Source organism: Patagioenas fasciata, assembly GCF_037038585.1.
Source record: "Patagioenas fasciata isolate bPatFas1 chromosome 19 unlocalized genomic scaffold, bPatFas1.hap1 SUPER_19_unloc_2, whole genome shotgun sequence".
Classification (NCBI taxonomy): Eukaryota; Metazoa; Chordata; class Aves; order Columbiformes; family Columbidae; genus Patagioenas; species Patagioenas fasciata.
In genome coordinates, this window is record NW_027288508.1 from 167,582 (window position 1) to 304,976 (window position 137,395).

General features: G+C 50.9%; 9 protein-coding genes and 1 pseudogene across 54 annotated transcripts in view; 5 read left to right on the forward strand and 5 right to left on the reverse strand.

Annotated features, from left to right (window-relative positions):
* Positions 1-605: 605 nt before the first annotated feature.
* LOC139826680 (S-adenosyl-L-methionine-dependent tRNA 4-demethylwyosine synthase TYW1-like) lies at positions 606-17,382 on the reverse strand. 11 transcript variants are annotated; one of them, XR_011736841.1, is made up of 8 exons: positions 17,313-17,378; positions 15,615-15,754; positions 11,068-11,222; positions 9,800-9,921; positions 9,165-9,249; positions 8,183-8,377; positions 6,891-7,027; positions 2,024-3,345 (listed from the first exon to the last, which is right to left on the reverse strand). XR_011736841.1 is itself a non-coding variant. In XM_071803093.1 (7 exons), the coding sequence occupies exons 4-7, from the start codon at positions 9,823-9,825 to the stop codon at positions 3,283-3,285; spliced, it is 369 nt and encodes a 122-aa protein (XP_071659194.1). In that variant the 5' UTR covers positions 9,826-9,921; positions 11,068-11,222; positions 15,615-15,754; positions 17,313-17,378; the 3' UTR covers positions 2,024-3,282. The 11 variants fall into 11 exon arrangements, 1 of the variants encoding a protein (XP_071659194.1); XR_011736848.1 differs by lacking the exons at positions 2,024-3,345; positions 6,891-7,027 and adding an exon at positions 606-620; XR_011736847.1 differs by lacking the exons at positions 2,024-3,345; positions 6,891-7,027 and adding an exon at positions 1,409-1,549.
* Positions 17,383-17,400: 18 nt separating this feature from the next.
* On the forward strand, positions 17,401-28,204 carry LOC139826676 (uncharacterized). Its single transcript, XM_071803070.1, has 4 exons — positions 17,401-17,647; positions 23,857-24,016; positions 24,356-24,452; positions 27,624-28,204. The coding sequence occupies exons 1-4, from the start codon at positions 17,628-17,630 to the stop codon at positions 28,085-28,087; spliced, it is 741 nt and encodes a 246-aa protein (XP_071659171.1). The 5' UTR covers positions 17,401-17,627; the 3' UTR covers positions 28,088-28,204.
* Positions 28,205-28,377: 173 nt separating this feature from the next.
* Positions 28,378-39,867, forward strand: LOC136109842 (coiled-coil domain-containing protein 183-like; annotated as a pseudogene).
* On the forward strand, positions 39,851-45,536 carry LOC139826677 (uncharacterized). Its single transcript, XM_071803071.1, has 7 exons — positions 39,851-39,987; positions 40,392-40,477; positions 41,798-41,915; positions 42,651-42,771; positions 43,315-43,476; positions 43,799-43,956; positions 44,200-45,536. The coding sequence occupies exons 2-7, from the start codon at positions 40,426-40,428 to the stop codon at positions 44,324-44,326; spliced, it is 738 nt and encodes a 245-aa protein (XP_071659172.1). The 5' UTR covers positions 39,851-39,987; positions 40,392-40,425; the 3' UTR covers positions 44,327-45,536.
* Positions 45,537-48,903: 3,367 nt separating this feature from the next.
* On the reverse strand, positions 48,904-66,009 carry LOC139826671 (S-adenosyl-L-methionine-dependent tRNA 4-demethylwyosine synthase TYW1-like). Of its 13 annotated transcripts, XR_011736821.1 has the most exons (8): positions 65,906-65,971; positions 64,000-64,139; positions 59,453-59,607; positions 58,185-58,306; positions 57,547-57,631; positions 56,565-56,759; positions 55,274-55,410; positions 49,556-49,932 (listed from the first exon to the last, which is right to left on the reverse strand). XR_011736821.1 is itself a non-coding variant. In XM_071803044.1 (7 exons), the coding sequence occupies exons 4-7, from the start codon at positions 58,208-58,210 to the stop codon at positions 48,947-48,949; spliced, it is 363 nt and encodes a 120-aa protein (XP_071659145.1). In that variant the 5' UTR covers positions 58,211-58,306; positions 59,453-59,607; positions 64,000-64,139; positions 65,906-65,971; the 3' UTR covers positions 48,904-48,946. The 13 variants fall into 13 exon arrangements, 8 of the variants coding, with proteins under 8 accessions (XP_071659145.1, XP_071659141.1, XP_071659139.1 ...); XM_071803044.1 differs by lacking the exons at positions 49,556-49,932; positions 55,274-55,410 and adding an exon at positions 48,904-49,003; XM_071803040.1 differs by lacking the exon at positions 55,274-55,410 and having other exon boundaries at positions 49,557-49,932; positions 59,509-59,607.
* Positions 66,010-75,965: 9,956 nt separating this feature from the next.
* Positions 75,966-82,478, forward strand: LOC139826668 (uncharacterized). The gene is made up of 10 exons (XM_071803034.1): positions 75,966-76,125; positions 76,796-76,857; positions 77,357-77,513; positions 78,375-78,631; positions 79,036-79,121; positions 79,595-79,662; positions 80,104-80,221; positions 80,958-81,078; positions 81,657-81,818; positions 82,141-82,478. Exons 1-10 carry the CDS (start codon positions 76,062-76,064, stop codon positions 82,450-82,452), a joined length of 1,407 nt encoding a protein of 468 aa, XP_071659135.1. The 5' UTR covers positions 75,966-76,061; the 3' UTR covers positions 82,453-82,478.
* Positions 82,479-85,825: 3,347 nt separating this feature from the next.
* On the reverse strand, positions 85,826-102,842 carry LOC139826673 (S-adenosyl-L-methionine-dependent tRNA 4-demethylwyosine synthase TYW1-like). 11 transcript variants are annotated; one of them, XR_011736831.1, is made up of 8 exons: positions 102,615-102,680; positions 100,917-101,056; positions 96,370-96,524; positions 95,102-95,223; positions 94,466-94,550; positions 93,485-93,679; positions 92,194-92,330; positions 87,327-88,648 (listed from the first exon to the last, which is right to left on the reverse strand). XR_011736831.1 is itself a non-coding variant. In XM_071803062.1 (7 exons), exons 4-7 carry the CDS (start codon positions 95,125-95,127, stop codon positions 85,867-85,869), a joined length of 363 nt encoding a protein of 120 aa, XP_071659163.1. In that variant the 5' UTR covers positions 95,128-95,223; positions 96,370-96,524; positions 100,917-101,056; positions 102,615-102,680; the 3' UTR covers positions 85,826-85,866. The 11 variants fall into 11 exon arrangements, 10 of the variants coding, with proteins under 10 accessions (XP_071659163.1, XP_071659156.1, XP_071659157.1 ...); XM_071803062.1 differs by lacking the exons at positions 87,327-88,648; positions 92,194-92,330 and adding an exon at positions 85,826-85,923; XM_071803055.1 differs by lacking the exons at positions 92,194-92,330; positions 102,615-102,680 and adding an exon at positions 102,746-102,842.
* Positions 102,843-112,598: 9,756 nt separating this feature from the next.
* Positions 112,599-120,913, forward strand: LOC139826670 (uncharacterized). 2 transcript variants are annotated; one of them, XR_011736819.1, is made up of 12 exons: positions 112,599-112,789; positions 113,460-113,521; positions 114,021-114,177; positions 115,040-115,296; positions 115,701-115,786; positions 116,258-116,325; positions 117,107-117,224; positions 117,960-118,080; positions 118,692-118,853; positions 119,176-119,333; positions 119,577-120,436; positions 120,737-120,913. XR_011736819.1 is itself a non-coding variant. In XM_071803036.1 (11 exons), the coding sequence occupies exons 1-11, from the start codon at positions 112,726-112,728 to the stop codon at positions 119,701-119,703; spliced, it is 1,380 nt and encodes a 459-aa protein (XP_071659137.1). In that variant the 5' UTR covers positions 112,599-112,725; the 3' UTR covers positions 119,704-120,913. The 2 variants fall into 2 exon arrangements, 1 of the variants encoding a protein (XP_071659137.1); XM_071803036.1 differs by having other exon boundaries at positions 119,577-120,913.
* A 3,362-nt stretch (positions 120,914-124,275) lies between these two features.
* LOC139826672 (S-adenosyl-L-methionine-dependent tRNA 4-demethylwyosine synthase TYW1-like) overlaps positions 124,276-137,395 on the reverse strand; it is a 17,099-nt gene continuing 3,979 nt past the window's right edge. The window contains exons 3-9 of one of the 13 annotated variants that reach the window (XR_011736825.1): positions 134,868-134,966; positions 133,544-133,665; positions 132,906-132,990; positions 131,924-132,118; positions 130,633-130,769; positions 126,956-127,101; positions 125,312-125,760 (exon numbers count right to left, since the gene is read on the reverse strand). Coding sequence is in view for 7 of the 13 variants with exons in the window: in XM_071803050.1 (XP_071659151.1) it covers positions 125,195-125,305; positions 131,924-132,118; positions 132,906-132,990; positions 133,544-133,569 (417 nt within the window). In the remaining 6 variants the exon portion in view is untranslated. The other 12 variants (XR_011736828.1, XR_011736830.1, XR_011736829.1 and 9 more) reach the window with 12 other exon arrangements.
* LOC139826674 (S-adenosyl-L-methionine-dependent tRNA 4-demethylwyosine synthase TYW1-like) overlaps positions 127,132-137,395 on the reverse strand; it is a 45,125-nt gene continuing 34,861 nt past the window's right edge. The window contains exons 6-7 of the transcript XR_011736834.1: positions 127,865-128,233; positions 127,132-127,816 (exon numbers count right to left, since the gene is read on the reverse strand). The gene's annotated coding sequence lies outside the window, so the exon portion shown is untranslated. The remainder of the gene's footprint in view (positions 127,817-127,864; positions 128,234-137,395) is intronic.

Consider the following 137,395-nt stretch of genomic DNA (forward strand, 5'->3'; position numbering starts at 1 on the left):
GCTCATCCAGGCTGTCATATTTATAAAATAAAGTTGTTGGCTCATAGTCAAATTGCAGACAGTGGGAAAGGTCTGCACAAGACCCCCTGCACCCACAACCCATTGGTGTTCAGCTGCTGTTCTGCTTCCCTGTGGGTCTCCTGGAAGGAGCTCTTGGCCTGGCTGCAGCCCAGGCCTTTCCCTCCTCTGGAGTCTGAACCAAACTGCCGCTGGGCTGGCTGGAGGGGGTCAAGTGCATCCACCACACCTGGGAACCTGTATCGTTCCTCCTCGTGCACCACAGCTGCCCCGGTCCCTTCCCTGGAGCCAGCCCCAGGATGGACTCCATCCACCCCAGCAGCCTGATCACCACGTGGTCCTCTTGGGAGTCACAGAATCAGAGTGGTTGGGCTGCAGGAGCTCTGCAGATCCCCAGCCCAGCCCTGCTCACACAGGGTCACAGAGCAGATCACACAGGTGGGTCCAGGCGGCTTTGGATGTCTCAGAGAAGGAGACTCCACACCCGCTCTGGGCAGCCTGGGCCAGGCTCTGGCACCTCCCAGCAAACAAGTTTCTGCTCATGTTCACATGGAGCCTCCTGTGTCACGGTTGAGACGGACAAATGGCATAGACCAAGTTCTCTGAGGATAAAAGCAGCAGATGCCATTTATTGCCACAAGTGCATTTTTATACAGTTTTACCAATTCAAGTGTCTCTTCACTATTGGTTACAAGTTACAGCAGTAACATCTCTTTGGCTATTTTTGCTGTCATCAATGTTACTCTTTTACTCCCTTCTCCCTCCCGGGTACATCCTTAACATCTCCGGATACTCCATCACTCCCATCTTTCTCATGGGTAGGCCTTCATATCTTCAAGGCTAATTTTTGTTCCCATGCCCTCCGTCAGGGAATCCACAGACCCATCATAGTCCCACATAACTGTGCACAATATTCCTGCCCTTCCAAAAATAAGCAAAAAATCTCACTCAAAACCCCCCACACCACAAAGATTTTTATTAGAGAAGTCTCACGATCGTAAGCCCGTATTTTATTAGAGACTTGTCCCAGCTGCCCGCAGAATATTTCATTTTTAGTAGAGATGCAGCGCATCCCCCTCCCCACTCCCCTGGGTATTATTTTTATCAGCTTTTGCTTTATCCCCTCCTATAATGGTTGCTCTGTTCCTTGAGCAATGCTTAGTGCTGTGGAGTCTTGGAAGAAACTTTGAGGGAAAATGCAGCACAGGTATAAAGTATCATTGACTCCAGTGATGTAGTGATTGACGTGGATACCTGCTGGGGACCAAGAAGGTGGGGAGATGCTGGTGGTGGTGACCACGAAAGGAGAAGAAGAACAATGAACATGAAAACTCAAGAAATGAGACCTCCCTGAACCACAGGTGAGATCCCAGAGGAGGAGAGTTGAAGGGCAAAGGAGTTCAGGACAACTGGCAGTTTCTCAAACCCTATTCAGTGCAAACGGTGCCAATAATAAAGCGAAGATCGCAAGCGTAACAAGAAACCAATCTGGCAGAATCACAGGCTCTTCTGCACCCTTGTGATCCTCCAGCTGAAAATAAAAGGAAAAGCACAAGAAGACAGGGTCATAATCAGAAAGGTCAAGGCAGAAAATCAGATAAAACTAACAAAGGACATCCAAAAGGGCTAACAAGGAAGAGCCCAGACAGGAGTAGGGAGAGGACAGGTCAGAGATATTTAATCTAAATGCAATGTTTTCACTTGGATGGTTAAACCCACACACATACACACCCGGCTGAGCCGCTCACCAGGGTCCGCACCCATCTCACCCCACCGACCACCTTCACATTTCCTCCTAGAAAAGCCTCAGGTTGTTACAGTGCTGGCAGAGCAGCACAGAAAGGCACCAAGACTTCACTTTTACCATTCACAGGGGCATGAATTAGGTGTATTCTCTCATGTCCTGTCCCTCACCCCATCTAGAGGGTTATTTCAAGAGCTCCTGGAAGACAGGCAGGCCCAAAGGTCAAGAAACCAGCAAATAATCTAATCGGAAGGAAACAAGGAAGCTTGGGTCACAATGTATTAATTCTGGAAACAAAAAATAAGCAGATTGAAACACTGGGAGAAGAGATTATTAACTCAGCAGAACAAGGACTGGTGGCTGGAGATGGACAGAGACTCTGAACTTTCAGGCTCAGGTCCTGAGTTTCACAAACCTGCAGTGTCCACTCCTTTAATATCATAAAATTTATATTTCCCTGAAGAATTTAGGCCCTTGAGTCAAGTTACTTAATGAGAAGAAACTTTTGTTTTAATCTATGTTTTCAGTTTCTTCTTCATTTTTTTTTAAAAGACCTCTTTAATTAGCCCTCCTGTTACTCATCTCTTCATTTTGCAGGGCTTACTGTGATTGCTGGCTTTTGGCCACACACTTATTCAGCTCATCCGAACAGAACTTCAGCTGTTGCCTGTAAGTTAGAGCTGAACATCCAAGTACAGGTATAAACACCAGAAAGTTACAGAAGAAGAAATATGAACCAATTTCTTTACAGGATATCTCACTCTGTCTGGTTTGCCGCCTCCTCAGGCGCAAAAATAATAAACCCTATTAATTTAAGTCTTATTTAGCTGTTCCATCTCTCTGCAATAATTGATTGGGCTTTAGACACTCAGCCAGAAAACACAATCAAATCAGGTTTGCCTGGTGACTGCGCCATAGCAGTGCCAGAAACCCCCAGTCCCCACACTTGCTCTAATTGACTAAAACATTTGGTCACTCGCACATTTCTATACAGACAATTAAGCTAAAGAGACACTACAAACGCAGTAAGACCAGCTGAGAGCAATAATGGATCTTTTCAGTCTATTTTTCTAGGGAGAATTATGACTTAGCGATGTTGCAGTAACTAAAGCGGGTTTTGTCTCCCCTTTGCTCCCGATGCAGCAGCCTCAGGAGCTCAACGCTGCACAATCGCTGCCTTGCAGGGAACCACACCAACGAATTATCTGCTTTTCCTGCCCTCCAAAAAAGCTGCCACGTGCTAAATCTGCATCTGTTTGGCATCTATCAGGGCTGTAGCACTTCCAGGAATGAGGGGGAAGGGCTCCAGTGCAGAGTCAAGCCACATTTTTTACAAATACCCCCAATTTTCTGAGTCTGTTTGGATGCTGGCTCCGCACGTGCCGGCTGGCACGGGGCCAAAATGTGTCAGTCACAACCAGGCAAACACAACGATACCCAGTTCCCAGGAAAGTGGCTGAACTGCAGCATTTCTTGCCAAAGTGATGCACAGAGAACAAACAGGCTCCTCGGACTCTTCCTCAGAGATCTTGGGGGAGCTGCAGCGGTCGGAAACATTGGCAGAATCTACAAGTGTCAAAAGCCTAAAAGAAGAGATCCAGAAAAAGAAAAAGAATTGCAGCCGCCTTATCTGCAACTTTGTGCACACGAGACAAGAACGGTGAGGCATGACATTTGTATTAAAAACATTTTGCCAACAGTAGATCCAGACTATCACTTCATACGTCTCCAATGGCACAGGTGGTACCTGCTAATAGAAGGTAACGTTTATCCTACCCAGTCACTGGTCCCTGCAGTTCTACATTCAGTCTTGCATGACTAAGAATCTGCAAACGTGGTTTAAAGCAGAAAGCGTACAGCTAGTCCTGGCTGGAGGATTAGTAAGCTGTGCTGACATGCAACCAGTAGAGAGGAGCGTGGGTATGGAATTCCTGTCTCCCTGCACCAAATCAAATGACCAGCACAGCTCACAGCCACACAGAGGCTGTAACACCCCAACCACAGGGTCTAAAAAAGAAACAACAAGCAGAGAAAGCTTCAGTTCTGCTTTACATCAAGCTTAAGGTGTGCATGATGTGAGACTTGAGATGAGTGTCAAAATTAACCTTTAAGTCTTCCTCCTCAGTAGAGATCTGAGAAGACAGGCAGCTGCAGTGCATATGGAAAATCCAGCAGCTGAAAACCCATTTCACCTGCAGCAGGTCAATAGTCATAGAATCATTTTGGTTGGAAAAGCCCCTCAAGATCAGGGAGTCCAACCATAACCCACGCCTGGCACTGCCCCATGTCCCTGAGAACCTCATTTAAACACCTTTTAAACCCCTCCAGGGATGGTGACTCCAGCACTGCCCTGGGCAGCCTGCTCCAATGCCCCACAGCCCTTTGGGGAAGAAATTGTTCCCCACATCCAACCTCAGCCTCCCCGGTGCCACTTGAGGCCGTTTCCTCTGCTCCTGGCGCTTGTTCCTGGGGAGCAGAGCCCGACCCCCCTGGCTCCAAGCTCCTTTCAGGCAGTTCAGAGATCAGAAGGTCTCCCCTCAGCTCCTGTTCTCCAGCTGAACCCCCCCAGGTCCCTCGTGAAGTGGTTTGGGATGGAAGGGACCTTAAAAATCATCTAGTGTCCACCCCCCAGCCATGGGCAGGGACACCTTCCACTGGACCAGGTTGCTGAGCATCCCAACATGGCAAAAAGTCCAGAAGAAAACCCAAAGACACCTTCCGGCACAGATCTCTACACCACCAAAAACTCATTGCAAGAAAAGGCTTGGAAAGCATACACAAAAAGGCATAATTACAAAGGAATGAAGTAGAGCAGTGGTTGAAAAATGCCCAGAAGTCACAAGAAAGACTCAGCCATCCTCCTCCAAAAATGCAGCCACCATGAGCTCGGTTATAGCCCATCTGATGTCACATTGTGCTTCACAAACTCCTCAACGACCTCCAGAGGGCTTTTCTTCTGAGGAGGGAAATACACAGCTGGCAAATCAGTGTGGGTCTACCAAGCAACCTCCACAAAAGCCCTGGGGTTGGAAGCAATGATTGTCTGTTAAAGCTGAAACATTTCGGTGCAGAAAAGGGAGCTTCACAGCAGGAGATCTTTACAGGGGGAAAAAACGTCCCAGTTTCCCGCTGTTTTACAGGAGTGTGCCGGAGCTGAAGGTCAGACACAGCGGCAAATCCATCACCACCGACTTCAGGAGCATTGGCTGGAACACAATTGCTGCACTTGAGCCACCACCCAAAAGAATGTTCTGACTAAAGCGAGAAAATGTCACTGTTGGTGAAAGGAACCTGTTCAAATTATTTCAGCGTTTTATACCAGAATAGAAGTGGAATCCGGGCAGCGGAATTTTTCAGTTTGCCCAAGTGCGACAGGAGAAAACTCCAGTTTCATTCCTAGGGCCGCTCAGTCTTTGAGAAACCCTTGAAAGGCCACCAAGAGCTATTCTTTAGGCTTCCTCTTTCCCTTAAAAGGAAAGAAAGCGCTGTTGAAAAGTATAAAAGGCTTGAGATTTGTGGAAGGGTTTGCTTCTGTGAACTGAAAGCAGGAGTGAGAACATGAGAGGGGATATTACAGGGCTCTACTTGACACGCAAAAATACTGCAGTCGCAAAATGGATGGAAAGCTTGGTCTTTCCGTGATGCTGCTTCAGATCCTTCTTGTCATACAGGAAACTAAGAACACCTTGGACATTTTTAACACGTAGTAAAAGCCTGCTAAGGTCAGTGAAAAATGCAGCTGCTTCAGCAGGCAAGCCAAGCCGAACCTGGTGTCAAGAAAACGGGACTGGCAGAGTTCAGGGCTGGGAATGCCAGGAGCTGTAAGAAATACCAACCTCACCAGCTGAGCAGAAAAGAGCTAACAAATTGTTAGGATCTGGCTTTTTGCCTAAACCCAGATGCCCATTTTAATCCAAGAGCCCCTTCTGCTTTGCAGCAGGGGACAACAGGAATAACAAAAATTTCCAATACATAAGCGCATAATTTCTTGTCAAACTAAGCCTATGATGGGGTGTTGAACATTTTCACCGGAGGCCACAGCAGCCCCGCAGTTGCATTCAAAGGGCCGAATGTAATTTGAGGATTTGGCCCACAGGGCTTGTGTTTGTTATGTGCATCGTGCTCCTTTATCGCCGACTCTGTCTCGTAACACAAAAGACATACTGGCTTTTCCTCCCTGAAACACAAACACGTATTTGCTTTCCCATCTATCAATAAATCGCCTTCCTTCCACATCAATCTTCCTCTTACTGGACATTCTGGGATTCAAATTGCTCCACCAAAGACGGTAAGATGTGTCACCTAAGTAAAAGATCTAGATGATACTTTCACCTCCATCAACTAGTACTGAAGAAAAACCAAAATCCTGGACCTTTCACAATAAGCCCCGTGGTAAGTCAGAACGCTTGCTGAGCCTGTCGCAAAACATCTGCCATGAAGATCTCACATTGGTGACCTCCACTAGTGGCAACCACGGCAAACCGTGTCTTACGGAAGTGAGGCCATGGGTATCGACCACACGGCAGCTCATCCCATTTCAATCCCTCCCCCAAATCTACCTGCAAGTTCTTGAGAGCTCCTCTCACCCAGGTGAGATGGAGAAGAGACATCCATCCCTCAGCCCAAGTAGATTCACTAATTCCTACATTGGCTTCGCCATCCCAGGCTGCTCCCTTGAATTCTTGAATTAGATTCTGGAGGAACTGTTACTCTTTTAGCAACTAATTTGAATGAAAAAAACCTATTGCTATAATAAAAGCATTCTGAAACTAATAGACACTGGCAGATCATCTTCTCAGGCCATTTTGTCCATTAACAGCAGCTGTGTCACGCACCTGTGCTGTTAGATTGCCCACAGAAGAATTCAGAAGACCTATGAAGATGTCACATATTTCCTTATTTGGAGAACAGAATCTACAATGATTATTGAAGTGTATCACCACTATCCATATAAAATAAATGAGAGATACTCCATAGATAGTGTGAGGACATCACTATCATCTGTATCACACTTGACTGATGAGTTCTCTGCCCTTACCTGAAGTTTGAGGCCAAACTTTTGCCAAGAGATTTTAAATTTAAAACCCATCACCATCCGCCAGAACAATCCTAAGAAAACAGAACTAACCAGCCACCTCCAAAAACCATCTTCCAACTGCTCTTGGACACTGCACCCAAGAAAAAAACCAGCAAGACAAAATCCCCTCAAAGGGTCCCCACGGGGAGGTTGGGAAGACACAAGAGCGCACGCAGTTCACGTTTGGGCTGCAAAGCAAGCAGAAAAGAAAAATCCAAATAAAACCACAGGATGGGACTCGAGAACAGGTTGTGTCACAGAAGAACCAGTTTCCCGGTCCCAGCTCCCCTGCCAGGGCCAGAGCAACGGGACCCTGGGCTTTCCCCTCACACCCATCTACTCTCCCCACAAAAGGACATCTGGGTTCCTCCAGCGCCCACCACAGCCCAGCCTCATATCCAGCTATCGCTCCCAATAAATCATTTGGCAAATCAAGGAGCGGTTAAAACTAACGATGGTGAACAACCCACCAGAGCACAGGTCTGTGCTGACTTTACAGCAGCAGGGAAGTCTAAAAGACAATCAATATTTTTGTACCCATAAAATAAGAGGACACTGAAGGAATATCTGTGGAGTCACACTGGGGGTTTGTTTGGGGTTTTTGCTGCTCTTGTTTTTAGTTTGGGGTTTTTTTTTTGGTTGTTTTGTTTGTTTGGGCCCATTTTGGTTTTGGTTGAGTGCCTTTTTTTCCCCCAGTCATCTTTCCTATGAGAACAGCAGCTTGAGCCTCCCTCTAAGGCTGAAGAAAGATTTAAATGTACTTCCTGGGAAAAAGAAAACCACACAAAAAACCCACCACCCAAACTTTGAGCCCAGCAGGAACTGTTTCAAGCAGCTACAAGCAACTGCAGAAACAAATAAGAACGTGTTAGGCTGTACCTACTGATCACCACAGGAGACACTAATATGAAAAGTGCTTCTATCTGCATTTTAGTTCCTGACACCTACCTGAACAGATTAAATTACTAAAGCGTTCACACAGCAAAATGGAAGCACTGCAAATAGAACCCAGCCAAATACCTGAACCATCAGCCTCTCTCCAGCTCTGTGTTGCTTGCAGGCACTTAGTTTGTGCTGTATTTGTATTTTTATGCAAGACTGAACACTGATGGAAAGGGAATCAGCATTTTCTCAGGCTGCAAGATTGGCTAACAACCTCCTTTCCCATTTCAAGGGGCAGCACACTTGCTTCAAAACTGCACTGCCTGTGCCCTAAACCCAGTCCACACAAAGGCTGCAAATCTCACACAAGCTACCAGTTATCATTCAGTTTTGGAGCATTTTGGGAAGCTCAGCCTTTCAGCGGAGCAGCAACTTCAGAAAGGTGCAGAGCAGATACTTACAGTGTTGTAATGATCGACATAAACCGCATTTCCCAAGCCAAACACAGCGCATCTCAGGCCTTTCAGATACGTTTTCCCAAAGCGAAAGTCACGCGCTGCCTCTTCTAACCCCTTGCAGAACCACGCTGCACTCTCGGTTGGCTGCCCGTCAGTGTACGTAGCTACCAAGAACACACAAACGTTCCTGCCGGTTGTCTAATAATATCAAGAGAATAGAAGAGATCGGTGCATTTCTCAGAACGCTTCCCATTAGTAAGACAACTGGAACACATGGGGAGTTGGAAGAAGTTAAAAGATGAGGTTTTTTCTAAGTGGGATTTTGGTGTGGGATGCTGCAGGTGATAACCCCAACAGTGGCGAACGGCCATCCCCCCTGCAGAGACGCCTTAAATTAGCCAGGAGAGATCAAACTGTCTGTCTGCTGCTTCACAGAGGTGGTACAAGAGAACAGAACATCTCCCTTCCCCACCCCAATCAACAGCTTCTTGAGCAGACTCTTGCAGCAATCAAGTTTCTCACTGATTCAAAAAAACAACTATCAATATTCACAGAAGAAAAATGCCTCAAGGATTACTCCATCTAAATATGACCAGCAAGGAGTTTTTAGCTTATGAGCCTGTGAAGGCTGCAAATTGTCACCATCTGCTTGTTCTGGCTTTGAACCCTTCCCTGGGGATACAGAGACAGAACAGAGGGACCTGGTGCAACCGCTCTCACTGAACTCACACCTGAGTTACAGAACCAGCTCATACCAAGTCACTGTCACCATCAAAATACTCTAGGCAATCCTCTCCTAGGAATATTCAAAATTTAGGTGTTTTCTGCTGAGGGTTGATGGGCTACACTTATACAGAAGGGAAGCGATTTTTAACACACAGCATTGGGAATTTCCAGAATAATAGGAGAGAAATACAAGGGGAAAAGAGCCTTCGCAACACAAGGAAAAGCTTTTCTTTATTAGTCATATTTATAAGGTACTTACCTCCTCTGGATCATAATCTCCCATGCTGATGACTTCCACAGGCAAACAAAGTGAAATAACGGCTTCAGCCAGACCTCTGGCAAACCTCCAAAAAAAAAAAAAAATAGGAATTTATCAATTGCTTCAACCCAAGCATGGTAGCGACCAAACAACCCCCACACGCCCAGTCACAAGACACCTCCCACAACAGAAAGAACAAAGACATCCGAGAACTGGACACTGGACCTAGAATTCCTCATGTTAAGAAAAAAAAAATCAAGTATATTGGCTGCAAGAAGAGAGTGACATGAATTTTAATGACTAATGATTTCACATTTACACACACCATTTTTTTCAAAAGCACCTAAACCAGTACTTGTCTCTGAGAAGACCCGCTCGCAACTACGGGTACGGCAAGAGTAAACTTTAAACTTCACCATCAATGTCTCTACTGCATGCGCCATTTAAAGCAAGTAGAAAAAAATGTTATTTTTACATAATTTTAAGTTATCTTTCATGTTGGGCAATGACTTCTCATGAGCTAATGAACTTTCTGATGTTTACACTGTGCAATACTTCTAAGGCAAGCAACAGACTTGAGTCTCAATATTTCAAATTACTTCACGTAGGTGGGGAAAAAAAAAAGTAACTGATACCTTTGCTGTGCCAGTCTGAGACCCATAGAAAATCTTTACTTTGCCTCCAGGGTGGCTGATCCATTTACGAGTTTGTCTTCTATTCCTTCAGAAGAAGCTGGATTCCCATTGGATTTTTCACCCTAAGAAACAAGCACCACTTCTCATTCAATCCCTTTTCAAAGTGATGTTAACCCCATTCTCCCAAAACCACTTAAAACACCTATCCTGTGAACAGACTCTCAGCACTAATTAAATGAGGCTATCAAAGCATTTTAGCTTCTCACACCCAGAGAAAGACACAACCACGTCTCTGAACTAGGCCACGCTCCAATAAACTCAGGTCACACGCAGCCGGATCCAGCTGAACGCAGGAACCTCCCAACTCGCGCAGCAGAACTTTGCTCACCTGCGCAAGGAGCTTTTACCATCCTGAACAGCCTAATCCCACTCCCGTCCTAAAACCAGCCCAACCTCATCAGTAACATCAATGGAAAGAGGAACCCGAGAACTCCAGCACAAGTAGAGTGATTGATTTGCAGTGACAGAGCAACCCAGGCTGACACGATCTCTCAGTAACGACGGGAGAAGCGTTCAGCAGAGAGCTGCTCCAACATCAGAGCAACGAGGGCACCGAGTCACCCACAAACATGAGACCGTCCAGGCTGCGGATTATAACCCTCAGGTGCACTGAACTGTAAGGAACGTTCAAGGAAGAAACGTTGTTTTCACAAAACTGGGGAGCTGGCACCTGACCCCAGCGAGGGAAGGGACCGAGACACATCAGACTGTGAATCCTGAATGTAAAACAAAATCTCTTCAAACTAATCCCAGAATGCAAACTGACACCTGTATTTACAAGTTAATCTAGAGGGAAGGACGGCCAAAGAGCCAGGAACCCATTTTTAAATAGATCAATAAGGGAAAGGGTGTTGTTCGGATTAGATGAATGAAATACGTAAACTGAGGCAGGTGTCGGGTGCTCTGTAAACCCTGAAGAACCGACCAGTGGGCAACAGGGGAGGGAAATTGCACCCAGGGTTTGGGGGGATATAAACGGGGGCTTTTTGCCCTATTATGCGTGCCTGCCTTTAGGGAGAACACCCGGTCTTGCAAAATCATTAACAAAATGTGCTTTGCTGAGAGATCCTGCCTGGGCCTGTTCTATTGGCAAGGTGATCGTTTCCTACACGACCACACCTGGGCTCCGCAGTGACCCACGGGGGGGCCCACAGTGGGGCAGCACGTGTCACTGCACCAGTGGGGACCGTCACCCGGCAGCCACTCGCCTCCACACGCAGATTTCGGGGCCTTCTTGGACAAAAGCACTTCCATCTTCCCTTGCCTTCTTTCTGGTTTTGGTGGTGAGGAACTGAACGATGATCCAAATGCTGATCCCAATGATACAGGGAATTGACCTTCTCCCCTGGAGAAGTTGTAGAAACTGAGGGCAACAGAAAGTAGAAATTTGGAAAGGTTGTTAGATGAAGCTTGGAGAGTATTCAGTAACAGGGACAAGGAAGATTCTTGAAAGGATAAGTAAGTATGGAACTGAAGAGGTTGGAAGGCTTTGAAAGCCTTTAGAGAGAGGTCAGTATATATGTTGGGAAAATGAACGTTGGGGAAGGTACAGAGGAAGTAGGCAGAGAGAGAAACAGACAGTAGCAAGTTTTGAAAAAGACTGATGGGAACCTGGAATGAACAGAAACAAGTGGAATTTTTGGTGGATTGACAACAAGTAACAATTACATAGTAGGTAAAGGGAGTCACTGGCCAAAGTGAACGGGCATATTTTTGTGAACCTTTGAAATACAAATTGGGTAAACAAGTAGGTATTGATAAATTTCTATATATGTCCAATTCCTTCCAACCTTTTTGAGAGAAGGAATTTGGCCAGTAATAGAGAAATTAATACAAATCAGGTTATAAACAGAATAATAAAGGACCTCTACCCAGTGGTAGTAAACACCTTTCTGACTGTATTAACTCTAATTTGATTTGGCTTACTGTTTTAGATTTGAAAGATGCCTTTTTGCCTCTCTCTCCGTGAAGCCAGCCAGACAATATTTATGTAAAACCCAGCTCACCTGGATGGTGTTGCCACAAGGATTTAAAAACAGCCCAACAGTACTAGGAAATCAGCTCGCTAAAGATCTTGAATCTTGGGAAGCCCCATCTGATGAAGGACAGATGCAACAATATGTGGATGATCGCTACCAGGACACAGAAGACATGCATAACCTGAACTGTAAGCTTATTGAACTTTGGGGGCTCCAAGGATACCAGGTATCACAGAAGACAGCCCAGATGATACAGCAACTCATGAGTAACTCATTTGGGCTATGAAATCAGCGTAGGGCAGAGGACCCTGGGCCAGGCTCGAAAGGAGGCCGTATGCCAAACATCAAAGCCTCAAACTGTAAAAGAATTACGGACCCTTCTTGGGCATGACAGAGTGGTGCCGGTTGTGGATTTATAATTATGGATTGTTTGTCAAGCCACTGTATGTGCCAGCAGCCACAGATCAGGAACACCTGCAATGGAATAAAGGAGCTACACGAGCCTTTGAAGAACTTGGTAAGGCTTTGACAGCGCCTGCTCTAGGACTCCCAGGTGTGAGTAAACCATTTTTTCTATTCTCTCACGAGAAGCAGGGAATAGCCTTGGGTACACTGGCACAGGATCTTGGCCCGTACCGACGAGCAGCGGCCTATTTCTCCAGACAATTAGATGCAACTGCAAAAGGGTGGCCGGGATGCCCGCGGGCAGTTGCTGCAGCAGTACTGAACATACAGGAGGCCCGGAAATTTACCACGGGTCAGAAAATGGTTGTGCTGGTATCCCACACGGTGCCTACAGTTCTAAAAGAAAAAGGGGGACGTTGGCTTTCCCCACAAAGATTTCTCAAATATCAAGCTAAATCATCCTCACTAACACTGTCAAGCCAGCTTCTTTCCTCAGTGACAACATTGGAAAACCAGTTCATCATAATTGCCTGGAAACCATTGAAACAACATAATCCAGCCAAGCAGATCTAAAGGACATAGGATTATGGAGAACACTGAGAACTGCCTTACGGACGAAAGCAGCAATATCCTGAACGGTGAAAGGCACGCTGGTTATGCTATAGCTACTAGCCATGAAGTGATGGAATCTGGGCCTCTGTCTGAAAGTACTTCAGCACAAAAGGCAGAAATAATCGCCCTTACCTGTGCTCTGGAACTAGCCGAAGGTAAAACTGTGAACGTTTATATGGACTCTAAGTATGCTTTCAGGGTCGTGCACGGAACAATTTGGAAAGAAGAAGGACTCTTGAACTCTCAAGGCACACATATCAAACGTGCAGGAGAAATATCGGCAGCTCAACTTCCTAAGAAGGTGGCAATCATGCATATCCAGGCGCACCAGAAAGCGAGCTCGGAATTGGAAAAAAGGAAATGAGCTGGTGGACAGGGAGGCAAAACTGGTGCCTAAGCAAAAGGTAAAAGTGGAAAGTGCCCTAGTCCCCGACGGGCAGGTTATTTCAGAAGGTAAGCCAGAATATACTAAGGAAGACCAGAAACTTAGTATAGATTTAGAGGAATCATATCATGAGGAAGGGTGGGCTCACGCCCCACAAGAGAAAACTTATTGTTACCTCCTATTTAGTTTGCCCTTTAGTAGCAGAAACATTATACGAACATTTGATCAAAAATAGTAACTACAAATTGGTACACTACTGTAAGACAGGTGACACAGCAACGCGCTCTTTGCCTCCAGACTAATCCTAAGAATATACCTAAGCTAGAAATGGGTCAAATTGGGAAAGGAAACGGACCTGGGCAATAATGGTAAATTGATTTTTCGGAACTCCCAAGAAAAGGGGGGTGCTGATATTGGTTGGTACTAACTGATACCTTTTCAGGTTGGCCAGAAGCACTCCCTACCAGAACAGCAAAAGCTCGGGAGGTAACTAAAACATGAGCACAAGAAACAATACCAAGGCTTGGTGTTCCAGCTGATATATCCTCTGATAAAGGGCCACATTTTAAATCAAAAATTGTACAGCAAATCAGTCAGCACTTGAGAATAGACTGGCAACTACATACACCTTATCATTCTTCCTCCAGTGGCCAGGTAGAAAGAAAAAAAAAAAGATGAAGTGAGTCATCTAATTGAACAACAAATTGTAAATCTGGGGCAGGAGGCAAATTTGGCTTGGTCTCAATCTTCACCTTTGTCCCTCTTGCATATGAACAAGGCCAAGGGCAAAGAAGGGTTAAATCCTTTTGAAATCCTGGATGGGAGACCCTATAGTGTACAGAAGGGGATGTCTGCACAAGAAGGGGATGAAATTATGACTTTTTATATGGTTATATTGCGTAAACAACTTAACAAAATTGGGAAGAGTGTTTGGAACTTGGAGTAGGGGTCTGGATGGGCCAGTACATAACATCCAATTGGGCGATTATGTGTCTGTGAAGTCTCTTGCAGAAAAGGACTTTGGAATCACAACAGGAAGCCCATTTCAAGTCCTCCTGGCATCCTTCACTGCTACCAAGATTAAAGAACGGAATGCCCGAATCCATCATTCTAGAGTGAAGAAAGTCTGCAAAGCACCACGAAGGGTAACCCAGGCGCAACCTGGAAAATGCCGTTTCTTACGGTCACAACCCTAGCACACGGATGGGACGAAAATTGCCATGAGCAAGATCTGAATAAAACCATGGGGGAACGCTTTAAATTGGTGCTTTGGAATCAAAACCATCAGAGTGTATATATTACATTGCCCACTTCCGCAGAAGAAAGCTTTACATTTGTAGTAATTAACCAAAACCTTTCTGAAATTCTATCAAAGAAATTAGGTTATGTCCACCCTGACATGTTTTGGTCCTTCTGGACCTTCTGGGTAACCTTTTGGTCCCTTTGGTCCTTCTGGGTGACCAACCCAAACGGCACTTCCTACCTCAGCAAGAAGAAACCCAAAAGAGAAGACAAATGCTACAGCTGCAGTGAGCGGGGTCACCACGCCAAAGAACGCAAGCTCCCGTCGCAGCCCAGAAGATGCCATTCCTGCCGGAGCACCAGCCACATGGCTGTCAGCTGCCCCCAAAGAGCTCAGCAGCGCAGAAGACAAACACCAGGAGCCTGACTTTTGCATTAACATTAAAAATCTGTTGAAGGATAGAGATGGGTTTTCTCAGGTAGAAGTAGCCTTCTTACCTGCGGCCAGAGAAAACATAGACAATCATCACATTAGTAAAAGAATTTACTAACCTCTTAGCAAAGGGGGGAATGATACAGGGAACTGACAATTAACTAATTAACACTTGACACTTAAGGAACTAACCCTACCCCACATCACTAAAGACACTTAGAGAGCTAACCCTTTAACCCACATCACTATTGCCTAGCCTTGCTTAACTCTGTGTAACTTATTGTACGAAAAACAGGACTTCACTGACGCCTTGCAAAGATCACAATCCTCGGGTGCATCCTTGGGTGAACTAGATTACAGAAACTTGGACACAGTTTTAACCAACTCAGCAGTCTGAGACCCAACCAACTCATCACACTGGACCAAAGGTGATCGGGTACAGAGAAGAGGACCCGGGGTCACGATCACTGCGCAGCTGCAACCAGGAGGAGCCGGAGACTCTGGAAATGGTCTCCTGAACTCATTGCAATAAGAACCGCCTTCTCGGGGACAGGTTATGAATATGTACAGGTGTTCCTAAAACTTCCGTGAATATGTAACGCTTTACTGCATTTAACCAAGCTCACAGCTACTGTAATTTTACACACGTATTAGGTGAAATGATTCCCCGTGTGTCCGGCATCGTACCTAAATACATACCTTCCTTATAACCTCAAGGGTTGTAAGGTCATTCCACGCCTCACCAACAGCAACAACAGAATCAACGTAAAGTCTGTGCAGCCATAAGGACACCAGGGAAGTATAGAAGAAGTTCCACGTATCCATTGAGACATCTAGATCTGGAATAAATAACAGATTTAGCGAAAGCAGATTCCTACAGGATGAATTCAGTGTAAGCACACAAGAAAAATAATCATACAGGTTCTGTTCTAAGGAAAGGCAGAAAATACTTTTGTGCTGTGCAAGTGCCTGAAAGTAAAGAGTCCTTGCAAAACGTTCGCTGGCCTTAGTTTTGCGCGGACCTGACACAGGCAGATCTCTGGAGCTAAAAAGCTCCATGTCAGGGGAGAAATCACTGCCACAGAGGCTGCTGCCGAACACAGCCCTTGCTTGTGTACATGAGACACCACACTGGTTACAACAACAGCTTCGACCCAGACTTTCAAGGCCAGACTAAAACCTGGAAACCTTCAAAGTACTTTTTCAGAATTCTATCATGTGGGTGACGGTTGGTTCAGAACAACCCACACTGTTCTGAACCAACTTAAAAATTCAGGGTACATAACGCTGCAGCCAGGAGTGCACCTGTGCAGTCACCGACACTACCTAGCTCAGAAAAAAAAAAAGCATTTAAGAGTTTAAATAAGGTTTGTTTGCAACACTGATGGACTGAGGAACGCAGATGACAGCCTCCTGCTGTTATCCACAGTCCTCTTGGATCTTGTTTCTGCAGACGTGAGACGAGCTCAGAAACCGAGCATTTCCAAGAGGCTGGAAGCTTTGCTAACTTATTTTTCCCCTGGGCTGTTACTAATGCTAAAAAAGCTTCTTTCCCCCTCACCCCTCCACAATTAATACTGAACCCCAAAAAAGAAAAGAGCCGAGGGGCTCCCAGGCCCGTTCAGCAGCTCATCCTGTGCCTCCAGCACGACTGGTTTATGTGGGCAGCCCACAGGGGTGGGTTTTACCCCTCCAGGGGGCTCCAGAAACCTGCAGCAGCCCAAGTACCCCACACCCTGTGCCCACCCCAGCACGCGCCATCCTGCACCCCCAGCCCATCCCTCCCGTGTTCACCCACCCCTCTAACCCCCCATACAAACCCCTCACACTGACCCCCACATCCCACACCCCAGTAACTGCCTCAGAACCACCCCCCCCAGTTATTACCCCTTCACATACCCCCAGATATCACCCCCCCACACACACACACACACATTTTCCCGCCCCGTGGTTATTACCCTTCCCCCCTCACACACACACACTCCCAGTTATTACCCCCCCACACACACACTCTCCCCACCTCAACATCATTACACCCCCAGTTATCACCCCCCACCCTACAGCTATCACCCACCCCCCCATGGCTATTATTCACACACACAGTTATTGCCCCCTCCATAGTTATTACCCACACCCACCCCTCACAGCCCCCCCAGTTATTACCCCCACACACTTCTCCCCTCCCCACAATTATTGCCCCCAAGGGTTATTACTCTTCCCTCCCTCACACCCCCCGCCCCCCCAGCCCAGTTATTACCTTCACACACAGTTATTACCCCACACACACCCCTCCGGGGTTATCACTCACCCCGCCGCTATCAACCCCCCACACCCACCCTCCTCTCATGGTCATTACTCCGCCCCTCACACACACCCCTTCCCCCGCCCCGTTATTACCACTGGCCCTCAGAGTTATTTAGCCCAAACCCTACGGTCACCCCCCACAGTCCTCACAGGTTCACGTCCCTCACGGTTATTCCTCCCCCCATACACCGCAAGCTCCCCAGACCCCCGCCCCTTCCGGCCACCGTTTCCCGCCGGACGGTTCTTGCTGGCGCTCCTGGGGGCGGCGGCCACCAATGGGAAGGCAGCGTGAGGCGGCCCCTCGGCCGTGGCGCAGCGGCGGCCGCCGCCGTGTCCGTCTTCACCCCCACCAACCAGGGGGAAAGCGCCGGGAAGCGCTTCGGGATCGCCTGTTACCGCAACAAGGCCATGGGATGGCGCAGCGGAGCGTGAGTGCCGGCCCGGGGCCTGCCCGAGGGCGGGAGGGAGGCCGGCCGGCCCGTGTGGGGCGCAGGCCCGTGTGGGGCGCAGGCCCGTGTGGGGCGCAGGCCCGTGTGGGGCGCAGGCCCGTGTGGGGCGCAGGCCCGTGTGGGGCGCAGGCCCGTGTGGGGCGCAGGCCCGTGTGGGGCCCGGCTGGGGGGGGCTTGTGTGGACCTCCCTTGGACACTCTGAAGAGCAGAGGGGCCCTGCAGAGGGACCGGGACAAATTGCAGAGCTGGGCAATCACCAAGCACATGAAGTTCAACAAGAGCAAGTGCCGGATCCTGCACCTGAGCCAACCCCGGCTGTACAGACAGACTGGGGGACAAGGTGCTGGAGAGCAGCTCCATGGAGAGGGATCGGGGGTTCTGGTGGACGGCAAGTTGAACGTGAGCCACCGGTGTCCCTGGAGCCAAGAGGGCCCCGTGTCCTGGTGCACCCAGCACAGCACGGCCAGGCGGGCAGGGGGTGATTGTCCCGCTCTACTCTGCGCTGGGGCGGCCTCACCTGGAGCATCCACTGTGTGCAAGGCTGGGGACAAAGGAGACAAAGCTACTGCAGCGTGTCCAGAGGAGGCTGCGAAGCTGGTGAAGGTTTGGAGGGGAAGCCGGATGAGCAGCGGCTGAAGTCCCTGGGTTTGTTCAGCTGGAGCAGAGCAGACTGAGGGCAGAGCTCATGGGCTGCAGGTTCCTCAGCAGGAGCAGGAGGGGCAGGGCTGAGCTCTTCTCTGTGACAGTGACAGAGCCCGGGGAATGGCAGAAGATGTGCCAGGGAGGGTCAGTGGGACATGAGGAAAAGGTTCTTCACCCAGACGTGCTGGACACTGAACAGGCTCCCAGGGAGGTGTCACGGCCCCAAGCCTGGCAGTGTTCAAGGAGAGACTGGACAATGTCCTCAGGCACACGAGGTGACATGTGGGGTTTCCTGTGCAGGGACGGGAGTTGGACTCCGTGATCCTGGTGGCATTGGGGGAGCTGGGAAGGCCCCTTTCAAGCCAAACTATTCTGTGATCCGTGTAGGTGCCTTCCAAGTCAGCACATTCTGTGATTCTATGACCCAGTTTTGTGGGGCAGCCCCGTGTGGGCACCCAGCTGTGGCAGGGGAGAGGCCCAGGTGGGGCCTGGCTGTGGAGCCGGGGAGCTTTTGTGGTACGCGGCTCTCCAGCCCAGGAAGGTGGTGGGATCTGTGTGAATCCGGGTACGCGGAGCGCCCTTGGGCACAGGGCAGTGCCCTGCGCTTTCCTGGGGAGTTACATCTCAGGAGTAGAAGTTTCCAGGCTCGTTGGCAGCACAGGTTGTTCCTCCTTGCTAAAAACTCATGTTCTTTTTTATATTGTTGACTTCACAAATTTTCTAACCGTGCCCTAATCTCTAGGGAGAAAGATTTTGATGAGGTCCTGCAGACACACAGAGTGTTTGTCAACATTTTCAAAGGCCAGGTGGCAAAGAAAGATGATCTTGTTAAAGCATTTGTGACGGATGACCAAACAGAAATCTGTAAGATGGTAGGTTTCAACCACTTCGCGGTTAGCAGCTTTATAAAAGCTTGGAGAAGACTTTCCCCTCCAGGGCTGGTGACTCCAGCACTGCCCTGGGCAGCCTGTTCCAATGCCCCACAGCCCTTTGGGGAAGAAATTGTTCCAAGATCCAACCTCAGCCTCCCCTGGGGCAACTTGAGGCCGTTTCCTCTGCTCCTGGCACTTGTTCCTGGGGAGCAGAGCCCGACCCCCCCTGGCTCCAAGCTCCTTTCAGGCAGTTCAGAGATCAGAAGGTCTCCCCTCAGCTCCTGTTCTCCAGCTGAACCCCCCCAGGTCCCTCAGCTGCTCCCATCACACTTGTGCTCCAAGTCTTGAATATTTTATATGTATTTAGCTGAAAAGAGTTCTGAATACTCTGTAGAATATACAGCTTTTATACACTGATGTCTGTGGACACAGAAAAAAAAAGAATTACCAGTGCTGAAGAGTTTCTCACCTAAGGTATATTTTTAAGGATGCAGGGGATGCAAAGGGGACAGTTGCTCACTTGGGGAAGTCCAATGAAATGTTAAGAACAGATCTAATTTCTTAGTCCTTCTTGGTAGGATATGAACTGTGGGCTTGTTGTGAATTCAAGGAAATCTGTGCATCTTTTTTTGTAGTTTTTCTGTGGTGAGTTTTTTCTTTGAAATCTCTCCGTGCTGTCTGTCATAATGACGTACATTATTAATACTGTTATTTTTTTATCCACTTCACATCTGACCAAACCATTCAAGCAATTGTTAAATTTAACAGAGTTACTAGATTTTTCACTCTGTAGTCAAACCCATGACATTTATTAACTGGGTTTTTTTAGTTATTTACTGTCCAGATTTTAACAGAAGGAGAGCTGCAGGTATCGGACAAAGAACGGCACACGCAGCTGGAGTAGATGTTTAGAGACATCGCGACCATTGTCGCTGACAAATGCGTGAATCCCAAAACAAAGAGGCCGTACACAGTGATCGTCATAGAAAGAGCCGTGAAGGACATTCACTACTCTGTCAAACCAAACTAGAGCACGAAGCAGCAGGTCTGTTTTCTTGCAAAATCGGTTTCAGGTCAGAGGTGGTGGCTTCAAGTGTAATTTCTCTGTTTGCAGCCACAGAGGGATCAGCAAAGCCCTGGGGGCTGAATTCTGCAGAGTGATTCTTCATCCAGCCGGTGGTTGAATGCTGGATGCAAACAGCTGCTGAAACTCGTGCAGTTTGTTTTCTAACAATTCAGGGAAGGGAGAAAGAAAGAAAGAAACTAATTAAAGCAGCAACAGTGATACGCCTGGAACAGAAAGAAAAGTTTTGTCCTTTAGTTTGATTGAGGTAATAAATCGGGCCTTGCATCTGAGCCACATGTTGGTTTGTAGTATAAGTGCTATTTAAGATTTCAGAGGGGTTTTTTAAGCGTTGGAGGGATCACGAATAACAAGAACTCTGCCTTTCCTTGTTAATCTACCAAAGCAGCGTTCGAGCAAACTCCCTGCAGCGCTGACAAAAGTGTCAGAAGCTGATGCGAAGGATTTGAGGTTTTGGTCTGTGTGATGGTTTTCAAGCAGGTGTGTAAATGCTCTTTGTTTTTAACACCTTTGTAGGCACTGGAAGTGATCAGACCGTTAAAGGAGACCATGCAAATCAAACGTGCTCACATGAGGCTGCGATTTATTCTTCCAGCAAGGGAGGGGAAGAAACTGAAAGAGAAGCTCAAGGTGCTGATTAAAGTGATTGAGAATGAAGATTTCCACCAACAGTTAGAAATTGTAAGCGATAAAGCCTGGCAACTGTGTGGGGGTGTTATTTTTCTCTGCTAAAGTGGCTGAAGCATTTCAAAGGGTTTCCCCAGCTGTGCTTGGCAGAGAGCTAAAGCCAGATGCCTTTCTCTGATGTCTGCATCACCCAAGACACTTCACTTTTGGTTTTCCACCAAGCTGAGTGGTGCAGTCGATGCACTGGAGGGAAGGGGTGACATCCAGAGGGACCTGGACAGGCTGGGGGGTCCATGTGAATCTTGTGAAATTCATCCAGGCCAAGTGCGAGGTCCTGCACCTGGGTCAGGGCAATACCCAGTACCAGCACAGACTGGGGGAGGGAGGGAGGGTCAGACGGATGGGCAGCAACCCTGTGGAGAAGGGCTGGTGGGTAACAAAAGGGCCATAAGCTGGCAGTGTGCTCTTGCAGCCCAGAAAGCCAAGTGTGTCCTGGGCCACATCACCAGCAGGTGGAGGGAGGGGATGCTTCCCCCTCTGCTCTGCTCTCCTGGGGCCCCCCAGAGAACTGAGTCCAGCTCTGGGGTCCCCAGCGCAAGACAGACATGGACCCCAGGGGGTCTGTCCCTCTGTCACCAGTGCTGCCTCAGGCCCTCCAGCATTTTAGAACGATGCTAAAACCCAACCTGTGGCTGGCAATGCCAACCCAGGCGATGTGATGGTGAGTTTTGACCCACACATATATTAACCCTCCTAAAACCAACCTGGAAATGGCAGATGTTTGTGCCTCCTTGTGTGGAAGCAGCTCTGGCTGCCTCGTCCCACATCCCACCCTTGCAGCTCCAGGACAGACCCCACACTGGTGGCCCTGCCTGCATCTCCCGTCCCAGAACAGCCAAAGGAGCTGCTTGTTTTGGCCTCCAGCTGGCTGATTTAGCCTGGTTCCCTTTCTCCATGAGCGATAAAACCCGGTGCTGAGGCTCCGGTGTCAGTCCCAGCCTGTGCCTATCCTTCGTTGTGTGTCATTTCATGTGATTTTGATCACATCCTTGAAAACAAAAACAAACCTCCAACGCACTCAATGTCAGCCCTCCCAGGGCAGAGATATTTCCGCGTGGTGAACGCTCCCGTGCAAATTCTCCCATGTCCTATTTTAGGTTTCTCACCGGCAGCGGCTGCAGACAACTGCGCTGGAGCTCCTGTCAAGCCTTTGGCAGTGGTTGTTGTGGAAGGAATAAGGGTCTCTCAGGGCAGAAGAGGAAATCTCTCCTTTCCTTCCCTGGGCTGTGTCACCCCCCCCCACCTGCCACCTAATGAAACCCCAATGGCATCAGCCCTTTCCCTCCCCTGCATTTCTTAATTTATTCCTTACATTATTAATTTTCCTATATTGGAGGGCACCGTGCAACCTTTCTTTTTCCAGTGTTTGGGAATGTGTGTGCTCCCCTGCGCACTGGTGGCATCACCATCATTGGAGGGGTTGGACAGATGCAGAGATGAGGTTCTCAGGGACATGGGTTAGTGCTAGGGGTGGGTTATGGTTGGATTCCATGATCTTGAGGGTCTCTTCCAGCCAAAATAATTCAATGATTTTATGACCTCCATCTTGGGGACGCCCCGACATGGGCTCTACTGCCCCATGGCCCCCATGGGGTGGGGACAGTGCCCTACTGTGCCCCATGCAGCTCCCCTGCCCAGTGCAGGCAGGCTGTCCCAGGCAGGGCTGTCCTGTGTGGCCCAGGGGTCACTTTGGCAGAGGGATGCTCCTGACCCTGCCACTGCCTTCCTGGTTGGTTGTATTTTGGTGTTTTCTTACTCTAGAAACCCAGGCATTGCCTCTGGTGTCTTCCCACTCGCTCCTGTACCTTTTTGCCACTTGTCACATCCATTTCCACGGCCGCCTCTCCCGGGCCAGGCTAAGACAGCGGCAGTCAGTCCGATTGCACCCAGTGTTGTCTCCCGGGCAGGAGCTCGCTGGTGGGGTGACGTCTTCTCCTCGCCTCACAGACATGGTGAGGAGTTGGGATGCGGTGTCTGAACACATTCAGGGAATGCTCATGATAAAGCAGTTGGCCTTTATCTTCTGCTCACAACTTAACAGTTTCAGGAGACCTGAAATTCCTGTGTTGCTGCATGTCGTTGCTCTTCCCCTCCTTTCAAGGCAGCTAAAGCATCTCAGTGTTCCCTTGCATCTGGCAAACAGGCCACAGACCGGATTCTCCAAAAACTGAGATGGAAAAATGGAGTCCAGCTTTGTCAGAGAGAAGTCTTCAACACGTTTTGTGGCTTCTCTGTTGGCCAGAGTGCAAAGACCAGACCAAGAGCCTGAAACAACTGGCACCAGGGGAGGTTTTAGATGGGATATAGGGGACAATTTCTTCCTGAAAAGGGCTGTCGGGCATTGGAACAGGCTGCCCATGGCAGTGGTGGAGTCACCATCCCTGTGTGTCCCTTGGGACAGCCATGTCATAGAATCACAGACTCATTTTGGTTGGGAAAGACCCTCAAGATCATTGAGTCCAACCGTTAACCCAGCCCTGGCACTAACCCACGTCCCTGAGAACCTCATCTCCGTCTGTCCAACCCTCCAGGGATGGTGACCCCACCACTGCCCTGGGCAGCCTGTTCCAATGCCTGACAGCCCTTTGGGGAAGAAATTGTTCCCCAGATCCAACCTCAACTTCCCCCGGCGCAACTTGAGGCCATTTCTGTTTGTCTTATCGCTTGTTACGCTTAGGGTGGTGAGAGCCTGGCCCAGGTTGGCCAGAGAGGTGGTGGATGCCCCGTCCCTGGAGACATCCCAGGCCAGGCTGGACGGGGCTCTGAGCAACCTCAGCTGGTGACGATGTCCCTACTCATGGCAGGGGGTGTGGTGGGTTGCAACTTGGGCAGCTTTTGCAACGGATTTGTGGTGTCTCTGCACCCCTGTGCAGTTGTATGGATGTGACTGTGCTTGGCTGCAGGATGCTGGAGGAGGAGCTGAGGGCAAAACGGCAGTCCGAAGAGGCCCGGCGAGACCGGTCGCGAGCCCAGCTGCTGAAGAACGAGGAGCTTCTCCTTGAATTTGAAAACAGAATCGACCGCCTCCTCTTCCATCTGCATGGCATCACCGTGCCTGGCCAGGTATTCACCCCAAGTGGCTCATTTTGCCCACCAAGGTGGTTCTCTCCGTCTCCAGGATGACTCTCTCCTGTCCCGGGGGGTGGAGGAGAAGCTCCAGTACCTGGGCCAGAAGCTGCAGTACCTGGCACAGCGGGCGGCCCACCTGCCCCCTGAGTGCAAGATCCTGGATAAGAGCAACGAGATACGTGGGATGTCCATCCCTGCTGGGGTCTTCGGGGACCCGCAGCAGGCTCCTCCTGATGGCCCATCCCAAGTGTCCCCCAGGGGGACATCAAGGGCATCCCTTGGGTTGTAACACCCACCTCCCCTTCAGCAATTAACCCAGAGTGTCTTTCACAGATTTTTGTGAAGGCCAGGGATTTTCTGGAGAAAAAAATGTCGAGTGATCCTCAGAACGTGGTGGTTTCCTTTGAGGAGAGAGACAGCAGCGATGACGGTAGGAGAGCTTAGCGGGGACGTGTCCCACGGCGACTGTCCCTGCCCCTGCCTGTTGGGATTTGTGACCATCCTCGCCTGTCTCTCCCTGTCCCAGCAGAGCCCAGCCCATGAGTTCTCTCCAGACCTTGGGGCTGTCTCCAAGGCTTTGAGCATGGGTGGTGCTTTTAGGTGGGGATGTGGGAGCATGAAGGCAGCTGGCGGGGTGGTGAGCATCGAACCACAGAAGGAACAAGAAAAGATGCTGTGGGGCAAGGAGGGAGCGGCAGGGGGCACAGAGAAAGCCAAAGCTTGGGGGACAGAGCTGTCCCCAGCCCGCCGGGGGTGGCTGGGGCAGCATCTGGCCGAGACAAGGGACCCCCGGGCTGGCTGGCCTGTCCCCTCGCTGTCCCCGCGGGCTGGGCGCTGGCCGGTTGGCTAAGGCGATACCGCAGCAGCGTAGGGTGGCGGGTGCGGTGTTGGTACCGGGGCAGGATGGAGCGCGATGTAAACATTTCTGATCTGGGGCGGTGGCAAGGAGCAGGAGGAGGAGGAGGGGGCTAGTGCGAGTCCTTCATCTGCTTCTGGATCTTCTGCAGCATCTCCTGCATCCGCCGCAGCTGGAGGGGAGCAGAGCAGGGAGCGTGGCGGGGGCTGGCACCCCCCAGCCCCCTTGCAAACAATAGTGGGGTTGAGCATCCCAAGCAAATTGGGATCCTCGAGTGCTGTGGGTTGGGGAGGGAACCTCTGACACCCCTCCAGCACCCCCCACCATGGCTGGCAGCTGCTGGGGTCTGCGGGAAGGGTGATCCCTTGCTGTGGTTGCCGTTTGCTCTGCCCGCTCCGTGATCTTACTCACGATCTTTTGTATTATCACAAAACGCACATTTTGAGTCAACGGATTCTCATGATTTAACAGTCTGTGAACTTACTGTGCCATATAACAGACAAAGACCTATTAAACGGTACTATGCTTAAACAGATACCTACAAAGGAAACAGGTTAATAAGGAAAGCATCTTGCGGAGTTCAGCAAGTTTACTGTGACCTGTGTGTTATCAGTTAACTCTCTCAGCTTGTTGAAGTTCAGACCGTTCCGCCTGTAAAACTGTCTGAAATGATTTAATGATCTCTTGTAGAGATGATTTTTGTCCTGCTCTTCTCGCCTTAAAAACAACATTAATTGCAACAAAGTGTTATACTTCAAGATTCTATTCTCCGGCCACTTTTCCCAATCATTTAACTTACACAGCAGCCACCATTAATTACAATATTTCACAAGATCTTCCTTCCTCCTATTTCCAAGTGCTTTCCTATGTTTAAAAACACCTCCGAATACCGATTTCTTAGGAACACGAACGAAAACAGTCGTTCCCGACCCCATCTCGTAAGTAAAGACCATGAGAAGAGGGAGGGGGGGGAAGCACAGGGCTGCTGGCAGCGCGAGTGGGAAAAGTGGGGAGAAAGTCTTACGGTGCACTTATAGCACAAAGGAACAATTCTAACAACAACCAGTAAAACAATGAACTCGCATTCCTGACAAGCTGCTTGATTTTCAGCAGGGCAATACACAGAAGCATGTAATACGTACTGTAAAACCCGCAGATAACACGTTGATAGCAAACATTAGCATTCTCTGCTGCTAATTTCAACACCAGCGCTTAGTTAACTTCTAAGTTTTCAACTTGCTTATTGAAGATGGCCGATAAATTGCATGTAATTCTCATTGGGACCCTGATAATAGTTATAAACGATTTGGCTCCTTTGTTGGTTTCAGACACCTCTACTACAGCTTGATATGCAAAGTCTGTTGACTGCCTCAGGATTTCAGAACTAATCGCTCCTGTAATTGTGGTGTGCCAATCAGTGTCTGTCCCAGGAGTTGTGGGATACCCACCCCTTTCAACGAGTCCCCATCGTTCCGTCCTAAATGATCCATAGCTGTTATACTGCATAGGTCTAATTTTGCTTGAGTCTTTCATGGTTTTTATCTGATCTCGGGGCAACACATACAAGAACTCTTCTTCCTGTTAACTTTTGAAGAAAATGCTGCAAACCCCCGTCCTCATCCGAGTCATCAGATAACGCGGACTCGGACGGTGCTGCAGAATCGTTAGGAACAGGGGCGTTCGGAACAGTGCACGTTCTCGCCAATACTTTCTAGCATCATAACTATTCGTATAACCTGAGTCCCCAGGCGCACCCCCTTTCCCGTCACGATCAGCGTGGCCGCATTGCCGACTGCTGGATTCACTCGCTCTTAACTGATCTGATCTGTCACACAGTTCTGTTGCTCAGTTCTTATGCAGCGACTCCTTCTGCTCTCTTGTGGAAGTTGGAGGGTTAAAAGGCGGTAAAAGCAGATACAAATTGGCAAAATTGTTTGCGACTTTAGCATTCTCAGCTTTCTCATGTTCTTTGGGCAAGTTGTCTGACTCCAGTCCTCTGGACTTGCTGTTCTCACCAGGGTTGGGCAATGGTACAGGAGCCCACCCGCTCGGCATTTTTCCTCCCCCCGCCCCGGACTGCTGAGCTGTCGGGGGTGCCGAAAGCACAGCAGGGGATGGAGTAGGGAGAGTATCAAAGACACGAACCGGGCGAACTTCACAGCGACTTTCAGGATACTTATCAGGCTGCAACGCTGCAAAAATTCCCGCAGCAGCAGACCGTTTAGCCTTAAGATCTTTTAAGGTGCTAATTATAAGCTTCCATGTAGTTGCTAATGATTTAGCTTGTTTACCTCCATTGCTGACTTTATCCCATAACTTCTGCCCTGTGTCGTCCCAAAGCTCAAGTTTGAGTCACTAATGCTCATAACAGTCTTTTCAGGTTTTAGTTGCTTCACTGTAGTAATTATCAGTTTCCAGGCGGTTACAACGCCGAGAATATGTTTTTCACTGCGACTAATTGCCTTCCACAACACCGTTCCCACTTTTTCTCAAGTCTCTATTTGAAAAGCTCCTAAGAGATCAGCAGGAAACCCATTGCCTCTGCACCAAATTAGCAGTCTTTTGAGGTTACTCTCCTCATACTTCACCCCTCTCTTAGAGAGAATATGCGAGAGGAGCCGCAGTATTTCTTCTTCTTCTTTAAAAATATTCTGCCCCGTCTCCTCCCGCCCCCAGCTGCCCACCTCTTTGGGTGTCCGTTGCAAGGATATCGGATCCTTTATCCCTCCTCTGTCGCTTCTGTAGCGATCAATCAGGAGTCACGCAGCCCGCAGACCGCGCCCCGGCCACGGTCCAGCCGAGCCGTTCCAGCTGGGGCTCGCTCCCCGCAGCGACCGTCCCCCTGCCGTAAATTCTCCTTATGGATCACGTCGGGGTCACCACTTGCGAGGGCGAAAACTCATGGACTCCACACAATTCAATACGAATTCAAGCGAAGCCATTTATTAGAGAAACAAGCCTCTTTATATATGCAGTTATTTCCTGATCACGCGTCCACGCTCCAGGCGTTCACGGGCCGATTGGATATTGTCCGTGTTCACGAGCTGTCCACGGGCCCGAGTCTCACTGCTGATAGGCCTGTTGATTTACATCCCCCACCACGGCTGGCAGCTGCTGGGATGCTGCGGGAAGGGTGCTCCCTTGCTGTGGTCGCCGTTTGCTCTGCCCGCTCCGTGACGATTAAACAGAGCTCTGGTTTGTGCTCCTGACACGACCTTTGCCTTTGTGCCATTAACGCGGTGTGAATTGTGTAGAATCGAAGCAGGGAGAGCTGATGTCAACGGGAGGAGCTTTGACGTGTCGGGTGCGGAGAGTCCGCGGGACTGGATGCTCTTGGAAGCTGATTTCTGCAGCGGCCGATTTACGGGAGCTCGTGCAAGGCTGGGTTAAGTTTCTTTAGGAATATTTTCAAAGTATTTGCCACTATAGACTCTGAGTTTTGCTGAGGGCCACTGCAACGGAGATTCTTGAACACTTTCTCGTGCCCCCAGGCTAATCTTCCGCGGTGTTTAAATGCTGCCTAGGAAAGTTCAGTGGCATAATGATTCTATTTGCTGTGTGGCCACAGCCTCAGTGTGGAAATCTCTCCGCGGACAGATCGGTAAGATTCCTCGCGTGTACAATCCATGCTTTTCAGACGCCCATTTCTTCATGCGTGCTTTGTGAAGCGCTGAGGATGGTAACGTTGATATTTAGCTTGTCCCTGGCAATTAGCGCTAACATTCGATTCATGAATGTGCGAGTGAGACGCTGAGGAAGAGCCTCCGATGATGGTGTGTCAGTAATACTCGATTTCCTAATCCCGCCGTTTGTTTTCTACATCCCAACACGCAGAGCACAAGAGGACGGCTGCAGGTCAAAGAGCTTCTGTTACAAAAACTTCATCTAACTCAATTCATGCGCTTGGTGCTAGGAAGGCAATTTCCTTATCAAGTCTGTTTTTTCTGCAAATGAAATGTTAAGTGTTTTCTCTGGTAGGGGGAGCTTCATTTGATCTATCAACACATTAATGTACATGCTTGCAGTTGTTGTCATAGTTGTCCTTCAGCAGGAATGTGTGGTAAGCATCCAAATAAAGATCAGTATTGGCGGCTGGTTTGCGTGTGCGGGTTTGAAGAACTCCCTGCGCAAGCGTGTCCTGACTAATGAAGTGGAATTTGGGAAGGAGGATGTCCAGGGAGTGACAGACTCCTCCTGGCACTTGGAGCAAGCTGGCAGCTCCCGGGCAAGCGCTGCTGTGTTGTGTGTCCGTGTGCGCGTGTTTTGGCTGCAGTGGTCCCGTTTCTGGTGGGGTTCGGAGGGCTCTCCCGCCTGGGCTGGTTGCGGCTGCCGCAGCCGCGGTGCCGGGCAGCAGAGCTGGGCTGTGCTCGCTGTCCTGCCTGTGGCTGCCGCAGGGCGCTCAGGAATTGCTCCTGAATGAGTCCGCCGCGTGCAGCTGTGGAGAGGAAGGGGCTGTGAGCGGCCGTGTGGCCGTTGGAGCTGCCGCGGCAACGGTTCCGCAGGCAACGGGCACCCGGTTCCACAGGCGGTGCCGGCGGCGGCTCCGGCAGGCGGTGGAGCGGCCATGGCTGCGGCGGGGCCGGGGGACCGGGGCGCGACTGCCTCCGTGCGGGGCCAGAAGACGCGGCTGAGCCGGCGCGCCCGGGAGCTGCGCGCCGCCACCGCCGTGCAAGGTGCTGCCCCTTGGGCTTGGCGGGGACGGGCTGGGGCTCTCGCTCCCCCCGTTGTCCCGCACCAACGGCGCCTTCGTGTCCCCCAGAGCAAGGGAGGCAGTTTTTCACGCAGTCCTGCGAGAAAAAGCTCCGTGGGAACAGGGAGCGGCTCCCCCGCCTGTGTGAGGCCGTGCAGGAGGATGCCCAGGCTCTGGCCATGGCCCGGAAGGTAGCGGGAGCTCCCATCTGCCACGTCCCCCTGCCCGGTGCTGGCCCTGCAGAGCCACCTGCTCCGCCAGCCCTCTCCGGGAGCAGACAGCAGTAGGACGTGACTGTCCCCATGCTGACGGGGACGTTCTCTCTGCCCGCAGCACAAGCCCGTCCTGGCCCCCGAGGTCCTCAGGGCGCACAACTTGCCCCCCGATCTGGCCGGGCTGACGGTGGAGGTAACGGGCTCTGGTGGGCACGGGCTGGTGCGGGGGCTGGGGCTCAAAGGACACTGGGAACAGGGTGCACCGTGGAGGGAGCCGGTGCCGGCACAAGGACAAGCCCACAGGGCTGGTGTGGTGAGACACGGGGTGTTCACCTGTGTCCCACGGGTCCCTTTCCACCGCAGGACGCATCCGTGCAGGTCCTCCTTTAGCTCCCGGAGCAGATCCCTTGCCCCAGCAGAGCTCCTGGCCCTTCCAGCTTGCCTCTCCTGGGCTGTCTGACGCAGAGTCCCCCAGCCCTGAGGTGTTGATGTCACCTCTGCCTTAGCCCACCCACCCCCCAGAGCAAAGCTCTCCCAGTCCCCATCCTTCCAAGGGAGTGACAGTGTCCTGGAGCAACGTCCCAGCGTCCCCGGCTCTACGGTGGGGGGAGTTTCCCAGGCAGGACCCCCTTCTCCCGCGGGTGCCCAGCAAGCGCTGCCTCCGGCTTGGTGACCTCCGGCTTGCCCATCCAGGAGGCCCGGGAGAAGCTCCGGGCCACAATCTACAAACAGGCGAACACGCTCAACATGCTGGACTACCAGCTGAGGCAGCGCTGCCAGACCCGGGACAAGCTGCAGCAGCAGCTGCTGCGGCTGCAGGAGGAGGAGTCGGATGAGACTAAGAAGCAAAAGCGGGTACCCAGGACCCCTCTTCCTGGGGTGGCTGCACCCATGGGAGGCTTGAACCCAAGCCCTGCAGCCCCTGCGTAGGTGCTGGGTTCAGCAGGTGGTGTCAGCCCATGTGTCCCCGCCATCTCTGCCCCAGATGATTCGCCAGCTGGAGAACGACCTTGACAAGAGGCGCGCCAAACTCCGCGCTGCAGAGAAAGTGGGCACCGTGTACGAGCGGGTGTATGATGCCCTGCAGAAGGTGAGCTCCTCCTCAGCGGGCCATCGTCCCACCCGCTCCCCCTGCAAAGGCAGCGAGGTGCCCCAGGGACTGTGCTGGAGGGACGTCCTCCTGGCTCAGCGAGGTTCTTCTGCTCCCCTCCATGAAGCGGTGAGAGCCTGGCCCGGGTTGCCCAGAGAGGTGGTGGAGGAACCATCCCTGGAGACATCCCAGGCCAGGCTGGACGGGGCTCTGAGCAACCTGAGCTGGTGAAGACGTCCCTGCTCATGGCAGGGGTGGCACTGGGGGAGCTGGGAAGGTCCCTTCAACCCCAGCTATTCTAGGATTCTGTGATTCCATCCACTGTCACAGTGTGGGGACCCCCAGGGCTCAGTCGGGTGACACGCTGTGGTTCCCTGTGTCCCAGGAGGTGAGCCAGCTGACTAGGGAGGCGGTGCGCATGTGGAGGCAGTCCGAGCTGGACGACATGGAGCTGAAGGACATGGAGGCCAGGGCCGAGGAGGCCCGCAAAGCTGCTGAGATAGCCCAGGTGAGATCAGCCAGGGCACTCTGGGGCCCACTGCCACCCTCCAGAGCCCACAGACAGCACCGTGCACCCAGGCTGGTGGATCTTCCTGCAATGAAGAACAAAAGAGACTAAGCTGGGCTGGCCCACGGCACCTAGATCCTCTGGAGCTACTCTCACGTCTCATTCTTGGGCCAGGATGCCCTGGGGCTGGGGACAACGTGCCCAAAGCAACAGCCATGGTGAAAGCAGCACTCTCCACCCTCCAGCCCTCCCTGCCCTCCATCCTGCCCACTTTCCTACCCAGCCCATTTACACGGGGGGGTCATTTATGACACTGGCCATCTCAGAAGCTCAGCTGGCTCACAGAGGTCCATCCTCAGAACAAGAAAGCCCTTGAGGTGCTGGAGCAAGTTGAGAGAAGGGAACAGAGCTGGGGAAAAGGCTGTAGCACAAGTGTGATGGAGCGGCTGAGGGACCTGGGGGTTCAGCTGGAGAACAGGAGCTGAGGGGAGACCTTCTGATCTCTGAACTGCCTGAAAGGAGCTTGGAGCCAGGGGGGTCGGACTCTGCTCCCCAGGAACAAGCGCCAGGAGCAGAGGAAACGGCCTCAAATTGCACCAGGGGAGGCTGAGGTTGGATGTGGGGAACAATTTCTTCCCCAAAGGGCTGTGGGGCATTGGAACAGGCTCCCCGGGGCAGTGCTGGAGTCACCATCCCTGGAGGGCTGGACAGAGGGAGATGAGGTTCTCAGGGACATGAGGCAGTGCCAGGGATGGGTTGACGGTCGGACTCGATGATCTTGAGGGGCTCTTCCAACCCAAATGATTCCATGATTCTGTGGTCCCAGCTTCTGCAGCCACTTCTCTCTTCTCTGATACCCTCCAGGAGGAGCTGGCCAAGAGGGAAGCCGAGTTCCTTGCGGAGCGCTCCCTGGACACCCAGAAGGTTCCCATGGAGAGGCTGTGGCTGAGGGAACTGAGCGAAAAGAAAGTGCCAGCGGTGAGCTGAGGGGAAAGCAGCAGCACCGAGCCCCATGGGTGGGGGTGGCAGGGCCAGCTCCCCAGGGTGCCAGCAGCTCGGGGGGTGACCATGAACGTCCTTACAGGCAGTCAAGTCCGAGTCCAGTGTGGACGTCTCGACCCAGCAGGACCCACTGGTGGGTGAGTACTTGGCGGGGTGCAGTGGGGTGGGACACGGGGGCAGCTCCGGGCATCCCTCTCTGCCACTTTTCTCCCGCCTCAGCCCCCGAACTGGAGGCTGACGAGTCCCAAAGAGACCACGAGGCCGGGATAAGCGAGACGATGGAGGCGGCCAAGGCTGCAGTACAGTGCTCCCGCCTCTGGGTAACGGAAGAAGCCATCTCCCCAAACACCTGAGGCTGCTCGTAGCCACAGGGAGCCGAGACCTCTCTGCTCGCTTTGTTTTCTTGAGGGGTTCTCAGCTCTCCTGTGGGCCTGGAGCCCCCCAGAGCCCCTCTTGTGTGGGCAAGGATGGAGCTGTGTTTCTCCACGCCTTGAGCCTGCGGTGGTCCCTGGTGCAGAAACCCCCCTGAGGCCACGGGCCAGCTCCTGCACCCTGCATGAGCACTGTGGGCTGAGTTCTCGTGCTGTCCCCTGGTTAGGACATCCCCAGCAAGATCCTGGCACAGGAGTCATCCTTGGAGGCCCTGGAGAAGTACATCAAGGAGCAGGAAGAGCTGCAGGAGGAGCTGGAGAAAAAACTGAGGGATCTGGAGCTGAAGAAGGCTTTGCTCATGTTTCACCAGGCCCCCAACAAAACCAGGTGCTGCTGGCCTCGGGACAGCCGTGTCATAGAATCACAGACTTGCTTTGGTTGGAAAAGACTCTCAGGATCATTGAGTCCAACCATCAACCCACCCCTGACACTGCCCCATGTCCCTGACAACCTCATGTCCGTCTGTCCAACCCTCCAGGGATGGTGACTCCAGCACTGCCCTGGGCAGCCTGTTCCAATGCCCCACAGCCCTTTGGGAAAGAAACTGTGCCCCAGATCCAACCTCAACGTCCCTTGGCGCAACTTGAGGCCATTTCTGTTTGTCCTATCACTTGTTACGATTCGGGTGGTGAGAGCCTGTCCCATGTTGGCCAGAAAGGTGGTGGATGAACCATCCCTGGAGACATCCCAGGCCAGGCTGGACGGGGCTCTGAGCAACCTGAGCTGGTGAAGATGTCCCTGCTCATGGCAGGGGGGGGTGGGTTGCAACCTGAGCAGCTTTTGCAACGGATTTGTGGTGTCTCTGCACCCCTGTGCAGTTGTATGCATGTGGCTGTGGTTGGCTGCAGGATGCTGGAGAAGGAGCTGAGGGCGAAACTGCAGGAGCAAGAGGCCGGGCGGGACCGGTTGCGAGCCCAGATGCTGAAGAACGAGGAGCTCCTCTTTGAGATTGAGAACAGAATCGACCACCTCCTCTTCCATCTGCACGGCATCACCGTGGCCGGCCAGGTAGCCCCCCAGTGCTGGGTGGCGCAGTGACACAGCGCGGTGACACTTGGTGCAGCCACCGTCACCCCAGGTGGCTCATTTTGCCCACCAAGGTTGTTCTCTCTGTCTCCAGGATGATTCTCTCCTGTCCCGGGGGCTGGAGGGGAAGCTCCAGTACCTGGCCCAGAAGTGGCAGTACCTGGAGCAGCGGGCAGCCCACCTGCCCCCTGAGTGCAAGATCCTGGACGAGAGCAGCGAGGTACGTGGGGTGTCCATCCCTGCTGGGGTCTTCGGGGACCCGCGCCAGGAGGCTCCTCCTGATGGCCCATCCCAAGTGAGGAGAATGGCGGTGGCCCCATGGAGCAGCTCAGCTCCAGGTGGCAGTGGGCACTGCAGGGTGCTGTTCCCAGGGGATCATCAAGGGCATCCCTTGGGTTGTAACACCCACCTCCCCTTCAACAATTAACCCAGGGTGTCTTTCACAGATTTTTGTGAAGGCCAGGGATTTTCTGGAGAAGAAAATGTCGAGTGATCCTCGGAACGTGGTGGTTTCCTTTGAGGAGAGAGACAGCAGCGATGACGGTAGGAGAGCTTAGCGGGGACGTGTCCCACGGCGACTGTCCCTGCCCCTGCCTGTTGGGATTTCTGACCATCCTCGCCTGTCTCTCCCTGTCCCAGCAGAGCCCAGCCCATGAGTTCTCTCCAGACCTTGGGGCTGTCTCCAAGGCTTTGAGCATGGGTGGTGCTTTTAGGTGGGGATGTGGGAGCATGAAGGCAGCTGGCGGGGTGGTGAGCATCGAACCACAGAAGGAACAAGAAAAGATGCTGTGGGGCAAGGAGGGAGAGCCTTGTCTTCGAAATCACCTGGTTGTGAAGAACAACCAGTGCTGGGGTCTGTCTGTGGCCTCTTCCCATTGGATACTCTTGGAGGAGCCACTGAGTTTCTGAGCTTGCGACCTGTTTTGAATGAAGCTGGAGCTGCATCCAGCACCGCGTGGCTCCAGACCTTTCTGGGAAGCCCCAGCAGCTGGGGATGGGCCACAGCAGCGGCACTGCCAGGCCCTGCAGGTCAGCCTGGGATGCTGGGCAGGAAGAGCCAGGGCTTGGCAGGAAAGCTCCCTGTGATGTCACCAGCCCTCCAAAACGTGCTGGCTCTCCCTGGTGACATGGGCACAGCAGAAGTGGCCCTGCAGACCCTCCCCAGCCCGTTTCTCTCTGTTCCCTCCTCCAGAATCCTCTAAATCTGATGACGAAGATGACGAGCACGTCCCCACCCGGGAAGACATCAAGAGGGAGGGGCAGCTGCTGATCCAAAGCAAGAAGAAAGCCAGCGTGTCACGGAATGCACCCCGAGATTAGTTTAAGGGACAAGAGGGTCCAAAACAACTTTTATTAAACCGGTGAGAAACAGGGTTTTAGAACTCCAAAAGTGACTTAAATATAGGTTCGGGTATCAGTTGAGGAAAATTATGAAGGGGCAGCAACTAGTACAACAGGAGGTCCACAGTGTGCATGCACGTGGCTTCACCCAAAACAATGCCGGAACCGCCCCTGAGGCCCAGAGGAGTACACGCTTGCCTGAACACGGTGCGGGATTATTCTTAAAGGGATATAGGTACTCGTAGTGAGTACGGAAAGTGTACGCTCGCGATTCCGCGAGGGTAAATTTATAATACACTCGCAATCCTGCGAGGGTTAATTTACTTACACGTGCAAATGTGCACGGAATACTACACGTGCTTATATGGAAGCACGGGAGGAAAATACACTCGCGATTATGCGAGGAAATAATTTTATACGTGTGCCAATGTGCACAGAAGGTTACTCGTGCATATGTGCACGGAAAGTATAAATACACTCGCGCTTATGCGAGCAAATAATTTTATACATGCTTATATTAAGCACGGGAAGTTACAGGTGCAAATGTGCACGGAAAGTATAAATATACTCGCAATCCTGCGAGCCGTTTTACTCACACCCGTGGCGGCAAGGCAAGCGGAGTCTCCATCCCGGGGAGGAGGGCTCTCGGCGGCAGCATCTCGCTCGTGCTCCGAGAGACCCGCGACAATGGGCGGAGTCTCGACGAGAGTCCCGTTTTTTATAGGCTGATCAGACCTGACTCTAGGCATTCTAGAAGCTTCTCTGCACCCCCACACCGGTTGTGGGGTGCCCCTGAAGCCTCCAAACATCCCCCACACTGGCCGCGGGCACCCAGCGGCTCACTGGCGCCTCGGCACTCCCGTCTCCTAATGACCCTGAGCCCTTCTCTCTGTCAGCCTCTTCCCGAATGTTCTGCAGGGTACGCTAAATTAGGCTTTTACACATATCTGTGGAACAGTTTTTTTCTACAAAGACTACATACAGGTTGCATTGTTTAATGGCAGCATGTACTAATATTATATGCTCAGGTTTCACAGCCACTGATAACATATCCATTTAGACCAGTTTGATTAACAAATATATCGTTAAGTCTATTACAGTCTCTAACCCCAGGAAAAATACACCCACGTGTTTAGTGAGAAATTATATTACGGATATACGCTTGCCTGAATCTGGCAAGGAATTATTCAAGAAAATCCACGGGTTTATAATGAGGAAAACACCTGCCCAAGCGGCGAGGAATTATTTAATACACTCGCTGATCTGGTGAGGAAATAGCTCAGTTCTACCTAGTAAGTTATCGCTCACCCCAGCGAGGCGACGAGGCTGACCCAATCCCGGGAGGCTACTTTAGGTGGCGATCCTGCCTAAGGGGAGGCTTCAGGCAGACAGACCCGCAGCTCCGAGAAGACCACAAACAGCCATTCAACGGGACCCCGTTTATATCCGTGTCAGATCTGACTGTGGGCGGTCTAGAAGCTTCACGTCTTCTCTGCACGCCCCTACTGTGGCAGGGCAGCCGCGCTCCCCGCTGCAGACACGTTGGGTGAGAGAGGCAGGAAGAAGCGGGGAAGGGTAGAAGGAAGCCCATCGGCGCTTGCAGCCCTGTGTCCCCATGTGGGGACATGGCAGGGGCGGCCTGGGGAAACCCCTCCCGCTCAGGAGACAGTGGGGTGGGGGCAGCTCCCAGAAACCCCTGCCCACTGCAGAGCCCCTGGCAGGGCCTGGGGGGCAGGTGTGTGCAGCCCCTCTGTGACACGGTCCGAGGTCACAGTGGGACAGCCAGACGTCACAGTGGTGACAGTCCCCCTTTCCCTGTCGTGACCAGCATCTGCCCCACTCACCCCGGTGAGGCCGAGTCGACTCCAAGTGCTGAGAGCTGCTCTCGCCACCGCTCTGCTCTGGAGTAGCTGCTCTGCAGTGAGGAGGAGAAGGTGGAGAGAGGGAGCACGACAGCACCAAGGAGTGTGAAAGGTGGAGAAGGAGGAGGAGGAGGAGAAGGAGAAGGAGGAGGAGGAGGAGAAGGAGAAGGAGGAGGAGGAGGAGGAGGAGAAGAGAAAAAGAAGGAGGAGGAGAAGAGAAAAAGAAGGAGGAGGAGAAGAGAAAAAGAAGGAGGAGAAGGAGGAGAAGAAGGAGAAGAAGGAGGAGGAGAAGGAGGAGGACAAGGAGAAGCAGTAAAGCCATTGTCCAGCCACTTGCTGCTGTTGTTGACTTGAAGCAGCAGTGGAACTAAGATGGCAAGACAGCTCTTCTTGCAGCCTCACCTGAGCCCAACTATTGAGAAGCTCGAGCGTTATGGTAAGGCCTTCAGGCCCAATTTCACATGTGTGTCTGGGTCAAGGACATCTCTGAAATCAGGATGGAAACCCGAGGACTGTGGGGGGTGGTTGCTCAGGAGTGGTGACTGCAAGGAGGGACCTGCTTGACCATCCCAAAGGGCTGAGGGGCTGATGTGGCAGCCAGGGCTCCTGGTTCCCTTCCTGACGTGGCCCCTGCCTTCCTGGGGCAGCCCAGGCAGAAACCCCTGACCCCAAAGGGCTGCCCTTGCCTGGCGCTGGGCATTACCCACGCTGAGCTCATGTCTGAATGGAAGAGCTGAAGGTGCTCGTGGGCCACGTGGGCTCTGTGTGTTCAGAGATGTGACCCGGCAAAACTGGCCCCTGCTGGGGAGACACCAGGGCCTGCCCTGAGCCTCCGAGAGCCGCGTGGAGCACAGCCCCGTGCCCCCGCGGGCATGGCAAAGCACTGCCGGCTTCCCGTGGGAGTGGGTCACACCCTGGAGAGCTGCACCTGCAAGGAAAGGAGCCCCTTGGAGGCAGCATGAGGTGTCCTTTGGTTCTTGCCGGGCTGGAGAGAGACCACCTGAAATGCCTGAGTGAAAGATGCATCGCTCCTTGGACAGGAGTGGGCCGAATGGTCTTGAGCTTGCTGCCTCAGAGCATGACAGGTCTTTCCCTTGTTTTTCCAGAGCTCGCTAAGATTTGGGCCAGCACATCGTATCACCTCAGCCTGCAGCTGGCTCTCCACCAGGTGGGCCTTACCTCCTTCTCCCCTCACACCCTGATGAACGCTGATCAAGTCCTGACAGCCCTTTGCCATGGGGTGCAGCTGTTCTTCCCCTGCGTTGAAAGCAGGAGCAACGCCCCAGCACGACACTGCAATGCACACAGTGACATGGACACCTTCTCTGTCCATTCAGATGTACAAGAAGGTCCCCCCGTCAGAGTTGCATGTGAAAACCTGGAAGCCTGGGACACATCTGGATTTATTCCAAGTGTGGGAACCCCCTGCCTTCTATCTGATTGAGCCAGAGGGTGTTTGTCAGCTTTCCCTCACCTATTTGGTTCTTCGTAGCTGAAGGGGGGTGAGAGGGAAAAGCGCAGCCCCTGTTTGTGTTCTCCCAAGGAGCCCATCTTGCTCCTTTGTGCCTCAGGCCAGGGCAGGGCACTAAACACCATCAGCCTCCTCTGACAAGTCACCCGTCTGCCCCTCCAAGACTTCTTCCCATCCGCCATCTCCTCTGTTCCAGGCTGTCCGCATTCCCGGAATCGGGACTTTTGCGGTTGTCAGAAAGCGAGTAGCCCTCAGCGAGCAGGATCTGGTGATCGTGGAGAGACCCGTGTTTCGACCTGACAAGGCTGTTGTGCAGGACTATGAGCTCCGCTATGGTTGCAAAGACTTCCCTGGTAAGCAGCGTGAAAGCGGCGCTGGCCCTTGAGCAGGGTGGGGAGGGGTGCTCTGCTCCCCAGAGGTGACTGAGGGGAGTACCAGCCACCCACCGCGGTCCTGCCAAGAGCTTCACTCGACAAAACCAGCCAGCTGTGAAAGGACCCTGCCTAGCTGTTTGTTTTAAAGAATCACCAGAGGACAATACAGCTAAGAGCGCACTCTCTTTGTCCTGCTTCAACAACAGGTTCCCTCACAGCTTCCTTGGTGTGGTGTCTTCTGGTTCTGTGATGCTTCAACTCTTGCTCCCCCTTTCCGCTGCACTAGACCTCCTCCAGGCAAATGCCAGGGCTCTTCCCAGCTCCCTCAGCCTCCTTGCACAGGGGAAAAGCAGGGGAAACCCAGGGGGGTAAGACGGTTCCTTCCAAAAGCCAGTGACGGCGACACCTGCGCCTTCTAGTCACTACTGCCTTTGGGGCAGCTGTTGTGGGACCCTGGGGAGCACCCAGAGCTTGGGGCTGTGTTTGGGGTGCGTTTCTCTCTAAAGACAAAGACAGCACCGAGTGTGGGCTGGTACCCTCCAGCTTGCCCTGGGACCTGGTGCCTATCTCCCCACTTTGTCCCGCAGTCACTCTTCTTCCCACCAAGTGCCTAAGACTCTTTGTTTCCCTTTCTGTATCAGAGAAGCCACAGCTGTCTGCTCCGCACCTCACTGTCCACTTTAAGAGGAAGGGACAAGCCGAGCGTCTCCTCAGAGGCGCTGGCCCAGCCAGACAGCCCAGTACCAAAGTGTTGCCTGAGGGCCTGGAGGCTGCAGACCTTTGATTGTAGCCTGCCCAGCAGGTCTGCAAGCTCATGTGTTCCTCTTCTCTTGTCTTTCAGGCCATCAAGATTTCGAACAACTGCCGTATGCTGAGATAGCCTCAGAGAACGCTGTCTCTGAGGGCACCGTGCAGCTCTACATGGAAAGGACCACGCACCTTTTCCATGCCTACCTAGAGAACAGGAAGAACGTTGCCATCATCTGGAGGGACGTGGGCATGCTGATTGCCGAGGGAAAAGAGATAAAAAAGAGATTTTACTTACACTTTTTGGAAAGGCTGAATGGCACTGGCAAGATGCTGCAAGCTCTTCTCGAGGTAGGATTTTCACTTTCCCAGCCCCACTCCTGCTGCTTCTGAAATGCTTTCTGGGGGCTGCTTTCCCCTGGCCGACCATGCCTTGTTCAGTCACCTGGGCTCCTGGAGCTCTAGAGCACAGCAGGCTCTCTGCAGAGCACCTCCCTGGCGTGCAATGGCCTGGCTTTGCAAGAGCCACCCCCAGAGGAGCTGCACTTTGCGAGAAAAGGCCGGCGTTGATGGCGGGGAGCGCTGCGTGCCCCACTCTGGGGGCCGGGAGCAGAGGCACAGGCAGAGCAAGGCTTGCTGAGCCCAGAGCCCTTGGGCGGCTCTGGCTCTTTGCTGGCGCTGGGCTGAGGCGGAGCGAGCAGCCGGCCCTTCCCAGTGTCCGCTCCTCCCGTCATCCGTCTCTGTCCTCGTTGCAGATGCCGGAGATGAGGGACTCAGTCATCTCACGCCATGACACCGCTGCTTCCCAGACCTCCTCTGGACGTGTTATCGTCCTGCCATGGTATGTTTGACTTCACTTGGAGGAACGTGGGACAGTGGCACGGCTTATGCATCTGTCCTACTGTGGAGCTAGAGACGCATTTAGGCAACATTTCCCACTACGTTTCTCCTGCTCCTTTTCTTTCCTCTGTGGGAGAGACTGCTCTTAGGTCCGGAAACGTTAATCTGCAAGGCTCTACAGGAACTTGGAGGGCAAGATCAGAATTCAAAAGGGTGTTAGAAAATCAGAGCACTAGATAATATTCTGCTCTCCATGTGCACTGTGAGCAGGATCATTTCCCCAGAAGCAGCAAGGGGGTTTTGTGGGAGGACGACCATTCTCACGGGAAGGATGGAAAAAAGCGGGCACAGGCTGACGGGGTCTCACCTAGCCCTCCCGGCACTGGAGTTTCTACTGCAGCCCTCCGGGTTGGGCTGCCTTGGGAAACAATGTGGTGTCCTTTCTTCAGCCTGGTACCTTCTTGCTCTTCAGGTGCCAACTTGAGACCGTGCCTAAGATGCCAACGCTGATAGACCTGACGGGACGTGTGCAGGGAAAAGGTGATGGCAGTGGAAAGAAAGGTCGGGGACCAGTGGGTTGCTGGCAGGGGGCTGCAGGGTTTCCTTCCACGGCACATGGAGGGGATCAGAACTGAGGTTACCCCAGGAGGCCTGGAAGAGGGAGAGGCTCCTCCTGTGACTCTCTGGACCCATCATGGTAATGCTCCGGTGCCCCATCATGGGACAAGGTCTCAGGACAGTCCTGCACCACAAAGGGCCTCTTGGACTGCTGAAGGACACCTTTCCAGTGGCCTCCACTCCCTGCTTGGGCTGCAAACAGTGCAAAGCTCTAAGCCTGCTTCTTTCCATCATGTGCTCAGATGTCTCAGAGGCAATGCCTGTGGTGTGAACCTGCTCCAGCAGCAAATGTGTGTACACAGGACCAATGCAGAAATCCCAGAGCTGGGTTCCCTTGAGCAAAATGATTCCCCTTCCCAGAATGACTCCCGGAGACCACCGGCTCTGCCAGGGAACCCCCTGTTTCAGCACAAGGATGAGAGAAAGCCATCCAGATAGTTTTCCCCAGGGAACCCCAGGGAATAATAGTGCACTGTAGGCACGAGGAGCTGGACCAGAAAAACAGTGTCAGAAAAGGCCTAAGACCTCCCAGGAAACATGGCTTTCCCCCAAAGGGATGAAAAGGACCACCTTCCCCAGTGTTACCACAGCCCTGAGCAGACCCGCACGTCACTCTCCTTGGAACTGGCACACAAGTGGCACCCGGTTCCCAGAACAACACCGAGATGCTGTTCTGAAGAACCGTCTCCTTTCCCCTTTCTAGAGGATGCTGCCGAGAAGCGCCTCCTCCGTCGAACCAGGCTTCCTCCAAATCGGTTACCTGCACCGACTGTGAAGCCGGAGCAGGGTCAGAAAGCTGAGGGGAGTGAGCCTCGCGCCAGGTGAGACACTCGCATAAATGGGTGAGCGTGACCCCCTGCTCCGGGCTCTGTGGGAGCGAGACGTTTCTCCTGGAAACACCCCAAGTGCGCTTTTCCCACGTCCCACTAACTCATGGTTTCTTGCTCATGGCAGTGTCTTGTAGCTTCTTGGCAGACTCTGCTGGCACCACTATTTCTTTCTTCCCTTCCGATGTGCAGAACTCTTGAGTAGCCAAGTGCAAAGGCTCGTTCCAGGAGCAGAAGGTCATTTTGGCTTTCCCTTCAGGTTGAAATGAGCCTGGCCTTTCTGTTTGCTGAGAACAGAGTTCTGCAGTTAGTTACTGCAGAGGATTGCCCTGAGCAACCAGGAGCCTCTTCTACGCTGACGCCTGTCTTACGGAGAGCCCAGTGGCAGGATGGCTCTTCTCGTGGGGTCGTGTCCTCCTCCCTTTGACACTGTGTCCCCAGCGCCCAACCTGCCCGTACAGGGCGTAGCGCTATCTCCGGGCACAGGACCCTGTTCCTCTGGTTGCTCCAGCAAGAGAGGGCCGAGACCTGGGCATCCTGAGTTGCAGGGGGGCTGTTGGGCCCATCCGAGGCTGACAGCTTGGGGTCTTCTCTGTGTCTGGGGACTTGATCACAAGGATGTGAGCAGAGCACGTTCTGCTGCAGAAGCAGGTGCGCCACCTGGAAGCACAGGATGCAGAACCAGCTCCTCCTGCGCTCCTGCCAACACGCCCTGTTGTGTCTTTGCAGGCAGCTACCGGTCATCCAGAGGAGCTGCTTGAAGGAAAAGGAGGAGAAAGGAAAGCTACCGCCTCTGCTTGCACCCAGAGAAGTGGACTTCATAGCCAGAGCCATTGAGAGGAGAGAAAAGGTACCCGACACCGGATGCTGCAGGAGCACATCCTACTGGACTGTAGAGCAGCGTTGCTCCACACGTGCCAGTGCTCACAAGATTCTTCACTGGGTGTTCACGGGACCACTGACCAGTTGCTTTGGTGTTTGCTTGAAGGGAGGCGGGTCACTGTCAGTTGAGAATATACTTGTCACTTCCAGTAGCCTGGAAACACCCCCAGAGCCCTCACTTGAGGCCGTTTCTGTCGGCCAGGTGACTGCAGGGCTTGTCTGGGCTCGCCAGCTGCCGGCTGGTTTGTAGCCCGGTGGTGGCTTATCTCCCTGGTCATTCCAGACGGGCTCCTCGGTGGAGCCTGCGGGAACCTGGGAGCAAACCAGCGTGGACAGCAAGGCAGAAGAGAAGGGAGGGAGGGAGGGAGGGAGGGAAGGAAGGAAGGAAGGAAGGAAGGAAGGGAGGGAGGAAGGGAGGAAGGAAGGAAGGGAGGGAGGAAGGAAGGAAAACAGCTCAGCCGTGGCAGGGAAGGCTAATGCTGCCTGCTATTGCATTTTGTTTGTCCCCCAGAATAAATGGGAGAAGAAGGAGGAGCAGCTTCCACCGTATATCCAGAAATACCTGGAAGAACAGGAAGAGAAGGAAACAGAGCTGGCAGAGGCCGAGGCAGAAGAGGAGATGCCCAATGTGGAAGGAAATGGAGAAAAGCCAAAGGAGATGCAGAGGAGCCAGGTACTTGGGATTCCTGCAGAAAAAGAGCACTTTCTCCCGCGGGGCGGCTGAGACTGCAAAGTACCCTGGCACCCAAGCCGTCATAGCAGCCTTGCTGCAGCAGAACCGGGCGGGTGATGCTGCCCTTCCTGAGCAAGAAGGGGGACACAGAGTTGCAGTGAAACCCTGGTGACACTCAGAGGTCACCCCAGGGCCTGCTGAGCTCCTTCTCCCGGCTCTCCCCGTCCCGTGTGGTCCATTCAGAAGTGTTCTGGGGTCTGCGTGCTGGGAAGCAGCACCCTCCGGGTGCAGGGCTGTTGTATGAGAGTCTCCTCCTGTGCAGGAATCCAGCTCCCCCGAGTGCTCCTCAGACAGCTCCTCGAGCAGCGTGGAGTCAGACGAGTCCAGCTGTGACCTGCTGGAGATGAACATGGAGGGCTGGGAAGAGGCCGGAGAAGAGCCCCCCAGCGTCCCTGAGGACAACAGCGTCCCCCAGAAGCGGTACGAGTGTGCCCGCTCCAGCCGAGCCCCGGGGGCGGTGGGGCGTGAGCCGGTGGTGGTGGGTACGGGGAGCCAAACCCTGAGCCACGGGGCTGCACAGGACGCCCCGGGATTTCTGCAGCCACGGGAACGGGCTGGGTTAGACCCCACGGCAGGGGCCAAAGCAGGTGTGGGGCTGAGTGTGGGAAGAGGCAGGACGGTCCCAGCTGCAGAGTCAGGGAGACTTTGTCCTTGCTGTTGCAGGAGCCTTTCCCCACGGACAGACCGGGCCCTGCGGGAGGTGGTGACCTGCATCCTGGGGCAGGTGGCCCGCAAGAGAAGAGGGGAGAGGGATGAGCAGCTGGATCTGCAGGACAAGCTCCAGTGGTAAATCTCTCCGGACACGGGCAGTGCTTCCTCTCCCGCAGTCCCTTCCTCCTGCTCCCCGCAGCCCCGCGGGAGAGAGCCGCTTCTCCTGGCACCGGCCTCTCGGCAGAGCCGCTCCTGCGGCCGCGGCTGGCGCCCAGCTGGGAGCCCGGCTGGAGCGCTCTCCTGTGCTCACACCACCTCTTCCCGCTGTGTGTCTGCAGCGAGCTGGCAGTGCTGCGGTGGGAACGGTCGGGGAAAGAGGCAGGCAGCAGCCAACACCTGCGGGAAGCTGCACCCCAAGCTGCACCCCCTGCCAAGGCGGGGAAGAGGAGGGCAGGACCGGTACGTCCCCAAGGCTTGATGTGGTGGCGTTTGTAATGGCGACGGCGCAACGGTGCGGCCAGGCTGGTCTGGGACAGCAAGCAGCCGGGTTGCTTTCAGCCCCGCGCTCCCTTGGCTCAGGGGTCGTTGCAGAAAGGCTCTGCAGTCAGGACCGTGAGCAAAGCAGGGCTGATGGAGAGGCTGAAAAGAAGGGGCAGGAGGGAGGGGGAGCGCTGAAATCCCCCCAGCCCTTGCCAGGGACACTAACACTGCCTGCTGCTGCATTGCCGTGGTCCTGCAGGCGCAGCCCCGCGTGTGCACGGAGGAGGAAACACGCAAGCTCTGGGAGTCCTTGTGCAGCAAGATAGAGCAGAAGCGCAGCAGTGGCACCGCCAAAGGCCTGGAAAAAAGAGCCAGAGCAATGGGAGGCCCAGGTACCGCAGGCAGTGAAAAACAACTGGGGAAAGAGCATTCCCAGTTGAGTGTTTGCCTTTTGGAGTGCTCGCCTCTGAAAAAGGGGGTGTGGGCCAGCTTCAGGCCAGAGCTGGGCAAAGAGGGTGTTTTCCTGACAGCCCTGGGGGCACGGAGAGCAGCAGGGTGGGACTGCATCCCAGGGACCTGGACCTGCTCTCTCCAGACAGCAGCAGATCCCACCACATGTGTCCTGACCAGACTTGTTGCTCTGCACCTCTCTGTGCATACAAGACTACAGAGCTTTGTATTCAACTCCTCAGTTCTGGAGAACAGATCTACTCCACGTCGGCCAGTGCCAGGAGACCGTCTCAGGCGCTGAGGCTCGCGAGAGACACGTCCAGCAAGAGCCTCCTCCGGCGTGACGAGCGCCAGTGCCGGCCAGCCAGGCTGCTGACACCAGCTCTCCCTTCTGTTCAGTAAAGCCCCACCTGCAAACCGCTGGGTCTGACACTGTGGGTGTTTCCTTGGCGGCTGTGGAAGCTGCGCTGGGCAGTGGCGCAGGGAAAGGCCACTGCAGGGAAGAGGGCTGGAGCCTCAGCCTCAGCCCTGCTCCAAGGGCAGCCCTCCCCAAGGCTCTGCTGTACCGGCTCGGCTGCGGCCCTGCTCTTTGTGCCCCTGCACCCCGCGTCCCTGGCACGGAGCCTGCCGCAGCTGCACATCCCGGACAGGAGCGGGAGGAGGAGGAGGAGGAGGAGGAAGAGGAGGAGGAGGAAGAGCCTGGGCACCCTGGGGAGCTGAGCTGCAGGGGAAAGCATCCGGGGGCTCGCCCAACCAGGGCACTGCGGGGCGCCCAGAGCTGTGCAGGAACCACCGTGTGCCACAGGGACAATGGCACCCCAGGCAGGAGCCGTGCCTGGGGAGAGGAAAGCCATGGCGGGCAGCTGGACTCTGCCAAAGCTCTGCTGGGGCTCCCGACCCTTTTGTTCCACAGCCCCTGGCAGGAAAGGCAGGCTGGAGCCGAGGTGGGATGGGGACACCTCCGAAAGCTCCTCTGCGGACCCCTGGGTTGGCATAAAGCGTGTCACAGGGGCCTGAGAGCGGCTGTGTGGCAGGAGGGAAGGAAGTTCGAAACTGCTGGCTGTTGGGCACCCTCACCCTGCCCGTGCTCTGTGGGGACTCCACGCAGCGGGTGTCAGCGATGCTGGCAGAGCCCAGGCAGGCTTAACCGCGCTACGAGAGATCGGGCCCATTTGTCAGACCTCTGTGGGATATTTTTTCCTGAAAAGCCCTGATTTTTGGGCATCCTGACTTTGCCTCCATAGGAGTAATTCCTACTGCCATTTACACTCTAAACAGCTGTGCCTTTCTCATGGCACCACGCGTGAGGTTGGCCAACGGTCAACAAGAATGGCTTGCCTCTTCTTAGGTGAATCTAAGCAGCTAAGGAATATATGGATATATATATGTATATATGAAGACTTATGTAGATAGGTGCCATGCAAACACCTGCCCCTGAGTTACCTACCTGCTTCCCCTCCTGCTCTAGTAGGCAGAAACGGGATTTCTTCCATATGATGCCAGTGACTTCAGACACCCACTTTGCTTTATCTTGACGTGCCGCACACAGGATCACCTTTCTTTGCACTGGAAGAGAGTCTGGATCACTGAGAGACAGAAACCTGCAGTCGTTGCTACTCTGTAAATCAGGTCTTTTGCAGCCTTCAAGATGGATATAAAATGTAGCGAGAAGTCACTTGCAGAAATCATAGTCCTGTTTCTCCTGTAGTGTTCCTGCGCTTGCCCAAGGCGGGGGCTGGAGAAAGCGTAGGACAAGCTGAGGCACCATATGGAAGTACAAGAAAGTACAACTTTCACCCTTTGGCAAACAAGATTTGAGCAAATCAGATTGCAGTCTGGGTAATTCAGTGAGAAGGGAAACTGTGCGTGAATTTGGGGGTGGGAGGGGCTGTTTCTGTGAATAAAATGTCACACAGATGTGTTTGACATTCAAGAAGTTAACAGCAATCACTATCCTAAAAAATATAAACACCCCTTCCTTCCCCAAAGCGTTAGAGGCCTTCAGACAATACACACAGACTCACGGAGATTCCTAGATCCAAATCAGTTCACATTCCAGCAACTTTTAAATACAACCTCATACAATATCAAGTTCCCATCCATCATAGCATTTCGGGTTGGTTTTGGTTTTGGTTTTGTGGGGGGTTTTTGTGGATTTTTTTTTCCCCCCAATCGGAATCAGAGTTTAACAATTTAAATTCTTTCCTGGTCTAAAAATTATTAGATAACAATAAGAGTAAATTAACTTAGAGTACCATACTTCATCCCATTTTTTCCAAAGTTCTGCAGAACAACATTAATTGCAATACAGCACTAAAACCCAGAATTCCACATTTAAGCCACATTCGAGTACAGTATTGTTTCAAGTTTCTTTTATCAGAATATTTCCCCAAAAGTTACTCTAATGCGTAAGGATGCATCCTAAGGGGGAGCAAGGTGGTATTTTAGCAGCGGAACCGGTTCCCATTTCGTAATTATCTCCCCAAACAAAATTCTTTTGGTACGAAATACATATATATATATATATATATGCCAACTAAAATACTGAGCTCAGATATGACAACCAAGTACCAAGTTCAAATATGCAGTTGGATCACAGTTACTTATTCAAGACAATATCTCCATTTTAGCACTGCACCTCAAAATTATTTTAGCATTGATCTCAAAATTATTTGATAACAATAAGAGTAATATTTCCCTTTGGGGTCTTCTGGCTTCTCACTGGGTCTTTTCACTGATATCACGTGTGCCTTTGTTTAGTTCAGCTGTAGACACTGTTTATGGTCCATAGCCTTCCGGGTACTGTTTGTGTGAATAAATCCTTTTCTTCTCAGCAAAGTGCCAAACAGGCCCCGTTCTGCAGACGTCTGTGATGCCTCCACGTTAGCCTTGCATTGTTATTTTTTTCCCCAGTCAGTTCCGTTCTTCCCAGCAAAGTGTGAACCAGACCTTATCTTGCAAGTCTTCAGTGTAGTTTGTAGGTGCTTTTGGTAAATATGAGCAGAACTTTACAGCTCCAGATTTTAGCAAAGATTAGTTACAAAGTTTTCTTTTACAGCAAAGATTTTAGCTTCCTAAGTAACATGAAGCAGCAAGTATATTAAAAATCATGCAACCTTATACTTCCAGATAATTCGTTATTTCTAGTATGCATTTGCTTAAGCTAAACGATTGCTATGAAACATAAATTGGGCTCATCCACTGAGCTGTGAGCAGTAAAACCATGGCCATACGGCTGGTTATTCAGCAGAGCGAGCTCAAAGTAGGCTCATCCAGGCTGTCATATTTATAAAATAAAGTTGTTGGCTCATAGTCAAATTGCAGACAGTGGGAAAGGTCTGCACAAGACCCCCTGCACCCACAACCCATTGGTGTTCAGCTGCTGTTCTGCTTCCCTGTGGGTCTCCTGGAAGGAGCTCTTGGCCTGGCTGCAGCCCAGGCCTTTCCCTCCTCTGGAGTCTGAACCAAACTGCCGCTGGGCTGGCTGGAGGGGGTCAAGTGCATCCACCACACCTGGGAACCTGTATCGTTCCTCCTCGTGCACCACAGCTGCCCCGGTCCCTTCCCTGGAGCCAGCCCCAGGATGGACTCCATCCACCCCAGCAGCCTGATCACCACGTGGTCCTCTTGGGAGTCACAGAATCAGAGTGGTTGGGCTGCAGGAGCTCTGCAGATCCCCAGCCCAGCCCTGCTCACACAGGGTCACAGAGCAGATCACACAGGTGGGTCCAGGCGGCTTTGGATGTCTCAGAGAAGGAGACTCCACACCCGCTCTGGGCAGCCTGGGCCAGGCTCTGGCACCTCCCAGCAAACAAGTTTCTGCTCATGTTCACATGGAGCCTCCTGTGTCACGGTTGAGACGGACAAATGGCATAGACCAAGTTCTCTGAGGATAAAAGCAGCAGATGCCATTTATTGCCACAAGTGCATTTTTATACAGTTTTACCAATTCAAGTGTCTCTTCACTATTGGTTACAAGTTACAGCAGTAACATCTCTTTGGCTATTTTTGCTGTCATCAATGTTACTCTTTTACTCCCTTCTCCCTCCCGGGTACATCCTTAACATCTCCGGATACTCCATCACTCCCATCTTTCTCATGGGTAGGCCTTCATATCTTCAAGGCTAATTTTTGTTCCCATGCCCTCCGTCAGGGAATCCACAGACCCACCATAGTCCCACATAACTGTGCACAATATTCCTGCCCTTCCAAAAATAAGCAAAAAATCTCACTCAAAACCCCCCACACCACAAAGATTTTTATTAGAGAAGTCTCACGATCGTAAGCCCGTATTTTATTAGAGACTTGTCCCAGCTGCCCGCAGAATATTTCATTTTTAGTAGAGATGCAGCGCATCCCCCTCCCCACTCCCCTGGGTATTATTTTTATCAGCTTTTGCTTTATCCCCTCCTATAATGGTTGCTCTGTTCCTTGAGCAATGCTTAGTGCTGTGGAGTCTTGGAAGAAACTTTGAGGGAAAATGCAGCACAGGTATAAAGTATCATTGACTCCAGTGATGTAGTGATTGACGTGGATACCTGCTGGGGACCAAGAAGGTGGGGAGATGCTGGTGGTGGTGACCACGAAAGGAGAAGAAGAACAATGAACATGAAAACTCAAGAAATGAGACCTCCCTGAACCACAGGTGAGATCCCAGAGGAGGAGAGTTGAAGGGCAAAGGAGTTCAGGACAACTGGCAGTTTTTCAAACCCTGTTCAGTGCAAACGGTGCCAATAATAAAGCGAAGATCGCAAGCGTAACAAGAAACCAATCTGGCAGAATCACAGGCTCTTCTGCACCCTTGTGATCCTCCAGCTGAAAATAAAAGGAAAAGCACAAGAAGACAGGGTCATAATCAGAAAGGTCAAGGCAGAAAATCAGATAAAACTAACAAAGGACATCCAAAAGGGCTAACAAGGAAGAGCCCAGACAGGAGTAGGGAGAGGACAGGTCAGAGATATTTAATCTAAATGCAATGTTTTCACTTGGATGGTTAAACCCACACACATACACACCCGGCTGAGCCGCTCACCAGGGTCCGCACCCATCTCACCCCACCGACCACCTTCACATTTCCTCCTAGAAAAGCCTCAGGTTGTTACAGTGCTGGCAGAGCAGCACAGAAAGGCACCAAGACTTCACTTTTACCATTCACAGGGGCATGAATTAGGTGTATTCTCTCATGTCCTGTCCCTCACCCCATCTAGAGGGTTATTTCAAGAGCTCCTGGAAGACAGGCAGGCCCAAAGGTCAAGAAACCAGCAAATAATCTAATCGGAAGGAAACAAGGAAGCTTGGGTCACAATGTATTAATTCTGGAAACAAAAAATAAGCAGATTGAAACACTGGGAGAAGAGATTATTAACTCAGCAGAACAAGGACTGGTGGCTGGAGATGGACAGAGACTCTGAACTTTCAGGCTCAGGTCCTGAGTTTCACAAACCTGCAGTGTCCACTCCTTTAATATCATAAAATTTATATTTCCCTGAAGAATTTAGGCCCTTGAGTCAAGTTACTTAATGAGAAGAAACTTTTGTTTTAATCTATGTTTTCAGTTTCTTCTTCATTTTTTTTTAAAAGACCTCTTTAATTAGCCCTCCTGTTACTCATCTCTTCATTTTGCAGGGCTTACTGTGATTGCTGGCTTTTGGCCACACACTTATTCAGCTCATCCGAACAGAACTTCAGCTGTTGCCTGTAAGTTAGAGCTGAACATCCAAGTACAGGTATAAACACCAGAAAGTTACAGAAGAAGAAATATGAACCAATTTCTTTACAGGATATCTCACTCTGTCTGGTTTGCCGCCTCCTCAGGCGCAAAAATAATAAACCCTATTAATTTAAGTCTTATTTAGCTGTTCCATCTCTCTGCAATAATTGATTGGGCTTTAGACACTCAGCCAGAAAACACAATCAAATCAGGTTTGCCTGGTGACTGCGCCATAGCAGTGCCAGAAACCCCCAGTCCCCACACTTGCTCTAATTGATTAAAACATTTGGTCACTCGCACATTTCTATATAGACAATTAAGCTAAAGAGACACTACAAACGCAGCAAGACCAGCTGAGAGCAATAATGGATCTTTTCAGTCTATTTTTCTAGGGAGAATTATGACTTAGCGATGTTGCAGTAACTAAAGCGGGTTTTGTCTCCCCTTTGCTCCCGATGCAGCAGCCTCAGGAGCTCAACGCTGCACAATCGCTGCCTTGCAGGGAACCACACCAACGAATTATCTGCTTTTCCTGCCCTCCAAAAAAGCTGCCACGTGCTAAATCTGCATCTGTTTGGCATCTATCAGGGCTGTAGCACTTCCAGGAATGAGGGGGAAGGGCTCCAGTGCAGAGTCAAGCCACATTTTTTACAAATACCCCCAATTTTCTGAGTCTGTTTGGATGCTGGCTCCGCACGTGCCGGCTGGCACGGGGCCAAAATGTGTCAGTCACAACCAGGCAAACACAACGATACCCAGTTCCCAGGAAAGTGGCTGAACTGCAGCATTTCTTGCCAAAGTGATGCACAGAGAACAAACAGGCTCCTCGGACTCTTCCTCAGAGATCTTGGGGGAGCTGCAGCGGTCGGAAACATTGGCAGAATCCACAAGTGTCAAAAGCCTAAAAGAAGAGATCCAGAAAAAGAAAAAGAATTGCAGCCGCCTTATCTGCAACTTTGTGCACACGAGACAAGAACGGTGAGGCATGACATTTGTATTAAAAACATTTTGCCAACAGTAGATCCAGACTATCACTTCATACGTCTCCAATGGCACAGGTGGTACCTGCTAATAGAAGGTAACGTTTATCCTACCCAGTCACTGGTCCCTGCAGTTCTACATTCAGTCTTGCGTGACTAAGAATCTGCAAACGTGGTTTAAAGCAGAAAGCGTACAGCTAGTCCTGGCTGGAGGATTAGTAAGCTGTGCTGACATGCAACCAGTAGAGAGGAGCGTGGGTATGGAATTCCTGTCTCCCTGCACCAAATCAAATGACCAGCACAGCTCACAGCCACACAGAGGCTGTAACACCCCAACCACAGGGTCTAAAAAAGAAACAACAAGCAGAGAAAGCTTCAGTTCTGCTTTACATCAAGCTTAAGGTGTGCATGATGTGAGACTTGAGATGAGTGTCAAAATTAACCTTTAAGTCTTCCTCCTCAGTAGAGATCTGAGAAGACAGGCAGCTGCAGTGCATATGGAAAATCCAGCAGCTGAAAACCCATTTCACCTGCAGCAGGTCAATAGTCATAGAATCATTTTGGTTGGAAAAGCCCCTCAAGATCAGGGAGTCCAACCATAACCCACGCCTGGCACTGCCCCATGTCCCTGAGAACCTCATTTAAACACCTTTTAAACCCCTCCAGGGATGGTGACTCCAGCACTGCCCTGGGCAGCCTGCTCCAATGCCCCACAGCCCTTTGGGGAAGAAATTGTTCCCCACATCCAACCTCAGCCTCCCCGGTGCAACTTGAGGCCGTTTCCTCTGCTCCTGGCGCTTGTTCCTGGGGAGCAGAGCCCGACCCCCCTGCCTCCAAGCTCCTTTCAGGCAGTTCAGAGATCAGAAGGTCTCCCCTCAGCTCCTGTTCTCCAGCTGAACCCCCCCAGGTCCCTCATGAAGTGGTTTGGGATGGAAGGGACCTTAAAAATCATCTAGTGTCCACCCCCCAGCCATGGGCAGGGACACCTTCCACTGGACCAGGTTGCTGAGCATCCCAACATGGCAAAAAGTCCAGAAGAAAACCCAAAGACACCTTCCGGCACAGATCTCTACACCACCAAAAACTCATTGCAAGAAAAGGCTTGGAAAGCATACACAAAAAGGCATAATTACAAAGGAATGAAGTAGAGCAGTGGTTGAAAAATGCCCAGAAGTCACAAGAAAGACTCAGCCATCCTCCTCCAAAAATGCAGCCACCATGAGCTCGGTTATAGCCCATCTGATGTCACATTGTGCTTCACAAACTCCTCAACGACCTCCAGAGGGCTTTTCTTCTGAGGAGGGAAATACACAGCTGGCAAATCAGTGTGGGTCTACCAAGCAACCTCCACAAAAGCCCTGGGGTTGGAAGCAATGATTGTCTGTTAAAGCTGAAACATTTCGGTGCAGAAAAGGGAGCTTCACAGCAGGAGATCTTTACAGGGGGAAAAAACGTCCCAGTTTCCCGCTGTTTTACAGGAGTGTGCCGGAGCCGAAGGTCAGACACAGCGGCAAATCCATCACCACCGACTTCAGGAGCATTGGCTGGAACACAATTGCTGCACTTGAGCCACCACCCAAAAGAATGTTCTGACTAAAGCGAGAAAATGTCACTGTTGGTGAAAGGAACCTGTTCAAATTATTTCAGCTTTTTATACCAGAATAGAAGTGGAATCCGGGCAGCGGAATTTTTCAGTTTGCCCAAGTGCGACAGGAGAAAACTCCAGTTTCATTCCTAGGGCCGCTCAGTCTTTGAGAAACCCTTGAAAGGCCACCAAGAGCTATTCTTTAGGCTTCCTCTTTCCCTTAAAAGAAAAGAAAGCGCTGTTGAAAAGTATAAAAGGCTTGAGATTTGTGGAAGGGTTTGCTTCCGTGAACTGAAAGCAGGAGTGAGAACATGAGAGGGGATATTACAGGGCTCTACTTGACACGCAAAAATACTGCAGTCGCAAAATGGATGGAAAGCTTGGTCTTTCCGTGATGCTGCTTCAGATCCTTCTCGTCATACAGGAAACTAAGAACACCTTGGACATTTTTAACACGTAGTAAAAGCCTGCTAAGGTCAGTGAAAAATGCAGCTGCTTCAGCAGGCAAGCCAAGCCGAACCTGGTGTCAAGAAAACGGGACTGGCAGAGTTCAGGGCTGGGAATGCCAGGAGCTGTAAGAAATACCAACCTCAACAGCTGAGCAGAAAAGAGCTAACAAATTGTTAGGATCTGGCTTTTTGCCTAAACCCAGATGCCCATTTTAATCCAAGAGCCCCTTCTGCTTTGCAGCAGGGGACAACAGGAATAACAAAAATTTCCAATACATAAGCGCATAATTTCTTGTCAAACTAAGCCTATGATGGGGTGTCGAACATTTTCACCGGAGGCCACAGCAGCCCCGCAGTTGCATTCAAAGGGCCGAATGTAATTTGAGGATTTGGCCCACAGGGCTTGTGTTTGTTATGTGCATCGTGCTCCTTTATCGCCGACTCTGTCTCGTAACACAAAAGACATACTGGCTTTTCCTCCCTGAAACACAAACACGTATTTGCTTTCCCATCTATCAATAAATCGCCTTCCTTCCGCATCAATCTTCCTCTTACTGGACATTTTGAGATTCAAATTGCTCCACCAAAGACGGTAAGATGTGTCACCTAAGTAAAAGATCTAGATGATACTTTCACCTCCATCAACTAGTACTGAAGAAAAACCAAAATCCTGGACCTTTCACAATAAGCCCCGTGGTAAGTCAGAACGCTTGCTGAGCCTGTCGCAAAACATCTGCCATGAAGATCTCACATTGGTGACCTCCACTAGTGGCAACCACGGCAAACCGTGTCTTACGGAAGTGAGGCCATGGGTATCGACCACACGGCAGCTCATCCCATTTCAATCCCTCCCCCAAATCTACCTGCAAGTTCTTGAGAGCTCCTCTCACCCAGGTGAGATGGAGAAGAGACATCCGTCCCTCAGCCCAAGTAGATTCACTAATTCCTACATTGGCTTCGCCATCCCAGGCTGCTCCCTTGAATTCTTGAATTAGATTCTGGAGGAACTGTTACTCTTTTAGCAACTAATTTGAATGAAAAATACCTATTGCTATAATAAAAGCATTCTGAAACTAATAGACACTGGCAGATCATCTTCTCAGGCCATTTTGTCCATTAACAGCAGCTGTGTCACACACCTGTGCTGTTAGATTGCCCACAGAAGAATTCAGAAGACCTATGAAGATGTCACATATTTCCTTATTTGCAGAACAGAATCTACAATGATTATTGAAGTGTATCACCACTATCCACATAAAATAAATGAGAGATACTCCATAGATAGTGTGAGGACATCACTATCATCTGTATCACACTTGACTGATGAGTTCTCTGCCCTTACCTGAAGTTTGAGGCCAAACTTTTGCCAAGAGATTTTAGATTTAAAACCCATCACCATCCGCCAGAACAATCCTAAGAAAACAGAACTAACCAGCCACCTCCAAAAACCATCTTCCAACTGCTCTTGGACACTGCACCCAAGAAAAAGACCAGCAAGACAAAATCCCCTCAAAGGGTCCCCACGGGGAGGTTGGGAAGACACAAGAGCGCACGCAGTTCACGTTTGGGCTGCAAAGCAAGCAGAAAAGAAAAATCCAAATAAAACCACAGGATGGGACTCGAGAACAGGTTGTGTCACAGAAGAACCAGTTTCCCGGTCCCAGCTCCCCTGCCAGGGCCAGAGCAACGGGACCCTGGGCTTTCCCCTCACACCCATCTACTCTCCCCACGAAAGGACATCTGGGTTCCTCCAGCGCCCACCACAGCCCAGCCTCATATCCAGCTATCGCTCCCAATAAATCATTTGGCAAATCAAGGAGCGGTTAAAACTAACGATGGTGAACAACCCACCAGAGCACAGGTCTGTGCTGACTTTACAGCAGCAGGGAAGTCTAAAAGACAATCAATATTTTTGCACCCATAAAATAAGAGGACACTGAAGGAATATCTGTGGAGTCACACTGGGGGTTTGTTTGGGGTTTTTGCTGCTCTTGTTTTTAGTTTGGGTTTTTTTTTTGGTTGTTTTGTTTGTTTGGGCCCATTTTGGTTTTGGTTGAGTGCCTTTTTTTCCCCCAGTCATCTTTCCTATGAGAACAGCAGCTTGAGCCTCCCTCTAAGGCTGAAGAAAGATTTAAATGTACTTCCTGGGAAAAAGAAAACCACACAAAAAACCCACCACCCAAACTTTGAGCCCAGCAGGAACTGTTTCAAGCAGCTACAAGCAACTGCAGAAACAAATAAGAACGTGTTAGGCTGTACCTACTAATCACCACAGGAGACACTAATATGAAAAGTGCTTCTATCTGCATTTTAGTTCCTGACACCTACCTGAACAGATTAAATTACTAAAGCGTTCACACAGCAAAATGGAAGCACTGCAAATAGAACCCAGCCAAATACCTGAACCATCAGCCTCTCTCCAGCTCTGTGTTGCTTGCAGGCACTTAGTTTGTGCTGTATTTGTATTTTTATGCAAGACTGAACACTGATGGAAAGGGAATCAGCATTTTCTCAGGCTGCAAGATTGGCTAACAACCTCCTTTCCCATTTCAAGGGGCAGCACACTTGCTTCAAAACTGCACTGCCTGTGCCCTAAACCCAGTCCACACAAAGGCTGCAAATCTCACACAAGCTACCAGTTATCATTCAGTTTTGGAGCATTTTGGGAAGCTCAGCCTTTCAGCGGAGCAGAAACTTCAGAAAGGTGCAGAGCAGATACTTACAGTGTTGTAATGATCGACATAAACCGCATTTCCCAAGCCAAACACAGCGTATCTCAGGCCTTTCAGATACGTTTTCCCAAAGCGAAAGTCACGCGCTGCCTCTTCTAACCCCTTGCAGAACCACGCTGCACTCTCGGTTGGCTGCCCGTCAGTGTACGTAGCTACCAAGAACACACAAACGTTCCTGCCGGTTGTCTAATAATATCAAGAGAATAGAAGAGATCGGTGCATTTCTCAGAACGCTTCCCATTAGTAAGACAACTGGAACACATGGGGAGTTGGAAGAAGTTAAAAGATGAGGTTTTTTCTAAGTGGGATTTTGGTGTGGGATGCTGCAGGTGATAACCCCAACAGTGGCGAACGGCCATCCCCCCTGCAGAGACGCCTTAAATTAGCCAGGAGAGATCAAACTGTCTGTCTGCTGCTTCACAGAGGTGGTACAAGAGAACAGAACATCTCCCTTCCCCACCCCAATCGACAGCTTCTTGAGCAGACTCTTGCAGCAATCAAGTTTCTCACTGATTCAAAAAAACAACTATCAATATTCACAGAAGAAAAATGCCTCAAGGATTACTCCATCTAAATATGACCAGCAAGGAGTTTTTAGCTTATGAGCCTGTGAAGGCTGCAAATTGTCACCATCTGCTTGTTCTGGCTTTGAACCCTTCCCTGGGGATACAGAGACAGAACAGAGGGACCTGGTGCAACCGCTCTCACTGAACTCACACCTGAGTTACAGAACCAGCTCATACCAAGTCACTGTCACCATCAAAATACTCTAGGCAATCCTCTCCTAGGAATATTCAAAATTTAGGTGTTTTCTGCTGAGGGTTGATGGGCTACACTTATACAGAAGGGAAGCGACTTTTAACACACAGCATTGGGAATTTCCAGAATAATAGGAGAGAAATACAAGGGGAAAAGAGCCTTCGCAACACAAGGAAAAGCTTTTCTTTATTAGTCATATTTATAAGGTACTTACCTCCTCTGGATCATAATCTCCCATGCTGATGACTTCCACAGGCAAACAAAGTGAAATAACGGCTTCAGCCAGACCTCTGGCAAACCTCCAAAAAAAAAAAAAAAATAGGAATTTATCAATTGCTTCAACCCAAGCATGGTAGCGACCAAACAACCCCCCACACGCCCAGTCACAAGACACCTCCCACAACAGAAAGAACAAAGACATCCGAGAACTGGACACTGGACCTAGAATTCCTCATGTTAAGAAAAAAAAAAATCAAGTATATTGGCTGCAAGAAGAGAGTGACATGAATTTTAATGACTAATGATTTCACATTTACACACACCATTTTTTTCAAAAGCACCTAAACCAGTACTTGTCTCTGAGAAGACCCGCTCGCAACTACGGGTACGGCAAGAGTAAACTTTAAACTTCATCATCAATGTCTCTACTGCATGCGCCATTTAAAGCAAGTAGAAAAAAATGTTATTTTTACATAATTTTACGTTATCTTTCATGTTGGGCAATGACTTCTCATGAGCTAATGAACTTTCTGATGTTTACACTGTGCAATACTTCTAAGGCAAGCAACAGACTTGAGTCTCAATATTTCAAATTACTTCATGTAGGTGGGGAAAAAAAAAAGTAACTGATACCTTTGCTGTGCCAGTCTGAGACCCATAGAAAATCTTTACTTTGCCTCCAGGGTGGCTGATCCATTTACGAGTTTGTCTTCTATTCCTTCAGAAGAAGCTGGATTCCCATTGGATTTTTCACCCTAAGAAACAAGCACCACTTCTCATTCAATCCCTTTTCAAAGTGATGTTAACCCCATTCTCCCAAAACCACTTAAAACACCTATCCTGTGAACAGACTCTCAGCACTAATTAAATGAGGCTATCAAAGCATTTTAGCTTCTCACACCCAGAGAAAGACACAACCACGTCTCTGAACTAGGCCACGCTCCAATAAACTCAGGTCACACGCAGCCGGATCCAGCTGAACGCAGGAACCTCCCAACTCGCGCAGCAGAACTTTGCTCACCTGCGCAAGGAGCTTTTACCATCCTGAACAGCCTAATCCCACTCCCGTCCTAAAACCAGCCCAACCTCATCAGTAACATCAATGGAAAGAGGAACCCGAGAACTCCAGCACAAGTAGAGTGATTGATTTGCAGTGACAGAGCAACCCAGGCTGACACGATCTCTCAGTAACGACGGGAGAAGCGTTCAGCAGAGAGCTGCTCCAACATCAGAGCAACGAGGGCACCGAGTCACCCACAAACATGAGACCGTCCAGGCTGCGGATTATAACCCTCAGGTGCACTGAACTGTAAGGAACGTTCAAGGAAGAAACGTTGTTTTCACAAAACTGGGGAGCTGGCACCTGACCCCCGCGAGGGAAGGGACCGAGACACATCAGACTGTGAATCCTGAATGTAAAACAAAATCTCTTCAAACTAATCCCAGAATGCAAACTGACACCTGTATTTACAAGTTAATCTAGAGGGAAGGACGGCCAAAGAGCCAGGAACCCATTTTTAAATAGATCAATAAGGGAAAGGGTGTTGTTCGGATTAGATGAATGAAATACGTAAACTGAGGCAGGTGTCGGGTGCTCTGTAAACCCTGAAGAACCGACCAGTGGGCAACAGGGGAGGGAAATTGCACCCAGGGTTTGGGGGGATATAAACGGGGGCTTTTTGCCCTATTATGCGTGCCTGCCTTTAGGGAGAACACCCGGTCTTGCAAAATCATTAACAAAATGTGCTTTGCTGAGAGATCCTGCCTGGGCCTGTTCTATTGGCAAGGTGATCGTTTCCTACACGACCACACCTGGGCTCCGCAGTGACCCACGGGGGGGCCCACAGTGGGGCAGCACGTGTCACTGCACCAGTGGGGACCGTCACCCGGCAGCCACTCGCCTCCACACGCAGATTTCGGGGCCTTCTTGGACAAAAGCACTTCCATCTTCCCTTGCCTTCTTTCTGGTTTTGGTGGTGAGGAACTGAACGATGATCCAAATGCTGATCCCAATGATACAGGGAATTGACCTTCTCCCCTGGAGAAGTTGTAGAAACTGAGGGCAACAGAAAGTAGAAATTTGGAAAGGTTGTTAGATGAAGCTTGGAGAGTATTCAGTAACAGGGACAAGGAAGATTCTTGAAAGGATAAGTAAGTATGGAACTGAAGAGGTTGGAAGGCTTTGAAAGCCTTTAGAGAGAGGTCAGTATATATGTTGGGAAAATGAACGTTGGGGAAGGTACAGAGGAAGTAGGCAGAGAGAGAAACAGACAGTAGCAAGTTTTGAAAAAGACTGATGGGAACCTGGAATGAACAGAAACAAGTGGAATTTTTGGTGGATTGACAACAAGTAACAATTACATAGTAGGTAAAGGGAGTCACTGGCCAAAGTGAACGGGCATATTTTTGTGAACCTTTGAAATACAAATTGGGTAAACAAGTAGGTATTGATAAATTTCTATATATGTCCAATTCCTTCCAACCTTTTTGGGAGAAGGAATTTGGCCAGTAATAGAGAAATTAATACAAGTCAGGTTATAAACAGAATAATAAAGGACCTCTACCCAGTGGTAGCAAACACCTTTCTGACTGTATTAACTCTAATTTGATTTGGCTTACTGTTTTAGATTTGAAAGATGCCTTTTTGCCTCTCTCTCCGTGAAGCCAGCCAGACAATATTTATGTAAAACCCAGCTCACCTGGATGGTGTTGCTACAAGGATTTAAAAACAGCCCAACAGTACTAGGAAATCAGCTCGCTAAAGATCTTGAATCTTGGGAAGCCCCATCTGATGAAGGACAGATGCAACAATATGTGGATGATCGCTACCAGGACACAGAAGACATGCATAACCTGAACTGTAAGCTTATTGAACTTTGGGGGCTCCAAGGATACCAGGTATCACAGAAGACAGCCCAGATGATACAGCAACTCATGAGTAACTCATTTGGGCTATGAAATCAGCGTAGGGCAGAGGACCCTGGGCCAGGCTCGAAAGGAGGCCGTATGCCAAACATCAAAGCCTCAAACTGTAAAAGAATTACGGACCCTTCTTGGGCATGACAGAGTGGTGCCGGTTGTGTATTTATAATTATGGATTGTTTGTCAAGCCACTGTATGTGCCAGCAGCCACAGATCAGGAACACCTGCAATGGAATAAAGGAGCTACACGAGCCTTTGAAGAACTTGGTAAGGCTTTGACAGCGCCTGCTCTAGGACTCCCAGGTGTGAGTAAACCATTTTTTCTATTCTCTCACGAGAAGCAGGGAATAGCCTTGGGTACACTGGCACAGGATCTTGGCCCGTACCGACGAGCAGCGGCCTATTTCTCCAGACAATCAGATGCAACTGCAAAAGGGTGGCCGGGATGCCCGCGGGCAGTTGCTGCAGCGGTACTGAACATACAGGAGGCCCGGAAATTTACCATGGGTCAGAAAATGGCTGTGCTGGTATCCCACACGGTGCCTACAGTTCTAAAAGAAAAAGGGGGACGTTGGCTTTCCCCACAAAGATTTCTCAAATATCAAGCTAAATCATCCTCACTAACACTGTCAAGCCAGCTTCTTTCCTCAGTGACAACACTGGAAAACCAGTTCATCATAATTGCCTGGAAACCATTGAAACAACATAATCCAGCCAAGCAGATCTAAAGGACATAGGATTATGGAGAACACTGAGAACTGCCTTACGGACGAAAGCAGCAATATCCTGAACGGTGAAAGGCACGCTGGTTATGCTATAACTACTAGCCATGAAGTGATGGAATCTGGGCCTCTGTCTGAAAGTACTTCAGCACAAAAGGCAGAAATAATCGCCCTTACCTGTGCTCTGGAACTAGCCGAAGGTAAAACTGTGAACGTTTATATGGACTCTAAGTATGCTTTCAGGGTCGTGCACGGAACAATTTGGAAAGAAGAAGGACTCTTGAACTCTCAAGGCACACATATCAAACGTGCAGGAGAAATATCGGCAGCTCAACTTCCTAAGAAGGTGGCAATCATGCATATCCAGGCGCACCAGAAAGCGAGCTCGGAATTGGAAAAAAGGAAATGAGCTGGTGGACAGGGAGGCAAAACTGGTGCCTAAGCAAAAGGTAAAAGTGGAAAGTGCCCTAGTCCCCGACGGGCAGGTTATTTTAGAAGGTAAGCCAGAATATACTAAGGAAGACCAGAAACTTAGTATAGATTTAGAGGAATCATATCATGAGGAAGGGTGGGCTCACGCCCCACAAGAGAAAACTTATTGTTACCTCCTATTTAGTTTGCCCTTTAGTAGCAGAAACATTATACGAACATTTGATCAAAAATAGTAACTACAAATTGGTACACTACTGTAAGACAGGTGACACAGCAACGTGCTCTTTGCCTCCAGACTAATCCTAAGAATATACCTAAGCTAGAAATGGGTCAAATTGGGAAAGGAAACGGACCTGGGCAATAATGGTAAATTGATTTTTCGGAACTCCCAAGAAAAGGGGGGTGCTGATATTGGTTGGTACTAACTGATACCTTTTCAGGTTGGCCAGAAGCACTCCCTACCAGAACAGCAAAAGCTCGGGAGGTAACTAAAACATGAGCACAAGAAACAATACCAAGGCTTGGTGTTCCAGCTGATATATCCTCTGATAAAGGGCCACATTTTAAATCAAAAATTGTACAGCAAATCAGTCAGCACTTGAGAATAGACTGGCAACTACATACACCTTATCATTCTTCCTCCAGTGGCCAGGTAGAAAGAAAAAAAAAAAGATGAAGTGAGTCATCTAATTGAACAACAAATTGTAAATCTGGGGCAGGAGGCAAATTTGGCTTGGTCTCAATCTTCACCTTTGTCCCTCTTGCATATGAACAAGGACAAGGGCAAATAAGGGTTAAATCCTTTTGAAATCCTGGATGGGAGACCCTATAGTGTACAGAAGGGGATGTCTGCACAAGAAGGGGATGAAATTATGACTTTTTATATGGTTATATTGCGTAAACAACTTAACAAAATTGGGAAGAGTGTTTGGAACTTGGAGTAGGGGTCTGGATGGGCCAGTACATAACATCCAATTGGGCGATTATGTGTCTGTGAAGTCTCTTGCAGAAAAGGACTTTGGAATCACAACAGGAAGCCCATTTCAAGTCCTCCTGGCATCCTTCACTGCTACCAAGATTAAAGAACGGAATGCCCGAATCCATCATTCTAGAGTGAAGAAAGTCTGCAAAGCACCACGAAGGGTAACCCAGGCGCAACCTGGAAAATGCCGTTTCTTACGGTCATAACCCTAGCACACGGATGGGACGAAAATTGCCATGAGCAAGATCTGAATAAAACCATGGGGGAACGCTTTAAATTGGTGCTTTGGAATCAAAACCATCAGAGTGTATATATTACATTGCCCACTTCCGCAGAAGAAAGCTTTACATTTGTAGTAATTAACCAAAACCTTTCTGAAATTCTATCAAAGAAATTAGGTTATGTCCACCCTGACATGTTTTGGTCCTTCTGGACCTTCTGGGTAACCTTTTGGTCCCTTTGGTCCTTCTGGGTGACCAACCCAAACGGCACTTCCTACCTCAGCAAGAAGAAACCCGAAAGAGAAGACAAATGCTACAGCTGCAGTGAGCGGGGTCACCACGCCAAAGAACGCAAGCTCCCGTCGCAGCCCAGAAGATGCCATTCCTGCCGGAGCACCAGCCACATGGCTGTCAGCTGCCCCAAAAGAGCTCAGCAGCGCAGAAGACAAACACCAGGAGCCTGACTTTTGCATTAACATTAAAAATCTGTTGAAGGATAGAGATGGGTTTTCTCAGGTAGAAGTAGCCTTCTTACCTGCGGCCAGAGAAAACATAGACAATCATCACATTAGTAAAAGAATTTACTAACCTCTTAGCAAAGGGGGGAATGATACAGGGAACTGACAATTAACTAATTAACACTTGACACTTAAGGAACTAACCCTACCCCACATCACTAAAGACACTTAGAGAGCTAACCCTTTAACCCACATCACTATTGCCTAGCCTTGTTTAACTCTGTGTAACTTATTGTACGAAAAACAGGACTTCACTGACGCCTTGCAAAGATCACAATCCTCGGGTGCATCCTTGGGTGAACTAGATTACAGAAACTTGGACACAGTTTTAACCAACTCAGCAGTCTGAGACCCAACCAACTCATCACACTGGACCAAAGGTGATCGGGTACAGAGAAGAGGACCCGGGGTCACGATCACTGCGCAGCTGCAACCAGGAGGAGCCGGAGACTCTGGAAATGGTCTCCTGAACTCATTGCAATAAGAACCGCCTTCTCGGGGACAGGTTATGAATATGTACAGGTGTTCCTAAAACTTCCGTGAATATGTAACGCTTTACTGCATTTAATCAAGCTCACAGCTACTGTAATTTTACACACGTATTAGGTGAAATGATTCCCCGTGTGTCCGGCATCGTACCTAAATACATACCTTCCTTATAACCTCAAGGGTTGTAAGGTCATTCCACGCCTCACCAACAGCAACAACAGAATCAACGTAAAGTCTGTGCAGCCATAAGGACACCAGGGAAGTATAGAAGAAGTTCCACGTATCCATTGAGACATCTAGATCTGGAATAAATAACAGATTTAGCGAAAGCAGATTCCTACAGGATGAATTCAGTGTAAGCACACAAGAAAAATAATCATACAGGTTCTGTTCTAAGGAAAGGCAGAAAATACTTTTGTGCTGTGCAAGTGCCTGAAAGTAAAGAGTCCTTGCAAAACGTTCGCTGGCCTTAGTTTTGCGCGGACCTGACACAGGCAGATCTCTGGAGCTAAAAAGCTCCATGTCAGGGGAGAAATCACTGCCACAGAGGCTGCTGCCGAACACAGCCCTTGCTTGTGTACATGAGACACCACACTGGTTACAACAACAGCTTCGACCCAGACTTTCAAGGCCAGACTAAAACCTGGAAACCTTCAAAGTACTTTTTCAGAATTCTATCATGTGGGTGACGGTTGGTTCAGAACAACCCACACTGTTCTGAACCAACTTAAAAATTCAGGGTACATAACGCTGCAGCCAGGAGTGCACCTGTGCAGTCACCGACACTACCTAGCTCAAAAAAAAAAAAAAAAGCATTTAAGAGTTCAAATAAGGTTTGTTTGCAACACTGATGGACTGAGGAACGCAGATGACACCCTCCTGCTGTTATCCACAGTCCTCTTGGATCTTGTTTCTGCAGACGTGAGACGAGCTCAGAAACCGAGCATTTCCAAGAGGCTGGAAGCTTTGCTAACTTATTTTTCCCCTGGGCTGTTACTAATGCTAAAAAAGCTTCTTTCCCCCTCACCCCTCCACAGTTAATACTGAACCCCAAAAAAGAAAAGAGCCGAGGGGCTCCCAGGCCCGTTCAGCAGCTCATCCTGTGCCTCCAGCACGACTGGTTTATGTGGGCAGCCCACAGGGGTGGGTTTTACCCCTCCAGGGGGCTCCAGAAACCTGCAGCAGCCCAAGTACCCCACACCCTGTGCCCACCCCAGCACGCGCCATCCTGCACCCCCAGCCCATCCCTCCCGTGTTCACCCACCCCTCTAACCCCCCATACAAACCCCTCACACTGACCCCCACATCCCACACCCCAGTAACTGCCTCAGAACCACCCCCCCCAGTTATTACCCCTTCACATACCCCCAGATATCACCCCCCCACACACACACACACACATTTTCCCGCCCCGTGGTTATTACCCTTCCCCCCTCACACACACACACTCCCAGTTATTACCCCCACACACACACACTCTCCCCACCTCAACATCATTACACCCCCAGTTATCACCCCCCACCCTACAGCTATCACCCACCCCCCCATGGCTATTATTCACACACACAGTTATTGCCCCCTCCATAGTTATTACCCACACCCACCCCTCACAGCCCCCCCAGTTATTACCCCCACACACTTCTCCCCTCCCCACAATTATTGCCCCCAAGGGTTATTACTCTTCCCTCCCTCACACCCCCCGCCCCCCCAGCCCAGTTATTACCTTCACGCACAGTTATTACCCCACACACACCCCCCCGGGGTTATCACTCACACACACACAGTCATCACCAACACCGTTATTTGTCCCTCTCACAGTTACTACCCCTCGCATCCCCCCAGTTATTACCCCCACATGCACAGCTATTACCCCCACACACACACATGCACTCCCCCCTCAGGGTTATTGCTTCGCCCCGTTATTACCCCCACACACCCTACAGTTCCCACTCACACCTCCCCAAGTCATTACCCCCGACCCCGCCGCTATCAACCCCCCACACCCACCCTCCTCTCATGGTCATTACTCCGCCCCTCACACACACCCCTTCCCCCGCCCCGTTATTACCACTGGCCCTCAGAGTTATTTAGCCCAAACCCTACGGTCACCCCCCACAGTCCTCACAGGTTCACGTCCCTCACGGTTATTCCTCCCCCCCATACACCGCAAGCTCCCCAGACCCCCGCCCCTTCCGGCCACCGTTTCCCGCCGGACGGTTCTTGCTGGCGCTCCTGGGGGCGGCGGCCACCAATGGGAAGGCAGCGTGAGGCGGCCCCTCGGCCGTGGCGCAGCGGCGGCCGCCGCCGTGTCCGTCTTCACCCCCACCAACCAGGGGGAAAGCGCCGGGAGGCGCTTCGGGATCGCCTGTTACCGCAACAAGGCCATGGGATGGCGCAGCGGAGCGTGAGTGCCGGCCCGGGGCCTGCCCGAGGGCGGGAGGGAGGCCGGCCGGCCGGCCCGTGTGGGGCGCAGGCCCGTGTGGGGCGCAGGCCCGTGTGGGGCGCAGGCCCGTGTGGGGCGCAGGCCCGTGTGGGGCGCAGGCCCGTGTGGGGCCCGGCTGGGGGGGGGCTTGTGTGGACCTCCCTTGGACACTCTGAAGAGCAGAGGGGCCCTGCAGAGGGACCGGGACAAATTGCAGAGCTGGGCAATCACCAAGCACATGAAGTTCAACAAGAGCAAGTGCCGGATCCTGCACCTGAGCCAACCCCGGCTGTACAGACAGACTGGGGGACGAGCTGCTGGAGAGCAGCTCCATGGAGAGGGATCGGGGGTTCTGGTGGACGGCAAGTTGAACGTGAGCCACCGGTGTCCCTGGAGCCAAGAGGGCCCCGTGTCCTGGTGCACCCAGCACAGCACGGCCAGGCGGGCAGGGGGGGATTGTCCCGCTCTACTCTGCGCTGGGGCGGCCTCACCTGGAGCATCCACTGTGTGCAAGGCTGGGGACACAGGAGAAAAGGAGACAAAGCTACTGCAGCGTGTCCAGAGGAGGCTGCGAAGCTGGTGAAGGTTTGGAGGGGAAGCCGAATGAGCAGCGGCTGAAGTCCCTGGGTTTGTTCAGCTGGAGCAGAGCAGACTGAGGGCAGAGCTCATGGGCTGCAGGTTCCTCAGCAGGAGCAGGAGGGGCAGGTCTGAGCTCTTCTCTGTGACAGTGACAGAGCCCGGGGAATGGCAGAAGATGTGCCAGGGAGGGTCAGTGGGACATGAGGAAAAGGTTCTTCACCCAGAGGTGCTGGACACTGAACAGGCTCCCAGGGAGGTGTCATGGCCCCAAGTCTGGCAGTGTTCAAGGAGAGACTGGACAATGTCCTCAGGCACACGAGGTGACCTGTGGGGTGTCCTGTGCAGGGACAGGAGTTGGACTCCGTGATCCTGGTGGCACTGGGGGAGCTGGGAAGGCCCCTTTCAAGCCAAACTATTCTGTGATCCGTGTAGGTGCCTTCCAAGTCAGCACATTCTGTGATTCTATGACCCAGTTTTGTGGGGCAGCCCCGTGTGGGCACCCAGCTGTGGCAGGGGAGAGGCCCAGGTGGGGCCTGGCTGTGGAGCCGGGGAGCTTTTGTGGTACGCGGCTCTCCAGCCCAGGAAGGTGGTGGGATCTGTGTGAATCCGGGTACGCGGAGCGCCCTTGGGCACAGGGCAGTGCCCTGCGCTTTCCTGGGGAGTTACATCTCAGGAGTAGAAGTTTCCAGGCTCGTTGGCAGCACAGGTTGTTCCTCCTTGCTAAAAACTCATGTTCTTTTTTATATTGTTGACTTCACAAATTTTCTAACCGTGCCCTAATCTCTTAGAGAAAGATTTTGATGAGGTCCTGCAGACACACAGAGTGTTTGTCAACATTTTCAAAGGCCAGGTGGCAAAGAAAGATGATCTTGTTAAAGCATTTGTGACGGATGACCAAACAGAAATCTGTAAGATGGTAGGTTTCAACCACTTCGCGGTTAGCAGCTTTATAAAAGCTTGGAGAAGACGTTCCCCTCCAGGGCTGGTGACTCCAGCACTGCCCTGGGCAGCCTGTTCCAATGCCCCACAGCCCTTTGGGGAAGAAATTGTTCCAAGATCCAACCTCAGCCTCCCCTGGGGCAACTTGAGGCCGTTTCCTCTGCTCCTGGCGCTTGTTCCTGGGGAGCAGAGCCCGACCCCCCTGGCGCCAAGCTCCTTTCAGGCAGTTCAGAGATCAGAAGGTCTCCCCTCAGCTCCTGTTCTCCAGCTGAACCCCCCAGGTCCCTCAGCTGCTCCCATCACACTTGTGCTCCAAGTCTTGAATATTTGATATGTTTTTAGCTGAAAAGAGTTCTGAATACTCTGTAGAATATACAGCTTTTATACACTGATGTCTGTGGACACAGAAAAAAAAAGAATTACCAGTGCTGAAGAGTTTCTCACCTAAGGTATATTTTTAAGGATGCAGGGGATGCAAAGGGGACAGTTGCTCACTTGGGGAAGTCCAATGAAATGTTAAGAACAGATCTAATTTCTTAGTCCTTCTTGGTAGGATATGAACTGTGGGCTTGTTGTGAATTCAAGGAAATCTGCGCATCTTTTTTTGTAGTTTTTCTGTGGTGAGTTTTTTCTTTGAAATCTCTCCGTGCTGTCTGTCATAATGACATACATTATTAATACTGTTATTTTTTTTATCCACTTCACATCTGACCAAACCATTCAAGCAATTGTTAAATTTAACAGAGTTACTAGATTTTTCACTCTGTAGTCAAACCCATGACATTTATTAACTGGGTTTTTTTAGTTATTTACTGTCCAGATTTTAACAGAAGGAGAGCTGCAGGTATCGGACAAAGAACGGCACACACAGCTGGAGTAGATGTTTAGAGACATCGCGACCATTGTCGCTGACAAATGCGTGAATCCCAAAACAAAGAGGCCGTACACAGTGATCGTCATAGAAAGAGCCGTGAAGGACATTCACTACTCCGTCAAACCAAACTAGAGCACGAAGCAGCAGGTCTGTTTTCTTGCAAAATCGGTTTCAGGTCAGAGGTGGTGGCTTCAAGTGTAATTTCTCTGTTTGCAGCCACAGAGGGATCAGCAAAGCCCTGGGGGCTGAATTCTGCAGAGTGATTCTTCATCCAGCCGGTGGTTGAATGCTGGATGCAAACAGCTGCTGAAACTCGTGCAGTTTGTTTTCTAACAATTCAGGGAAGGGAGAAAGAAAGAAAGAAACTAATTAAAGCAGCAACAGTGATACGCCTGGAACAGAAAGAAAAGTTTTGTCCTTTAGTTTGATTGAGGTAATAGATTGGGCCTTGCATCTGAGCCACATGTTGGTTTGCAGTATAAGTGCTATTTAAGATTTCAGACGGGTTTTTTAAGTGTTGGAGGGATCACGAATAACAAGAACTCTGCCTTTCCTTGTTAATCTACCAAAGCAGCGTTCGAGCAAACTCCCTGCAGCGCTGACAAAAGTGTCAGAAGCTGATGCGAAGGATTTGAGGTTTTGGTCTGTGTGACGGTTTTCAAGCAGGTGTGTAAATGCTCTTTGTTTTTAACACCTTTGTAGGCACTGGAAGTGATCAGACAGTTAAAGGAGACCATGCAAATCAAACGTGCTCACATGAGGCTGCGATTTATTCTTCCAGCAAGGGAGGGGAAGAAACTGAAAGAGAAGCTCAAGGTGCTGATTAAAGTGATTGAGAATGAAGATTTCCACCAACAGTTAGAAATTGTAAGCGATAAAGCCTGGCAACTGTGTGGGAGTGTTATTTTTCTCTGCTAAAGTGGCTGAAGCATTTCAAAGGGTTTCCCCAGCTGTGCTTGGCAGAGAGCTAAAGCCAGATGCCTTTCTCTGATGTCTGCATCACCCAAGACACTTCACTTTTGGTTTTCCACCAAGCTGAGTGGTGCAGTCGATGCACTGGAGGGAAGGGGTGACATCCAGAGGGACCTGGACAGGCTGGGGGGTCCATGTGAATCTTGTGAAATTCATCCAGGCCAAGTGCGAGGTCCTGCACCTGGGTCAGGGCAATACCCAGTACCAGCACAGACTGGGGGAGGGAGGGAGGGTCAGACGGATGGGCAGCAACCCTGTGGAGAAGGGCTGGTGGGTAACAAAAGGGCCATAAGCTGGCAGTGTGCTCTTGCAGCCCAGAAAGCCAAGTGTGTCCTGGGCCACATCACCAGCAGGTGGAGGGAGGGGATGCTTCCCCCTCTGCTCTGCTCTCCTGGGGCCCCCCAGAGAACTGAGTCCAGCTCTGGGGTCCCCAGCGCAAGACAGACATGGACCCCAGGGGGTCTGTCCCTCTGTCACCAGTGCTGCCTCAGGCCCTCCAGCATTTTAGAACGATGCTAAAACCCAACCTGTGGCTGGCAATGCCAACCCAGGCGATGTGATGGTGAGTTTTGACCCACACTTATATTAACCCTCCTAAAACCAACATGGAAATGGCAGATGTTTGTGCCTCCTTGTGTGGAAGCAGCTCTGGCTGCCTCCTCCCACATCCCACCCTTGCAGCTCCAGGACAGACCCCACACTGGTGGCCCTGCCTGCATCTCCCGTCCCAGAACAGCCAAAGGAGCTGCTTGTTTTGGCCTCCAGCTGGCTGATTTAGCCTGGTTCCCTTTCTCCATGAGTGATAAAACCCGGTGCTGAGGCTCCGGTGTCAGTCCCAGCCTGTGCCTATCCTTCGTTGTGTGTCATTTCATGTGATTTTGATCACATCCTTGAAAACAAAAACAAACCTCCAACGCACTCAATGTCAGCCCTCCCAGGGCAGAGATATTTCCGCGTGGTGAACGCTCCCGTGCAAATTCTCCCGTGTCCTATTTTAGGTTTCTCACCGGCAGCGGCTGCAGACAACTGCGCTGGAGCTCCTGTCAAGCCTTTGGCAGTGGTTGTTGTGGAAGGAATAAGGGTCTCTCAGGGCAGAAGAGGAAATCTCTCCTTTCCTTCCCTGGGCTGTGTCACCCCCCCCCACCTGCCACCTAATGAAACCCCAATGGCATCAGCCCTTTCCCTCCCCTGCATTTCTTAATTTATTCCTTACATTATTAATTTTCCTATATTGGAGGGCACCGTGCAACCTTTCTTTTTCCAGTGTTTGGGAATGTGTGTGCTCCCCTGCGCACTGGTGGCGTCACCATCATTGGAGGGGTTGGACAGATGCAGAGATGAGGTTCTCAGGGACATGGGTTAGTGCTAGGGGTGGGTTATGGTTGGATTCCATGATCTTGAGGGTCTCTTCCAGCCAAAATAATTCAATGATTTTATGACCTCCATCATGGGGACGCCCCGACATGGGCTCTACTGCCCCATGGCCCCCATGGGGTGGGGACAGTGCCCTACTGTGCCCCATGCAGCTCCCCTGCCCAGTGCAGGCAGGCTGTCCCAGGCAGGGCTGTCCTGTGTGGCTCAGGGGTCACTTTGGCAGAGGGATGCTCCTGACCCTGCTGCTGCCTTCCTGGTTGGTTGTATTTTGGTGTTTTCTTACTCTAGAAACCCAGGCATTGCCTCTGGTGTCTTCCCACTCGCTCCTGTACCTTTTTGCCACTTGTCACATCCATTTCCACGGCCGCCTCTCCCGGGCCAGGCTAAGACAGCGGCAGTCAGTCCGATTGCACCCAGTGTTGTCTCCCGGGCAGGAGCTCGCTGGTGGGGTGACGTCTTCTCCTCGCCTCACAGACATGGTGAGGAGTTGGGATGCGGTGTCTGAACACATTCAGGGAATGCTCATGATAAAGCAGTTGGCCTTTATCTTCTGCTCACAACTTAACAGTTTCAGGAGACCTGAAATTCCTGTGTTGCTGCGTGTCGTTGCTCTTCCCCTCCTTTCAAGGCAGCTAAAGCATCTCAGTGTTCCCTTGCATCTGGCAAACAGGCCACAGACCGGATTCTCCAAAAACTGAGATGGAAAAATGGAGTCCAGCTTTGTCAGAGAGAAGTCTTCAACACGTTTTGTGGCTTCTCTGTTGGCCAGAGTGCAAAGACCAGACCAAGAGCCTGAAACAACTGGCACCAGGGGAGGTTTTAGGTGGGATATAGGGGACAATTTCTTCCTGAAAAGGGCTGTCGGGCATTGGAACAGGCTGCCCATGGCAGTGGTGGAGTCACCATCCCTGTATGTCCCTTGGGACAGCCGTGTCATAGAATCACAGACTCATTTTGGTTGGGAAAGACCCTCAAGATCATTGAGTCCAACCGTTAACCCAGCCCTGGCACTAACCCACGTCCCTGAGAACCTCATCTCCGTCTGTCCAACCCTCCAGGGATGGTGACCCCACCACTGCCCTGGGCAGCCTGTTCCAATGCCTGACAGCCGTTTGGGGAAGAAATTGTTCCCCAGATCCAACCTCAACTTCCCCCGGCGCAACTTGAGGCCATTTCTGTTTGTCTTATCGCTTGTTACGCTTAGGGTGGTGAGAGCCTGGCCCAGGTTGGCCAGAGAGGTGGTGGATGCCCCGTCCCTGGAGACATCCCAGGCCAGGCTGGACGGGGCTCTGAGCAACCTGAGCTGGTGACAATGTCCCTACTCAGGGCAGGGGGTGTGGTGGGTTGCAACTTGGGCAGCTTTTGCAACGGATTTGTGGTGTCTCTGCACCCCTGTGCAGTTGTATGGATGTGACTGTGCTTGGCTGCAGGATGCTGGAGGAGGAGCTGAGGGCAAAACTGCAGTCCGAAGAGGCCTGGCGAGACCGGTCGCGAGCCCAGCTGCTGAAGAACGAGGAGCTTCTCCTTGAATTTGAAAACAGAATCGACCGCCTCCTCTTCCATCTGCACGGCATCACCGTGCCTGGCCAGGTATTCACCCAGCGCTGGGTGGCGCAGTGACGCAGCGCGGTGACACTTGGCGCAGCCACCGTCACCCCAGGTGGCTCATTTTGCCCACCAAGGTGGTTCTCTCCGTCTCCAGGATGACTCTCTCCTGTCCCGGGGGGTGGAGGAGAAGCTCCAGTACCTGGGCCAGAAGCTGCAGTACCTGGCACAGCGGGCGGCCCACCTGCCCCCTGAGTGCAAGATCCTGGATAAGAGCAACGAGATACGTGGGATGTCCATCCCTGCTGGGGTCTTCGGGGACCCGCAGCAGGCTCCTCCTGATGGCCCGTCCCAAGTGTCCCCCAGGGGGACATCAAGGGCACCTCTTGGGTTGTAACACCCACCTCCCCTTCAGCAATTAACCCAGGGTGTCTTTCACAGATTTTTGTGAAGGCCAGGGATTTTCTGGAGAAAAAAATGTCGAGTGATCCTCAGAACGTGGTGGTTTCCTTTGAGGAGAGAGACAGCAGCGATGACGGTAGGAGAGCTTAGCGGGGACGTGTCCCACGGCGACTGTCCCTGCCCCTGCCTGTTGGGATTTGTGACCATCCTCGCCTGTCTCTCCCTGTCCCAGCAGAGCCCAGCCCATGAGTTCTCTCCAGACCTTGGGGCTGTCTCCAAGGCTTTGAGCATGGGTGGTGCTTTTAGGTGGGGATGTGGGAGCATGAAGGCAGCTGGCGGGGTGGTGAGCATCGAACCACAGAAGGAACAAGAAAAGATGCTGTGGGGCAAGGAGGGAGAGCCTTGTCTTCGAAATCACCTGGTTGTGAAGAACAACCAGTGCTGGGGTCTGTCTGTGGCCTCTTCCTATTGGATGCTCTTGGAGGAGCCACTGAGTTTCTGAGCTTGCCACCTGTTTTGAATGAAGCTGGAGCTGCGTCCAGCACCGCGTGGCTCCAGACCTTTCTGGGAAGCCCCAGCAGCTGGGGATGGGCCACAGCAGCGGCACTGCCAGGCCCTGCAGGTCAGCCTGGGATGCTGGGCAGGAAGAGCCAGGGCTTGGCAGGAAAGCTCCCTGTGATGTCACCAGCCCTCCAAAGCGTGCTGGCTCTCCCTGGTGACATGGGCACAGCAGAAGTGGCCCTGCAGACCCTCCCCGGCCCGTTTCTCTCTGTTCCCTCCTCCAGAATCCTCTAAATCTGATGACGAAGATGACGAGCACGTCCCCACCCGGGAAGACATCAAGAGGGAGGGGCAGCTGCTGATCCAAAGCAAGAAGACAGCCAGCGTGTCACGGAATGCACCCCGAGATTAGTTTAAGGGACAAGAGGGTCCAAAACAACTTTTATTAAACCGGTGAGAAACAGGGTTTTAGCCCTCCAAAAGTGACTTAAATATAGGTTCGGGTATCAGTTGAGGAAAATTATGAAGGGGCAGCAACTAGTACAACAGGAGGTCCACAGTGTGCATGCACGTGGCTTCACCCAAAACAATGCCGGAACCGCCCCTGAGGCCCAGAGGAGTACACGCTTGCCTGAACACGGTGCGGGATTATTCTTAAAGGGATATAGGTACTCGTAGTGAGTACGGAAAGTGTACGCTCGCGATTCCGCGAGGGTAAATTTATAATACACTCGCAATCCTGCGAGGGTTAATTTACTTACACGTGCAAATGTGCACGGAATACTACACGTGCTTATATGGAAGCACGGGAGGAAAATACACTCGCGATTATGCGAGGAAATAATTTTATACGTGTGCAAATGTGCACAGAAGGTTACTCGTGCATATGTGCACGGAAAGTATAAATACACTCGCGATTATGCGAGCAAATAATTTTATACATGCTTATATTAAGCACGGGAAGTTACAGGTGCAAATGTGCACGGAAAGTATAAATATACTCGCAATCCTGCGAGCCGTTTTACTCACACCCGTGGCGGCAAGGCAAGCGGAGTCTCCATCCCGGGGAGGAGGGCTCTCGGCGGCAGCATCTCGCCCGTGCTCCGAGAGACCCGCGACAATGGGCGGAGTCTCGACGAGAGTCCCGTTTTTTATAGGCTGATCAGACCTGACTCTAGGCATTCTAGAAGCTTCTCTGCACCCCCACACCGGTTGTGGGGTGCCCCTGAAGCCTCCAAACATCCCCCACACTGGCCGCGGGCACCCAGCGGCTCACTGGCGCCTCGGCACTCCCGTCTCCTAATGACCCTGAGCCCTTCTCTCTGTCACCCTCTTCCCGAATGTTCTGCAGGGTATGCTAAATTAGGCTTTTAGACATATCTGTGGAACAGGTTTTTTTCTACAAAGACTACATACAGGTTGCATTGTTTAATGGCAGCATGTACTAATATTATATGCTCAGGTTTCACAGCCACTGATAACATATCCATTTAGGCCAGTTTGATTAACAAATATATCGTTAAGTCTATTACAGTCTCTAACCCCAGGAAAAATACACCCACGTGTTTAGTGAGAAATTATATTACGGATATACGCTTGCCTGAATCTGGCAAGGAATTATTCAAGAAAATCCACGGGTTTATAATGAGGAAAACACCCGCCCAAGCGGCGAGGAATTATTTAATACACTCGCTGATCTGGTGAGGAAATAGCTCAGTTCTACCTAGTAAGTTATCGCTCACCCCAGCGAGGCGACGAGGCTGACCCAATCCCGGGAGGCTACTTTAGGTGGCGATCCTGCCTAAGGGGAGGCTTCAGGCAGACAGACCCGCAGCTCCGAGAAGACCACAAACGGCCATTCAACGGGACCCCGTTTATATCCGTGTCAGATCTGACTGTGGGCGGTCTAGAAGCTTCACGTCTTCTCTGCACGCCCCTACTGTGGCAGGGCAGCCGCGCTCCCCGCTGCAGACACGTTGGGTGAGAGAGGCAGGAAGAAGCGGGGAAGGGTAGAAGAAAGCCCATCGGCGCTTGCAGCCCGGTGTCCCCATGTGGGGACATGGCAGGGGCGGCCTGGGGAAACCCCTCCCGCTCGGGAGACAGTGGGGTGGGGGCAGCTCCCAGAAACCCCTGCCCACTGCAGAGCCCCTGGCAGGGCCTGGGGGGCAGGTGTGTGCAGCCCCTCTGTGACACGGTCCGAGGTCACAGTGGGACAGCCAGACGTCACAGTGGTGACAGTCCCCCTTTCCCTGTCGTGACCAGCATCTGCCCCACTCACCCCGGTGAGGCCGAGTCGACTCCAAGTGCTGAGAGCTGCTCTCGCCACCGCTCTGCTCTGGAGTAGCTGCTCTGCAGTGAGGAGGAGAAGGCGGAGAGAGGGAGCACGACAGCACCAAGGAGTGTGAAAGGTGGAGAAGGAGAAGGAGGAGGAGGAGGAGAAGGAGAAGGAGAAGGAGGAGGAGGAGGAGAAGGAGAAGGAGGAGGAGGAGGAGAAGAGAAAAAGAAGGAGGAGGAGGAGAAGGAGGAGGAGGAGAAGGAGGAGGACAAGGAGAAGCAGTAAAGCCATTGTCCAGCCACTTGCTGCTGTTGTTGACTTGAAGCAGCAGTGGAACTAAGATGGCAAGACAGCTCTTCTTGCAGCCTCACCTGAGCCCAACTATTGAGAAGCTCGAGCGTTATGGTAAGGCCTTCAGGCCCAATTTCACATGTGTGTCTGGGTCAAGGACATCTCTGAAATCAGGATGGAAACCCAAGGACTGTGGGGGGTGGTTGCTCAGGAGTGGTGACTGCAAGGAGGGACCTGCTTGACCATCCCAAAGGGCTGAGGGGCTGATGTGGCAGCCAGGGCTCCTGGTTCCCTTCCTGACGTGGCCCCTGCCTTCCTGGGGCAGCCCAGGCAGAAACCCCTGACCCCAAAGGGCTGCCCTTGCCTGGCGCTGGGCATTGCCCACGCTGAGCTCATGTCTGAATGGAAGAGCTGAAGGTGCTCGTGGGCCACGTGGGCTCTGTGTGTTCAGAGATGTGACCCGGCAAAACTGGCCCCTGCTGGGGAGACACCAGGGCCTGCCCTGAGCCTCCGAGAGCCGCGTGGAGCACAGCCCCGTGCCCCCGCGGGCATGGCAAAGCACTGCCGGCTTCCCGTGGGAGTGGGTCACACCCTGGAGAGCTGCACCTGCAAGGAAAGGAGCCCCTTGGAGGCAGCATGAGGTGTCCTTTGGTTCTTGCCGGGCTGGAGAGAGACCACCTGAAATGCCTGAGTGAAAGATGCATCGCTCCTTGGACAGGAGTGGGCCGAATGGTCTTGAGCTTGCTGCCTCAGAGCATGACAGGTCTTTCCCTTGTTTTTCCAGAGTTCGCTAAGATTTGGGCCAGCACATCGTATCACCTCAGCCTGCAGCTGGCTCTCCACCAGGTGGGCCTTACCTCCTTCTCCCCTCACACCCTGATGAACGCTGATCAAGTCCTGACAGCCCTTTGCCATGGGGTGCAGCTGTTCTTCCCCTGCGTTGAAAGCGGGAGCAACGCCCCAGCACGACACTGCAATGCACACAGTGACATGGACACCTTCTCTGTCCATTCAGATGTACAAGAAGGTCCCCCCGTCAGAGTTGCATGTGAAAACCTGGAAGCCTGGGACACATCTGGATTTATTCCAAGCGTGGGAACCCCCTGCCTTCTATCTGATTGAGCCAGAGGGTGTTTGTCAGCTTTCCCTCACCTATTTGGTTCTTCGTAGCTGAAGGGGGGTGAGAGGGAAAAGCGCAGCCCCTGTTTGTGTTCTCCCAAGGAGCCCATCTTGCTCCTTTGTGCCTCAGGCCAGGGCAGGGCACTAAACGCCATCAGCCTCCTCTGACAAGTCACCCGTCTGCCCCTCCAAGACTTCTTCCCATCCGCCATCTCCTCTGTTCCAGGCTGTCCGCATTCCCGGAATCGGGACTTTTGCGGTTGTCAGAAAGCGAGTAGCCCTCAGCGAGCAGGATCTGGTGATCGTGGAGAGACCCGTGTTTCGACCTGAAAAGGCTGTTGTGCAGGACCATGAGCTCCGCTATGGTTGCAAAGACTTCCCTGGTAAGCAGCGTGAAAGCGGCGCTGGCCCTTGAGCAGGGTGGGGAGGGGTGCTCTGCTCCCCAGAGGTGACTGAGGGGAGTACCAACCACCCACCGCGGTCCTGCCAAGAGCTTCACTCGACAAAACCAGCCGGCTGTGAAAGGACCCTGCCTAGCTGTTTGTTTTAAAGAATCACCAGCGGACAATACAGCTAAGAGCGCACTCTCTTTGTCCTGCTTCAACAACAGGTTCCCTCACAGCTTCCTTGGTGTGGTGTCTTCTGGTTCCGTGATGCTTCAATCTTGCTCCCCCTTTCCGCTGCACTAGACCTCCTCCAGGCAAATGCCGGGGCTCTTCCCAGCTCCCTCAGCCTCCTTGCACAGGGGAAAAGCAGGGGAAACCCAGGGGGGTAAGATGGTTCCTTCCAAAAGCCAGTGACGGCGACACCTGCGCCTTCTAGTCACTACTGCCTTTGGGGCAGCTGTTGTGGGACCCTGGGGAGCACCCAGAGCTTGGGGCTGTGTTTGGGGTGCGTTTCTCTCTAAAGACAAAGACAGCACCGAGTGTGGGCTGGCACCCTCCAGCTTGCCCTGGGACCTGGTGCCTATCTCCCCACTTTGTCCCGCAGTCACTCTTCTTCCCACCAAGTGCCTAAGACTCTTTGTTTCCCTTTCTGTATCAGAGAAACCACAGCTGTCTGCTCCGCACCTCACTGTCCACTTTAAGAGGAAAGGACAAGCCGAGCGTCTCCTCAGAGGCGCTGGCCCAGCCAGACAGCCCAGTACCAAAGTGTTGCCCGAGGGCCTGGAGGCTGCAGACCTTTGATTGTAGCCTGCCCAGCAGGTCTGCAAGCTCATGTGTTCCTCTTCTCTTGTCTTTCAGGCCATCAAGATTTCGAACAACTGCCGTATGCTGAGATAGCCTCAGAGAACGCTGTCTCTGAGGGCACCGTGCAGCTCTACATGGAAAGGACCACGCACCTTTTCCATGCCTGCCTAGAGAACAGGAAGAACGTTGCCATCATCTGGAGGGACGTGGGCATGCTGATTGCCGAGGGAAAAGAGATAAAAAAGAGATTTTACTTACACTTTTTGGAAAGGCTGAATGGCACTGGCAAGATGCTGCAAGCTCTTCTCGAGGTAGGATTTTCACTTTCCCAGCCCCACTCCTGCTGCTTCTGAAATGCTTTCTGGGGGCTGCTTTCCCCTGGCCGACCATGCCTTGTTCAGTCACCTGGGCTCCTGGAGCTCTAGAGCACAGCAGGCTCTCTGCAGAGCACCTCCCTGGCGTGCAATGGCCTGGCTTTGCAAGAGCCACCCCCAGAGGAGCTGCACTTTGCGAGAAAAGGCCGGCGTTGATGGCGCGGAGCGCTGCGTGCCCCACTCTGGGGGCCGGGAGCAGAGGCACAGGCAGAGCAAGGCTTGCTGAGCCCAGAGCCCTTGGGCGGCTCTGGCTCTTTGCTGGCGCTGGGCTGAGGCGGAGCGAGCAGCCGGCCCTTCCCAGTGTCCGCTCCTCCCGTCATCCGTCTCTGTCCTCGTTGCAGATGCCGGAGATGAGGGACTCAGTCATCTCACGCCATGACACCGCTGCTTCCCAGACCTCCTCTGGACGTGTTATCGTCCTGCCATGGTATGTTTGACTTCACTTGGAGGAACGTGGGACAGTGGCACGGCTTATGCATCTGTCCTACTGTGGAGCTAGAGACGCATTTAGGCAACATTTCCCACTACGTTTCTCCTGCTCCTTTTCTTTCCTCTGTGGGAGAGACTGCTCTTAGGTCCGGAAACGTTAATCTGCAAGGCTCTACAAGGAACTTGGAGGGCAAGATCAGAATTCGAAAGGGTGTTAGAAAATCAGAGCACTAGATAATATTCTGCTCTCCATGTGCACTGTGAGCAGGATCATTTCCCCAGAAGCAGCAAGGGGGTTTTGTGGGAGGACGACCATTCTCACGGGAAGGATGGAAAAAAGCGGGCACAGGCTGACGGGGTCTCACCTAGCCCTCCCGGCACTGGAGTTTCTACTGCAGCCCTCCGGGTTGGGCTGCCTTGGGAAACAATGTGGTGTCCTTTCTTCAGCCTGGTACCTTCTTGCTCTTCCAGGTACCAACTTGAGACCGTGCCGAAAATGCCAGCGCTGATAGACCTGAAAGGATGTGTGAAGGGAAAAGGTGATGGCCTGTGGTGTGAACCTGCCCCAGCAGCAAATCTGTGTGCACGGGACCAATGCAGAAACCCCAGAGCCGGATTCCCTTGAGATAAATGATTCCCCTCCCTAGAATGGCTCCTGGACAGCACGAGTATCTCCCATGGAACCCCCCGTTTCAGCACACCGATGAGAGAAAGCCATGCAAACAGTCTTCCCCAGGGAATAACGGTGCACTGTAGGCATGGGGCGTTGGATGTTAAAACAGTGTCAGAAAAGGCCTAAGACCTCCCAGGAAACATGGCTTTCCCCCAAAGGGATGAAAAGGACCACCTTCCCCAGTGTTACCACAGCCCTGAGCAGACCCGCACGTCACTCTCCTTGGAACTGGCACACAAGTGGCACCCGGTTCCCAGAACAACACCGAGATGCTGTTCTGAAGAACCGTCTCCTTTCCCGTTTCTAGAGGATGCTGCCGAGAAGCGCCTCCTCCGTCGAGCAAGGCTTCCTCCAAATCGGTTACCTGCCCTGACTGTGAAGCCGGAGCAGGGTCAGAAAGCTGAGGGGAGTGAGCCTCGCGCCAGGTGAGACACTCGCATAAATGGGTGAGCGTGACCCCCTGCTCCGGCCTCTGTGGGAGCGAGACGTTTCTCCTGGAAACACCCCAAGTGCGCTTTTCCCATGTCCCACTAACTCATGGTTTCTTGGTCATGGCAGTGTCTTGTAGCTTCTTGGCAGACTCTGCTGGCACCACTATTTCTTTCTTCCCTTCCGATGTGCAGATCTCTTGAGTAACCAAGTGCAAAGGTTGATTCCAGGAGCAGAAGGTCATTTTGGCTTTCCCTTCAGGTTGAAATGAGCCTGGCCTTTCTGTTTGCTGAGAACAGAGTTCTGCAGTTAGTTACTGCAGAGGATTGCCCTGAGCAACCAGGAGCCTCTTCTACGCTGACGCCTGTCTTACGGAGAGCCCAGTGGCAGGATGGCCCTTCTCGTGGGGTCGTGTCCTCCTCCCTTTGACACTGTGTCCCCAGCGCCCAACCTGCCCGTACAGGGCATAGCGCTATCTCTGGGCACAGGACCCTGTTCCTCTGGTTGCTCCAGCAAGAGAGGGCCGAGACCTGGGCATCCTGGGTTGCAGGGGGGGCTGTTGGGCCCATCCGAGGCTGACAGCTTGGGGTCTTCTCTGTGCCTGGGGACTTGATCACAAGGATGTGAGCAGAGCACGTTCTGCTGCAGAAGCAGGTGCGCCACCTGGAAGCACAGGATGCAGAACCAGCTCCTCCTGCGCTCCTGCCAACACGCCCTGTTGTGTCTTTGCAGGCAGCTACCGGTCATCCAGAGGAGCTGCTTGAAGGAAAAGGAGGAGAAAGGAAAGCTACCGCCTCTGGTTGCACCCAGAGAAGTGGACTTCATAGCCAGAGCCATTGAGAGGAGAGAAAAGGTACCCGACACCGGATGCTGCAGGAGCACATCGTACTGGACTGTAGAGCAGCGTTGCTCCACACGTGCCAGTGCTCACAAGATTCTTCACTGGGTGTTCACGGGACCACTGACCAGTTGCTTTGGTGTTTGCTTGAAGGGAGGCGGGTCACTGTCAGTTGAGAATACACTTGTCACTTCCAGTAGCCTGGAAACACCCCCAGAGCCCTCACTTGAGGCCGTTTCTGTCGGCCAGGTGACTGCAGGGCTTGTCTGGGCTCGCCAGCTGCCGGCTGGTTTGTAGCCCGGTGGTGGCTTATCTCCCTGGTCATTCCAGACGGGCTCCTCGGTGGAGCCTGCGGGAACCTGGGAGCAAACCAGCGTGGACAGCAAGGCAGAAGAGAAGGGAGGGGGGGAGGGAGGGAAGGAAGGAGGGAGGGAGGGAGGGAGGGAGGGAGGCAGGCAGGCAGGCAGGAAGGAAGGAAGGAAGGAAGGAAGGAAGGAAGGAAGGAAGGAAGGAAGGAAGGAAGGAAGGAAAACAGCTCAGCCGTGGCAGGGAAGGCTAATGCTGCCTGCTATTGCATTTTGTTTGTCCCCCAGAATAAATGGGAGAAGAAGGAGGAGCAGCTTCCACCGTATATCCAGAAATACCTGGAAGAACAGGAAGAGAAGGAAACAGAGCTGGCAGAGGCCGAGGCAGAAGAGGAGATGCCCAATGTGGAAGGAAATGGAGAAAAGCCAAAGGAGATGCAGAGGAGCCAGGTACTTGGGATTCCTGCAGAAAAAGAGCACTTTCTCCCGTGGGGCGGCTGAGACTGCAAAGTACCCTGGTACCCAAGCCGTCATAGCAGCCTTGCTGCAGCAGAACCGGGCGGGTGATGCTGCCCTTCCTGAGCAAGAAGGGGGACACAGAGTTGCAGTGAAACCCTGGTGACACTCAGAGGTCACCCCAGGGCCTGCTGAGCTCCTTCTCCCGGCTCTCCCCGTCCCGTGTGGTCCATTCAGAAGTGTTCTGGGGTCTGCGTGCTGGGAAGCAGCACCCTCCGGGTGCAGGGCTGTTGTATGAGAGTCTCCTCCTGTGCAGGAATCCAGCTCCCCCGAGTGCTCCTCAGACAGCTCCTCGAGCAGCGTGGAGTCAGACGAGTCCAGCTGTGACCTGCTGGAGATGAACATGGAGGGCTGGGAAGAGGCCGGAGAAGAGCCCCCCAGCGTCCCTGAGGACAACAGCGTCCCCCAGAAGCGGTACGAGATCTACTCCACGTCGGCCAGTGCCAGGAGACCGTCTCAGGCGCTGAGGCTCGCGAGAGACACGTCCAGCAAGAGCCTCCTCCGGCGTGACGAGCGCCAGTGCCGGCCAGCCAGGCTGCTGACACCAGCTCTCCCTTCTGTTCAGTAAAGCCCCACCTGCAAACCGCTGGGTCTGACACTGTGGGTGTTTCCTTGGCGGCTGTGGAAGCTGCGCTGGGCAGTGGCGCAGGGAAAGGCCACTGCAGGGAAGAGGGCTGGAGCCTCAGCCTCAGCCCTGCTCCAAGGGCAGCCCTCCCCAAGGCTCTGCTGTACCGGCTCGGCTGCGGCCCTGCTCTTTGTGCCCCTGCACCCCGCGTCCCTGGCACGGAGCCTGCCGCAGCTGCACATCCCGGACAGGAGCGGGAGGAGGAGGAGGAAGAGGAGGAGGAGGAAGAGCCTGGGCACCCTGGGGAGCCGAGCTGCAGGGGAAAGCATCCGGGGGCTCGCCCAGCCAGGGCACTGCGGGGCGCCCAGAGCTGTGCAGGAACCACCGTGTGCCACAGGGACAATGGCACCCCAGGCAGGAGCCGTGCCTGGGGAGAGGAAAGCCATGGCGGGCAGCTGGACTCTGCCAAAGCTCTGCTGGGGCTCCCGACCCTTTTGTTCCACAGCCCCTGGCAGGAAAGGCAGGCTGGAGCCGAGGTGGGATGGGGACACCTCCGAAAGCTCCTCTGCGGACCCCTGGGTTGGCATAAAGCGTGTCACAGGGGCCTGAGAGCGGCTGTGTGGCAGGAGGGAAGGAAGTTCGAAACTGCTGGCTGTTGGGCACCCTCACCCTGCCCGTGCTCTGTGGGGACTCCACGCAGCGGGTGTCAGCGATGCTGGCAGAGCCCAGGCAGGCTTAACCGCGCTACGAGAGATCGGGCCCATTTGTCAGACCTCTGTGGGATATTTTTTCCTGAAAAGCCCTGATTTTTGGGCATCCTGACTTTGCCTCCATAGGAGTAATTCCTACTGCCATTTACACTCTAAACAGCTGTGCCTTTCTCATGGCACCACGCGTGAGGTTGGCCAACGGTCAACAAGAATGGCTTGCCTCTTCTTAGGTGACTCTAAGCAGCTAAGGAATATATGGATATATATATGTATATATGAAGACTTATGTAGATAGGTGCCATGCAAACACCTGCCCCTGAGTTACCTACCTGCTTCCCCTCCTGCTCTAGTAGGCAGAAACGGGATTTCTTCCCTATGATGCCAGTGACTTCAGACACCCACTTTGCTTTATCTTGACGTGCCGCACACAGGATCACCTTTCTTTGCACTGGAAGAGAGTCTGGATCACTGAGAGACAGAAACCTGCAGTCGTTGCTGCTCTGTAAATCAGGTCTTTTGCAGTCTTCAAGATGGATATAAAATGTAGCGAGAAGTCACTTGCAGAAATCATAGTCCTGTTTCTCCTGTAGTGTTCCTGCGCTTGCCCAAGGCGGGGGCTGGAGAAAGCGTAGGACAAGCTGAGGCACCATATGGAAGTACAAGAAAGTACAACTTTCACCCTTTGGCAAACAAGATTTGAGCAAATCAGATTGCAGTCTGGGTAATTCAGTGAGAAGGGAAACTGTGCGTGAATTTGGGGGTGGGAGGGGCTGTTTCTGTGAATAAAATGTCACACAGATGTGTTTGACATTCAAGAAGTTAACAGCAATCACTATCCTAAAAAATATAAACACCCCTTCCTTCCCCAAAGCGTTAGAGGCCTTCAGACAATACACACAGACTCACGGAGATTCCTAGATCCAAATCAGTTCACATTCCAGCAACTTTTAAATACAACCTCATACAATATCAAGTTCCCATCCATCATAGCATTTCGGGTTTGTTTTGGTTTTGGTTTTGTGGGGGGTTTTTGTGGATTTTTTTTTCCCCCCAATCGGAATCAGAGTTTAACAATTTAAATTCTTTCCTGGTCTAAAAATTATTAGATAACAATAAGAGTAAATTACCTTAGAGTACCATACTTCATCCCATTTTTTCCAAAGTTCTGCAGAACAACATTAATTGCAATACAGCACTAAAACCCAGAATTCCACATTTAAGCCACATTTGAGTACAGTATCGTTTCAAGTTTCTTTTATCAGAATATTTCCCCAAAAGTTACTCTAATGCGTAAGGATGCATCCTAAGGGGGAGCAAGGTGGTATTTTAGCAGCGGAACCGGTTCCCATTTCGTAATTATCTCCCCAAACAAAATTCTTTTGGTACGAAATACATATATATATATATATGCCAACTAAAATACTGAGCTCAGATATGACAACCAAGTACCAAGTTCAAATATGCAGTTGGATCACAGTTACTTATTCAAGACAATATCTCCATTTTAGCACTGCACCTCAAAATTATTTTAGCATTGATCTCAAAATTATTTGATAACAATAAGAGTAATATTTCCTTTTGGGGTCTTCTGGCTTCTCACTGGGTCTTTTCACTGATATCACGTGTGCCTTTGTTTAGTTCAGCTGTAGACACTGTTTATGGTCCATAGCCTTCCGGGTGCTGTTTGTGTGAATAAATCCTTTTCTTCTCAGCAAAGTGCCAAACAGGCCCCGTTCTGCAGACGTCTGTGATGCCTCCACGTTAGCCTTGCATTGTTATTTTTTTCCCCAGTCAGTTCCGTTCTTCCCAGCAAAGTGTGAACCAGACCTTATCTTGCAAGTCTTCAGTGTAGTTTGTAGGTGCTTTTGGTAAATATGAGCAGAACTTTACAGCTCCAGATTTTAGCAAAGATTAGTTACAAAGTTTTCTTTTACAGCAAAGATTTTAGCTTCCTAAGTAACATGAAGCAGCAAGTATATTAAAAATCATGCAACCTTATACTTCCAGATAATTCGTTATTTCTAGTATGCATTTGCTTAAGCTAAATGATTGCTATGAAACATAAATTGGGCTCATCCACTGAGCTGTGAGCAGTAAAACCATGGCCATACGGCTGGTTATTCAGCAGAGCGAGCTCAAAGTAGGCTCATCCAGGCTGTCATATTTATAAAATAAAGTTGTTGGCTCATAGTCAAATTGCAGACAGTGGGAAAGGTCTGCACAAGACCCCCTGCACCCACAACCCATTGGTGTTCAGCTGCTGTTCTGCTTCCCTGTGGGTCTCCTGGAAGGAGCTCTTGGCCTGGCTGCAGCCCAGGCCTTTCCCTCCTCTGGAGTCTGAACCAAACTGCCGCTGGGCTGGCTGGAGGGGGTCAAGTGCATCCACCACACCTGGGAACCTGTATCGTTCCTCCTCGTGCACCACAGCTGCCCCGGTCCCTTCCCTGGAGCCAGCCCCAGGATGGACTCCATCCACCCCAGCAGCCTGATCACCACGTGGTCCTCTTGGGAGTCACAGAATCAGAGTGGTTGGGCTGCAGGAGCTCTGCAGATCCCCAGCCCAGCCCTGCTCACACAGGGTCACAGAGCAGATCACACAGGTGGGTCCAGGCGGCTTTGGATGTCTCAGAGAAGGAGACTCCACACCCGCTCTGGGCAGCCTGGGCCAGGCTCTGGCACCTCCCAGCAAACAAGTTTCTGCTCATGTTCACATGGAGCCTCCTGTGTCACGGTTGAGACGGACAAATGGCATAGACCAAGTTCTCTGAGGATAAAAGCAGCAGATGCCATTTATTGCCACAAGTGCATTTTTATACAGTTTTACCAATTCAAGTGTCTCTTCACTATTGGTTACAAGTTACAGCAGTAACATCTCTTTGGCTATTTTTGCTGTCATCAATGTTACTCTTTTACTCCCTTCTCCCTCCCGGGTACATCCTTAACATCTCCGGATACTCCATCACTCCCATCTTTCTCATGGGTAGGCCTTCATATCTTCAAGGCTAATTTTTGTTCCCATGCCCTCCGTCAGGGAATCCACAGACCCACCATAGTCCCACATAACTGTGCACAATATTCCTGCCCTTCCAAAAATAAGCAAAAAATCTCACTCAAAACCCCCCACACCACAAAGATTTTTATTAGAGAAGTCTCACGATCGTAAGCCCGTATTTTATTAGAGACTTGTCCCAGCTGCCCGCAGAATATTTCATTTTTAGTAGAGATGCAGCGCATCCCCCTCCCCACTCCCCTGGGTATTATTTTTATCAGCTTTTGCTTTATCCCCTCCTATAATGGTTGCTCTGTTCCTTGAGCAATGCTTAGTGCTGTGGAGTCTTGGAAGAAACTTTGAGGGAAAATGCAGCACAGGTATAAAGTATCATTGACTCCAGTGATGTAGTGATTGACGTGGATACCTGCTGGGGACCAAGAAGGTGGGGAGATGCTGGTGGTGGTGACCACGAAAGGAGAAGAAGAACAATGAACATGAAAACTCAAGAAATGAGACCTCCCTGAACCACAGGTGAGATCCCAGAGGAGGAGAGTTGAAGGGCAAAGGAGTTCAGGACAACTGGCAGTTTTTCAAACCCTGTTCAGTGCAAACGGTGCCAATAATAAAGCGAAGATCGCAAGCGTAACAAGAAACCAATCTGGCAGAATCACAGGCTCTTCTGTACCCTTGTGATCCTCCAGCTGAAAATAAAAGGAAAAGCACAAGAAGACAGGGTCATAATCAGAAAGGTCAAGGCAGAAAATCAGATAAAACTAACAAAGGACATCCAAAAGGGCTAACAAGGAAGAGCCCAGACAGGAGTAGGGAGAGGACAGGTCAGAGATATTTAATCTAAATGCAATGTTTTCACTTGGATGGTTAAACCCACACACATACACACCCGGCTGAGCCGCTCACCAGGGTCCGCACCCATCTCACCCCACCGACCACCTTCACATTTCCTCCTAGAAAAGCCTCAGGTTGTTACAGTGCTGGCAGAGCAGCACAGAAAGGCACCAAGACTTCACTTTTACCATTCACAGGGGCATGAATTAGGTGTATTCTCTCATGTCCTGTCCCTCACCCCATCTAGAGGGTTATTTCAAGAGCTCCTGGAAGACAGGCAGGCCCAAAGGTCAAGAAACCAGCAAATAATCTAATCGGAAGGAAACAAGGAAGCTTGGGTCACAATGTATTAATTCTGGAAACAAAAAATAAGCAGATTGAAACACTGGGAGAAGAGATTATTAACTCAGCAGAACAAGGACTGGTGGCTGGAGATGGACAGAGACTCTGAACTTTCAGGCTCAGGTCCTGAGTTTCACAAACCTGCAGTGTCCACTCCTTTAATATCATAAAATTTATATTTCCCTGAAGAATTTAGGCCCTTGAGTCAAGTTACTTAATGAGAAGAAACTTTTGTTTTAATCTATGTTTTCAGTTTCTTCTTCATTTTTTTTTAAAAGACCTCTTTAATTAGCCCTCCTGTTACTCATCTCTTCATTTTGCAGGGCTTACTGTGATTGCTGGCTTTTGGCCACACACTTATTCAGCTCATCCGAACAGAACTTCAGCTGTTGCCTGTAAGTTAGAGCTGAACATCCAAGTACAGGTATAAACACCAGAAAGTTACAGAAGAAGAAATATGAACCAATTTCTTTACAGGATATCTCACTCTGTCTGGTTTGCCGCCTCCTCAGGCGCAAAAATAATAAACCCTATTAATTTAAGTCTTATTTAGCTGTTCCATCTCTCTGCAATAATTGATTGGGCTTTAGACACTCAGCCAGAAAACACAATCAAATCAGGTTTGCCTGGTGAGTGCGCCATAGCAGTGCCAGAAACCCCCAGTCCCCACACTTGCTCTAATTGATTAAAACATTTGGTCACTCGCACATTTCTATACAGACAATTAAGCTAAAGAGACACTACAAACGCAGCAAGACCAGCTGAGAGCAATAATGGATCTTTTCAGTCTATTTTTCTAGGGAGAATTAGGACTTAGCGATGTTGCAGTAACTAAAGCGGGTTTTGTCTCCCCTTGGCTCCCGATGCAGCAGCCTCAGGAGCTCAACGCTGCACAATCGCTGCCTTGCAGGGAACCACACCAACGAATTATCTGCTTTTCCTGCCCTCCAAAAAAGCTGCCACGTGCTAAATCTGCATCTGTTTGGCATCTATCAGGGCTGTAGCACTTCCAGGAATGAGGGGGAAGGGCTCCAGTGCAGAGTCAAGCCACATTTTTTACAAATACCCCCAATTTTCTGAGTCTGTTTGGATGCTGGCTCCGCACGTGCCGGCTGGCACGGGGCCAAAATGTGTCAGTCACAACCAGGCAAACACAACGATACCCAGTTCCCAGGAAAGTGGCTGAACTGCAGCATTTCTTGCCAAAGTGATGCACAGAGAACAAACAGGCTCCTCGGACTCTTCCTCAGAGATCTTGGGGGAGCTGCAGCGGTCGGAAACATTGGCAGAATCTACAAGTGTCAAAAGCCTAAAAGAAGAGATCCAGAAAAAGAAAAAGAATTGCAGCCGCCTTATCTGCAACTTTGTGCACACGAGACAAGAACGGTGAGGCATGACATTTGTATTAAAAACATTTTGCCAACAGTAGATCCAGACTATCACTTCATACGTCTCCAATGGCACAGGTGGTACCTGCTAATAGAAGGTAACGTTTATCCTACCCAGTCACTGGTCCCTGCAGTTCTACATTCAGTCTTGCGTGACTAAGAATCTGCAAACGTGGTTTAAAGCAGAAAGCGTACAGCTAGTCCTGGCTGGAGGATTAGTAAGCTGTGCTGACATGCAACCAGTAGAGAGGAGCGTGGGTATGGAATTCCTGTCTCCCTGCACCAAATCAAATGACCAGCACAGCTCACAGCCACACAGAGGCTGTAACACCCCAACCACAGGGTCTAAAAAAGAAACAACAAGCAGAGAAAGCTTCAGTTCTGCTTTACATCAAGCTTAAGGTGTGCATGATGTGAGACTTGAGATGAGTGTCAAAATTAACCTTTAAGTCTTCCTCCTCAGTAGAGATCTGAGAAGACAGGCAGCTGCAGTGCATATGGAAAATCCAGCAGCTGAAAACCCATTTCACCTGCAGCAGGTCAATAGTCATAGAATCATTTTGGTTGGAAAAGCCCCTCAAGATCAGGGAGTCCAACCATAACCCACGCCTGGCACTGCCCCATGTCCCTGAGAACCTCATTTAAACACCTTTTAAACCCCTCCAGGGATGGTGACTCCAGCACTGCCCTGGGCAGCCTGCTCCAATGCCCCACAGCCCTTTGGGGAAGAAATTGTTCCCCACATCCAACCTCAGCCTCCCCGGTGCAACTTGAGGCCGTTTCCTCTGCTCCTGGCGCTTGTTCCTGGGGAGCAGAGCCCGACCCCCCTGGCTCCAAGCTCCTTTCAGGCAGTTCAGAGATCAGAAGGTCTCCCCTCAGCTCCTGTTCTCCAGCTGAACCCCCCCAGGTCCCTCATGAAGTGGTTTGGGATGGAAGGGACCTTAAAAATCACCTAGTGTCCACCCCCCAGCCATGGGCAGGGACACCTTCCACTGGACCAGGTTGCTGAGCATCCCAACATGGCAAAAAGTCCAGAAGAAAACCCAAAGACACCTTCTGGCACAGATCTCTACACCACCAAAAACTCATTGCAAGAAAAGGCTTGGAAAGCATACACAAAAAGGCATAATTACAAAGGAATGAAGTAGAGCAGTGGTTGAAAAATGCCCAGAAGTCACAAGAAAGACTCAGCCATCCTCCTCCAAAAATGCAGCCACCATGAGCTCGGTTATAGCCCATCTGATGTCACATTGTGCTTCACAAACTCCTCAACGACCTCCAGAGGGCTTTTCTTCTGAGGAGGGAAATACACAGCTGGCAAATCAGTGTGGGTCTACCAAGCAACCTCCACAAAAGCCCTGGGGTTGGAAGCAATGATTGTCTGTTAAAGCTGAAACATTTCGGTGCAGAAAAGGGAGCTTCACAGCAGGAGATCTTTACAGGGGGAAAAAACGTCCCAGTTTCCCGCTGTTTTACAGGAGTGTGCCGGAGCTGAAGGTCAGACACAGCGGCAAATCCATCACCACCGACTTCAGGAGCATTGGCTGGAACACAATTGCTGCACTTGAGCCACCACCCAAAAGAATGTTCTGACTAAAGCGAGAAAATGTCACTGTTGGTGAAAGGAACCTGTTCAAATTATTTCAGCGTTTTATACCAGAATAGAAGTGGAATCCGGGCAGCGGAATTTTTCAGTTTGCCCAAGTGCGACAGGAGAAAACTCCAGTTTCATTCCTAGGGCTGCTCAGTCTTTGAGAAACCCTTGAAAGGCCACCAAGAGCTATTCTTTAGGCTTCCTCTTTCCCTTAAAAGAAAAGAAAGCGCTGTTGAAAAGTATAAAAGGCTTGAGATTTGTGGAAGGGTTTGCTTCCGTGAACTGAAAGCAGGAGTGAGAACATGAGAGGGGATATTACAGGGCTCTACTTGACACGCAAAAATACTGCAGTCGCAAAATGGATGGAAAGCTTGGTCTTTCCGTGATGCTGCTTCAGATCCTTCTCGTCATACAGGAAACTAAGAACACCTTGGACATTTTTAACACGTAGTAAAAGCCTGCTAAGGTCAGTGAAAAATGCAGCTGCTTCAGCAGGCAAGCCAAGCCGAACCTGGTGTCAAGAAAACGAGACTGGCAGAGTTCAGGGCTGGGAATGCCAGGAGCTGTAAGAAATACCAACCTCAACAGCTGAGTAGAAAAGAGCTAAAAGATTGTTAGGATCTGGCTTTTTGCCTAAACCCAGATGCCCATTTTAATCCAAGAGCCCCTTCTGCTTTGCAGCAGGGGACAACAGGAATAACAAAAATTTCCAATACATAAGCGCATAATTTCTTGTCAAACTAAGCCTATGATGGGGTGTCGAACATTTTCACCGGAGGCCACAGCAGCCCCGCAGTTGCATTCAAAGGGCCGAATGTAATTTGAGGATTTGGCCCACAGGGCTTGTGTTTGTTATGTGCATCGTGCTCCTTTATCGCCGACTCTGTCTCGTAACACAAAAGACATACTGGCTTTTCCTCCCTGAAACACAAACATGTATTTGCTTTCCCATCTATCAATAAATCGCCTTCCTTCCACATCAATCTTCCTCTTACTGGACATTCTGGGATTCAAATTGCTCCACCAAAGACGGTAAGATGTGTCACCTAAGTAAAAGATCTAGATGATACTTTCACCTCCATCAGCTAGTACTGAAGAAAAACCAAAATCCTGGACCTTTCACAATAAGCCCCGTGGTAAGTCAGAACGCTTGCTGAGCCTGTCGCAAAACATCTGCCATGAAGATCTCACATTGGTGACCTCCACTAGTGGCAACCACGGCAAACCGTGTCTTACGGAAGTGAGGCCATGGGTATCGACCACACGGCAGCTCATCCCATTTCAATCCCTCCCCCAAATCTACCTGCAAGTTCTTGAGAGCTCCTCTCACCCAGGTGAGATGGAGAAGAGACATCCGTCCCTCAGCCCAAGTAGATTCACTAATTCCTACATTGGCTTCGCCATCCCAGGCTGCTCCCTTCAATTCTTGAATTAGATTCTGGAGGAACTGTTACTCTTTTAGCAACTAATTTGAATGAAAAATACCTATTGCTATAATAAAAGCATTCTGAAACTAATAGACACTGGCAGATCATCTTCTCAGGCCATTTTGTCCATTAACAGCAGCTGTGTCACGCACCTGTGCTGTTAGATTGCCCACAGAAGAATTCGGAAGACCTATGAAGATGTCACATATTTCCTTATTTGGAGAACAGAATCTACAATGATTATTGAAGTGTATCACCACTATCCACATAAAATAAATGAGAGATACTCCATAGATAGTGTGAGGACATCACTATCATCTGTATCACACTTGACTGATGAGTTCTCTGCCCTTACCTGAAGTTTGAGGCCAAACTTTTGCCAAGAGATTTTAGATTTAAAACCCATCACCATCCGCCAGAACAATCCTAAGAAAACAGAACTAACCAGCCACCTCCAAAAACCATCTTCCAACTGCTCTTGGACACTGCACCCAAGAAAAAGACCAGCAAGACAAAATCCCCTCAAAGGGTCCCCACGGGGAGGTTGGGAAGACACAAGAGCGCACGCAGTTCACGTTTGGGCTGCAAAGCAAGCAGAAAAGAAAAATCCAAATAAAACCACAGGATGGGACTCGAGAACAGGTTGTGTCACAGAAGAACCAGTTTCCCGGTCCCAGCTCCCCTGCCAGGGCCAGAGCAACGGGACCCTGGGCTTTCCCCTCACACCCATCTACTCTCCCCACGAAAGGACATCTGGGTTCCTCCAGCGCCCACCACAGCCCAGCCTCATATCCAGCTATCGCTCCCAATAAATCATTTGGCAAATCAAGGAGCGGTTAAAACTAACGATGGTGAACAACCCACCAGAGCACAGGTCTGTGCTGACTTTACAGCAGCAGGGAAGTCTAAAAGACAATCAATATTTTTGTACCCATAAAATAAGAGGACACTGAAGGAATATCTGTGGAGTCACACTGGGGGTTTGTTTGGGGTTTTTGCTGCTCTTGGTTTTAGTTTGGTTTTTTTTTTTGGTTGTTTTGTTTGTTTGGGCCCATTTTGGTTTTGGTTGAGTGCCTTTTTTTCCCCCAGTCATCTTTCCTATGAGAACAGCAGCTTGAGCCTCCCTCTAAGGCTGAAGAAAGATTTAAATGTACTTCCTGGGAAAAAGAAAACCACACAAAAAACCCACCACCCAAACTTTGAGCCCAGCAGGAACTGTTTCAAGCAGCTACAAGCAACTGCAGAAACAAATAAGAACGTGTTAGGCTGTACCTACTAATCACCACAGGAGACACTAATATGAAAAGTGCTTCTATCTGCATTTTAGTTCCTGACACCTACCTGAACAGATTAAATTACTAAAGCGTTCACACAGCAAAATGGAAGCACTGCAAATAGAACCCAGCCAAATACCTGAACCATCAGCCTCTCTCCAGCTCTGTGTTGCTTGCAGGCACTTAGTTTGTGCTGTATTTGTATTTTTATGCAAGACTGAACACTGATGGAAAGGGAATCAGCATTTTCTCAGGCTGCAAGATTGGCTAACAACCTCCTTTCCCATTTCAAGGGGCAGCACACTTGCTTCAAAACTGCACTGCCTGTGCCCTAAACCCAGTCCACACAAAGGCTGCAAATCTCACACAAGCTACCAGTTATCATTCAGTTTTGGAGCATTTTGGGAAGCTCAGCCTTTCAGCGGAGCAGAAACTTCAGAAAGGTGCAGAGCAGATACTTACAGTGTTGTAATGATCGACATAAACCGCATTTCCCAAGCCAAACACAGCGTATCTCAGGCCTTTCAGATACGTTTTCCCAAAGCGAAAGTCACGCGCTGCCTCTTCTAACCCCTTGCAGAACCACGCTGCACTCTCGGTTGGCTGCCCGTCAGTGTACGTAGCTACCAAGAACACACAAACGTTCCTGCCGGTTGTCTAATAATATCAAGAGAATAGAAGAGATCGGTGCATTTCTCAGAACGCTTCCCATTAGTAAGACAACTGGAACACATGGGGAGTTGGAAGAAGTTAAAAGATGAGGTTTTTTCTAAGTGGGATTTTGGTGTGGGATGCTGCAGGTGATAACCCCAACAGTGGCGAACGGCCATCCCCCCTGCAGAGACGCCTTAAATTAGCCAGGAGAGATCAAACTGTCTGTCTGCTGCTTCACAGAGGTGGTACAAGAGAACAGAACATCTCCCTTCCCCACCCCAATCGACAGCTTCTTGAGCAGACTCTTGCAGCAATCAAGTTTCTCACTGATTCAAAAAAACAACTATCAATATTCACAGAAGAAAAATGCCTCAAGGATTACTCCATCTAAATATGACCAGCAAGGAGTTTTTAGCTTATGAGCCTGTGAAGGCTGCAAATTGTCACCATCTGCTTGTTCTGGCTTTGAACCCTTCCCTGGGGATACAGAGACAGAACAGAGGGACCTGGTGCAACCGCTCTCACTGAACTCACACCTGAGTTACAGAACCAGCTCATACCAAGTCACTGTCACCATCAAAATACTCTAGGCAATCCTCTCCTAGGAATATTCAAAATTTAGGTGTTTTCTGCTGAGGGTTGATGGGCTACACTTATACAGAAGGGAAGCGATTTTTAACACACAGCATGGGAATTTCCAGAATAATAGGAGAGAAATACAAGGGGAAAAGAGCCTTCGCAACACAAGGAAAAGCTTTTCTTTATTAGTCATATTTATAAGGTACTTACCTCCTCTGGATCATAATCTCCCATGCTGATGACTTCCACAGGCAAACAAAGTGAAATAACGGCTTCAGCCAGACCTCTGGCAAACCTCCAAAAAAAAAAAAAAATAGGAATTTATCAATTGCTTCAACCCAAGCATGGTAGCGACCAAACAACCCCCACACGCCCAGTCACAAGACACCTCCCACAACAGAAAGAACAAAGACATCCGAGAACTGGACACTGGACCTAGAATTCCTCATGTTAAGAAAAAAAAAAATCAAGTATATTGGCTGCAAGAAGAGAGTGACATGAATTTTAATGACTAATGATTTCACATTTACACACACCATTTTTTTCAAAAGCACCTAAACCAGTACTTGTCTCTGAGAAGACCCGCTCACAACTACGGGTACGGCAAGAGTAAACTTTAAACTTCATCATCAATGTCTCTACTGCATGCGCCATTTAAAGCAAGTAGAAAAAAATGTTATTTTTACATAATTTTACGTTATCTTTCATGTTGGGCAATGACTTCTCATGAGCTAATGAACTTTCTGATGTTTACACTGTGCAATACTTCTAAGGCAAGCAACAGACTTGAGTCTCAATATTTCAAATTACTTCACGTAGGTGGGGAAAAAAAAAAGTAACTGATACCTTTGCTGTGCCAGTCTGAGACCCATAGAAAATCTTTACTTTGCCTCCAGGGTGGCTGATCCATTTACGAGTTTGTCTTCTATTCCTTCAGAAGAAGCTGGATTCCCATTGGATTTTTCACCCTAAGAAACAAGCACCACTTCTCATTCAATCCCTTTTCAAAGTGATGTTAACCCCATTCTCCCAAAACCACTTAAAACACCTATCCTGTGAACAGACTCTCAGCACTAATTAAATGAGGCTATCAAAGCATTTTAGCTTCTCACACCCAGAGAAAGACACAACCACGTCTCTGAACTAGGCCACGCTCCAATAAACTCAGGTCACACGCAGCCGGATCCAGCTGAACGCAGGAACCTCCCAACTCGCGCAGCAGAACTTTGCTCACCTGCGCAAGGAGCTTTTACCATCCTGAACAGCCTAATCCCACTCCCGTCCTAAAACCAGCCCAACCTCATCAGTAACATCAATGGAAAGAGGAACCCGAGAACTCCAGCACAAGTAGAGTGATTGATTTGCAGTGACAGAGCAACCCAGGCTGACACGATCTCTCAGTAACGACGGGAGAAGCGTTCAGCAGAGAGCTGCTCCAACATCAGAGCAACGAGGGCACCGAGTCACCCACAAACATGAGACCGTCCAGGCTGCGGATTATAACCCTCAGGTGCACTGAACTGTAAGGAACGTTCAAGGAAGAAACGTTGTTTTCACAAAACTGGGGAGCTGGCACCTGACCCCAGCGAGGGAAGGGACCGAGACACATCAGACTGTGAATCCTGAATGTAAAACAAAATCTCTTCAAACTAATCCCAGAATGCAAACTGACACCTGTATTTACAAGTTAATCTAGAGGGAAGGACGGCCAAAGAGCCAGGAACCCATTTTTAAATAGATCAATAAGGGAAAGGGTGTTGTTCGGATTAGATGAATGAAATACGTAAACTGAGGCAGGTGTCGGGTGCTCTGTAAACCCTGAAGAACCGACCAGTGGGCAACAGGGGAGGGAAATTGCACCCAGGGTTTGGGGGGATATAAACGGGGGCTTTTTGCCCTATTATGCGTGCCTGCCTTTAGGGAGAACACCCGGTCTTGCAAAATCATTAACAAAATGTGCTTTGCTGAGAGATCCTGCCTGGGCCTGTTCTATTGGCAAGGTGATCGTTTCCTACACGACCACACCTGGGCTCCGCAGTGACCCACGGGGGGGCCCACAGTGGGGCAGCACGTGTCACTGCACCAGTGGGGACCGTCACCCGGCAGCCACTCGCCTCCACACGCAGATTTCGGGGCCTTCTTGGACAAAAGCACTTCCATCTTCCCTTGCCTTCTTTCTGGTTTTGGTGGTGAGGAACTGAACGATGATCCAAATGCTGATCCCAATGATACAGGGAATTGACCTTCTCCCCTGGAGAAGTTGTAGAAACTGAGGGCAACAGAAAGTAGAAATTTGGAAAGGTTGTTAGATGAAGCTTGGAGAGTATTCAGTAACAGGGACAAGGAAGATTCTTGAAAGGATAAGTAAGTATGGAACTGAAGAGGTTGGAAGGCTTTGAAAGCCTTTAGAGAGAAGTCAGTATATATGTTGGGAAAATGAACGTTGGGGAAGGTACAGAGGAAGTAGGCAGAGAGAGAAACAGACAGTAGCAAGTTTTGAAAAAGACTGATGGGAACCTGGAATGAACAGAAACAAGTGGAATTTTTGGTGGATTGACAACAAGTAACAATTACATAGTAGGTAAAGGGAGTCACTGGCCAAAGTGAACGGGCATATTTTTGTGAACCTTTGAAATACAAATTGGGTAAACAAGTAGGTATTGATAAATTTCTATATATGTCCAATTCCTTCCAACCTTTTTGGGAGAAGGAATTTGGCCAGTAATAGAGAAATTAATACAAGTCAGGTTATAAACAGAATAATAAAGGACCTCTACCCAGTGGTAGCAAACACCTTTCTGACTGTATTAACTCTAATTTGATTTGGCTTACTGTTTTAGATTTGAAAGATGCCTTTTTGCCTCTCTCTCCGTGAAGCCAGCCAGACAATATTTATGTAAAACCCAGCTCACCTGGATGGTGTTGCCACAAGGATTTAAAAACAGCCCAACAGTACTAGGAAATCAGCTCGCTAAAGATCTTGAATCTTGGGAAGCCCCATCTGATGAAGGACAGATGCAACAATATGTGGATGATCGCTACCAGGACACAGAAGACATGCATAACCTGAACTGTAAGCTTATTGAACTTTGGGGGCTCCAAGGATACCAGGTATCACAGAAGACAGCCCAGATGATACAGCAACTCATGAGTAACTCATTTGGGCTATGAAATCAGCGTAGGGCAGAGGACCCTGGGCCAGGCTCGAAAGGAGGCCGTATGCCAAACATCAAAGCCTCAAACTGTAAAAGAATTACGGACCCTTCTTGGGCATGACAGAGTGGTGCCGGTTGTGGATTTATAATTATGGATTGTTTGTCAAGCCACTGTATGTGCCAGCAGCCACAGATCAGGAACACCTGCAATGGAATAAAGGAGCTACACGAGCCTTTGAAGAACTTGGTAAGGCTTTGACAGCGCCTGCTCTAGGACTCCCAGGTGTGAGTAAACCATTTTTTCTATTCTCTCACGAGAAGCAGGGAATAGCCTTGGGTACACTGGCACAGGATCTTGGCCCGTACCGACGAGCAGCGGCCTATTTCTCCAGACAATTAGATGCAACTGCAAAAGGGTGGCCGGGATGCCCGCGGGCAGTTGCTGCAGCGGTACTGAACATACAGGAGGCCCGGAAATTTACCAGGGGTCAGAAAATGGTTGTGCTGGTATCCCACACGGTGCCTACAGTTCTAAAAGAAAAAGGGGGACGTTGGCTTTCCCCACAAAGATTTCTCAAATATCAAGCTAAATCATCCTCACTAACACTGTCAAGCCAGCTTCTTTCCTCAGTGACAACATTGGAAAACCAGTTCATCATAATTGCCTGGAAACCATTGAAACAACATAATCCAGCCAAGCAGATCTAAAGGACATAGGATTATGGAGAACACTGAGAACTGCCTTACGGACGAAAGCAGCAATATCCTGAACGGTGAAAGGCACGCTGGTTATGCTATAACTACTAGCCATGAAGTGATGGAATCTGGACCTCTGTCTGAAAGTACTTCAGCACAAAAGGCAGAAATAATCGCCCTTACCTGTGCTCTGGAACTAGCCGAAGGTAAAACTGTGAACGTTTATATGGACTCTAAGTATGCTTTCAGGGTCGTGCACGGAACAATTTGGAAAGAAGAAGGACTCTTGAACTCTCAAGGCACACATATCAAACGTGCAGGAGAAATATCGGCAGCTCAACTTCCTAAGAAGGTGGCAATCATGCATATCCAGGCGCACCAGAAAGCGAGCTCGGAATTGGAAAAAAGGAAATGAGCTGGTGGACAGGGAGGCAAAACTGGTGCCTAAGCAAAAGGTAAAAGTGGAAAGTGCCCTAGTCCCCGACGGGCAGGTTATTTCAGAAGGTAAGCCAGAATATACTAAGGAAGACCAGAAACTTAGTATAGATTTAGAGGAATCATATCATGAGGAAGGGTGGGCTCACGCCCCACAAGAGAAAACTTATTGTTACCTCCTATTTAGTTTGCCCTTTAGTAGCAGAAACATTATACGAACATTTGATCAAAAATAGTAACTACAAATTGGTACACTACTGTAAGACAGGTGACACAGCAACGCGCTCTTTGCCTCCAGACTAATCCTAAGAATATACCTAAGCTAGAAATGGGTCAAATTGGGAAAGGAAACGGACCTGGGCAATAATGGTAAATTGATTTTTCGGAACTCCCAAGAAAAGGGGGGTGCTGATATTGGTTGGTACTAACTGATACCTTTTCAGGTTGGCCAGAAGCACTCCCTACCAGAACAGCAAAAGCTCGGGAGGTAACTAAAACATGAGCACAAGAAACAATACCAAGGCTTGGTGTTCCAGCTGATATATCCTCTGATAAAGGGCCACATTTTAAATCAAAAATTGTACAGCAAATCAGTCAGCACTTGAGAATAGACTGGCAACTACATACACCTTATCATTCTTCCTCCAGTGGCCAGGTAGAAAGAAAAAAAAAAAGATGAAGTGAGTCATCTAATTGAACAACAAATTGTAAATCTGGGGCAGGAGGCAAATTTGGCTTGGTCTCAATCTTCACCTTTGTCCCTCTTGCATATGAACAAGGACAAGGGCAAATAAGGGTTAAATCCTTTTGAAATCCTGGATGGGAGACCCTATAGTGTACAGAAGGGGATGTCTGCACAAGAAGGGGATGAAATTATGACTTTTTATATGGTTATATTGCGTAAACAACTTAACAAAATTGGGAAGAGTGTTTGGAACTTGGAGTAGGGGTCTGGATGGGCCAGTACATAACATCCAATTGGGCGATTATGTGTCTGTGAAGTCTCTTGCAGAAAAGGACTTTGGAATCACAACAGGAAGCCCATTTCAAGTCCTCCTGGCATCCTTCACTGCTACCAAGATTAAAGAACGGAATGCCCGAATCCATCATTCTAGAGTGAAGAAAGTCTGCAAAGCACCACGAAGGGTAACCCAGGCGCAACCTGGAAAATGCCGTTTCTTACGGTCATAACCCTAGCACACGGATGGGACGAAAATTGCCATGAGCAAGATCTGAATAAAACCATGGGGGAACGCTTTAAATTGGTGCTTTGGAATCAAAACCATCAGAGTGTATATATTACATTGCCCACTTCCGCAGAAGAAAGCTTTACATTTGTAGTAATTAACCAAAACCTTTCTGAAATTCTATCAAAGAAATTAGGTTATGTCCACCCTGACATGTTTTGGTCCTTCTGGACCTTCTGGGTAACCTTTTGGTCCCTTTGGTCCTTCTGGGTGACCAACCCAAACGGCACTTCCTACCTCAGCAAGAAGAAACCCGAAAGAGAAGACAAATGCTACAGCTGCAGTGAGCGGGGTCACCACGCCAAAGAACGCAAGCTCCCGTCGCAGCCCAGAAGATGCCATTCCTGCCGGAGCACCAGCCACATGGCTGTCAGCTGCCCCCAAAGAGCTCAGCAGCGCAGAAGACAAACACCAGGAGCCTGACTTTTGCATTAACATTAAAAATCTGTTGAAGGATAGAGATGGGTTTTCTCAGGTAGAAGTAGCCTTCTTACCTGCGGCCAGAGAAAACATAGACAATCATCACATTAGTAAAAGAATTTACTAACCTCTTAGCAAAGGGGGGAATGATACAGGGAACTGACAATTAACTAATTAACACTTGACACTTAAGGAACTAACCCTACCCCACATCACTAAAGACACTTAGAGAGCTAACCCTTTAACCCACATCACTATTGCCTAGCCTTGCTTAACTCTGTGTAACTTATTGTACGAAAAACAGGACTTCACTGACGCCTTGCAAAGATCACAATCCTCGGGTGCATCCTTGGGTGAACTAGATTACAGAAACTTGGACACAGTTTTAACCAACTCAGCAGTCTGAGACCCAACCAACTCATCACACTGGACCAAAGGTGATCGGGTACAGAGAAGAGGACCCGGGGTCACGATCACTGCGCAGCTGCAACCAGGAGGAGCCGGAGACTCTGGAAATGGTCTCCTGAACTCATTGCAATAAGAACCGCCTTCTCGGGGACAGGTTATGAATATGTACAGGTGTTCCTAAAACTTCCGTGAATATGTAACGCTTTACTGCATTTAACCAAGCTCACAGCTACTGTAATTTTACACACGTATTAGGTGAAATGATTCCCCGTGTGTCCGGCATCGTACCTAAATACATACCTTCCTTATAACCTCAAGGGTTGTAAGGTCATTCCACGCCTCACCAACAGCAACAACAGAATCAACGTAAAGTCTGTGCAGCCATAAGGACACCAGGGAAGTATAGAAGAAGTTCCACGTATCCATTGAGACATCTAGATCTGGAATAAATAACAGATTTAGCGAAAGCAGATTCCTACAGGATGAATTCAGTGTAAGCACACAAGAAAAATAATCATACAGGTTCTGTTCTAAGGAAAGGCAGAAAATACTTTTGTGCTGTGCAAGTGCCTGAAAGTAAAGAGTCCTTGCAAAACGTTCGCTGGCCTTAGTTTTGCGCGGACCTGACACAGGCAGATCTCTGGAGCTAAAAAGCTCCATGTCAGGGGAGAAATCACTGCCACAGAGGCTGCTGCCGAACACAGCCCTTGCTTGTGTACATGAGACACCACACTGGTTACAACAACAGCTTCGACCCAGAGTTTCAAGGCCAGACTAAAACCTGGAAACCTTCAAAGTACTTTTTCAGAATTCTATCATGTGGGTGACGGTTGGTTCAGAACAACCCACACTGTTCTGAACCAACTTAAAAATTCAGGGTACATAACGCTGCAGCCAGGAGTGCACCTGTGCAGTCACCGACACTACCTAGCTCAGAAAAAAAAAAAGCATTTAAGAGTTTAAATAAGGTTTGTTTGCAACACTGATGGACTGAGGAACGCAGATGACACCCTCCTGCTGTTATCCACAGTCCTCTTGGATCTTGTTTCTGCAGACGTGAGACGAGCTCAGAAACCGAGCATTTCCAAGAGGCTGGAAGCTTTGCTAACTTATTTTTCCCCTGGGCTGTTACTAATGCTAAAAAAGCTTCTTTCCCCCTCACCCCTCCACAATTAATACTGAACCCCAAAAAAGAAAAGAGCCGAGGGGCTCCCAGGCCCGTTCAGCAGCTCATCCTGTGCCTCCAGCACGACTGGTTTATGTGGGCAGCCCACAGGGGTGGGTTTTACCCCTCCAGGGGGCTCCAGAAACCTGCAGCAGCCCAAGTACCCCACACCCTGTGCCCACCCCAGCACGCGCCATCCTGCACCCCCAGCCCATCCCTCCCGTGTTCACCCACCCCTCTAACCCCCCATACAAACCCCTCACACTGACCCCCACATCCCACACCCCAGTAACTGCCTCAGAACCACCCCCCCCAGTTATTACCCCTTCACATACCCCCAGATATCACCCCCCCACACACACACACACACATTTTCCCGCCCCGTGGTTATTACCCTTCCCCCCTCACACACACACACTCCCAGTTATTACCCCCACACACACACACTCTCCCCACCTCAACATCATTACACCCCCAGTTATCACCCCCCACCCTACAGCTATCACCCACCCCCCCATGGCTATTATTCACACACACAGTTATTGCCCCCTCCATAGTTATTACCCACACCCACCCCTCACAGCCCCCCCAGTTATTACCCCCACACACTTCTCCCCTCCCCACAATTATTGCCCCCAAGGGTTATTACTCTTCCCTCCCTCACACCCCCCGCCCCCCCAGCCCAGTTATTACCTTCACACACAGTTATTACCCCACACACACCCCTCCGGGGTTATCACTCACCCCGCCGCTATCAACCCCCCACACCCACCCTCCTCTCATGGTCATTACTCCGCCCCTCACACACACCCCTTCCCCCGCCCCGTTATTACCACTGGCCCTCAGAGTTATTTAGCCCAAACCCTACGGTCACCCCCCACAGTCCTCACAGGTTCACGCCCCTCACGGTTATTCCTCCCCCCATACACCGCAAGCTCCCCAGACCCCCGCCCCTTCCGGCCACCGTTTCCCGCCGGACGGTTCTTGCTGGCGCTCCTGGGGGCGGCGGCCACCAATGGGAAGGCAGCGTGAGGCGGCCCCTCGGCCGTGGCGCAGCGGCGGCCGGCGCCGTGTCCGTCTTCACCCCCACCAACCAGGGGGAAAGCGCCGGGAAGCGCTTCGGGATCGCCTGTTACCGCAACAAGGCCATGGGATGGCGCAGCGGAGCGTGAGTGCCGGCCCGGGGCCTGCCCGAGGGCGGGAGGGAGGCCGGCCGGCCGACCCGTGTGGGGCGCAGGCCCGTGTGGGGCGCAGGCCCGTGTGGGGCGCAGGCCCGTGTGGGGCGCAGGCCCGTGTGGGGCCCGGCTGGGGGGGGCTTGTGTGGACCTCCCTTGGACACTCTGAAGAGCAGAGGGGCCCTGCAGAGGGACCGGGACAAATTGCAGAGCTGGGCAATCACCAAGCACATGAAGTTCAACAAGAGCAAGTGCCGGATCCTGCACCTGAGCCAACCCCGGCTGTACAGACAGACTGGGGGACAAGGTGCTGGAGAGCAGCTCCATGGAGAGGGATCGGGGGTTCTGGTGGACGGCAAGTTGAACGTGAGCCACCGGTGTCCCTGGAGCCAAGAGGGCCCCGTGTCCTGGTGCACCCAGCACAGCACGGCCAGGCGGGCAGGGGGTGATTGTCCCGCTCTACTCTGCGCTGGGGCGGCCTCACCTGGAGCATCCACTGTGTGCAAGGCTGGGGACAAAGGAGACAAAGCTACTGCAGCGTGTCCAGAGGAGGCTGCGAAGCTGGTGAAGGTTTGGAGGGGAAGCCGGATGAGCAGCGGCTGAAGTCCCTGGGTTTGTTCAGCTGGAGCAGAGCAGACTGAGGGCAGAGCTCATGGGCTGCAGGTTCCTCAGCAGGAGCAGGAGGGGCAGGGCTGAGCTCTTCTCTGTGACAGTGACAGAGCCCGGGGAATGGCAGAAGATGTGCCAGGGAGGGTCAGTGGGACATGAGGAAAAGGTTCTTCACCCAGACGTGCTGGACACTGAACAGGCTCCCAGGGATGTGTCACGGCCCCAAGCCTGGCAGTGTTCAAGGAGAGACTGGACAATGTCCTCAGGCACACGAGGTGACCTGTGGGGTTTCCTGTGCAGGGACGGGAGTTGGACTCCGTGATCCTGGTGGCACTGGGGGAGCTGGGAAGGCCCCTTTCAAGCCAAACTATTCTGTGATCCGTGTAGGTGCCTTCCAAGTCAGCACATTCTGTGATTCTATGACCCAGTTTTGTGGGGCAGCCCCGTGTGGGCACCCAGCTGTGGCAGGGGAGAGGCCCAGGTGGGGCCTGGCTGTGGAGCCGGGGAGCTTTTGTGGTACGCGGCTCTCCAGCCCAGGAAGGTGGTGGGATCTGTGTGAATCCGGGTACGCGGAGCGCCCTTGGGCACAGGGCAGTGCCCTGCGCTTTCCTGGGGAGTTACATCTCAGGAGTAGAAGTTTCCAGGCTCGTTGGCAGCACAGGTTGTTCCTCCTTGCTAAAAACTCATGTTCTTTTTTATATTGTTGACTTCACAAATTTTCTAACCGTGCCCTAATCTCTAGGGAGAAAGATTTTGATGAGGTCCTGCAGACACACAGAGTGTTTGTCAACATTTTCAAAGGCCAGGTGGCAAAGAAAGATGATCTTGTTAAAGCATTTGTGACGGATGACCAAACAGAAATCTGTAAGATGGTAGGTTTCAACCACTTCGCGGTTAGCAGCTTTATAAAAGCTTGGAGAAGACTTTCCCCTCCAGGGCTGGTGACTCCAGCACTGCCCTGGGCAGCCTGTTCCAATGCCCCACAGCCCTTTGGGGAAGAAATTGTTCCAAGATCCAACCTCAGCCTCCCCTGGGGCAACTTGAGGCCGTTTCCTCTGCTCCTGGCACTTGTTCCTGGGGAGCAGAGCCCGACCCCCCCTGGCTCCAAGCTCCTTTCAGGCAGTTCAGAGATCAGAAGGTCTCCCCTCAGCTCCTGTTCTCCAGCTGAACCCCCCCAGGTCCCTCAGCTGCTCCCATCACACTTGTGCTCCAAGTCTTGAATATTTTATATGTATTTAGCTGAAAAGAGTTCTGAATACTCTGTAGAATATACAGCTTTTATACACTGATGTCTGTGGACACAGAAAAAAAAAGAATTACCAGTGCTGAAGAGTTTCTCACCTAAGGTATATTTTTAAGGCTGCAGGGGATGCAAAGGGGACAGTTGCTCACTTGGGGAAGTCCAATGAAATGTTAAGAACAGATCTAATTTCTTAGTCCTTCTTGGTAGGATATGAACTGTGGGCTTGTTGTGAATTCAAGGAAATCTGTGCATCTTTTTTTGTAGTTTTTCTGTGGTGAGTTTTTTCTTTGAAATCTCTCCGTGCTGTCTGTCATAATGACGTACATTATTAATACTGTTATTTTTTTATCCACTTCACATCTGACCAAACCATTCAAGCAATTGTTAAATTTAACAGAGTTACTAGATTTTTCACTCTGTAGTCAAACCCATGACATTTATTAACTGGGTTTTTTTAGTTATTTACTGTCCAGATTTTAACAGAAGGAGAGCTGCAGGTATCGGACAAAGAACGGCACACGCAGCTGGAGTAGATGTTTAGAGACATCGCGACCATTGTCGCTGACAAATGCGTGAATCCCAAAACAAAGAGGCCGTACACAGTGATCGTCATAGAAAGAGCCGTGAAGGACATTCACTACTCTGTCAAACCAAACTAGAGCACGAAGCAGCAGGTCTGTTTTCTTGCAAAATCGGTTTCAGGTCAGAGGTGGTGGCTTCAAGTGTAATTTCTCTGTTTGCAGCCACAGAGGGATCAGCAAAGCCCTGGGGGCTGAATTCTGCAGAGTGATTCTTCATCCAGCCGGTGGTTGAATGCTGGATGCAAACAGCTGCTGAAACTCGTGCAGTTTGTTTTCTAACAATTCAGGGAAGGGAGAAAGAAAGAAAGAAACTAATTAAAGCAGCAACAGTGATACGCCTGGAACAGAAAGAAAAGTTTTGTCCTTTAGTTTGATTGAGGTAATAAATCGGGCCTTGCATCTGAGCCACATGTTGGTTTGTAGTATAAGTGCTATTTAAGATTTCAGACGGGTTTTTTAAGCGTTGGAGGGATCACGAATAACAAGAACTCTGCCTTTCCTTGTTAATCTACCAAAGCAGCGTTCGAGCAAACTCCCTGCAGCGCTGACAAAAGTGTCAGAAGCTGATGCGAAGGATTTGAGGTTTTGGTCTGTGTGATGGTTTTCAAGCAGGTGTGTAAATGCTCTTTGTTTTTAACACCTTTGTAGGCACTGGAAGTGATCAGACCGTTAAAGGAGACCATGCAAATCAAACGTGCTCACATGAGGCTGCGATTTATTCTTCCAGCAAGGGAGGGGAAGAAACTGAAAGAGAAGCTCAAGGTGCTGATTAAAGTGATTGAGAATGAAGATTTCCACCAACAGTTAGAAATTGTAAGCGATAAAGCCTGGCAACTGTGTGGGGGTGTTATTTTTCTCTGCTAAAGTGGCTGAAGCATTTCAAAGGGTTTCCCCAGCTGTGCTTGGCAGAGAGCTAAAGCCAGATGCCTTTCTCTGATGTCTGCATCACCCAAGACACTTCACTTTTGGTTTTCCACCAAGCTGAGTGGTGCAGTCGATGCACTGGAGGGAAGGGGTGACATCCAGAGGGACCTGGACAGGCTGGGGGGTCCATGTGAATCTTGTGAAATTCATCCAGGCCAAGTGCGAGGTCCTGCACCTGGGTCAGGGCAATACCCAGTACCAGCACAGACTGGGGGAGGGAGGGAGGGTCAGACGGATGGGCAGCAACCCTGTGGAGAAGGGCTGGTGGGTAACAAAAGGGCCATAAGCTGGCAGTGTGCTCTTGCAGCCCAGAAAGCCAAGTGTGTCCTGGGCCACATCACCAGCAGGTGGAGGGAGGGGATGCTTCCCCCTCTGCTCTGCTCTCCTGGGGCCCCCCAGAGAACTGAGTCCAGCTCTGGGGTCCCCAGCGCAAGACAGACATGGACCCCAGGGGGTCTGTCCCTCTGTCACCAGTGCTGCCTCAGGCCCTCCAGCATTTTAGAACGATGCTAAAACCCAACCTGTGGCTGGCAATGCCAACCCAGGCGATGTGATGGTGAGTTTTGACCCACACATATATTAACCCTCCTAAAACCAACCTGGAAATGGCAGATGTTTGTGCCTCCTTGTGTGGAAGCAGCTCTGGCTGCCTCCTCCCACATCCCACCCTTGCAGCTCCAGGACAGACCCCACACTGGTGGCCCTGCCTGCATCTCCCGTCCCAGAACAGCCAAAGGAGCTGCTTGTTTTGGCCTCCAGCTGGCTGATTTAGCCTGGTTCCCTTTCTCCATGAGCGATAAAACCCGGTGCTGAGGCTCCGGTGTCAGTCCCAGCCTGTGCCTATCCTTCGTTGTGTGTCATTTCATGTGATTTTGATCACATCCTTGAAAACAAAAACAAACCTCCAACGCACTCAACCTCAGCCCTCCCAGGGCAGAGAGATTTCCGCGTGGTGAACGCTCCCGTGCAAATTCTCCCATGTCCTATTTTAGGTTTCTCATCGGCAGCGGCTGCAGACAACTGCGCTGGAGCTCCTGTCAAGCCTTTGGCAGTGGTTGTTGTGGAAGGAATAAGGGTCTCTCAGGGCAGAAGAGGAAATCTCTCCTTTCCTTCCCTGGGCTGTGTCACCCCCCCCCACCTGCCACCTAATGAAACCCCAATGGCATCAGCCCTTTCCCTCCCCTGCATTTCTTAATTTATTCCTTACATTATTAATTTTCCTATATTGGAGGGCACCGTGCAACCTTTCTTTTTCCAGTGTTTGGGAATGTGTGTGCTCCCCTGCGCACTGGTGGCGTCACCATCATTGGAGGGGTTGGACAGATGCAGAGATGAGGTTCTCAGGGACATGGGTTAGTGCTAGGGGTGGGTTATGGTTGGATTCCATGATCTTGAGGGTCTCTTCCAGCCAAAATAATTCAATGATTTTATGACCTCCATCTTGGGGACGCCCCGACATGGGCTCTACTGCCCCATGGCCCCCATGGGGTGGGGACAGTGCCCTACTGTGCCCCATGCAGCTCCCCTGCCCAGTGCAGGCAGGCTGTCCCAGGCAGGGCTGTCCTGTGTGGCCCAGGGGTCACTTTGGCAGAGGGATGCTCCTGACCCTGCCACTGCCTTCCTGGTTGGTTGTATTTTGGTGTTTTCTTACTCTAGAAACCCAGGCATTGCCTCTGGTGTCTTCCCACTCGCTCCTGTACCTTTTTGCCACTTGTCACATCCATTTCCACGGGCGCCTCTCCCGGGCCAGGCTAAGACAGCGGCAGTCAGTCCGATTGCACCCAGTGTTGTCTCCCGGGCAGGAGCTCGCTGGTGGGGTGACGTCTTCTCCTCGCCTCACAGACATGGTGAGGAGTTGGGATGCGGTGTCTGAACACATTCAGGGAATGCTCATGATAAAGCAGTTGGCCTTTATCTTCTGCTCACAACTTAACAGTTTCAGGAGACCTGAAATTCCTGTGTTGCTGCATGTCGTTGCTCTTCCCCTCCTTTCAAGGCAGCTAAAGCATCTCAGTGTTCCCTTGCGTCTGGCAAACAGGCCACAGACCGGATTCTCCAAAAACTGAGATGGAAAAATGGAGTCCAGCTTTGTCAGAGAGAAGTCTTCAACACGTTTTGTGGCTTCTCTGTTGGCCAGAGTGCAAAGACCAGACCAAGACCCTGAAACAACTGGCACCAGGGGAGGTTTTAGGTGGGATATAGGGGACAATTTCTTCCTGAAAAGGGCTGTCGGGCATTGGAACAGGCTGCCCATGGCAGTGGTGGAGTCACCATCCCTGTGTGTCCCTTGGGACAGCCGTGTCATAGAATCACAGACTCATTTTGGTTGGGAAAGACCCTCAAGATCATTGAGTCCAACCGTTAACCCAGCCCTGGCACTAACCCACGTCCCTGAGAACCTCATCTCCGTCTGTCCAACCCTCCAGGGATGGTGACCCCACCACTGCCCTGGGCAGCCTGTTCCAATGCCTGACAGCCCTTTGGGGAAGAAATTGTTCCCCAGATCCAACCTCAACTTCCCCCGGCGCAACTTGAGGCCATTTCTGTTTGTCTTATCGCTTGTTACGCTTAGGGTGGTGAGAGCCTGGCCCAGGTTGGCCAGAGAGGTGGTGGATGCCCCGTCCCTGGAGACATCCCAGGCCAGGCTGGACGGGGCTCTGAGCAACCTCAGCTGGTGACGATGTCCCTACTCATGGCAGGGGGTGTGGTGGGTTGCAACTTGGGCAGCTTTTGCAACGGATTTGTGGTGTCTCTGCACCCCTGTGCAGTTGTATGGATGTGACTGTGCTTGGCTGCAGGATGCTGGAGGAGGAGCTGAGGGCAAAACGGCAGTCCGAAGAGGCCCGGCGAGACCGGTCGCGAGCCCAGCTGCTGAAGAACGAGGAGCTTCTCCTTGAATTTGAAAACAGAATCGACCGCCTCCTCTTCCATCTGCATGGCATCACCGTGCCTGGCCAGGTATTCACCCCAAGTGGCTCATTTTGCCCACCAAGGTGGTTCTCTCCGTCTCCAGGATGACTCTCTCCTGTCCCGGGGGGTGGAGGAGAAGCTCCAGTACCTGGGCCAGAAGCTGCAGTACCTGGCACAGCGGGCGGCCCACCTGCCCCCTGAGTGCAAGATCCTGGATAAGAGCAACGAGATACGTGGGATGTCCATCCCTGCTGGGGTCTTCGGGGACCCGCAGCAGGCTCCTCCTGATGGCCCATCCCAAGTGTCCCCCAGGGGGACATCAAGGGCATCCCTTGGGTTGTAACACCCACCTCCCCTTCAGCAATTAACCCAGAGTGTCTTTCACAGATTTTTGTGAAGGCCAGGGATTTTCTGGAGAAAAAAATGTCGAGTGATCCTCAGAACGTGGTGGTTTCCTTTGAGGAGAGAGACAGCAGCGATGACGGTAGGAGAGCTTAGCGGGGACGTGTCCCACGGCGACTGTCCCTGCCCCTGCCTGTTGGGATTTGTGACCATCCTCGCCTGTCTCTCCCTGTCCCAGCAGAGCCCAGCCCATGAGTTCTCTCCAGACCTTGGGGCTGTCTCCAAGGCTTTGAGCATGGGTGGTGCTTTTAGGTGGGGATGTGGGAGCATGAAGGCAGCTGGCGGGGTGGTGAGCATCGAACCACAGAAGGAACAAGAAAAGATGCTGTGGGGCAAGGAGGGAGAGCCTTGTCTTCGAAATCACCTGGTTGTGAAGAACAACCAGTGCTGGGGTCTGTCTGTGGCCTCTTCCCATTGGATACTCTTGGAGGAGCCACTGAGTTTCTGAGCTTGCCACCTGTTTTGAATGAAGCTGGAGCTGCATCCAGCACCGCGTGGCTCCAGACCTTTCTGGGAAGCCCCAGCAGCTGGGGATGGGCCACAGCAGCGGCACTGCCAGGCCCTGCAGGTCAGCCTGGGATGCTGGGCAGGAAGAGCCAGGGCTTGGCAGGAAAGCTCCCTGTGATGTCACCAGCCCTCCAAAACGTGCTGGCTCTCCCTGGTGACATGGGCACAGCAGAAGTGGCCCTGCAGACCCTCCCCAGCCCGTTTCTCTCTGTTCCCTCCTCCAGAATCCTCTAAATCTGATGACGAAGATGACGAGCACGTCCCCACCCGGGAAGACATCAAGAGGGAGGGGCAGCTGCTGATCCAAAGCAAGAAGAAAGCCAGCGTGTCACGGAATGCACCCCGAGATTAGTTTAAGGGACAAGAGGGTCCAAAACAACTTTTATTAAACCGGTGAGAAACAGGGTTTTAGAACTCCAAAAGTGACTTAAATATAGGTTCGGGTATCAGTTGAGGAAAATTATGAAGGGGCAGCAACTAGTACAACAGGAGGTCCACAGTGTGCATGCACGTGGCTTCACCCAAAACAATGCCGGAACCGCCCCTGAGGCCCAGAGGAGTACACGCTTGCCTGAACACGGTGTGGGATTATTCTTAAAGGGATATAGGTACTCGTAGTGAGTACGGAAAGTGTACGCTCGCGATTCCGCGAGGGTAAATTTATAATACACTCGCAATCCTGCGAGGGTTAATTTACTTACACGTGCAAATGTGCACGGAATACTACACGTGCTTATATGGAAGCACGGGAGGAAAATACACTCGCGATTATGCGAGGAAATAATTTTATACGTGTGCCAATGTGCACAGAAGGTTACTCGTGCATATGTGCACGGAAAGTATAAATACACTCGCGCTTATGCGAGCAAATAATTTTATACATGCTTATATTAAGCACGGGAAGTTACAGGTGCAAATGTGCACGGAAAGTATAAATATACTCGCAATCCTGCGAGCCGTTTTACTCACACCCGTGGCGGCAAGGCAAGCGGAGTCTCCATCCCGGGGAGGAGGGCTCTCGGCGGCAGCATCTCGCTCGTGCTCCGAGAGACCCGCGACAATGGGCGGAGTCTCGACGAGAGTCCCGTTTTTTATAGGCTGATCAGACCTGACTCTAGGCATTCTAGAAGCTTCTCTGCACCCCCACACCGGTTGTGGGGTGCCCCTGAAGCCTCCAAACATCCCCCACACTGGCCGCGGGCACCCAGCGGCTCACTGGCGCCTCGGCACTCCCGTCTCCTAATGACCCTGAGCCCTTCTCTCTGTCAGCCTCTTCCCGAATGTTCTGCAGGGTACGCTAAATTAGGCTTTTACACATATCTGTGGAACAGTTTTTTTCTACAAAGACTACATACAGGTTGCATTGTTTAATGGCAGCATGTACTAATATTATATGCTCAGGTTTCACAGCCACTGATAACATATCCATTTAGACCAGTTTGATTAACAAATATATCGTTAAGTCTATTACAGTCTCTAACCCCAGGAAAAATACACCCACGTGTTTAGTGAGAAATTATATTACGGATATACGCTTGCCTGAATCTGGCAAGGAATTATTCAAGAAAATCCACGGGTTTATAATGAGGAAAACACCTGCCCAAGCGGCGAGGAATTGTTTAATACACTCGCTGATCTGGTGAGGAAATAGCTCAGTTCTACCTAGTAAGTTATCGCTCACCCCAGCGAGGCGACGAGGCTGACCCAATCCCGGGAGGCTACTTTAGGTGGCGATCCTGCCTAAGGGGAGGCTTCAGGCAGACAGACCCGCAGCTCCGAGAAGACCACAAACGGCCATTCAACGGGACCCCGTTTATATCCGTGTCAGATCTGACTGTGGGCGGTCTAGAAGCTTCACGTCTTCTCTGCACGCCCCTACTGTGGCAGGGCAGCCGCGCTCCCCGCTGCAGACACGTTGGGTGAGAGAGGCAGGAAGAAGCGGGGAAGGGTAGAAGGAAGCCCATCGGCGCTTGCAGCCCGGTGTCCCCATGTGGGGACATGGCAGGGGCGGCCTGGGGAAACCCCTCCCACTCAGGAGACAGTGGGGTGGGGGCAGCTCCCAGAAACCCCTGCCCACTGCAGAGCCCCTGGCAGGGCCTGGGGGGCAGGTGTGTGCAGCCCCTCTGTGACACGGTCCGAGGTCACAGTGGGACAGCCAGACGTCACAGTGGTGACAGTCCCCCTTTCCCTGTCGTGACCAGCATCTGCCCCACTCACCCCGGTGAGGCCGAGTCGACTCCAAGTGCTGAGAGCTGCTCTCGCCACCGCTCTGCTCTGGAGTAGCTGCTCTGCAGTGAGGAGGAGAAGGTGGAGAGAGGGAGCACGACAGCACCAAGGAGTGTGAAAGGTGGAGAAGGAGAAGGAGGAGGAGGAGGAGAAGGAGAAGGAGGAGGAGGAGGAGAAGGAGAAGGAGGAGGAGGAGGAGAAGAGAAAAAGAAGGAGGAGGAGGAGGAGGAGAAGAGAAAAAGAAGGAGGAGAAGGAGGAGAAGAAGGAGAAGAAGGAGGAGGACAAGGAGGAGGACAAGGAGAAGCAGTAAAGCCATTGTCCAGCCACTTGCTGCTGTTGTTGACTTGAAGCAGCAGTGGAACTAAGATGGCAAGACAGCTCTTCTTGCAGCCTCACCTGAGCCCAACTATTGAGAAGCTCGAGCGTTATGGTAAGGCCTTCAGGCCCAATTTCACATGTGTGTCTGGGTCAAGGACATCTCTGAAATCAGGATGGAAACCCGAGGACTGTGGGGGGTGGTTGCTCAGGAGTGGTGACTGCAAGGAGGGACCTGCTTGACCATCCCAAAGGGCTGAGGGGCTGATGTGGCAGCCAGGGCTCCTGGTTCCCTTCCTGACGTGGCCCCTGCCTTCCTGGGGCAGCCCAGGCAGAAACCCCTGACCCCAAAGGGCTGCCCTTGCCTGGCGCTGGGCATTACCCACGCTGAGCTCATGTCTGAATGGAAGAGCTGAAGGTGCTCGTGGGCCACGTGGGCTCTGTGTGTTCAGAGATGTGACCCGGCAAAACTGGCCCCTGCTGGGGAGACACCAGGGCCTGCCCTGAGCCTCCGAGAGCCGCGTGGAGCACAGCCCCGTGCCCCCGCGGGCATGGCAAAGCACTGCCGGCTTCCCGTGGGAGTGGGTCACACCCTGGAGAGCTGCACCTGCAAGGAAAGGAGCCCCTTGGAGGCAGCATGAGGTGTCCTTTGGTTCTTGCCGGGCTGGAGAGAGACCACCTGAAATGCCTGAGTGAAAGATGCATCGCTCCTTGGACAGGAGTGGGCCGAATGGTCTTGAGCTTGCTGCCTCAGAGCATGACAGGTCTTTCCCTTGTTTTTCCAGAGTTCGCTAAGATTTGGGCCAGCACATCGTATCACCTCAGCCTGCAGCTGGCTCTCCACCAGGTGGGCCTTACCTCCTTCTCCCCTCACACCCTGATGAACGCTGATCAAGTCCTGACAGCCCTTTGCCATGGGGTGCAGCTGTTCTTCCCCTGCGTTGAAAGCAGGAGCAACGCCCCAGCACGACACTGCAATGCACACAGTGACATGGACACCTTCTCTGTCCATTCAGATGTACAAGAAGGTCCCCCCGTCAGAGTTGCATGTGAAAACCTGGAAGCCTGGGACACATCTGGATTTATTCCAAGTGTGGGAACCCCCTGCCTTCTATCTGATTGAGCCAGAGGGTGTTTGTCAGCTTTCCCTCACCTATTTGGTTCTTCGTAGCTGAAGGGGGGTGAGAGGGAAAAGCGCAGCCCCTGTTTGTGTTCTCCCAAGGAGCCCATCTTGCTCCTTTGTGCCTCAGGCCAGGGCAGGGCACTAAACACCATCAGCCTCCTCTGACAAGTCACCCGTCTGCCCCTCCAAGACTTCTTCCCATCCGCCATCTCCTCTGTTCCAGGCTGTCTGCATTCCCGGAATCGGGACTTTTGCGGTTGTCAGAAAGCGAGTAGCCCTCAGCGAGCAGGATCTGGTGATCGTGGAGAGACCCGTGTTTCGACCTGACAAGGCTGTTGTGCAGGACTATGAGCTCCGCTATGGTTGCAAAGACTTCCCTGGTAAGCAGCGTGAAAGCGGCGCTGGCCCTTGAGCAGGGTGGGGAGGGGTGCTCTGCTCCCCAGAGGTGACTGAGGGGAGTACCAGCCACCCACCGCGGTCCTGCCAAGAGCTTCACTCGACAAAACCAGCCGGCTGTGAAAGGACCCTGCCTAGCTGTTTGTTTTAAAGAATCACCAGAGGACAATACAGCTAAGAGCGCACTCTCTTTGTCCTGCTTCAACAACAGGTTCCCTCACAGCTTCCTTGGTGTGGTGTCTTCTGGTTCTGTGATGCTTCAACTCTTGCTCCCCCTTTCCGCTGCACTAGACCTCCTCCAGGCAAATGCCAGGGCTCTTCCCAGCTCCCTCAGCCTCCTTGCACAGGGGAAAAGCAGGGGAAACCCAGGGGGGTAAGACGGTTCCTTCCAAAAGCCAGTGACGGCGACACCTGCGCCTTCTAGTCACTACTGCCTTTGGGGCAGCTGTTGTGGGACCCTGGGGAGCACCCAGAGCTTGGGGCTGTGTTTGGGGTGCGTTTCTCTCTAAAGACAAAGACAGCACCGAGTGTGGGCTGGCACCCTCCAGCTTGCCCTGGGACTTGGTGCCTATCTCCCCACTTTGTCCCGCAGTCACTCTTCTTCCCACCAAGTGCCTAAGACTCTTTGTTTCCCTTTCTGTATCAGAGAAGCCACAGCTGTCTGCTCCGCACCTCACTGTCCACTTTAAGAGGAAGGGACAAGCCGAGCGTCTCCTCAGAGGCGCTGGCCCAGCCAGGCAGCCCAGTACCAAAGTGTTGCCTGAGGGCCTGGAGGCTGCAGACCTTTGATTGTAGCCTGCCCAGCAGGTCTGCAAGCTCATGTGTTCCTCTTCTCTTGTCTTTCAGGCCATCAAGATTTCGAACAACTGCCGTATGCTGAGATAGCCTCAGAGAACGCTGTCTCTGAGGGCACCGTGCAGCTCTACATGGAAAGGACCACGCACCTTTTCCATGCCTACCTAGAGAACAGGAAGAACGTTGCCATCATCTGGAGGGACGTGGGCATGCTGATTGCCGAGGGAAAAGAGATAAAAAAGAGATTTTACTTACACTTTTTGGAAAGGCTGAATGGCACTGGCAAGATGCTGCAAGCTCTTCTCGAGGTAGGATTTTCACTTTCCCAGCCCCACTCCTGCTGCTTCTGAAATGCTTTCTGGGGGCTGCTTTCCCCTGGCCGACCATGCCTTGTTCAGTCACCTGGGCTCCTGGAGCTCTAGAGCACAGCAGGCTCTCTGCAGAGCACCTCCCTGGCGTGCAATGGCCTGGCTTTGCAAGAGCCACCCCCAGAGGAGCTGCACTTTGCGAGAAAAGGCCGGCGTTGATGGCGGGGAGCGCTGCGTGCCCCACTCTGGGGGCCGGGAGCAGAGGCACAGGCAGAGCAAGGCTTGCTGAGCCCAGAGCCCTTGGGCGGCTCTGGCTCTTTGCTGGCGCTGGGCTGAGGCGGAGCAAGCAGCCGGCCCTTCCCAGTGTCCGCTCCTCCCGTCATCCGTCTCTGTCCTCGTTGCAGATGCCGGAGATGAGGGACTCAGTCATCTCACGCCATGACACCGCTGCTTCCCAGACCTCCTCTGGACGTGTTATCGTCCTGCCATGGTATGTTTGACTTCACTTGGAGGAACGTGGGACAGTGGCACGGCTTATGCATCTGTCCTACTGTGGAGCTAGAGACGCATTTAGGCAACATTTCCCACTACGTTTCTCCTGCTCCTTTTCTTTCCTCTGTGGGAGAGACTGCTCTTAGGTCCGGAAACGTTAATCTGCAAGGCTCTACAGGAACTTGGAGGGCAAGATCAGAATTCAAAAGGGTGTTAGAAAATCAGAGCACTAGATAATATTCTGCTCTCCATGTGCACTGTGAGCAGGATCATTTCCCCAGAAGCAGCAAGGGGGTTTTGTGGGAGGACGACCATTCTCACGGGAAGGATGGAAAAAAGCGGGCACAGGCTGACGGGGTCTCACCTAGCCCTCCCGGCACTGGAGTTTCTACTGCAGCCCTCCGGGTTGGGCTGCCTTGGGAAACAATGTGGTGTCCTTTCTTCAGCCTGGTACCTTCTTGCTCTTCAGGTGCCAACTTGAGACCGTGCCTAAGATGCCAACGCTGATAGACCTGACGGGACGTGTGCAGGGAAAAGGTGATGGCAGTGGAAAGAAAGGTCGGGGACCAGTGGGTTGCTGGCAGGGGGCTGCAGGGTTTCCTTCCACGGCACATGGAGGGGATCAGAACTGAGGTTACCCCAGGAGGCCTGGAAGAGGGAGAGGCTCCTCCTGTGACTCTCTGGACCCATCATGGTAATGCTCCGGTGCCCCATCATGGGACAAGGTCTCAGGACAGTCCTGCACCACAAAGGGCCTCTTGGACTGCTGAAGGACACCTTTCCAGTGGCCTCCACTCCCTGCTTGGGCTGCAAACAGTGCAAAGCTCTAAGCCTGCTTCTTTCCATCATGTGCTCAGATGTCTCAGAGGCAATGCCTGTGGTGTGAACCTGCTCCAGCAGCAAATGTGTGTACACAGGACCAATGCAGAAATCCCAGAGCTGGGTTCCCTTGAGCAAAATGATTCCCCTTCCCAGAATGACTCCCGGAGACCACCGGCTCTGCCAGGGAACCCCCTGTTTCAGCACAAGGATGAGAGAAAGCCATCCAGATAGTTTTCCCCAGGGAACCCCAGGGAATAATAGTGCACTGTAGGCACGAGGAGCTGGACCAGAAAAACAGTGTCAGAAAAGGCCTAAGACCTCCCAGGAAACATGGCTTTCCCCCAAAGGGATGAAAAGGACCACCTTCCCCAGTGTTACCACAGCCCTGAGCAGACCCGCACGTCACTCTCCTTGGAACTGGCACACAAGTGGCACCCGGTTCCCAGAACAACACCGAGATGCTGTTCTGAAGAACCGTCTCCTTTCCCCTTTCTAGAGGATGCTGCCGAGAAGCGCCTCCTCCGTCGAACCAGGCTTCCTCCAAATCGGTTACCTGCACTGACTGTGAAGCCGGAGCAGGGTCAGAAAGCTGAGGGGAGTGAGCCTCGCGCCAGGTGAGACACTCGCATAAATGGGTGAGCGTGACCCCCTGCTCCGGGCTCTGTGGGAGCGAGACGTTTCTCCTGGAAACACCCCAAGTGCGCTTTTCCCACGTCCCACTAACTCATGGTTTCTTGCTCATGGCAGTGTCTTGTAGCTTCTTGGCAGACTCTGCTGGCACCACTATTTCTTTCTTCCCTTCCGATGTGCAGAACTCTTGAGTAGCCAAGTGCAAAGGCTCGTTCCAGGAGCAGAAGGTCATTTTGGCTTTCCCTTCAGGTTGAAATGAGCCTGGCCTTTCTGTTTGCTGAGAACAGAGTTCTGCAGTTAGTTACTGCAGAGGATTGCCCTGAGCAACCAGGAGCCTCTTCTACGCTGACGCCTGTCTTACGCAGAGCCCAGTGGCAGGATGGCCCTTCTCGTGGGGTCGTGTCCTCCTCCCTTTGACACTGTGTCCCCAGCGCCCAACCTGCCCGTACAGGGCGTAGCGCTATCTCCGGGCACAGGACCCTGTTCCTCTGGTTGCTCCAGCAAGAGAGGGCCGAGACCTGGGCATCCTGAGTTGCAGGGGGGCTGTTGGGCCCATCCGAGGCTGACAGCTTGGGGTCTTCTCTGTGTCTGGGGACTTGATCACAAGGATGTGAGCAGAGCACGTTCTGCTGCAGAAGCAGGTGCGCCACCTGGAAGCACAGGATGCAGAACCAGCTCCTCCTGCGCTCCTGCCAACACGCCCTGTTGTGTCTTTGCAGGCAGCTACCGGTCATCCAGAGGAGCTGCTTGAAGGAAAAGGAGGAGAAAGGAAAGCTACCGCCTCTGCTTGCACCCAGAGAAGTGGACTTCATAGCCAGAGCCATTGAGAGGAGAGAAAAGGTACCCGACACCGGATGCTGCAGGAGCACATCCTACTGGACTGTAGAGCAGCGTTGCTCCACACGTGCCAGTGCTCACAAGATTCTTCACTGGGTGTTCACGGGACCACTGACCAGTTGCTTTGGTGTTTGCTTGAAGGGAGGCGGGTCACTGTCAGTTGAGAATATACTTGTCACTTCCAGTAGCCTGGAAACACCCCCAGAGCCCTCACTTGAGGCCGTTTCTGTCGGCCAGGTGACTGCAGGGCTTGTCTGGGCTCGCCAGCTGCCGGCTGGTTTGTAGCCCGGTGGTGGCTTATCTCCCTGGTCATTCCAGACGGGCTCCTCGGTGGAGCCTGCGGGAACCTGGGAGCAAACCAGCGTGGACAGCAAGGCAGAAGAGGAGGGAGGGAGGGAGGGAGGGAGGGAGGGAAGGAAGGAAGGAAGGAAGGAAGGAAGGAAGGAAGGAAGGAAGGAAGGGAGGAAGGAAGGAAGGGAGGGAGGAAGGGAGGAAGGAAGGAAGGGAGGGAGGAAGGGAGGAAGGAAGGAAGGGAGGGAGGAAGGAAGGAAAACAGCTCAGCCGTGGCAGGGAAGGCTAATGCTGCCTGCTATTGCATTTTGTTTGTCCCCCAGAATAAATGGGAGAAGAAGGAGGAGCAGCTTCCACCGTATATCCAGAAATACCTGGAAGAACAGGAAGAGAAGGAAACAGAGCTGGCAGAGGCCGAGGCAGAAGAGGAGATGCCCAATGTGGAAGGAAATGGAGAAAAGCCAAAGGAGATGCAGAGGAGCCAGGTACTTGGGATTCCTGCAGAAAAAGAGCACTTTCTCCCGTGGGGCGGCTGAGACTGCAAAGTACCCTGGTACCCAAGCCGTCATAGCAGCCTTGCTGCAGCAGAACCGGGCGGGTGATGCTGCCCTTCCTGAGCAAGAAGGGGGACACAGAGTTGCAGTGAAACCCTGGTGACACTCAGAGGTCACCCCAGGGCCTGCTGAGCTCCTTCTCCCGGCTCTCCCCGTCCCGTGTGGTCCATTCAGAAGTGTTCTGGGGTCTGCGTGCTGGGAAGCAGCACCCTCCGGGTGCAGGGCTGTTGTATGAGAGTCTCCTCCTGTGCAGGAATCCAGCTCCCCCGAGTGCTCCTCAGACAGCTCCTCGAGCAGCGTGGAGTCAGACGAGTCCAGCTGTGACCTGCTGGAGATGAACATGGAGGGCTGGGAAGAGGCCGGAGAAGAGCCCCCCAGCGTCCCTGAGGACAACAGCGTCCCCCAGAAGCGGTACGAGTGTGCCCGCTCCAGCCGAGCCCCGGGGGCGGTGGGGCGTGAGCCGGTGGTGGTGGGTACGGGGAGCCAAACCCTGAGCCACGGGGCTGCACAGGACGCCCCGGGATTTCTGCAGCCACGGGAACGGGCTGGGTTAGACCCCACGGCAGGGGCCAAAGCAGGTGTGGGGCTGAGTGTGGGAAGAGGCAGGACGGTCCCAGCTGCAGAGTCAGGGAGACTTTGTCCTTGCTGTTGCAGGAGCCTTTCCCCACGGACAGACCGGGCCCTGCGGGAGGTGGTGACCTGCATCCTGGGGCAGGTGGCCCGCAAGAGAAGAGGGGAGAGGGATGAGCAGCTGGATCTGCAGGACAAGCTCCAGTGGTAAATCTCTCCGGACACGGGCAGTGCTTCCTCTCCCGCAGTCCCTTCCTCCTGCTCCCCGCAGCCCCGCGGGAGAGAGCCGCTTCTCCTGGCACCGGCCTCTCGGCAGAGCCGCTCCTGCGGCCGCGGCTGGCGCCCAGCTGGGAGCCCGGCTGGAGCGCTCTCCTGTGCTCACACCACCTCTTCCCGCTGTGTGTCTGCAGCGAGCTGGCAGTGCTGCGGTGGGAACGGTCGGGGAAAGAGGCAGGCAGCAGCCAACACCTGCGGGAAGCTGCACCCCAAGCTGCACCCCCTGCCAAGGCGGGGAAGAGGAGGGCAGGACCGGTACGTCCCCAAGGCTTGATGTGGTGGCGTTTGTAATGGCGACGGCGCAACGGTGCGGCCAGGCTGGTCTGGGACAGCAAGCAGCCGGGTTGCTTTCAGCCCCGCGCTCCCTTGGCTCAGGGGTCGTTGCAGAAAGGCTCTGCAGTCAGGACCGTGAGCAAAGCAGGGCTGATGGAGAGGCTGAAAAGAAGGGGCAGGAGGGAGGGGGAGCGCTGAAATCCCCCCAGCCCTTGCCAGGGACACTAACACTGCCTGCTGCTGCATTGCTGTGGTCCTGCAGGCGCAGCCCCGCGTGTGCACGGAGGAGGAAACACGCAAGCTCTGGGAGTCCTTGTGCAGCAAGATAGAGCAGAAGCGCAGCAGTGGCACCGCCAAAGGCCTGGAAAAAAGAGCCAGAGCAATGGGAGGCCCAGGTACCGCAGGCAGTGAAAAACAACTGGGGAAAGAGCATTCCCAGTTGAGTGTTTGCCTTTTGGAGTGCTCGCCTCTGAAAAAGGGGGTGTGGGCCAGCTTCAGGCCAGAGCTGGGCAAAGAGGGTGTTTTCCTGACAGCCCTGGGGGCACGGAGAGCAGCAGGGTGGGACTGCATCCCAGGGACCTGGACCTGCTCTCTCCAGACAGCAGCAGATCCCACCACATGTGTCCTGACCAGACTTGTTGCTCTGCACCTCTCTGTGCATACAAGACTACAGAGCTTTGTATTCAACTCCTCAGTTCTGGAGAACAGATCTACTCCACGTCGGCCAGTGCCAGGAGACCGTCTCAGGCGCTGAGGCTCGCGAGAGACACGTCCAGCAAGAGCCTCCTCCGGCGTGACGAGCGCCAGTGCCGGCCAGCCAGGCTGCTGACACCAGCTCTCCCTTCTGTTCAGTAAAGCCCCACCTGCAAACCGCTGGGTCTGACACTGTGGGTGTTTCCTTGGCGGCTGTGGAAGCTGCGCTGGGCAGTGGCGCAGGGAAAGGCCACTGCAGGGAAGAGGGCTGGAGCCTCAGCCTCAGCCCTGCTCCAAGGGCAGCCCTCCCCAAGGCTCTGCTGTACCGGCTCGGCTGCGGCCCTGCTCTTTGTGCCCCTGCACCCCGCGTCCCTGGCACGGAGCCTGCCGCAGCTGCACATCCCGGACAGGAGCGGGAGGAGAAGGAGGAGGAGGAGGAAGAGGAGGAGGAGGAAGAGCCTGGGCACCCTGGGGAGCCGAGCTGCAGGGGAAAGCATCCGGGGGCTCGCCCAGCCAGGGCACTGCGGGGCGCCCAGAGCTGTGCAGGAACCACCGTGTGCCACAGGGACAATGGCACCCCAGGCAGGAGCCGTGCCTGGGGAGAGGAAAGCCATGGCGGGCAGCTGGGCTCTGCCAAAGCTCTGCTGGGGCTCCCGACCCTTTTGTTCCACAGCCCCTGGCAGGAAAGGCAGGCTGGAGCCGAGGTGGGATGGGGACACCTCCGAAAGCTCCTCTGCGGAGCCCTGGGTTGGCATAAAGCGTGTCACAGGGGCCTGAGAGCGGCTGTGTGGCAGGAGGGAAGGAAGTTCGAAACTGCTGGCTGTTGGGCACCCTCACCCTGCCCGTGCTCTGTGGGGACTCCACGCAGCGGGTGTCAGCGATGCTGGCAGAGCCCAGGCAGGCTTAACCGCGCTACGAGAGATCGGGCCCATTTGTCAGACCTCTGTGGGATATTTTTTCCTGAAAAGCCCTGATTTTTGGGCATCCTGACTTTGCCTCCATAGGAGTAATTCCTACTGCCATTTACACTCTAAACAGCTGTGCCTTTCTCATGGCACCACGCGTGAGGTTGGCCAACGGTCAACAAGAATGGCTTGCCTCTTCTTAGGTGAATCTAAGCAGCTAAGGAATATATGGATATATATATGTATATATGAAGACTTATGTAGATAGGTGCCATGCAAACACCTGCCCCTGAGTTACCTACCTGCTTCCCCTCCTGCTCTAGTAGGCAGAAACGGGATTTCTTCCCTATGATGCCAGTGACTTCAGACACCCACTTTGCTTTATCTTGACGTGCCGCACACAGGATCACCTTTCTTTGCACTGGAAGAGAGTCTGGATCACTGAGAGACAGAAACCTGCAGTCGTTGCTGCTCTGTAAATCAGGTCTTTTGCAGTCTTCAAGATGGATATAAAATGTAGCGAGAAGTCACTTGCAGAAATCATAGTCCTGTTTCTCCTGTAGTGTTCCTGCGCTTGCCCAAGGCGGGGGCTGGAGAAAGCGTAGGACAAGCTGAGGCACCATATGGAAGTACAAGAAAGTACAACTTTCACCCTTTGGCAAACAAGATTTGAGCAAATCAGATTGCAGTCTGGGTAATTCAGTGAGAAGGGAAACTGTGCGTGAATTTGGGGGTGGGAGGGGCTGTTTCTGTGAATAAAATGTCACACAGATGTGTTTGACATTCAAGAAGTTAACAGCAATCACTATCCTAAAAAATATAAACACCCCTTCCTTCCCCAAAGCGTTAGAGGCCTTCAGACAATACACACAGACTCACGGAGATTCCTAGATCCAAATCAGTTCACATTCCAGCAACTTTTAAATACAACCTCATACAATATCAAGTTCCCATCCATCATAGCATTTCGGGTTGGTTTTGGTTTTGGTTTTGTGGGGGGTTTTTGTGGATTTTTTTTCCCCCCCAATCGGAATCAGAGTTTAACAATTTAAATTCTTTCCTGGTCTAAAAATTATTAGATAACAATAAGAGTAAATTAACTTAGAGTACCATACTTCATCCCATTTTTTCCAAAGTTCTGCAGAACAACATTAATTGCAATACAGCACTAAAACCCAGAATTCCACATTTAAGCCACATTTGAGTACAGTATCGTTTCAAGTTTCTTTTATCAGAATATTTCCCCAAAAGTTACTCTAATGCGTAAGGATGCATCCTAAGGGGGAGCAAGGTGGTATTTTAGCAGCGGAACCGGTTCCCATTTCGTAATTATCTCCCCAAACAAAATTCTTTTGGTACGAAATACATATATATATATATATGCCAACTAAAATACTGAGCTCAGATATGACAACCAAGTACCAAGTTCAAATATGCAGTTGGATCACAGTTACTTATTCAAGACAATATCTCCATTTTAGCACTGCACCTCAAAATTATTTTAGCATTGATCTCAAAATTATTTGATAACAATAAGAGTAATATTTCCCTTTGGGGTCTTCTGGCTTCTCACTGGGTCTTTTCACTGATATCACGTGTGCCTTTGTTTAGTTCAGCTGTAGACACTGTTTATGGTCCATAGCCTTCCGGGTGCTGTTTGTGTGAATAAATCCTTTTCTTCTCAGCAAAGTGCCAAACAGGCCCCGTTCTGCAGACGTCTGTGATGCCTCCACGTTAGCCTTGCATTGTTATTTTTTTCCCCAGTCAGTTCCGTTCTTCCCAGCAAAGTGTGAACCAGACCTTATCTTGCAAGTCTTCAGTGTAGTTTGTAGGTGCTTTTGGTAAATATGAGCAGAACTTTACAGCTCCAGATTTTAGCAAAGATTAGTTACAAAGTTTTCTTTTACAGCAAAGATTTTAGCTTCCTAAGTAACATGAAGCAGCAAGTATATTAAAAATCATGCAACCTTATACTTCCAGATAATTCGTTATTTCTAGTATGCATTTGCTTAAGCTAAACGATTGCTATGAAACATAAATTGGGCTCATCCACTGAGCTGTGAGCAGTAAAACCATGGCCATACGGCTGGTTATTCAGCAGAGCGAGCTCAAAGTAGGCTCATCCAGGCTGTCATATTTATAAAATAAAGTTGTTGGCTCATAGTCAAATTGCAGACAGTGGGAAAGGTCTGCACAAGACCCCCTGCACCCACAACCCATTGGTGTTCAGCTGCTGTTCTGCTTCCCTGTGGGTCTCCTGGAAGGAGCTCTTGGCCTGGCTGCAGCCCAGGCCTTTCCCTCCTCTGGAGTCTGAACCAAACTGCCGCTGGGCTGGCTGGAGGGGGTCAAGTGCATCCACCACACCTGGGAACCTGTATCGTTCCTCCTCGTGCACCACAGCTGCCCCGGTCCCTTCCCTGGAGCCAGCCCCAGGATGGACTCCATCCACCCCAGCAGCCTGATCACCACGTGGTCCTCTTGGGAGTCACAGAATCAGAGTGGTTGGGCTGCAGGAGCTCTGCAGATCCCCAGCCCAGCCCTGCTCACACAGGGTCACAGAGCAGATCACACAGGTGGGTCCAGGCGGCTTTGGATGTCTCAGAGAAGGAGACTCCACACCCGCTCTGGGCAGCCTGGGCCAGGCTCTGGCACCTCCCAGCAAACAAGTTTCTGCTCATGTTCACATGGAGCCTCCTGTGTCACGGTTGAGACGGACAAATGGCATAGACCAAGTTCTCTGAGGATAAAAGCAGCAGATGCCATTTATTGCCACAAGTGCATTTTTATACAGTTTTACCAATTCAAGTGTCTCTTCACTATTGGTTACAAGTTACAGCAGTAACATCTCTTTGGCTATTTTTGCTGTCATCAATGTTACTCTTTTACTCCCTTCTCCCTCCCGGGTACATCCTTAACATCTCCGGATACTCCATCACTCCCATCTTTCTCATGGGTAGGCCTTCATATCTTCAAGGCTAATTTTTGTTCCCATGCCCTCCGTCAGGGAATCCACAGACCCACCATAGTCCCACATAACTGTGCACAATATTCCTGCCCTTCCAAAAATAAGCAAAAAATCTCACTCAAAACCCCCCACACCACAAAGATTTTTATTAGAGAAGTCTCACGATCGTAAGCCCGTATTTTATTAGAGACTTGTCCCAGCTGCCCGCAGAATATTTCATTTTTAGTAGAGATGCAGCGCATCCCCCTCCCCACTCCCCTGGGTATTATTTTTATCAGCTTTTGCTTTATCCCCTCCTATAATGGTTGCTCTGTTCCTTGAGCAATGCTTAGTGCTGTGGAGTCTTGGAAGAAACTTTGAGGGAAAATGCAGCACAGGTATAAAGTATCATTGACTCCAGTGATGTAGTGATTGACGTGGATACCTGCTGGGGACCAAGAAGGTGGGGAGATGCTGGTGGTGGTGACCACGAAAGGAGAAGAAGAACAATGAACATGAAAACTCAAGAAATGAGACCTCCCTGAACCACAGGTGAGATCCCAGAGGAGGAGAGTTGAAGGGCAAAGGAGTTCAGGACAACTGGCAGTTTTTCAAACCCTGTTCAGTGCAAACGGTGCCAATAATAAAGCGAAGATCGCAAGCGTAACAAGAAACCAATCTGGCAGAATCACAGGCTCTTCTGCACCCTTGTGATCCTCCAGCTGAAAATAAAAGGAAAAGCACAAGAAGACAGGGTCATAATCAGAAAGGTCAAGGCAGAAAATCAGATAAAACTAACAAAGGACATCCAAAAGGGCTAACAAGGAAGAGCCCAGACAGGAGTAGGGAGAGGACAGGTCAGAGATATTTAATCTAAATGCAATGTTTTCACTTGGATGGTTAAACCCACACACATACACACCCGGCTGAGCCGCTCACCAGGGTCCGCACCCATCTCACCCCACCGACCACCTTCACATTTCCTCCTAGAAAAGCCTCAGGTTGTTACAGTGCTGGCAGAGCAGCACAGAAAGGCACCAAGACTTCACTTTTACCATTCACAGGGGCATGAATTAGGTGTATTCTCTCATGTCCTGTCCCTCACCCCATCTAGAGGGTTATTTCAAGAGCTCCTGGAAGACAGGCAGGCCCAAAGGTCAAGAAACCAGCAAATAATCTAATCGGAAGGAAACAAGGAAGCTTGGGTCACAATGTATTAATTCTGGAAACAAAAAATAAGCAGATTGAAACACTGGGAGAAGAGATTATTAACTCAGCAGAACAAGGACTGGTGGCTGGAGATGGACAGAGACTCTGAACTTTCAGGCTCAGGTCCTGAGTTTCACAAACCTGCAGTGTCCACTCCTTTAATATCATAAAATTTATATTTCCCTGAAGAATTTAGGCCCTTGAGTCAAGTTACTTAATGAGAAGAAACTTTTGTTTTAATCTATGTTTTCAGTTTCTTCTTCATTTTTTTTTAAAAGACCTCTTTAATTAGCCCTCCTGTTACTCATCTCTTCATTTTGCAGGGCTTACTGTGATTGCTGGCTTTTGGCCACACACTTATTCAGCTCATCCGAACAGAACTTCAGCTGTTGCCTGTAAGTTAGAGCTGAACATCCAAGTACAGGTATAAACACCAGAAAGTTACAGAAGAAGAAATATGAACCAATTTCTTTACAGGATATCTCACTCTGTCTGGTTTGCCGCCTCCTCAGGCGCAAAAATAATAAACCCTATTAATTTAAGTCTTATTTAGCTGTTCCATCTCTCTGCAATAATTGATTGGGCTTTAGACACTCAGCCAGAAAACACAATCAAATCAGGTTTGCCTGGTGACTGCGCCATAGCAGTGCCAGAAACCCCCAGTCCCCACACTTGCTCTAATTGATTAAAACATTTGGTCACTCGCACATTTCTATACAGACAATTAAGCTAAAGAGACACTACAAACGCAGCAAGACCAGCTGAGAGCAATAATGGATCTTTTCAGTCTATTTTTCTAGGGAGAATTACGACTTAGCGATGTTGCAGTAACTAAAGCGGGTTTTGTCTCCCCTTGGCTCCCGATGCAGCAGCCTCAGGAGCTCAACGCTGCACAATCGCTGCCTTGCAGGGAACCACACCAACGAATTATCTGCTTTTCCTGCCCTCCAAAAAAGCTGCCACGTGCTAAATCTGCATCTGTTTGGCATCTATCAGGGCTGTAGCACTTCCAGGAATGAGGGGGAAGGGCTCCAGTGCAGAGTCAAGCCACATTTTTTACAAATACCCCCAATTTTCTGAGTCTGTTTGGATGCTGGCTCCGCACGTGCCGGCTGGCACAGGGCCAAAATGTGTCAGTCACAACCAGGCAAACACAACGATACCCAGTTCCCAGGAAAGTGGCTGAACTGCAGCATTTCTTGCCAAAGTGATGCACAGAGAACAAACAGGCTCCTCGGACTCTTCCTCAGAGATCTTGGGGGAGCTGCAGCGGTCGGAAACATTGGCAGAATCTACAAGTGTCAAAAGCCTAAAAGAAGAGATCCAGAAAAAGAAAAAGAATTGCAGCCGCCTTATCTGCAACTTTGTGCACACGAGACAAGAACGGTGAGGCATGACATTTGTATTAAAAACATTTTGCCAACAGTAGATCCAGACTATCACTTCATACGTCTCCAATGGCACAGGTGGTACCTGCTAATAGAAGGTAACGTTTATCCTACCCAGTCACTGGTCCCTGCAGTTCTACATTCAGTCTTGCGTGACTAAGAATCTGCAAACGTGGTTTAAAGCAGAAAGCGTACAGCTAGTCCTGGCTGGAGGATTAGTAAGCTGTGCTGACATGCAACCAGTAGAGAGGAGCGTGGGTATGGAATTCCTGTCTCCCTGCACCAAATCAAATGACCAGCACAGCTCACAGCCACACAGAGGCTGTAACACCCCAACCACAGGGTCTAAAAAAGAAACAACAAGCAGAGAAAGCTTCAGTTCTGCTTTACATCAAGCTTAAGGTGTGCATGATGTGAGACTTGAGATGAGTGTCAAAATTAACCTTTAAGTCTTCCTCCTCAGTAGAGATCTGAGAAGACAGGCAGCTGCAGTGCATATGGAAAATCCAGCAGCTGAAAACCCATTTCACCTGCAGCAGGTCAATAGTCATAGAATCATTTTGGTTGGAAAAGCCCCTCAAGATCAGGGAGTCCAACCATAACCCACGCCTGGCACTGCCCCATGTCCCTGAGAACCTCATTTAAACACCTTTTAAACCCCTCCAGGGATGGTGACTCCAGCACTGCCCTGGGCAGCCTGCTCCAATGCCCCACAGCCCTTTGGGGAAGAAATTGTTCCCCACATCCAACCTCAGCCTCCCCGGTGCAACTTGAGGCCGTTTCCTCTGCTCCTGGCGCTTGTTCCTGGGGAGCAGAGCCCGACCCCCCTGCCTCCAAGCTCCTTTCAGGCAGTTCAGAGATCAGAAGGTCTCCCCTCAGCTCCTGTTCTCCAGCTGAACCCCCCCAGGTCCCTCGTGAAGTGGTTTGGGATGGAAGGGACCTTAAAAATCACCTAGTGTCCACCCCCCAGCCATGGGCAGGGACACCTTCCACTGGACCAGGTTGCTGAGCATCCCAACATGGCAAAAAGTCCAGAAGAAAACCCAAAGACACCTTCCGGCACAGATCTCTACACCACCAAAAACTCATTGCAAGAAAAGGCTTGGAAAGCATACACAAAAAGGCATAATTACAAAGGAATGAAGTAGAGCAGTGGTTGAAAAATGCCCAGAAGTCACAAGAAAGACTCAGCCATCCTCCTCCAAAAATGCAGCCACCATGAGCTCGGTTATAGCCCATCTGATGTCACACTGTGCTTCACAAACTCCTCAACGACCTCCAGAGGGCTTTTCTTCTGAGGAGGGAAATACACAGCTGGCAAATCAGTGTGGGTCTACCAAGCAACCTCCACAAAAGCCCTGGGGTTGGAAGCAATGATTGTCTGTTAAAGCTGAAACATTTCGGTGCAGAAAAGGGAGCTTCACAGCAGGAGATCTTTACAGGGGGAAAAAACGTCCCAGTTTCCCGCTGTTTTACAGGAGTGTGCCGGAGCCGAAGGTCAGACACAGCGGCAAATCCATCACCACCGACTTCAGGAGCATTGGCTGGAACACAATTGCTGCACTTGAGCCACCACCCAAAAGAATGTTCTGACTAAAGCGAGAAAATGTCACTGTTGGTGAAAGGAACCTGTTCAAATTATTTCAGCTTTTTATACCAGAATAGAAGTGGAATCCGGGCAGCGGAATTTTTCAGTTTGCCCAAGTGCGACAGGAGAAAACTCCAGTTTCATTCCTAGGGCTGCTCAGTCTTTGAGAAACCCTTGAAAGGCCACCAAGAGCTATTCTTTAGGCTTCCTCTTTCCCTTAAAAGAAAAGAAAGCGCTGTTGAAAAGTATAAAAGGCTTGAGATTTGTGGAAGGGTTTGCTTCCGTGAACTGAAAGCAGGAGTGAGAACACGAGAGGGGATATTACAGGGCTCTACTTGACACGCAAAAATACTGCAGTCGCAAAATGGATGGAAAGCTTGGTCTTTCCGTGATGCTGCTTCAGATCCTTCTCGTCATACAGGAAACTAAGAACACCTTGGACATTTTTAACACGTAGTAAAAGCCTGCTAAGGTCAGTGAAAAATGCAGCTGCTTCAGCAGGCAAGCCAAGCCGAACCTGGTGTCAAGAAAACGAGACTGGCAGAGTTCAGGGCTGGGAATGCCAGGAGCTGTAAGAAATACCAACCTCAACAGCTGAGCAGAAAAGAGCTAAAAGATTGTTAGGATCTGGCTTTTTGCCTAAACCCAGATGCCCATTTTAATCCAAGAGCCCCTTCTGCTTTGCAGCAGGGGACAACAGGAATAACAAAAATTTCCAATACATAAGCGCATAATTTCTTGTCAAACTAAGCCTATGATGGGGTGTCGAACATTTTCACCGGAGGCCACAGCAGCCCCGCAGTTGCATTCAAATTGAGGATTTGGCCCACAGGGCTTGTGTTTGTTATGTGCATCGTGCTCCTGTATCGCCGACTCTGTCTCGTAACACAAAAGACATACTGGCTTTTCCTCCCTGAAACACAAACACGTATTTGCTTTCCCATCTATCAATAAATCGCCTTCCTTCCACATCAATCTTCCTCTTACTGGACATTCTGGGATTCAAATTGCTCCACCAAAGACGGTAAGATGTGTCACCTAAGTAAAAGATCTAGATGATACTTTCACCTCCATCAACTAGTACTGAAGAAAAACCAAAATCCTGGACCTTTCACAATAAGCCCCGTGGTAAGTCAGAACGCTTGCTGAGCCTGTCGCAAAACATCTGCCATGAAGATCTCACATTGGTGACCTCCACTAGTGGCAACCACGGCAAACCGTGTCTTATGGAAGTGAGGCCATGGGTATCGACCACACGGCAGCTCATCCCATTTCAATCCCTCCCCCAAATCTACCTGCAAGTTCTTGAGAGCTCCTCTCACCCAGGTGAGATGGAGAAGAGACATCCGTCCCTCAGCCCAAGTAGATTCACTAATTCCTACATTGGCTTCGCCATCCCAGGCTGCTCCCTTCAATTCTTGAATTAGATTCTGGAGGAACTGTTACTCTTTTAGCAACTAATTTGAATGAAAAAAACCTATTGCTATAATAAAAGCATTCTGAAACTAATAGACACTGGCAGATCATCTTCTCAGGCCATTTTGTCCATTAACAGCAGCTGTGTCACGCACCTGTGCTGTTAGATTGCCCACAGAAGAATTCGGAAGACCTATGAAGATGTCACATATTTCCTTATTTGGAGAACAGAATCTACAATGATTATTGAAGTGTATCACCACTATCCACATAAAATAAATGAGAGATACTCCATAGATAGTGTGAGGACATCACTATCATCTGTATCACACTTGACTGATGAGTTCTCTGCCCTTACCTGAAGTTTGAGGCCAAACTTTTGCCAAGAGATTTTAGATTTAAAACCCATCACCATCCGCCAGAACAATCCTAAGAAAACAGAACTAACCAGCCACCTCCAAAAACCATCTTCCAACTGCTCTTGGACACTGCACCCAAGAAAAAGACCAGCAAGACAAAATCCCCTCAAAGGGTCCCCACGGGGAGGTTGGGAAGACACAAGAGCGCACGCAGTTCACGTTTGGGCTGCAAAGCAAGCAGAAAAGAAAAATCCAAATAAAACCACAGGATGGGACTCGAGAACAGGTTGTGTCACAGAAGAACCAGTTTCCCGGTCCCAGCTCCCCTGCCAGGGCCAGAGCAACGGGACCCTGGGCTTTCCCCTCACACCCATCTACTCTCCCCACGAAAGGACATCTGGGTTCCTCCAGCGCCCACCACAGCCCAGCCTCATATCCAGCTATCGCTCCCAATAAATCATTTGGCAAATCAAGGAGCGGTTAAAACTAACGATGGTGAACAACCCACCAGAGCACAGGTCTGTGCTGACTTTACAGCAGCAGGGAAGTCTAAAAGACAATCAATATTTTTGCACCCATAAAATAAGAGGACACTGAAGGAATATCTGTGGAGTCACACTGGGGGTTTGTTTGGGGTTTTTGCTGCTCTTGGTTTTAGTTTGGTTTTTTTTTTTGGTTGTTTTGTTTGTTTGGGCCCATTTTGGTTTTGGTTGAGTGCCTTTTTTTCCCCCAGTCATCTTTCCTATGAGAACAGCAGCTTGAGCCTCCCTCTAAGGCTGAAGAAAGATTTAAATGTACTTCCTGGGAAAAAGAAAACCACACAAAAAACCCACCACCCAAACTTTGAGCCCAGCAGGAACTGTTTCAAGCAGCTACAAGCAACTGCAGAAACAAATAAGAACGTGTTAGGCTGTACCTACTAATCACCACAGGAGACACTAATATGAAAAGTGCTTCTATCTGCATTTTAGTTCCTGACACCTACCTGAACAGATTAAATTACTAAAGCGTTCACACAGCAAAATGGAAGCACTGCAAATAGAACCCAGCCAAATACCTGAACCATCAGCCTCTCTCCAGCTCTGTGTTGCTTGCAGGCACTTAGTTTGTGCTGTATTTGTATTTTTATGCAAGACTGAACACTGATGGAAAGGGAATCAGCATTTTCTCAGGCTGCAAGATTGGCTAACAACCTCCTTTCCCATTTCAAGGGGCAGCACACTTGCTTCAAAACTGCACTGCCTGTGCCCTAAACCCAGTCCACACAAAGGCTGCAAATCTCACACAAGCTACCAGTTATCATTCAGTTTTGGAGCATTTTGGGAAGCTCAGCCTTTCAGCGGAGCAGAAACTTCAGAAAGGTGCAGAGCAGATACTTACAGTGTTGTAATGATCGACATAAACCGCATTTCCCAAGCCAAACACAGCGTATCTCAGGCCTTTCAGATACGTTTTCCCAAAGCGAAAGTCACGCGCTGCCTCTTCTAACCCCTTGCAGAACCACGCTGCACTCTCGGTTGGCTGCCCGTCAGTGTACGTAGCTACCAAGAACACACAAACGTTCCTGCCGGTTGTCTAAGAATATCAAGAGAATAGAAGAGATCGGTGCATTTCTCAGAACGCTTCCCATTAGTAAGACAACTGGAACACATGGGGAGTTGGAAGAAGTTAAAAGATGAGGTTTTTTCTAAGTGGGATTTTGGTGTGGGATGCTGCAGGTGATAACCCCAACAGTGGCGAACGGCCATCCCCCCTGCAGAGACGCCTTAAATTAGCCAGGAGAGATCAAACTGTCTGTCTGCTGCTTCACAGAGGTGGTACAAGAGAACAGAACATCTCCCTTCCCCACCCCAATCGACAGCTTCTTGAGCAGACTCTTGCAGCAATCAAGTTTCTCACTGATTCAAAAAAACAACTATCAATATTCACAGAAGAAAAATGCCTCAAGGATTACTCCATCTAAATATGACCAGCAAGGAGTTTTTAGCTTATGAGCCTGTGAAGGCTGCAAATTGTCACCATCTGCTTGTTCTGGCTTTGAACCCTTCCCTGGGGATACAGAGACAGAACAGAGGGACCTGGTGCAACCGCTCTCACTGAACTCACACCTGAGTTACAGAACCAGCTCATACCAAGTCACTGTCACCATCAAAATACTCTAGGCAATCCTCTCCTAGGAATATTCAAAATTTAGGTGTTTTCTGCTGAGGGTTGATGGGCTACACTTATACAGAAGGGAAGCGACTTTTAACACACAGCATTGGGAATTTCCAGAATAATAGGAGAGAAATACAAGGGGAAAAGAGCCTTCGCAACACAAGGAAAAGCTTTTCTTTATTAGTCATATTTATAAGGTACTTACCTCCTCTGGATCATAATCTCCCATGCTGATGACTTCCACAGGCAAGCAAAGTGAAATAACGGCTTCAGCCAGACCTCTGGCAAACCTCCAAAAAAAAAAAAAAAATAGGAATTTATCAATTGCTTCAACCCAAGCATGGTAGCGACCAAACAACCCCCCACACGCCCAGTCACAAGACACCTCCCACAACAGAAAGAACAAAGACATCCGAGAACTGGACACTGGACCTAGAATTCCTCATGTTAAGAAAAAAAAAAATCAAGTATATTGGCTGCAAGAAGAGAGTGACATGAATTTTAATGACTAATGATTTCACATTTACACACACCATTTTTTTCAAAAGCACCTAAACCAGTACTTGTCTCTGAGAAGACCCGCTCGCAACTACGGGTACGGCAAGAGTAAACTTTAAACTTCATCATCAATGTCTCTACTGCATGCGCCATTTAAAGCAAGTAGAAAAAAATGTTATTTTTACATAATTTTACGTTATCTTTCATGTTGGGCAATGACTTCTCATGAGCTAAAGAACTTTCTGATGTTTACACTGTGCAATACTTCTAAGGCAAGCAACAGACTTGAGTCTCAATATTTCAAATTACTTCATGTAGGTGGGGAAAAAAAAAAGTAACTGATACCTTTGCTGTGCCAGTCTGAGACCCATAGAAAATCTTTACTTTGCCTCCAGGGTGGCTGATCCATTTACGAGTTTGTCTTCTATTCCTTCAGAAGAAGCTGGATTCCCATTGGATTTTTCACCCTAAGAAACAAGCACCACTTCTCATTCAATCCCTTTTCAAAGTGATGTTAACCCCATTCTCCCAAAACCACTTAAAACACCTATCCTGTGAACAGACTCTCAGCACTAATTAAATGAGGCTATCAAAGCATTTTAGCTTCTCACACCCAGAGAAAGACACAACCACGTCTCTGAACTAGGCCACGCTCCAATAAACTCAGGTCACACGCAGCCGGATCCAGCTGAACGCAGGAACCTCCCAACTCGCGCAGCAGAACTTTGCTCACCTGCGCAAGGAGCTTTTACCATCCTGAACAGCCTAATCCCACTCCCGTCCTAAAACCAGCCCAACCTCATCAGTAACATCAATGGAAAGAGGAACCCGAGAACTCCAGCACAAGTAGAGTGATTGATTTGCAGTGACAGAGCAACCCAGGCTGACACGATCTCTCAGTAACGACGGGAGAAGCGTTCAGCAGAGAGCTGCTCCAACATCAGAGCAACGAGGGCACCGAGTCACCCACAAACATGAGACCGTCCAGGCTGCGGATTATAACCCTCAGGTGCACTGAACTGTAAGGAACGTTCAAGGAAGAAACGTTGTTTTCACAAAACTGGGGAGCTGGCACCTGACCCCCGCGAGGGAAGGGACCGAGACACATCAGACTGTGAATCCTGAATGTAAAACAAAATCTCTTCAAACTAATCCCAGAATGCAAACTGACACCTGTATTTACAAGTTAATCTAGAGGGAAGGACGGCCAAAGAGCCAGGAACCCATTTTTAAATAGATCAATAAGGGAAAGGGTGTTGTTCGGATTAGATGAATGAAATACGTAAACTGAGGCAGGTGTCGGGTGCTCTGTAAACCCTGAAGAACCGACCAGTGGGCAACAGGGGAGGGAAATTGCACCCAGGGTTTGGGGGGATATAAACGGGGGCTTTTTGCCCTATTATGCGTGCCTGCCTTTAGGGAGAACACCCGGTCTTGCAAAATCATTAACAAAATGTGCTTTGCTGAGAGATCCTGCCTGGGCCTGTTCTATTGGCAAGGTGATCGTTTCCTACACGACCACACCTGGGCTCCGCAGTGACCCACGGGGGGGCCCACAGTGGGGCAGCACGTGTCACTGCACCAGTGGGGACCGTCACCCGGCAGCCACTCGCCTCCACACGCAGATTTCGGGGCCTTCTTGGACAAAAGCACTTCCATCTTCCCTTGCCTTCTTTCTGGTTTTGGTGGTGAGGAACTGAACGATGATCCAAATGCTGATCCCAATGATACAGGGAATTGACCTTCTCCCCTGGAGAAGTTGTAGAAACTGAGGGCAACAGAAAGTAGAAATTTGGAAAGGTTGTTAGATGAAGCTTGGAGAGTATTCAGTAACAGGGACAAGGAAGATTCTTGAAAGGATAAGTAAGTATGGAACTGAAGAGGTTGGAAGGCTTTGAAAGCCTTTAGAGAGAGGTCAGTATATATGTTGGGAAAATGAACGTTGGGGAAGGTACAGAGGAAGTAGGCAGAGAGAGAAACAGACAGTAGCAAGTTTTGAAAAAGACTGATGGGAACCTGGAATGAACAGAAACAAGTGGAATTTTTGGTGGATTGACAACAAGTAACAATTACATAGTAGGTAAAGGGAGTCACTGGCCAAAGTGAACGGGCATATTTTTGTGAACCTTTGAAATACAAATTGGGTAAACAAGTAGGTATTGATAAATTTCTATATATGTCCAATTCCTTCCAACCTTTTTGGGAGAAGGAATTTGGCCAGTAATAGAGAAATTAATACAAGTCAGGTTATAAACAGAATAATAAAGGACCTCTACCCAGTGGTAGCAAACACCTTTCTGACTGTATTAACTCTAATTTGATTTGGCTTACTGTTTTAGATTTGAAAGATGCCTTTTTGCCTCTCTCTCCGTGAAGCCAGCCAGACAATATTTATGTAAAACCCAGCTCACCTGGATGGTGTTGCTACAAGGATTTAAAAACAGCCCAACAGTACTAGGAAATCAGCTCGCTAAAGATCTTGAATCTTGGGAAGCCCCATCTGATGAAGGACAGATGCAACAATATGTGGATGATCGCTACCAGGACACAGAAGACATGCATAACCTGAACTGTAAGCTTATTGAACTTTGGGGGCTCCAAGGATACCAGGTATCACAGAAGACAGCCCAGATGATACAGCAACTCATGAGTAACTCATTTGGGCTATGAAATCAGCGTAGGGCAGAGGACCCTGGGCCAGGCTCGAAAGGAGGCCGTATGCCAAACATCAAAGCCTCAAACTGTAAAAGAATTACGGACCCTTCTTGGGCATGACAGAGTGGTGCCGGTTGTGTATTTATAATTATGGATTGTTTGTCAAGCCACTGTATGTGCCAGCAGCCACAGATCAGGAACACCTGCAATGGAATAAAGGAGCTACACGAGCCTTTGAAGAACTTGGTAAGGCTTTGACAGCGCCTGCTCTAGGACTCCCAGGTGTGAGTAAACCATTTTTTCTATTCTCTCACGAGAAGCAGGGAATAGCCTTGGGTACACTGGCACAGGATCTTGGCCCGTACCGATGAGCAGCGGCCTATTTCTCCAGACAATCAGATGCAACTGCAAAAGGGTGGCCGGGATGCCCGCGGGCAGTTGCTGCAGCGGTACTGAACATACAGGAGGCCCGGAAATTTACCATGGGTCAGAAAATGGCTGTGCTGGTATCCCACACGGTGCCTACAGTTCTAAAAGAAAAAGGGGGACGTTGGCTTTCCCCACAAAGATTTCTCAAATATCAAGCTAAATCATCCTCACTAACACTGTCAAGCCAGCTTCTTTCCTCAGTGACAACACTGGAAAACCAGTTCATCATAATTGCCTGGAAACCATTGAAACAACATAATCCAGCCAAGCAGATCTAAAGGACATAGGATTATGGAGAACACTGAGAACTGCCTTACGGACGAAAGCAGCAATATCCTGAACGGTGAAAGGCACGCTGGTTATGCTATAACTACTAGCCATGAAGTGATGGAATCTGGGCCTCTGTCTGAAAGTACTTCAGCACAAAAGGCAGAAATAATCGCCCTTACCTGTGCTCTGGAACTAGCCGAAGGTAAAACTGTGAACGTTTATATGGACTCTAAGTATGCTTTCAGGGTCGTGCACGGAACAATTTGGAAAGAAGAAGGACTCTTGAACTCTCAAGGCACACATATCAAACGTGCAGGAGAAATATCGGCAGCTCAACTTCCTAAGAAGGTGGCAATCATGCATATCCAGGCGCACCAGAAAGCGAGCTCGGAATTGGAAAAAAGGAAATGAGCTGGTGGACAGGGAGGCAAAACTGGTGCCTAAGCAAAAGGTAAAAGCGGAAAGTGCCCTAGTCCCCGACGGGCAGGTTATTTTAGAAGGTAAGCCAGAATATACTAAGGAAGACCAGAAACTTAGTATAGATTTAGAGGAATCATATCATGAGGAAGGGTGGGCTCACGCCCCACAAGAGAAAACTTATTGTTACCTCCTATTTAGTTTGCCCTTTAGTAGCAGAAACATTATACGAACATTTGATCAAAAATAGTAACTACAAATTGGTACACTACTGTAAGACAGGTGACACAGCAACGCGCTCTTTGCCTCCAGACTAATCCTAAGAATATACCTAAGCTAGAAATGGGTCAAATTGGGAAAGGAAACGGACCTGGGCAATAATGGTAAATTGATTTTTCGGAACTCCCAAGAAAAGGGGGGTGCTGA

Coding starts and splice junctions, on each gene's coding strand:
- LOC139826668 (XM_071803034.1), top strand. CDS start 76,062: ATGGCAAGACAGCTCTTCTTGCAGCCTCACCTGAGCCCAACTATTGAG. Junction 81,079..81,656: donor CCATTGAGAGGAGAGAAAAG/GTACCCGACACC, acceptor TTTGTCCCCCAG/AATAAATGGGAGAAGAAGGA. Junction 81,819..82,140: donor AGGAGATGCAGAGGAGCCAG/GTACTTGGGATT, acceptor CCTCCTGTGCAG/GAATCCAGCTCCCCCGAGTG.
- LOC139826680 (XM_071803093.1), bottom strand. CDS start 9,825: ATGGGTCTCAGACTGGCACAGCAAAG. Junction 9,250..9,799: donor CTCAGACTGGCACAGCAAAG/GTATCAGTTACT, acceptor TTTTTTTTGGAG/GTTTGCCAGAGGTCTGGCTG. Junction 8,378..9,164: donor GAGATTATGATCCAGAGGAG/GTAAGTACCTTA, acceptor TGATATTATTAG/ACAACCGGCAGGAACGTTTG.
- LOC139826671 (XM_071803040.1), bottom strand. CDS start 58,210: ATGGGTCTCAGACTGGCACAGCAAAG. Junction 57,632..58,184: donor CTCAGACTGGCACAGCAAAG/GTATCAGTTACT, acceptor TTTTTTTTGGAG/GTTTGCCAGAGGTCTGGCTG. Junction 49,933..56,564: donor ATGTCGATCATTACAACACT/GTAAGTATCTGC, acceptor TTTTATTTTCAG/CTGGAGGATCACAAGGGTGC.
- LOC139826673 (XM_071803055.1), bottom strand. CDS start 95,127: ATGGGTCTCAGACTGGCACAGCAAAG. Junction 94,551..95,101: donor CTCAGACTGGCACAGCAAAG/GTATCAGTTACT, acceptor TTTTTTTTGGAG/GTTTGCCAGAGGTCTGGCTG. Junction 93,680..94,465: donor GAGATTATGATCCAGAGGAG/GTAAGTACCTTA, acceptor TGATATTATTAG/ACAACCGGCAGGAACGTTTG.
- LOC139826670 (XM_071803036.1), top strand. CDS start 112,726: ATGGCAAGACAGCTCTTCTTGCAGCCTCACCTGAGCCCAACTATTGAG. Junction 112,790..113,459: donor TGAGAAGCTCGAGCGTTATG/GTAAGGCCTTCA, acceptor TTGTTTTTCCAG/AGTTCGCTAAGATTTGGGCC. Junction 118,854..119,175: donor AGGAGATGCAGAGGAGCCAG/GTACTTGGGATT, acceptor CCTCCTGTGCAG/GAATCCAGCTCCCCCGAGTG.
- LOC139826677 (XM_071803071.1), top strand. CDS start 40,426: ATGACACCGCTGCTTCCCAGACCTCCTCTGGACGTGTTATCGTCCTGC. Junction 40,478..41,797: donor CGTGTTATCGTCCTGCCATG/GTATGTTTGACT, acceptor TCCCCTTTCTAG/AGGATGCTGCCGAGAAGCGC. Junction 43,477..43,798: donor AGGAGATGCAGAGGAGCCAG/GTACTTGGGATT, acceptor CCTCCTGTGCAG/GAATCCAGCTCCCCCGAGTG.
- LOC139826676 (XM_071803070.1), top strand. CDS start 17,628: ATGGGATGGCGCAGCGGAGC. Junction 17,648..23,856: donor ATGGGATGGCGCAGCGGAGC/GTGAGTGCCGGC, acceptor GCTTGGCTGCAG/GATGCTGGAGGAGGAGCTGA. Junction 24,017..24,355: donor GCATCACCGTGCCTGGCCAG/GTATTCACCCCA, acceptor TGTCTTTCACAG/ATTTTTGTGAAGGCCAGGGA.